At 39.0% G+C, this 119,381-nt stretch overlaps 5 protein-coding genes and 1 non-coding gene across 11 annotated transcripts; 4 read left to right on the forward strand and 2 right to left on the reverse strand.

Moving 5' to 3' along the window:
- Positions 1–1,913: 1,913 nt before the first annotated feature.
- CEP89 (centrosomal protein 89) lies at positions 1,914–24,142 on the reverse strand. 3 transcript variants are annotated; one of them, XM_062007660.1, is made up of 20 exons: positions 24,049–24,142; positions 22,412–22,518; positions 20,988–21,143; positions 20,390–20,409; positions 20,208–20,308; positions 18,959–19,064; positions 17,919–17,950; positions 16,702–16,756; positions 15,155–15,373; positions 14,635–14,777; positions 14,214–14,264; positions 13,098–13,181; positions 12,477–12,574; positions 10,932–11,047; positions 9,166–9,346; positions 8,712–8,879; positions 7,973–8,114; positions 6,853–6,942; positions 4,473–4,642; positions 1,914–2,706 (listed from the first exon to the last, which is right to left on the reverse strand). In XM_062007660.1, the coding sequence occupies exons 1-20, from the start codon at positions 24,085–24,087 to the stop codon at positions 2,493–2,495; spliced, it is 2,292 nt and encodes a 763-aa protein (XP_061863644.1). In that variant the 5' UTR covers positions 24,088–24,142; the 3' UTR covers positions 1,914–2,492. The 3 variants fall into 3 exon arrangements, with proteins under 3 accessions (XP_061863644.1, XP_061863643.1, XP_061863642.1); XM_062007659.1 differs by having other exon boundaries at positions 17,919–17,947; positions 20,208–20,409; XM_062007658.1 differs by having other exon boundaries at positions 20,208–20,409.
- Positions 24,143–24,353: 211 nt separating this feature from the next.
- FAAP24 (FA core complex associated protein 24) lies at positions 24,354–27,499 on the forward strand. Of its 2 annotated transcripts, none has more exons than XM_062007449.1 (5): positions 24,354–24,720; positions 24,974–25,125; positions 25,768–25,907; positions 26,221–26,373; positions 26,956–27,499. In XM_062007449.1, exons 2-5 carry the CDS (start codon positions 25,014–25,016, stop codon positions 27,196–27,198), a joined length of 648 nt encoding a protein of 215 aa, XP_061863433.1. In that variant the 5' UTR covers positions 24,354–24,720; positions 24,974–25,013; the 3' UTR covers positions 27,199–27,499. The 2 variants fall into 2 exon arrangements, with proteins under 2 accessions (XP_061863433.1, XP_061863434.1); XM_062007450.1 differs by having other exon boundaries at positions 24,354–24,583.
- Positions 27,500–28,979: 1,480 nt separating this feature from the next.
- Positions 28,980–59,375, reverse strand: RHPN2 (rhophilin Rho GTPase binding protein 2). The gene is made up of 15 exons (XM_062007561.1): positions 58,936–59,375; positions 48,553–48,668; positions 45,880–46,008; positions 43,039–43,114; positions 41,372–41,449; positions 40,573–40,697; positions 39,530–39,696; positions 36,870–37,057; positions 35,408–35,564; positions 34,816–34,935; positions 34,532–34,726; positions 33,515–33,591; positions 32,633–32,779; positions 31,755–31,910; positions 28,980–30,471 (listed from the first exon to the last, which is right to left on the reverse strand). The coding sequence occupies exons 1-15, from the start codon at positions 59,326–59,328 to the stop codon at positions 30,220–30,222; spliced, it is 2,376 nt and encodes a 791-aa protein (XP_061863545.1). The 5' UTR covers positions 59,329–59,375; the 3' UTR covers positions 28,980–30,219.
- Positions 59,376–64,492: 5,117 nt separating this feature from the next.
- GPATCH1 (G-patch domain containing 1) lies at positions 64,493–79,025 on the forward strand. Of its 3 annotated transcripts, none has more exons than XM_062007644.1 (20): positions 64,493–64,585; positions 65,642–65,776; positions 66,077–66,162; positions 66,579–66,739; positions 66,876–66,973; positions 67,130–67,188; positions 67,524–67,769; positions 68,845–68,992; positions 69,698–69,777; positions 70,779–70,983; positions 71,653–71,940; positions 72,985–73,166; positions 73,433–73,560; positions 73,816–73,946; positions 74,281–74,450; positions 75,127–75,331; positions 76,397–76,507; positions 76,965–77,089; positions 77,609–77,754; positions 78,856–79,025. In XM_062007644.1, the coding sequence occupies exons 1-20, from the start codon at positions 64,507–64,509 to the stop codon at positions 78,875–78,877; spliced, it is 2,805 nt and encodes a 934-aa protein (XP_061863628.1). In that variant the 5' UTR covers positions 64,493–64,506; the 3' UTR covers positions 78,878–79,025. The 3 variants fall into 3 exon arrangements, with proteins under 3 accessions (XP_061863628.1, XP_061863629.1, XP_061863630.1); XM_062007645.1 differs by having other exon boundaries at positions 72,988–73,166; XM_062007646.1 differs by lacking the exon at positions 64,493–64,585 and adding an exon at positions 64,911–64,990.
- Positions 79,026–80,048: 1,023 nt separating this feature from the next.
- WDR88 (WD repeat domain 88) lies at positions 80,049–92,089 on the forward strand. The gene is made up of 11 exons (XM_062007186.1): positions 80,049–80,150; positions 80,681–80,791; positions 81,365–81,453; positions 83,410–83,473; positions 83,922–84,060; positions 84,935–85,064; positions 86,289–86,473; positions 87,807–87,889; positions 89,994–90,062; positions 90,460–90,552; positions 91,952–92,089. The coding sequence occupies exons 1-11, from the start codon at positions 80,049–80,051 to the stop codon at positions 92,087–92,089; spliced, it is 1,203 nt and encodes a 400-aa protein (XP_061863170.1).
- A 3,791-nt stretch (positions 92,090–95,880) lies between these two features.
- Positions 95,881–95,954, forward strand: TRNAT-AGU (transfer RNA threonine (anticodon AGU)). The gene has a single exon. It is a non-coding gene; the product is annotated as a tRNA-Thr (tRNA).
- The last annotated feature ends 23,427 nt before the right edge of the window (positions 95,955–119,381 follow it).

Consider the following 119,381-nt stretch of genomic DNA (forward strand, 5'->3'; position numbering starts at 1 on the left):
GGATGAGTGTATTTGCCTAATCTGAGTTGTGATATAACATAGCAGCTGTGCTTGTTTATAGAGCTGTTAACCTGAGAATAGGCTGAAGTGGCAGAAATAAGCACCTTTACTGAGCAGACACAAGCATGTTAACTGAATCTGCTACACAGTTCTAGTAACTAGAAGGTGTTTTCTGGCCTGTTGTCACAACTCTGGGCAACTTCAGTCCCAGTTCTCAAGCACTCCCAGACCTCGCGTCAAGGCAGTTGTGGGTAACAGCAGTGAGGGACAGCAGCCAGGGCCTCACTACTGGAGAGGTGTGTGTGCAGTGGCTGGCACTGCCCAATGCCTTCTGTCCTGCCTTTGGGAGCCAGAGAATCTCATGGGAAGACTTTTTTTTTCCCCGTGTAACTTCTCTATAACATTTCCAGTGTGTAACTGCATATCACTTGACCCGTAATGGCTGCTTCAAGTGCTCAGTGCATCTTAACCATGCTTGGTGCCAGCAGCAGGAGCTCAGCACCTTCCTTGGGTGCAATTTTTCTGGTTTGGTTTTTTTTGTTTTTTTAAACTTTGTGTTTGAATGTTCTGTGTTCTCCAATTAAAATATATCTTTTCCCAAAAATAATATTTCTATACTTGTGGTACATAGAAACATACTAAAACCAAGTTTTCATGCAAGATGAAAAACATCCACAGCCTAAGATGTATCTTTCATCTAGGAAAGTCTTAAGGGGAAAACCAATTCTTTTAGCTGTTTATAAAGTAGAAAATCAGTTTCATTCCTGTCAGAAAGACTGGAGGCAAGCACCTGTCTAATCATTGATTCTACTAGTACACTACCTAAAACTCTTGCACGTGTGTTTGTTTTTGTTAAATCTGAAATAATTCCAGGAATTTATGTCTAAGAATGTCAAATGGGTGATAAGTACATATGTATTTAAAATATCCTTTAACAGGATTTTTTAGTTTCCTGAGCCCCAGAAGGACTTTACCCATATTCAGTTCCCACAGCATTTGTTAGAGAACGTGATGTCCCATAGATGATAACCTCCCAGGGAACTGATTCAGTGATAGATGATTTAAAGTTTAACATAATCTTCTAATGATATGCAAATGAAAAAGCAAGTGTGGCACTGATAAACGTAGAGTGTCCCTGTTGAGGTGCTGTCCTTTGAACCATGTATTAAACCCTGCTCTGATATGAGAGCTGTAAGAGTGGGAAGCAAATGTGGCTTAAGTGCAATTCTAATACATTCCCAGTGGAAAAGCAGTTAAGCCAATATTGAAGGTGTTTTGACAGTCTCACTTCTATTTCTAAGGAACTACCAACATGACAGGTTTGGGTTTTTTTTCCCTGTGAAATGGTTTATTTTTACAAATTCTTGAGACATATTCAAAAAGGCAATTAAAAAGAGATGAGAAGAATATGTAAACCATTTACATTGGACTATCCAGAGACAGCTGTGTGATGCTAATCTTGAAAAATACAGGTTATTGAAAAATAATAGATTTTTGGTACTGTTTTGGTTTTGTTATGGAAATAAAAGGCAAAAAGCTGATCTAACAAGTGGTATGTAAATCCAAACCAGTCACCTTATGTCAATACAATACTGATCTGCACTATGGTGAAAAGTCAACAATTCTGAACAGTGAGGCAAATATGTGTCACAGCCAAAAGCTGGGCACTGCTGCAGGGAATGCTTCTGAGGGAAAGAAGTGGCTTCTCATAACTCTGAAGTGGGATGAAGAAGACAATCAGGAGGAGGGCTGCATCTTTGGCTGGCATCTTGTCCCCTCAGCAAAACTATGGTAGGAACTTTCTGAACCCTGGGATCCTGTAAATCTGCTTAGTGGACAGTTGCATTCAAGCCTCAGCAGCCATCATGAGGATGTATCTGTCTTGTCTGCAAACAAGGCAAACTTCCCTCTGTCCTTCAGGTGACAAGGTTTGTGGCAGAGAGTCTGGTACAAGGCTACCTCGGGATGTCAAGACACTTCATCACCAGCAACAGGAACAGACAACACATATCTGTCTTTTCAACTTTGGTAATAAGAGCAGATTTTATTGAAACTTGACCTTTTAATAAAAATGTGTAATTATATAACATACTACAACATATATATAATTATTTACAATCTTTACCATATTGGGAGCTTTTGGTCTTGCTGTTCACTTGGCTTGTGACAAGGTATGTGTCTGCTGGAATGCTGAGCTTACCAGTTTCTTTTGTTAACTGGACACTTGTCCTTCTGTGTTAACTTAAGGCAAAACATGGTACAGCTTTAACAAGGAACAGTCATTTCTTCAAAAAACAAAGTCATATTTTAGGCAATATTGATGGCACAGCTAGAAAATATTATGTCATTTTGATGCTGCTAAAAATGCAGTAATTTTGAAGAGGGTAAATGTTCTGTCTTGTTGAAAAAGTCAAATTCAGGCACTTGAGATGTCTTTCTTGGATGAGATGTATAATGCATCTTTAATCTTATCAATGAGCTTCTCGTTGAATTTAACTTTTAATAGAGAAGGAAGGTTTCACATCACAATAGCTAAAATCATGTCCATAAACTAAATCTTTCTGAGAGATTTCATCTAAGTGCATGTCAGGACGCGTGACAGTACTCCACATGTCCTTCCCTAGGGATTTGTGTAAGAATTCTCTCATTCTTCTGTTCTCTTTGGATGTGGATTCCCAAATGATTTCAAGTTCTCCTTCGACTTTTCTAGAAAAAAAAAAAGATAAATCCTCCTTTTCCGAAGACTTTTCAGCAGTGACACAATGTGTGTGGCTAAGCAAATTATTAACTACAGGTATTCACATGCTTGAAATGAATTGACTGAGATCCATGCCTATGGACGTGGAAGTAAAGGTGTCCTTTCTCCAGATGTCTTTAGGTAAAAAGCTTAAAGTTTGCTTCTGGTAAATGTAGGCTGTTGTTACTTAAAGGAGTAAGGATAAGGATAAATATTTATGATTTTTACATGTAACCTTACAGGTCAGACAGCTCCTTTCCCTTGCCTGTGTATGGTTGCAAAGCTCTTCTACTGTTGACCCTCTTCCAAGGACAGTCTAAGGCAATTACATTACTGAGACTTTCCGACTTGCATTTAACATCCCAAGTACAGCAGCTGTAACTATTTCAAAGGACTCTTCCACTGCAGAAGACTTACAAAATACACCATGACCTAGAAAATGCATAAAAGTAAGTGTCCTGTGAAATAAGACTTGGGGCATTTATGAACCTGGTTTTCTAGCTTAGAACCACATTAACAACTTTTTATCGGGGCATACAATGTAGTTCATTTAAGGAAATGCAATAATCATGACTCAAGATTATTCTGTGAACAATAAAAATCTTATTATGATTATCAGCTACCTGAAGAACAGAGGATGATACTGCTTTCTCATCAGTTGCTTTAGGCAAAAGGTTGCTGTGACTTTCCAATGTTCTCTAGCTAAGGCTGTAATTATGAGAAGGCTCTACAGAGCAGCTTCTGGGAACGTAAAATTTGCATATCTTTAAAAGCTTTTATTTCTCAAGAAAAATTATAAGCATTCTTTTTTGAGATGGGAAAAATTGTGCTCCCTTGGATGCAATAGGTTAAGTAGTGCAACCCCTGATTTTTGTCATCAGGTGAACAGGGATGATGCAGAAGGAAAAAAAAAAAAATCAAAGGAAAAACACCTTTGTCATGTTTTACAAAGTTTGTCATGTTTTGGATGTAGATTTATGAAAAACAGCACTGAGAGAAGAGACAAAGATGAGGTAGCACATAAATATTGCTGCTGTGTCTGAACAAATGTTACTTTTGACTGTTCTGTAACTCTCTGGGTATACTTTTATTGTGTCACCTTCTAGCCTAGTTACTAAGGTGGAGCAGTGTCTCCTTGAAGTGGGATCTTCCCATTATAATAGATACAGTAAACTTTTATAAGCAATTTCATTCCAGTAGCCAAGTCAGACTTACTATGACTTATTAACTCCGGTATTATAAACTAAATGTAAGTGCAAAAGCACTTATATTAAGCTTTCTGCCTTCACTTTGTTACAGTGCTTATGACTAGACTGACTGTGGTCGGTGCCTTTAAAACAGCTTAATTTTGTAGTCTCCCTAAAGACATATTGTAACTTTAACAAGTCAGGCAGTCAGCTATCCAAATTATCGGCACACTTTCACATACATTTTAAGTTAAACTGGCTTTCCTGCTTAAAACATGAAATGCTACATAAATTTTCAACACTGACAGTCATGATCTTGTGTAGATCTGTTACATTCTTCTTTCTTTTTATCCTGCATGTAGCCAATGTAAGTCATTTATTATCACTTGTTAACAGAACAGGCAGGCAGATTCTGTGATTCAATGAATATGACTCAATATGATTATATGATTCAGAATTTTCTACTATACTGATGGGCTGCATGCAGTCTCTTTCCCCATCTGTTTCACCTGTGTTATCTAAGGGGATGAATTCTGTCTGTGACTAACCTTTTCTGCTTAAGCACTTCCTCAAGGGTTTCTTGTTTGTCTTGCAGCAGACACTGGAGGTGATTCATTTCTTGCTCATACCGCTCAGTCTTCCCAGCAAACTCCTTCTCCTGCTCACTCATCTTGAGTCTGATATCTCCAAGCTTCCCAGCTGCTTTCCTTTTATACATCTGTATGAGTAAAAAAATGTGATTCCAGCAGAAATAAGGACAACTCACTACTAGCAAAAGAAACAGCCAGGGATACTAATTTGCAGTTTAGTCTTATGCCAGTGCTGCCTTGTTTAAGCATGTCAGGTCAGTTGTGATATGGGATTTTTTTTTTTACCTATTTTTTAATTAGAAGGTAATACACGTGTACTTTGTTCTGCATGTAAAACTACTGTGTCCAGTGAGTACCCATACCCTGTGTTTGTCTTAAAACTGTCCTGGTTTTGTCTGGGACCGAGTTAAAGTTTCTCCCTAGTATCTGGTACAGGGCTGTGTTTGGATGTAGTGTGGAAAAGATGTTGGTAACACAATGATGGTTTAGTTGTTGCTAAGTAGCCCTTTTCCTAAGTCAAGGATTTTCCATCTTCTGCTCTGCCATCAAAGGGGTGTACAAGAAGCTGGGAGGGAGCATGGCCAGGACAGCTGACCCCAGCTAGCCAAAGGGCTATTCCATACCATAGGATGTCATGCCCAGTATGTAAACTGGTGGTGGGGGAGTCCAGGAGGTACCAATTGCTGCTTGGGCATTGGTCAGCAGGTGGTGAGCAACTACATTGGGCATCACTTGGTTGGGTTTTAGTTTGGTTTGGTTTTTTTCCCCCCCATGAGTTTTATTTCACCTTTTTATTACCATTATTATATGTATTATTGTTTTATCTCATTTTAGTTATTAAACTCTTCTTATCTCAACCTACAACCTATCTCAACTTTTTCTCCCTGATTCTCTTCCCTATCACTCTGCAGGGTGGGGAGGGAGCGAGGGACTTTGTTGCTGGTTGGGATTAAAACATGAGTGAAATGAATTAGCTGCTAAAACAGGGTTAGTTTTCCAAGATGCAAAGCTACAGCACAGGTTGCTTACCGCTTATCCAACAGTCATGTTTATCGATACATACCATAAAAAAGTATGTGTTATGAGAGTTGTTTAATACTAAGAGGAAAAGTAGCTTCATGTTTCAAAATGTCTTGCTGCTTCAAGTAATAGTTCTTTGGTTTGATGAAGCACAAGTGATTTTTTTGCTTATTGGTAATAATAACCAAATACAATGGTCTAATCTCAAACACCCGAAGCCATTTTTGTACAAAGTGATTTTGCTTTCTGAAATAACGTCCCCATGAAATCACATAAGCACACGAGGAATTGAAAAACATGGCCTGTGTATTGTTGCACATTTCTACCTGCTGCTGCTCTTGACAAAAAGAACAGATATTATTCAATAAGCTTTTTTCCTGTTACTACAAACAGTGCTTAAATTGTTACTGTAGCTGTGGAATGTGATATTTGGTACAGGCTACATGACAGAGCTTTGGCATGGAAGCGTCTCCTTTAATAAAACTGCAAACTATTTAGTGAAGCTTTGAAAATACTGCTATTTATGTCTTACTGCTATAAAGTTATATCTAAGGTGTCAACCACTAAGGTTTTATCTTAATCTGAATCAGAGTAGAAAGTTTTTGAGGAAAGAAAAAAAGTGAATTTCTAGGAACTTGCCACAAGGTCTAGAAACCTTTCCCCACACTTTCCTTTTCAGCTCTTGTAAAGTGTGTAATTTTGAAGTTTCATTTTCCTGGAGGTAGCAGTAACAATGTTAAAAGTTTCAAATACATTTAACACTATATGCTATTACACAGCAATTACACACTATGCTTTGTATTTGTTCAGAGAGTCCTAAAGACAACCTATAATGTATTGTCTAATTAGTATGTTTGAGCATCCTCTGAATTACTAAACCTCTAACCGTATGGGTCTATGGAGGTACTTGATAACTGAACCCTCAAGATATGGTTTTCATTCTTCCAAATCAAATTATAATGGATTTCAAGTTGAAGCATGAGTACAGTCTCAAAAGAGTGGAGGACAGAATAACCAAATATACTATAGAGCAAAAACAAAACACAAATGAAGTAAAATTAAAAATTACTTTTACAACTGGTCATAATTGTGTAGGTGAAGATGCAACTGCCATACCTGGCAGACATGCAGTGACCTGGCAGACATGCAATGTACAAATACAACAGAGAAAGATATTTGTGAAAACTATTTTGCTTTTTAAAAACTGTTTATAAAATGCTCCCTGGGTCTTCCAAAAACAGACACAGATTAACTGCTGACTTTTCTCATTAAAAACCAAAATGTCTTACATAATATTTAGCTTGGAAATGTTGCTTACCTTAACTTTTTCTTCCAGTCTTCCCAAGCGTAGACTGCCTTCTACCATCTTGTTGAGAACACCATGATTCTCACTTTCCAAACACCTGGCCTGCAAACGTACAGCGTGCAGGACTAAATGTAATTATTACTTTAGACAGGACAGACACAGTAAATTCCTAAAAAAGCAAGACTTATGTGCTCTTTGGTGTCTAAGCCACAAAATGCAGAAATAGGATGGCAATTGAGTGTGTATCATCACAATAAACATAGACAAGAGTCTGCGACCCAAAAGAAGTAGAAAAGTTTTGTTTTGTATATCAAGATTGGCTTCCAACTGTTGGATCAGTTTACACATGGCTAGAGAAAGACAAGCCATAGTTGATTTTGGTCTGCTTTCCATGGACTTACTCTGCACTTTTTGCATGTGCAAGAAACTTCTGTGTACTGTCAGGTGGAGGTTTCAGAAGAGAAGAACATGATGTCAAATACTGCACACTTGCACTATTTTAATAAAGTTTAGTGAAATGGTTTCCAGGACCAATTTGAAGACAGAGTGTCCAAGATCTTGTAAAGAAAACGAATCATGCCTATAAAAAGCCCAGTAGCTTCTATGCCTGACACTTCCACTAAACAGAAGTCACTCCAAATCTCTCAACCAGCCAGAAGATCAGAATGACTGCTCACTGAAAGGCAGTAATAATGTGCATCCACAATAGAAAGTCCAAACAGTTCACTTTGAAGATAAGTTTACCTTTAGATTCAGAAATACATATTAAAAATGTGTAATTGCATCCTACTTTTCAATATGATCAGCTTCTACAACTGAAGCCAATCTCTAAAGTCAGGTTAAAAATTATTTTGAACTTGATATATACTATTGTAGACCGTTATGCTGATGTAAGTAAAGGCTTAATTATGTTGCCTCTAGAAATTATGAGAGTTGCTTTTAATGAGTTTTCTAGAAAAAATACATTGCTGCATCTATCCCATCTGCAAAAGCTTTTTTAAATAGCTAAATCTTTAAACTAAAATTACAGCTTTCTTTTTAGAGTTCAAATTAACAATAAGTTGTGCTGGTAGGATGATGATGACTGTGTGAAATATCAGTTAAGTAATATTAATTATGTCAAGGCAATTACCAAAAAAATATGATGATCACGTTCCTGAGCTATTGTCTCCACCAAACCAATAAGATTTGCTAGGTAGTGATGTGCAACAGCTTCTTTTTCTGTTGCTTCCTCCAACTGCAGTTGCAAAAAATTTATTTGCTTCTTCAGTCGCCTATAAAATTAACAGGAAAAAAGAAAACCTTCAGATTGGGAATTAATTACAGCATTAAAAGAACTTGCACTGACTCTGCAGATCCACTGTACAGGTCTCAAACAATTAAATATACCGTGAAAAGCACATTGGCTCAAAAGTATTTGTAATTCAGGGCTGTTTTTCTTTATAATATTTTGTGTGAACAGTAACAATTCAAAAGAATGGCTACAAGCTCCTCTTTCTTAAATATATCTATCACAACAATATTTTTAAAGAACTGTGAGGCCAGCTCTGAACCACTCAGGTGCACAAGGTCTGCAAATAGTGGAAGACACTATTTTTCAGGTGAGTACACAAGTGATGAATTGCTACAGCCAACTACCAGCATTACAGATACAGACATAGAGAAGTATGCACGAAAGCCTATGAAACCTGGCAAAGTCACTTGGCAACCAGGCCTTCATTCATGGCAAACGTGTTTAGGAAACGTGTTTTTTCTGTATTAGGTGGAAATTAGACACTGTGAGACGTCAGACAATATTTTTACAGATATTTCTGCTGTTATTTTTAGAAATACCAGTATTTCTCTATAAAAAAACAAGAATGTGATATGACCTGTTTGTCTTTTTTGTCTTTTCCAAGTCAGTTTCCAGGATCTCCTTGTCAGCCAGGAAGTTATTTTTCTCTGAAAGCAGGTTCTTGTTTTGAGCTTGCAGTGATGCAGTCTGCCCCATTAGATCTTCCACCTCACAATGCATTTTCTTCTGCTCCTGCTGTAAACAGCTGCAAAAGCCAATAGCATAGAACAGGCATCATGCACAGACCTACTTCAGAACAAAGCTAAGTTACAGTTGTATACCCATGCAGAAGGTACGAAAAGGATACTTTGAGGATGCTTATTGTTAAATGGTGACAGAGGTATTACGATGTAATGAAATGTGAAATCATGAGTGAAGCACAATACAAATAAAATTATTCTAATAATTCACCTCCTACCTACAGTGATGTATATGCAGGTATGTACATATGAATGCTTTGCAGAGCTGTTTTTGCAAACCTAAACTCTTACCTTTTTAACTCATTCACCAAAGCAAAGTGCTCCTCTGATGCTATTCTGCCATCCAGTTTGGCTTTCAGCTCTTCACAGGTAGAACGCAAAGCTTCCAGCTGCTTCTGATACTCTGCTAACTGCTGCTCTTGACTCCGTTTCTTTTCTTCTAAACTTACTATCTGTTTGGTCAATTTTGCACCTTTAGGGAGGGGGGGAAAAAAAAAAAATCACAAGTGGGTACAGCAGAACTAATTCAATCACCAAGTGAAACTCAAACTAAACCAGTAGTATGTTAGTTCCTAGTTGCTCACAGCATTACATAATAGGGGATTTGTCAGTTTGTTTTGTACTTCATCAGTTCGAATGTTTTTGTTTTGCTGTCTCAAGCAGTTTGTTTTGGAAAAATGCCAAAACTTCAAGGCTCTAAGGTATTTGCTCATTGAAACATCATTTTACTCTGACAAATCCTCTGATTCAGATTTTATTAACTGGGAAAAGAACCTAAAATGGAATGTGACTTGTAGCCTAGTAGATAGGACACACAACTAGAGACTGCCTCGTCTCTATTCACTGATGTCTGAGTTTTTTCTGTAGAACATATTTCAATCACTGGATAGACTGCCAAAACAGTTTTAGGAACTGAATGGAACATCAAGGCTCTTGTTTCGTTGAACGAACTCCAGCAATAGGTCACAAAATCTTTCAGTATTTACTGAGGATGTTCTGACAACTCCTACCAGAGAGTATTTTGAGATTTGGCAAGTGGAGCACCTGACTTCTGGGGGTATTGTCTGGCCTTTAGTATGATGAGTTGTCATCTTCTATACACAAGAGGGATAAATAGAGATAAAACTCTAAACATAAACTCAGAAAATGTAAAAGCAGAAAGGAGAGTATTTATGGAATTAGGTGGCAGGTGGACCAAAGATTTCAGAACTGGAGTTTGCCATGTAGGTTCACTTAAGGAAACTCTTCTCATCAGCAAGATGTTAATTATACACAGTGTTTTTCAAAATGTCCTAATCTGTGAATTAAGATTCAATTTTGCTTTTTAAACTTAACTAAGAAACCTTTCATTTTGGGGATTCTAAGTTGTAACATGCTTGTTCACTATCTAATATCCAGCCAGCAGGCTATTAACAGGAACTATCCAGAGGAATCTACTGCTGCAGAAAATAACTACCAGCAGGAAAATTAATCTTCTCAAGAAATAACATTAACAGTCAAGATGAGGAATGTCAAGTGTTCTGAATTCAAGCAAATACAGATCTCTGGTAAAACACAAGTAGGTAACAGATCTATTATTTGAAGATGTTTGTAAAGTTAAGCAGTATCAAATTATAGAAGTGGAAAATTAAATATATTAAGTGATAAACATTAGTTACAAAGCAGAAAATTTTAAAGTACACCACTTAAAATTGAACACTTACATAAAAGCAAACAATACTTCACAAATACCAACTTGTAAAGTTTAAAGCGCTCTTAAATTCTGAAAATTATTGTATTGCTCTTTTAACAGTTTGGTCCCTTTTTCAGAGAAAGCAAGTCAAAATGGAGTATGCTGTATAGTGTCAACAGGTGATACATTTCCTTTCAGCATCAGTTGACATCTAGAGCTTTATCTCATATTAGTGTTACCTGCATTCAGTGATGCTTTGTAGGCATATATGAAGCTGCAAAATCCCCAAACCCAAAAACCGCACCAAAACACAAAAGCCCCACACAAAAACCTGCAGTACTCTCATGGGTGCAGTTCAAATGACCAGCAACTCAGGCACTTTTACCTTCTTGAACATGTTGCCTGCGACTGTCTTTTGCTTTAGCTTGTTGAATTTTGAGTTGCTCCATCAACAATCCATTTTCTTCCAACACCAGCTTGGCCTGAGTTTGCAGCTGCTGCCTGCAATGACAACTGACTTATAAATAAAATATCATTAAAATATTAACATATGTACAAAGAAAAAAACACAGCTAACTTCCAACAATGTAAATGTGGAAAATTGCATTTTAACCTCTTTAAAAAGCAAATTAAAACCCATCATTCAAAGCAACGTCAGGAGCCAAGGTAAGTTCATTAGAGACATGAACTTACAGCCCTCAAAAACATCCCCAACTGATAGCCCCAAAAAACTCTCCTCCAGGCAAAACAGTCCCAGTAATCTCAGACTTCTCTCATAGAAGAGAATAAAGCTACATCATGGTGCCAGATGGAGACAGCTCCATTGGCAAGAGTAGCCTAAATGCAAACAAAGTATAGCAAAATAGACTGTTACCAAGGATTTCTGATGACTGTAACTAAGACAGTGTCCATCTACTTTGTTCATGTGTGGCCTGACCTAGATGAAAATGCATTCTTATTGTGTATAGGTCTAGACAGGGACAAATTTCCCCTACCATTAAATAATATTCTGAGTAAAACTTAAGCTGAAGCATGCAGCTAACAATTAAAATAGCAGTCTACCCTGAAGGTGGAAGTCAGCTTATGCTTGTATCCATGAAAACCTCTGCACCCGGGAGCTTATAAATTCAGCTGACTGACTTAATATACTGCAGTGGCCATAGCAGAAGGAGACAAAGGCACAACTTTGACTTACAAACCAGTTAATAGCTATGATAAGAGTTCATACTATTTAACCACTTAAGACTGTCTATGTTTTCATGTGAATGGATAACTACGAAGACTGAATGACAACATTCATTCATTACTCATGGCAGGGAGGTCAGTGCTGATATGAGTTGCCAAGTATTACCAGCTGAAAGAAAGAATGGAAGTTTTTTTCCATCAAAACTATCTAGGCTGGAGTTGAAGTTCAGAAAAGTAATGCGAGTCTTACTGGACAAGTCATTGAAGTACAACTCTTTTAAACAAAAAATTAATTTCCTTTGTAAAACTGCAAATTTCAAATTGATAGCACTAAGATCACATTTCATCCACAGGTTTAGGCATAAGGAACAACTCGCACACTGCCAAGGCACATCCTCACTCTGAGCTCTAACTTCCACCATGAAGCTACATTGAGAAACAAAATGTTCAAAGTTGCTGCAAAAAGGGGACTGGTTAGTAGAAGTGTCCAAATTCAGTATGTAAACTGCAAGGTTTGGGACAGAATTACATGGGTTTCAGATGCAAAACTGCACATTCACTATTTCGTCTTTATTTCAAAAGTAAATCAGTCATGGCAGATCAGCACTGTTCCAATAAGCCATAATGGTGACACTATTAACTCTTTGGCAAAACTTAATTTTCCCTTAAGATCTGTAATCTTAGAAGTTTGCAGGCAACAAGCAAGATGATGAGTAGCTTTTGAAATCAATTTTTAGTAACTTACCATTCTGTAGGGGTAATGAAGTTAATTACTTGGTTATGCAGGTCTTCATTCTCCTTCACCAACTCCTCAACTCGTGCTTTAAAATTCTTCATCTCTTCCTGGAAGACAAAGGACACCACATAACATTTCTGATTCTTCTGTTACCAGCGTATTATCACACTGCACATTTTAAATCCAGGTGTGCATACTGAACTTCTACATTGCTTCATCAATCTACTAACAATTGATTTAAAATAACAGGCATTTGAATTGTGACACATTTTTGTAAAGTATCATTTGAATTAAGCAAGCTGTAGACCCCTAAAATATGGATTTAAAAGCTGAGTACACAGGCCTGTAACTGTAAAGGCAGCTGTACAGGACACTGAATCCCCATTATAACAATAGTAAATTCTTTCTACCACTGACCCTGTTTATGGTTTACTCAATTCAGAGAGCACAATTTTTATACATCTCAGTGTAGTACCTGCACCTACATCTGAACAGGCCAAGAATAGGCAAACCAAGTAAGATAAGATAGCAGAATAAATATGCATGGTAAAGTAAACAAAAAAATCACTTTCAAACAACTTTGACAAATCTCATTTTCAAATTTTTTATTTCCTTTAAATGGCAACTTGCCTCATATTCAAGAATTAAAACTTCTTTTTCTCTTATTCTGTCTTCATATGCCAACAGCAGGGGTGATAAATACTTCATATCCAACTTGAAAAATAAAATCAAAAATTAATTCCTATAAATCACAAACCATGATACTGTCAGTATTTTTTACTTCTCCTGCTAGATATTGCTATTTTTTAAAGCTACTAAGAGTTTTCATATATGCCTTGAAGGCAAAAGTGCAGCACTTAGACAAGCAGACAGACCATCATATGCACAATGCTGCTGCACAAGCATTCAACAGTATTGCTTTAGAGGAAGCTTTGGAAAGGACAAGGCTGGGTACTTATATTTGCACCTTCCACTAAAAAGTAGCTATTACCTATCAGTACATGTAACAGCAAGATGTGTATGCAGGTGAGTGCAAAACCAAACTGAAACACTACAGTGAATACAGTTACTAATCAAATTTAGTCCAGATTCATTAATAAGTGGGAAAGGAATTTTTACACTCTCATCTTTGACTAAATGATTCTTGGCTATTATAGCTATAAAGAGCAGAAGGACTTTCCTGTTTCTGTATAGTTCTGAATAACAATGAGGAAGGAAAAACTTAATATTAGTATTTCAAGAAGAAATTGTTTCACATACTACAAATGCATTCAGTTTCATGCCTCTTTGCCAGAAGTTCATAGGCTACTAGCAGAACCGTGGCCATTCCTACTATCAGAGTCACTGAAATATGCTGTTTTCTTGTAGTGTCACCTTTAAATAATCTCAACAGAAGACTGACAATTAAGCAATAGACTTTTAAGCAAACTATGTTCTGGACAATACTCAGCAAAGTCAGTATTTTATCATCATCAGGGTAACTACTTAATTTGTATTTAGTAGTTCAAAGTGAGTGATTGTCTGCAGTCTGTAGCTTACTGTAAATTCAGTTGGCACTGCACACGTTCACTGCAAAGTTCTGCCCTACATCTTTTTGTGCAACAAACAGAAACATTTATAATAATAATCTAGTAGTATGTGATGGTTAAGCAGAGTAACTAATATCCTGAATATTTTGGTTCCAGTAAAGAAATTCTGTTACTTCAAAAGGAGTGAACAGTTCAGTGAAAATGTTATTTTACTTACTAGCCATGGTGGTGGTGGTCCTTTCATGGGTAAACCTTTGACTTTTAGATGCTAAAGGAGATTTAAAAAAAAAAGATACTGAAATTACGTTCTGCTTTTTGAAGCACCAGCCACTGTCTACAGCACTGTCTACAGCAGCCACAAGTATTATCCCAAATAAGCTTGTTTCTAATTACATGTGTTGTATATGTAACACACACTCAACAAAGTCAATAAAATTGGAAGTTCAAAATCTTACTAAGATAGCAGAAAGTCTAACTGCTTAGTTAATTATAAATGCTTACTTTCAATTTCAGAAAAAGCCTGTGCTGTTTGTAGACTCTGTGGCACATTTAGAGAAGATAGTCTTAAAAACTCAATGATGAACGAAAGGACAAGGGGACATTTCAGTAAAAACTCTCGTTAAAATCAAGATTCTCACCTCTTCTTCAGACAGTGGCCTGAATTTAGTTTGATAGCGACTTAATTCTACATTTAAGCGATGGACTGTCATCTTCAAAGCATCATTTTCATCCACCAGTTCTTGTGCTTGTTGTCTGAGAGAAAGTAATTCTGTAGCCTCCTCTGATAAAACAAATACCCACCAAGAAGGTTCAATCAAAATTCAAGAAATGTTCACAATAGTTTTTTATTTGTAAGGAAAAAAATCCCAATAAGCTACAATAATAAGAGAACTTATCTCAGAATACTGTAATAGAAGAATCCCATGAAAAATTACCAACAAACCCCCTAACTTTTCAAGCAACCAAATATTTTTTATTCATGATCATGTAAGTACTCTTGGGAAAAAAAAATCTACAAATGTAGAAAATACTGTTCAGAAACTACTTCTGCATAGATGTTGCTCAGATGAAAGAGTGGAAACCTGCTACTGCAGGAATAAGTAGCAACAAATTAGACAAATCAAGATAACTACAGAACAACTTATATGTTTCTCCCACCTTCTTGATGTGATTCCTCTGCAGCTTCTTTAAGCTTTATGTTTTCTTGTTCTAGTCTCTGTAGCTTTAATTGCTGTTCTTCCATTTGCTTTTTCATTCCCTCGAATTGTTGGAGCATAGCCTGGAATGCCTTGTTCAGAGACCAGTTTTCTTGTTTTAGTTCTCTGAACTTTTCTTTAGTCATATTTTCCCGAGCTTGCCTTGCCCGAACAGAGACATCTGTAATGCCACAGTACAGTGTATTTAAATGGAATTCAGACTTAAATACAGATGTCAGCAAATTATAATCCTTTTATTCTAATATTAGCATTATGTGTGAGTGATACTTTTTAAGATATAAATCGGCTAATGGCTTCCAGAAGATAAGGCCAGAGAGAATAAAAGAAAGTGGATTATGAAGGAGAGCTGTATAGTGGAGGGGCAGCAAGATCTGTTCTGCTAGACACTGAATAGATTCCCTCTTTAATGGGAATAGAGTCAGCAGATCTACCTCTCCCTAGCATTAGTGACTACAGAGGTGACACAAATATCCACTGCAGGAAGCACTGTATGTGCCCTGGATGAAGTCCTCAGTCCTCTTGATCTCTCCTTATTTTATCAGCTATGTAGTGAAAGCTTTACCCTTATTCCCTATGAACAGGCTTCAATGATCTGTTACTGAACAGAAGTTACTTTGTTCTTAAAAATGTAAAATTTTAGATCATCTGCAATAATCATGGATATATTGTTGCACCAATAGAATAGAATTACTCTTTCAAATTCTTATTTTTATCTGTATGGGCTAAACAACTTGCCTATTAAAATGAAGGCTGGAATTTTACCCTTACCATTAGACTTCTAAGAGCCAGCATAATGTAATACCATACAGCCATGACTACAACTTAGTACAGAACAGTTCCTTAGCACATGATATATAAGAAACCCAATAATTGGTTTAGAAATACAGAGCTCTGTCTTGTTACTGATTTCAGGCAGTTATGGTCACTGTTAACTTCCTGTGAGAAGGTGTAAGATACTTGAACAGCATAGAAATACAGAAACCCCATGAACTTCATGATAGGCACATTATCCCATCCATGCAAGATGCAAACTTTAGAGGTGCTGTGCCTGGAATTGTTCCATGGATGCAATAACATACTACATTACGTGGTAGAACATGTCACCGAATGTTTACCACTTCAGTTGCGATGGGATACTTAATAATAGTGCAAATAATAGGTGTAAATTACATATATGGGATTGGAGAGTTTCACTATGACTTGAATTTCATTACATCCTTTCATAATAATTTGAGACTTGACAAATCACTCAGGAAAATAAAAACAAGTCTAAACCATCAAACATTAAAAAGCCTACAACTATTGTTCTTATACATACCACAGAGCCATCAGCACTTTCTCATCTCCTGTACAGGAGAAATACTTTTTCACACACATACTCCCCCAAATTAGACTTGGAGAAAACAAACAGGAAAATGTATTTTTATCTACAAATGTATATTGTTAAAGTGAAGATGCATAATAAAGTCACAGAAGAATCAGAAGTACCTGGGAAGGGTGGAGGCTTTTCACATACTAGATTTTCAGCTAGTGATTTTTCTTCCTAGCAGAGAAATAAAAAATGAACAGCATTGCTATTAGAGAACTTAAGAAACAGAACTTTTGAAGCAGTTTCTTTTTTATCAGCAACACTTAAGGCTGGATTCACTACTGTCAATATATGACTTGTCAATTACGTATCTTGACATCATTTTGTCACTGCCACCAGTCACTTGTGGACACCTGAAACTGTTAATATTTTCTGTAGTTGTCAGAGATGTACAGTTCTGAAAACAATTTTATGGCTGACATAAAAGTTACATAACCATAAAGCTTCTTGACCAATAGGATGAGTACTGCTCACACTTGTTAATTTGTATAAAGTAAGACTTTAGCATAGTCAATTCAGATACAATAATCAGCAAGTTCATTAAAATGTGAAATGTTCAAAATAGTTGAAAAACTTTGTTGTCCCTTTGCTGATGGAAAAAAAAAAGTACCTATTTTACTTTTGCAGAAATTTCTTTCAGGGAAGAGCTTCAGGCTGAATTCATACTAACATATTTACTTGCATTAACATCACGTACCTGTGTTAACATGATCAATGTGCAAACTTTCTCCACATTTTTATGAAACAACAGTGAACTTCTGTAGGGGTATGATGCCATGGAATGTAACATACTGAGATACTGATGACTAAATGAGTCAAAACTCACAATTTCAGAAAAAATATATGTGGCCAAGAACTTAAAGTGATGCTAACAATGGAAGAACTGTCCATTTTTGTAAACAGTATTTCAGCAGCTTGATCTGAGAAACAAATCTTTTGGGTATTCTTTTTCAAGCTATGAAAGCAGTCAGATGGGCCAGATGGAAAATTTGATAAAAATCTGGTGAAGCCAGGCTCATAATTTGAAAACTGTCAGTGAGAGCTGTCTCTTGCTGTAACATCATGTCTCCTACTCTCAGTTCTTTCTTTCACAGGAGGAACAAAAGAAGATGTATTAGAAAAAAACCCAGAACAACAAATAGACAACTTGTTTAGCCTATTTACTTTTACAGTCATATTTTTTCAGAAGGGATGATTAGCCATTCTTGTACTCCAAAAGAAAAAGATTCCCTAGTGGCAATAAATCAGTTTACCTTTACTTGACTGTAAACTGTCTGCTCTTTGTAACACCTTTTTTCAAAAATGCATCACAAATTAAGCTTCATATAAATCTTACCTTTAAATTCAAGTCAGGATGTTGGTCTTCTGCTTAAGAAAAACAGATCTTTCAGTCAATTGAAACCAAAGGATTTCTAAGTCTGTAAACTATACAGGATTATATGCATGTATAAACACATATTATATACTGAAAATAAGGAAGCCCCCTGAACCCACCAGTTAGATCACTAACTTTCCATTTGTCCTTTCATGGTATATCAGGATACTGATGTGAGACTTTGCTTTATCTCACACTATATAGATGCTACTATGGAAGAAATGAAACTGTGTAGTTGTCTTACACTAGTATTTTACAATTTGACCAAAGTATAAATGAAATACTTTCACTGACTTTTACTGGGCTTGAATCCTGTTGCTTAGAGTGATAACCTGAGACTGATGATCTTGTTCATCTCTCTGTTCTGTCAGAACCTTCCTCTGGGACCTGATGTACACTTTTAAGGCCCAGCCTTTAGAAGATGGCAAGAGCAATACAAGTTGTGTAGAAGGGATAACCAATCCTAGCATCATGCCATTTGATTGTTAAAAAAAAATTCTTACTGCTGATTTTTAGACACTTTTTTTAATCCCAGGAAAATGACTGACTAAAATATTTTCTTATACCTCTTTAGTTTTTTATTAAAAAAAAACCCACAATTGTAGTTTCTACCTTTTCTATTTTTTTTTGAGCGCAGTCACACTCCAATAGTTACCAGAATGTAAACTAGATCGATTCTGGCACGTGTATCAACAGAGACATAGTAGAGAACAACTGTACTAGACAAGACAAGAGTTCACAAAACTCCCCGTCTCTGTCTGATACTGTCCGATACTGTCTGATAGTGGATGTTTAGGAGTTTCAGTTATACAATGAACATAGACCAATCTTCCCTCTGTATGGATGTTTAATTTTCTGTAACTAGTGAAAATGTTTAAGTTTTCAGTAGCATTTCTTTCATTGTCCTTTTTTTTAAAAACAGCCTTCAATTTATTTTATACAAAAAGTCTTTTTCCCCATAGTATTAAAAGGTGTGGCATTTTGCCTTTAGGTGTATTTACCTTCTGTTTGCACATTTGACTCATCCACCAGCACCTGAAACTCAGTTTCATGAGAAGGCAACTCTTCCTTGTCAGCATTAGCACCAGGAGATGGTGGAAACTCTTCCTGTGTAAAAATAAAAGAAACCTATCTAAATCGTGGTAACACTGTGAAAATAGCTCATGTCTTGATATCTGAATGAAACCTTTAATGTACTGACATTCCAGCCACATTTGGAATTGTACTACAATATTTTAAGACAATAAATGATAAGACATATGTAAATAAAATCTGAACCTTAAAATGGTCAACAGGAAACAGAGAACTATGATAGTCATTTAGTTCTCAAGGCAAATATTGCCTATCACCTCATTCAGTCAGAGGAGTCTTTGAAATTAACTATGTTTCCATGTTTGATGTGTTGTGTCTAAACTTGCTCTTACTAAAAGATCAACCATTTATCTACTATATCAGAGCACTGAGAGGTTAATGAATCATTTTTAACATTGGCTTCACTGGTTTTCCTCTGTCCATCATATACCAGTTTCCCCACATATTCCACTCACATTTTTCCCCTCCCCTTCCCTCCTCTTACTGACTACTACCTCTTCACCTCAGGGTGTTTTCTGATTCCTTTCATATACAGAGCATTGCCTCATTGCATTTTTGCCTCATTACTTCTTCATGTTTGTTAATTTTTTGTATTATTTCGGACTGAACTTTAAATGTGCCTTAGGAGTATTAAGCTGCTCATTCCTGGTTAAGACAATCCAAAACTATAACACAGAAATATCGACTAGTCTTCAAGACAACAAGGTAACTTACTTTGTGTGATTCTGAATCTGTCCCTATATGTGTCTGCTCAATAGCATAACACTGAACCATTAATTAAATTTCCACTCTTTGCAAGTAAAATTCCTAATGCTTTTAACAAATAATGTCCTATATAAGTATCGCACTCAACATAACATAATGGACATTTTAAAAGACTACAGTATGCACAGTAATTATACATAAATCCATTGTTTTCCTAATAATCACATATAGAATCACATATAGGCTCCTAATAATCACATATAGAATCTGTAAGGATCAACAAACAAACCTGGGTCATGTAGGAGGAGTAAATTAACCTCAAAAAAGCATGTGAAATAAAAATTGAATAAATGTCTGAAGGGTAAGAAGATAATGAAAAGCCTCAGAAATATTTAGTATTTGCATTCATATATTAAAACACAATAAAGGAATCAACATATCTGAAAATGTTACCTTTTTATTTTTGCAGGGAACAGAATAAATAGCATTGGTGTTAAAGTTTTCTCCCTTGTTCTCGTTATTCTGACTACTGGACTCTGCCTCTTGCTCAGCATCTGAAAGATAGGTATCCATGTCTTCATCCTCACCGTAATTGCCTGATGTTTCCAGGGATGGTCCAGGAGATCTGTCACTACCATCAAGTTTCCAGCTGGGCCTGCAGGTAGAAAGAAGTTTAAAGCTTGTTTCAATATGTTTTAATCTTCCAAAAAACATAAACACCTGTAAAGTAGAACCATCACTCTTACAATATGCACAACAATCCAAACAGCTGACACAGACATCTCAGCTTCTGTTTGCTACAAACAAGGAATGTAGCCGACTACTTTTTCTTCTCTATCTTAAAGAAAATGACAGATTAAGAGACGGAAGGTTGCTATTGCTATTGAAAGAAGGGTCTGAAATAATCATTTAGCATAATGGAAATATATGACATAATTCAGGTGGTTCCTCAGTGGTTAACTGTTTGTGTAGTTGATTGTCATTTGGTAGAAATAATGTATGTTTTATTTGTGACTGCTGTACAATCCACATCTCCCTCTCAAGATTGTAAACATGACATCACTTTATGAGAAATGGAAGAAGGATTGTAGACACTTCAGAACCAATTTATGATACAGTGAGAAAAAAGTAAATGGCTGTGACAGCAGGAGTTTGCTGTGACTCTTTGGTAAAATTCTATCATTGGTAGATTCTATTTCTAATATAGACATCAAATCAGAAAGTATACATTACCCCATTCCAAGCTCTGTAACTGTTGCATATGGTTCAAAACATTCGTGTTCCACACAGGTGGAATCATTTTCAGAAAGCGATCGCTGCCGAGGCTGAGGAATAGCAACAGTGCGCCCTGTCAGTGCTGTTGCAAGGATAGCTGCTGCCAGAGCAGATCTAGAAGAAAACAGAACAGAACAATGAAACAACACTGATGTCTCCTCTGTGCTCCACATTTTCTATTTTCTTCCGATTGCAAAATGTCTTTGACTATTAAAGCAAAACAAAATGTTCATAGTTAATGAGCATAAACATGACCACTAAAACTGCTAAGGGACTGGCTCTAAACTATTAACTCCCAAAATAAAGCACAAAACTGGGCAAGCTCTAGTAATGCAGCTAACCAAGAGTAAAGTACAATACCTATCTGTTTTCCCAAATCACATGCATGAAAATCATGGAATACACTGAGTTACATTCCCAAAATTTACACTGATAATTTTCAGTACATAACACTCACTTGAGCCTAAATAAGAATACTACCTGGAGTTGTGTTTAAAAAGTGTTCTGTGTTCTGCTATTTTGTCTTCCAGTTTGAATTATTCCCTACTCTGAACCTTTTACTGATGACTCTGAAGCCATTAATAAGCGTTGGCACATTGCAAACTAGGGCAAGCCTAAGCAGACAGAAATGCATATTTGTGGAATGCTGTGGAGTACAGAGGAAGGTAAAACGAACAGGGGAAAAAACAAGTAGGAACAAAGATTAAAGGAAAGAAATGGTGAGGGCTGTAACAGGAATGACAACAACTAGAGGTCAGAAAGGTGAAAGCAATGAACACGGATTAGGTAGGAATGTTACAGATACTAAGAAGACTACGGAAAACAACCAGAACTGAATTAAACATAGAAAAAAGATAAAAGAAAAATGGTAAGAAACTTGCATTTTCTCTGTATGTACCTTGCCTATAAAGCTAATTCAAGTCTGATCCAATGTGGGTTTACATGCCAGTTTAAGTCTCAGGGTTTTTTTTAAATATGCAATAAAATGGCATGTTAGTAATGTTTAATTTATGCTTTTCTGAGGAGTTAAAATTTCCTGACTCAAGGTACTAGTACTGCTACAATCCTACACTATAGCAACCAAATTTAAAATGGCCCTAATTTGAGACAGTCCATTTGTCTTTAAGTGACTCAGATTTGTAATAAATTACATATTCATAATGGTCATTGACCTGATTATTCAGCATGCTTAGGAGTAGAAGAAAAAGATGGATCTTTAAAATTCAGAGAAGAGTACTCCCCCAATTAAAAATACATTCTATTTATACAAATGTTCATGTGAATTCTGCAGCAACGACATGCAATTCTTCTAATCATGCTTTTCTAGTGTGCTAGTGTAGTTGATGAGAAAGAAATAATCCAAAAAAAACCTCAAAACCTACCTGGGCCTTTCTGGAGAAGGGTTTGGACTACGAGGGGGAGGGGTGCGGGGAACTGCAGGTTTAGGAGCTATGGTAGCAGCAGGGACCAGGCCATGAGCTATATGTTTCTAAACAATTTAAAATAAAATTAGTTGATGATGAATTTGAGGATCATAATGAAAAAAAACACACGATTGAACATGCAACAAATAGCAATACAAAACATCAAAAGGAAGAACAGGTGCATGCAATTAATGAAAACAAAAGACTTGACATGGTTCCAAGTTTAACATGTATGAACAGCTGCTAATGAGGGTTAGAAACATAATTTACTTAAGACCCACAAATATAGGTTTTCCACCCACTGTATCACTATCTGCAGCAATGGAAGTTTAAGTTACTCCATTTGGGTTTCTGTTTTCCTGTACATACACACGAAAAAAAGAAGTACTAGACATAAACGTTTTTCAAAACACTTGAAGGCTGCTTCAGTGTAACAATGTCCATCCCTGTCCTGGGCAAAGGGTCTGTCAGTCAGAAGAGCAGTATGAAATGTAAGAAAAAAACTATCACTAAATGACACGGTTTTTAAAGGATGATATGAAATACCAGCTCGGAAAAACCGGGACCAGAGTTCACCACAAAGAGTACTTTGAATGGAAGAATCATATCACGGTTGAGGCTGGAAGGGAGCTCCGGAGATGGAGCACAAGTCCCTGCTCAAAGCAGGACCAACTACAGAGGACTACATGGAATCCTGCCCAGTTGGGTTTTGTGTATCTCCAGGGATGGAGACTCCACAGCCTCCCTGGGCAACCAGTCCCAGTGCTGAATCGCTCTCATGGTATTTCTTTTTATGCTATTATGATGTTGAATTTGGTATGTTTGAATTTGTCCCCGTTGCCTCTTGTTCTCTCGTCTGTCTAGTCATCAGAAAGCACTGTCATTGTGAAGTCTATCACCTTGTGATAGATGTTACTTTTTTTATGGACTAAACCAGGCTGTGTCTGCGAAATTTTTTTGCAAGTATACTTTGTCTTCTCTAGTAGGATCCTGAACAGGTGAGCTGGGAAATATTTCTGTCAGCTGCATCAAATAACTAAATGATGCATGACAAAGAGTGTCTCTTTACTTGGTCTTAAATTACAAAGGCACTGCTCCCTAATTCTGGAAGTGCATCTGTCAGACACTTTTTTTTTAGTGAAGCCTGCTGACTGGCTTACTGTGTTTTACAATGACTACCAGGGAATACAGCTGAACTTCCCATCAGTTCCGTTGGTGGCAGTGAACGTGTGCCCCGAGGATCACCCCCGCAAGTGCTGGAAGCGAGCCAGCAGCATTTCCACTGCGGGGGCTGCAGCGCCCGCCGCTCCCAGGGGCCGCCCCGGAGGAGGTGGGTGTCGGGACGCGCCCCCCGCCCCACCACGGCAGCGGCTGTTCCTGGAGCAGGGGCAGGCCCGGGCCCGGGCCGAAGGAGAGCAGCGGCCTCCGGACACTTCTCCGCACTCACGGTTCATTTATCGCCCCGTTCTCCACTTCGGTCCAACCGCTCAGCGGCCACCACCTTTCCCAGGCCCCCCTCCCCGGGCGCGGCCCTCGCCTGCCCCGCCGGCCCCTTCGCAGGGACGGAGGCCCGCTCCGGACGCAGCGATACTCACGAAGGGGCTCTTCCGCCCTCTCCTGAGCAGAAACGCCATCGGGCCGGCGCAGGGACGCGGCTGGGGCTCAGGCTCGGCCACGCACCGCTTCCGACGCTTTCCCCGTCGCGACCCGCCTAACAACAACGACACGGCCGATTCGCTGCGGGCTCGCACTCCCCCAATCAGCACGCGCCTTACTCGCCCTAGCAACCTATCACTGGCGAGGCTCGCGCCACCTCGCCGCCTCATTCGCTCGCGGGCGGCGGGGTTCTCGCTTCCTATTGGCGGGCGCCGCTGTGGGGCAGGCGCGCGTGGCGGGCGGTGTGGCGGTGTGGCGGTGAGGCGGTGAGGCGGTGGGGCGGCTCCGGGCAGCACAGCGGGGCCCTTGGGGCTGTTTCCCCTCTCCTCTCACAGCGGGCCGCTGGTGAGGGCTCGCTCCGGCCCCCGGTGGGTGTTGCTTGCGGTGGTACCGACTCGCCTTTGGCTCTTCTCGTTGAGGCTTAGCCTCAAAGGCTCCCGTCTCGCCCTCAAGTTAGAACACCGCCTGAAGCTGGTAAACGTGACCATAACCTTTCCCGGCGACTGCCTTCTAACCATCTATTTGGGGCTTGTGCCAGATGAGGGAGGGACATGCCTCCGAAGTCAGCTTTGTAATTGAAGCAGACTTTCTCCCAGCAAGGGTGGATGAAGGTATGGAGTAGGCGATGTGGGCTTTTTTTAACCATCCGTGTGTTTTTCAGACTGAGTGGCAGAGTTGTGTAAGTGGAATCTCCAAGCCCACCGCCTCTGTAAAAGTAAATAGTTGCTTACTGATTTTGGTGTGTTAACCATAACTGTAAGGCAGCTTTGGGAAGGAGACTGTCTGTTCCAGAGTATTGAATCATATCACATTTAGTTTGGTACAGGTTTATAAAACATATTAATATCTCTTACTTCTTGCTAGGATGTAACTGTTACTGAAGCAAATATTTAAAGGAGGTCTGATGACAACAAAAGCAAACTTTCCTGTGACAGCAGGATCCATAGTTGTCCCTTATGGGCATGTGATTGGAAATGAGAAGTGGAGAGGATCAGAGTTAGCCCAAAGGATACAAGGTAAACACAAACGAATGGTAAGAGGAAAAATAATTCAGACAAAGCATTCCCCTCTGTCGCCCAGCATTGTTAAGATTGGCTGGAATATGCTTTGCTCTGGGCCTGACCGGTGCCATATTTGTGGTAAAGTGTTTATTAGCAGGCTCAAAATTCCTGTTTGTCTATCATATATCTATGTGATCAGTTCTGTCAAATTTATATGGTTGCTGAGTGCTGTAGAAAAGCACTCAGGATCTGCTTCAGTGGGGCTATTGTGAGTACACATCTCCACTGAAGTCCTCTGAATTGATGTGGATGCTGGGACTGTGCATTCATATGTTGTCACAGCAAAAGGAATTAAGAGGATCTTTCCAGAACAGCATGTGTTGTGGTTTTTTTTCAAGTCCAGAGTTTATTGAGAAGCTGTAGCACTTTCAAATCTGCAGTTTGGCTTTACTAATTAATTGATATTACTAAAGGCATCAACAGTACTTTGCACTGCTTGTCCCAGTATTGCTTGAAGAGAGGAAAGGCTTTTAAAGAATATGGAGTTTCTTGTCAGGTCACTAGGACTATTGACAGGAAGGTCATGCCATGACATAGCTATTAGTATATTTTTAACTACCATTACTGTATTTTTTCTTTTTACAATCTGACATTAAGGGAAGATTAGACTCATCTTTGAAGATGGCCTGGGACTTGTGGATTTTCATCTTTCAAACAGAACTTGCATTTTATATATTTCTGAAGCAGATTTGGTTGCGGGGGATGAATTCAAACGGAAACTGGTTCGGTTTAGAAATGTAAGTGTTACATAAAGAGAAAAGGAAATGTTTTCAGCTGGTATTTGTTTATTCTGTGCTTCTGAAAACACTCTTCTTGTGTTACTTTTAAATTCTAGTAGAACTAAATTTTTGTGATAATTTGCACCTGAAAACTGAAAAATTGTGCAGCTGTGTAGTAGTGCTGTATTCAACCTCAGTGCTGTTGCTGCAGTTTTGCTTCTTTCTGATTTGCTTTCAGGCAGCTCATACTTGACAGAAGTTTTCTCTCAGTTGCACTATACCAGCTTGTCATTAACAAGGTCTTTTCTCCTTTTTTTTCCTTTCAATATAGGCCAGCACTCTTAGGGGAATTGTAATTATAGAGAAAACCCAAATAAGTGATCAGTACTTTTTACCAGTACAAAAGTTTGTTGTGCTAGAACTTGGAATGGTGTTGCTTCCTGTGGCGAATCAAGGAGAAGCTTCTCAACTTATTACTCAGCTAGTAAGTTTGTATGTTAGTGGGCAAACATTTCTTAAAATATGGGACATGAGAATTACCTGACTCCCACAGTCATCACTCATTCCACAAAGAATACTTGGAATCTGTAAGGAATGCAACATATTTTATTCTTTGAATGTAAGAAATACAAATCCTGCAACAGTAGCACAGTAATATTGTTCAATGGAAAGAGAGGTCATTTGGGAATAAAAAGTGGCTTTTAAAAATGTGATCTTACACTGAGGTGCCACTGGATAGCGTTAGGCAATCCTTATTTGATCCTCTGTGAAAACTGACTTGAGATTTTGGTTTATCTCAGGCTGAGGAAATTGTTCTTGTGTTGTTTCTCTTTATCATTTCTCTGATTGCATCAACAACCGACAAAATCATTGTTTTCATTCATGGTTGGTATTAAGAAACTGTTGGTTTCCTCAAAACCCATAATAAGGGCGTGCACTTGAGAAGGGAGCTTGTGTTTTAAACTTCCTAGTGATTGCAATGAACTCTTTTGAAGTGAAACTTTTAAAACCCCAAAGCAGACCTCCAGCAGAGGGCACACGGTATCACTCGTTTGTTTTGCTTCAGGTCCGGGAACAAAGTAAGGATCAGAGCAGTAACCCCTTTGTTCGTAAGCAGCGCTCTCAGCTGGCCGAGCCGTCCGTGTTCCGGACTGTGCTGCAGATTCCAGGGGTTGGAAAGAGCAAAGCTCTGCTTTTGCTGCAGCACTTTAGCAGCATCCACCACCTTTGCAACGCCTCTGTGGAAGAGCTTGAGCTGGTAGTTGGACAAACGGTAGCGCAACAGATTCACACTTTTTTATGTTCCTGACATGCATGTGTAGTACTGTTTTGGAAAATAAAGACTTTTGTTTCTTGTAAATCATAAAATTTTGGTTTTAATAGTTGCATATTAGGACAACTTCTGTATTCTGGTAACAGCTGGAGGATGTTGACGTATTGATATTACTCTCCTATTGCTGCTTAACAGCTGTTCTGCTCATGCAGATTGAGCTGTGAAAAGTGCCTTGGATAGAGGACTGTGAAGTGTTTTACATCTATCTTGTACAAAAAACCTGAAAAGCCATTTGCTTGCTTACTTTTGTCTTCCAGAAATAAACACCTTGTTAATATGTGTGTGCTGTTGTCTTTTCACTAAGTGGAGATGTGAGTTGCAGTGCTTAAAGTTAGCATATATTGTTTTATAATAATTGATTTTGCATTTATTGGACTTCCAGTGGAAAGTCCTACTGGAATGAATACATCTCTGACTTTGCCTTATGTACCAATTAAGGAGCTGTGTGAAAATCTTCTTTGATGCCACTTCAGTTTTGGGTCACAGCAAGAAGGCAGTTGAGCAGGATTTTCAGCTCTCTTTTGTAAACTGAAGAAAAGTGAATAATAGAGCCATGGCAACCTCTGTAACCAATCTCATCCTCCACTTAGTGCAGACAGCAGAGAGACTTATTTAGAGTGATTCCTTACTTGGGATGCAAATATCATTTACTGAATAATAAACATCAGAATTTACAAGACCCTAGAGCAAGATAATACTTTCTTACAGCTAGAGAATGTTTAACCTTCTTTATAAATCTGTTTATTTAGACTGTTCCCTCTCTCTCAAGACTGTGTCACTTTACTGTGGAGACTGGATTTTACCTCTAAAGGTATGGGGCTAGTGATGTTGCAAACACCTTACTAATTCAAATGGCAATCTGCTCCATGCATTAAGTAAAGCTCAAGGTAGTAACAATTTGTACTAATGGAGTAAGAGACTGAACTACTCATCTATTGCAAACTTTTATTTTTAGGGCTTTATAGTAGCCTTCTACCTCCTTGTGGATAGAAACTTGTTACAAATAGACCTCTGGTCTAATAAAAAAATGTAACTTGCTGTGAAATTAATATTCCCCTAAGTGAAGTGTGGGCTACCACAGTGTAGAACGAGTCTTGAGTTAGCTACAAAATAGTAAGCATCTAGTTGTATGACACATGAGAAGCTCAAGGTTTGACTTGAATTAGAGGGAGGCTGGTTAAATGAAGACCCTCACCCTTTCATCAAGAACTAATGCATGTGATGATGGGAAGGAAAAGGCAGTTAATTGTGCAGCTAAGGGGGAAGATGTTTGCAGGAAGAGTATTGTAATAGGCTAAGAGAAATGAAGAGCTGGAAGGGCAATTCATGTGTCTTTGCTAAAGCTTTCATTAATGGGATAGTCATTTTAGCCACACATGCACAATAAATCTCTTCTGCATGGAATACTCTGTGTCAGGGTCTTACAAATCAGTACCTGATTGCTGCTGCCTGTGTATAAAAAGTGCTATTACACATGCAGATGAAGGATCAGTGAGGCACAAGGAACTTAAAACACTTTTTATGTCACCTTTATGGGGAATTTCTAGAAATATGTTAACCCTCTTCATAAGGAAGCAAATTTTACACTATAAGTTAGTTCCCGTATTGTACAATATAAACTTTTAAAGACAGTTTTAGATGTTTTTAAGCAACACTACAGAACTGTGCAAGAGGTATGCCAGCAGGAAAGACCAAAAATCTGTACCTTTTGTTGTGTCATCCAAGCTGGAGCAGAAACAAAATGCTACTACTATAAATGGCATCTGATTTTTTTATTCTTAAATAAATGTCATCAAGATATTTACAGCTATTACATAAAGCTAAAAACAAATGACAACTTTAAAGTTTACAACCAGACACAAACTTTCCCCTCAAGTTTTGAGTATCAAACAGCATATATCTACTCTGTAGATGGCAATGGTAACTAACACTATGGTGTTAGCAATTTTTAATTTATGTCAAATTCAGAAAATAGGATCTCAAAGAAATGCCCACATGGTTTCTTTTTTGTCTCAATATATATATAGCCAATACTCACTCAATTTTTCCAAGGCAGGGAAGGAGGACAATTATACATCAATGATTTTTTTTACTTGGTGTGATAGTAAATAAACGTTCTGCCTCTTAAACTCACAAGCACTTATTTTCTTGTATTTCAAAGCATCACCACAGCTTGTGTTGTCTTGATCAATATACTGGAATACATCAGTTTTGAGACTCATTCCACAGCTGTTAAGTTTTATCAAGGCTTATGAGATACAAGTCTTATGGTAAGTAGGTTAAAACTTCAAGTTTGGAATAAAGCCTGTTTTTAATAACTGAAATCAGCAGGCATTTAAAATGTAACCTAGATCAGGAAAAGAGGAGAGTAAAAGCCTTTTGTAATTCAAAAGATCTTTTGACTTCTAAGCCTTCTAATTCTCTTCTAGGATTATATCATCTATTCAGCAGAATACACCTAGTACTCTCAGAAAGATTATGTATAAAAACCTCAGCTGTATGTCACTGCCCCTTGGCACAAGACTAGTTTCTCTGAATAATATTATTCTCTCACGCCTGTGGTTTAATATAATTCTGTGAAGTAGTATGAAGTGATTTATTACTGACTCTAAACTTCTACAGCAAAATCATCCTTTAGTGTGTCCCCTATTGCTTTACATGTAGCATCACATTTGTAATAAATAACTTTCATCTAACATAGTTAAAAAAAAAATAGTCATGATACTGTATTTTGAAATTCCAAAGGAATTCAGTCCTCATGTCAGCAATTTTGTCATCTATATCTAGTTATTGCATACCTCCCAAACAACTTCATTCTAACCTTCAAATACTGAAGTTTTACAGCTTTTGCCAGCCTCTGACCTTCATAGTGGCTCAATACACAGTACATGAAGTCAATGGCATTTGTCTGATTTATACATACATATATAAAACTGATCAGTGTTTTTATATACATTTTCAAGAAAAATGCCATGTTAACAGATCCTCCTGAAAGATTCAGTACAATGAACTTTCTGTATTCAGAAGTGTGAAGGGAGAAAGCTTCTTCTTGGCCTGAGAACTTCCAGCCACAGCTGAAGGAAGGCAGAGGGTGCTTGCAGCTTTCTGTCTATTTTTAGTTCCCCAACTTAGAAAAGGCAGTTTCAGTGGGGCTTTCTTGGTCCGATCACTCTTATCGTCTTCCATGGCTAAACAGATTAAGGAGTATGTCTTCTGCATTCCCACAGAATAAGTTGCACTCTTATTGTGCTGTAGCAAAGAGAGAACGATCAGAAGAATCAGTCACCCAAAATGGGTCAAAACTTTGATGATAACAAAAAGGTTACTGTGCAAATATTTTTCCAAGCCTGATGACAAGAAGCTTTCTGTGATAATGACATAGTAACTGAACACAAGGCCTTTCAAAGCACTGTGATGCAGCTGTTTTGCCCATGTAGACTCAAGGATATGCTATGCCAAACATACAGGGACTTTGGAGTCTTTGAGAGGGGTTGTATTATAGTTGGCATTTACTAGTGTCCAGCATAACTATATGATATATACACTGACCTCACTGCAAAGCTTTGATAGTTCTTGCACAAATCTCTGAAGGGCAGTCTTTGCTGTCTTTGGACGAGTTCCATGTTGATTGCAACTATGACAACAGGGGCTACTGTAGGGCATTTTGGGGGGATAGTTGAAAGGCACAGCCCTCTCTGTTTTATTTTAACTGTGTCCTGAAGAAATTTGATTATATTTGAACCTTTTCTAGTGTCCACTTGGAATGGCAGCTGTGCAATTCCTTATCTTCAATAAGGAAAATCAGCTTCTTAAACACAACAATAAAATCTAACAGCAGTAAGAGCACCTTGATCACTTCTGAGTCAATAATACTTCAGTGGCTAAGCTTGCCAGGGAATGCTGAAAGCATGAAGCAGTGGATTAAGCTGAACTACAGGTTCTCTCCCACTACAAACAAGTTTAAGTTATTTAGAGCTTAACTTTTTTAAATCTTTCGGTCATTTTTCCTTAGTCTAAAGCTTCTACAGCAGCTTAGTAACTGATTTGTCAGTTAAAGTCCACAAAAATAAAAACCACATACATTAATCCATGGTCTAATGCAAAAGTCACGGATCACTTATGCTAATAGTGCACATAAAATAAGCATGTGGTCTTGGATGTTCTATTTCATTCCATTATTGTTCACTGGGGCTTTTCTAGTGCTGAACAGGGTAGTATTTTTATCCCCTGGGACAAAGTAGAGAACATAAAATAGGCCCTGGAATTTATAATGCAATTAATCTAAGTAGCTCCACTACCACAAATCCCACCACCCAGCCATTCTTATGAACACAGACTGTACTTCAGCTTGCTAAGTCATGATGATTTAAACACTGTTGAACACCGAACACATGCCTGAATGCTTGATATATTCACCAGTGGAATGGGATATCTGTCTATATGAAAGTAAACATTAATCAGGGACTGAAGGCAGGAAAGTGAAACAACCCTCACATATCCAATCTACAAAACATATTTGCCTCATTACATACCATAGATGCTGCTGTATCCTGGCAACTGATAACCTCCATCTCCAGGGGCTGCTCTCCCATGCTTTTCAATTTTTCCAGCACCTCATTCACTCCAAGCCACTTGCAATCCACACCACCAACTGAAACAATGTAGTCACCTTCTTTGAGGCCCATTGACTGTCAAAAAATTTTGCACAGGTTATTATCTGGAATTACCAAGATGTGTAAATGTTTTTGTCATTATACAGTATCTGCCCTAAAGGCATTTCCCTCTATGACAATATAAAACATTGTCTAACCAGACATGTAGAACAAAGATTGGCTCTATGTCCTTTTCACTTCTCTCCTTAAGTGAAACCTGTTTTTTTATTACCCTATTGTTTCCCATAAGATATCTTCTCCAGTTTTTACTCCTGTTTCTTTAGTACTTACTTGTACTTCTGTGGTTGCTTCTGGTTTTACTATAGAGTGTGCTCACCCCTGCATGTTGGTTTATCCCTTTGTTTTTTTCCCCCCCTTCAAAGTACACACTTGCCACCTTGCCCTCTCTTCTTGAATCTCATCCTTCTTCTTGTTGCTACTTTCTACAGCCTTTATTCCTTCTAACTTAGATGGAAAATAACATTTACTTTTATTATTTGAGATTTTAAAAAAATCTATTAAGCATGAACAGAGGAAGAAATCAACTCTGCTTTAATGTGATGTCAGGGATTTGGATACTCTAATATCTAACATGTATATGGCACTGAAAATGTGTTTAGATTAAATTGTTTGATATTGATGTATAGTGGAACTCTAAATACTCAGATCATGAGTATGAACAAGCTAAAGCTGCATTTAAAAGATTGTAATGCTAGAGGCTGGGAATAAATTGTTAATAATCACACCAATGTACTTACTGCTGCAGAACAAAGTGGATCAAGACAGTAAATCTGTACAGGTGACCCTCCTTTAAGACTGAATCCTAACTCTCCTGCTTCATGGGGGATGTGAATGGTGCGTGGAGCTGTCCATCTCTGCTTGGCTGAGAACACAGTCAGTGGGCCCTGGAGGTAACATAGCAGCAGACACATGGTTTACTGTCATTTGTAAGTAAACATTTCTAATTTTTTATGTTAGAATGCTTTAAGCTCATCTTATGTAGCTTTTATTCAAGTTAACTTCCAGCCAACTTCCATTGAAACAGAGAGTGAGATTTATCCCAGACATTCCCTGAACGTCTCATGACCTTCCCTGAAGTGCTCAGCCTTATTTCATGACTGTTCAGGTAACACTTCACACAGTATGGCATGAGGGCAGCTGCCAGGTTGTTCTGAGATGTCTATGAAGGTGTGCAGAATCTTTTGGCTGCATCTGGCTCTGAAGTCCTATATTACTCCATTTTGGAGGAGACAAATTGATTCATGAAATACTGCACCTTCTGATCCTAGCTGCAACTTCCAATTCCCTTTGCCCACAATACACAGAGCTACCTGAAAGACTGGCTTTGTAGCCCATAACATTACACATTCTGCTCCATGTACTACATTTCTCAACACCTTTAAGTTGTATGCAAGTATCCATAGAAACTTCAAGGGACTTTTATGAAGGCTATCAAGGAGGAATGCTGTGCAAAGCCAACTATTAAGTTGACTTATACCTCTGAAACCAGGCGTGATTTCTCCAATACTACAGGATCATTTTTTCAGGCTACAATACCTGTGTCCCTTCCCTCACATTAGAGTGAATTTATTCTTGCTAGCAAAATGACAGAGGTTGGTCAGTGTTGACATGTTACGTACCAGCCTGTGAAAGAAGTCTTTAACTTTCACCTTGGAGAACTGAGGAGCAATTGCTTCTATTTTGTGCTCTGTTTTAGCTAAAATGAAAAGAAAAAATAATTTTCTTTAAAGTATTAGTTAAAAGACATACAAATTTTTCTTGCATTCCAAGCTAGACAGAAACTTACCAAGATGTAGTAAAGCTCATTTTTGAAGAAATGTGCAAGACATATCTGAATCACCTTAAAAATACCTTCAGAGCTCATAGTATCAATACAGAAAACTTGAAACTATACATCCAAATGAAATGATGGTATTCTCCTCTTCTTTTTTTTTGTTGCTATTTAAACCAGTGCTTATTCTTTCCCACTGTTTCCAAATGGGAAAGATTTGGATGAGCTGGACTAAGGTCGGAAGAACCAATAACAGTCAAATTGATTTAATTACTTAGACCAGTATAATAGCTGTGCTACAAGAAAGAGTTACTAGTTTTCCCTTGTATGATTTCAGCTTTTCAAGTTCTCTTTTTTTTTTTTTTTACCTCACAAGATAGTTGCCAAAAATAAAAAGCTGAATTCTAAATAACAACCATTGCTAGGTTTAGATTGGACATTAGGAGGAACTTTACCAAGAGGGTTATTAAGCATTGAAATGGGCTGCCTAGGGAGGTGGTGGAGTCACCATTCCTGGAGATACTTGAAAGGAACACAGATGAGATGCTGAGGCATATGATCAACCAGTATGAGGTGACTGGTTGGACTTTATCTTAAAGGTCTTTTCCAACAATTCTGTCTACCCCAAATAACCACGTGGCCAGAGACAGAAACACTGTAAAGCACCTGTAACACAAGTCATTTATCTGTGATTGAGGAATTGTACATTATTGGAGTTCATATTCCTTACACAAGACACGTAATATAGATGTACAGTGTATACAGATGTATATTATATATGTATACATACATACAAAGGCATAGCCCCATGAAAGCCCATATATGTATGGGCAGGTACCCTTTATTTGTAGTTATATTCACTTACGAATGATATCTGGAGCCTGGATTAGACTGAGGAAGTCATCTTCTGTCTCTTGCTGAGCATATTTGAGAAGGGAGCGCTTATGTGCAGCTGTCAGAACCTCCTGAAGAACATCAATGTTTCGAAGCTTTTTGCACAGGCCACAGACTCTTAGAGCTTCCTCATGGTAAACAATGGCTCTGCGTAAATGGGCCTTCCCTAGCAAAAATAGAAACTGTTGGTTGCCTTCCACAGACAATAAGCACAAGGTAATTTTTAAATCGTGTCTGAGTGAAACCGGCAGTTACCTAATTGTTTTCTCTGAACTTTGTCCTTTAAAATAGTGAGAATCGTCAGTCCTTCAGGCATATAGTCATACAACTGGGACATGGCTTTCTCCTGCTGATCTTCATCATCACCAGCCTGCACTGTAATAATTGATACACAACATTAACAGTTACACACCTTTTGGTGCCCTGCTCCTTTTCATGTATTGTGTAGTTATTACTCCCTTCTCTCCAAATGCTGTCACAAATAATTTTTACATATATACATTGACAGGAATTTCAAGGTTTTATGACTTTCATCAGTATACTCAGCTGTAATATGCAAGTAATACTTATCTGCCAGATCACACTGACAAGAACTGAAGAATTTAGCGGCATATAACAGACAGAATACTTCTTTTGTTTCTGCAAAAGTTAATTCATTGAATTTTCATTCTTCCGTGAAGGACAAAAAAGCTCAACCTCATCTCCAAAGGGGAACATGGCCACAAATTAACAGATACTGAAACCTCAAAGTTCCTGGCTCCTAGACTTACTCATAGACCAAAGTATAGCTGTTTATGTGTTTGTTACTCTTATTTCTATAAAAATATAGAAAATTTATGATTCTTACATTCATGGTCACACAAAATGGTGGCAACAAAATAATGTGCCAGAGCTTTGTAATGGTCTGATTTGATTTGTGCCAGTTTAGACCAGGAATAAGGGATATTCTCTTTCACTGGTTCCTGATTCATTGCAGTGTTTACCAGCATGTAAACTTCTCCCACCTAAAATAAAGCACAGAATTGAAGTACAAGAAATTAACATTAGTTAATAGGAGCTCAAGTAAGGGGCATTATTATATTCAGCTTAAAGATAGCTTCTTGTGCATCACATAAGGGAAGGGCGGGGGGGGGGGGGGGGGGGGGAGATGGTTACAAAGGGTTGAGATTAGTTTTGAGGAAATTTGAAATTCCATCTCTGATTTTTCCCTTACAAGAAAAGTAAATTCATTTTTTTGTAAGAACAGATGGAGTAAGTCACTCAATCTATACAGCTTCATAGTTCAATAAAAATGCCACATAATAAATGGGTTTTAATTTACAGATATATCTCATTAGGTTAATTCAGCTGAGAAAAAGAAGCATATTGCTTATCCAATAAGTTTGTGCTTCACTTCTAAAGCTGTGGAATCATATCTAGCCTTAAGCTGGTCTGGTTTTGTTAAAACCTGGCTACTATCCTTTACGCAGAGAAATAAGTTAGCTTTCCAAGCAGCAAATGCTGCTTTAGTACAACTCTACATAGCAGAATCTAAGAATCTCTCCCCTGCAGCTGATCACTTCTAAAGTCACAGTGGCTTTACAGAGCTGGTAGGAAAGGCTTTGCCCATTTATCCAGTGTGGAACCAATTATATTAGTATGGAATCAATTACATATGAAATGGCTCGGAAAGCATATTCCTATCTTATTGACATACCCAATTTTTTTATATCAACCACCTCAATCAAGTATGAACACTACCTGCCACCCAATTTTTCAGGCAAGTCTCAAGACAGCTCTGCAGCTGCCCACCTGACTTTTGCTCATCAGGGTCCTTACTCCAGTTACAATTTCGTTATTCATTTGGACTTAAGCTTTTTATGTTTGCATAACCTCGGACTGCTGGGAAATGACAGATTGTGTTCAATGCTTAACAGAGAACCACACAAACAACGCTGTCCTTCTGTGGACAAGATTTGCACTGTTTGAAAGAGCAAAATGATTAAGAGTTTGTAAAAAACTCTTCAGGTCATTCTTTGCCCAAATTTCCTGCATGGTTCTATCAAGTTCATGAATTATGCATTTTAAAACAATCATAACAATCCCAAAATAATGACATTTAAATGGCAGCTATTCATGTTTTAATCTTCTGAAAGGTTGTGCTTCTCACTATAGCTTATGAGCCATCCCTGGTTACTTCTGGTTTTCGGTAAGGGCTGTAAGCATTTAGGTTTAATAAACTCTGATAAAAGTTACTAGAGGCTGTAGCTAATAACACAGCACTGTTGACAGTTATGTTAGAGACTACATTTTAAATCTTGTATTTTTACCTTGCCAACTTCCTGTGTCATTTTCACTAGTGTGAAAAACTCATTGCGTATTCCAGGAAGACCGGTCTGCTCAAACACACACTCTTGAGCTTGTGCAAGCATCATTTTTACTAGTACATTCAGCATAGCTGGGCTCATATCGTAACTTGGTGTGTGAGTAAAGGTCTCCTTTAAGTAGCTTAGGACTCCTGAAATTACAAAATGATTTTGTCAGCATTGCAAAAAGAGAAACAATTGAACTTTACTATGGTACATGCTAGAATTAAGGTCAAAGCCCACTTTCTAGCATTGCACTACAGCAATCTGAACAGATTCTTAATACATATGAAATTAAACTGACCTACAGCTTTGGCTTTGTATTCCCAAACACCTTCCGATACAGTGCTCAAAATTGCAATTCACAGGAGCAACAGATGATGCAAGTTTTAAGGATTTCAGATTTACTTCTAATAGTTCTTGTGACTGATCATAAAGCTGTGCCAAAGAGACTGAGTCATGCATGGGAGTGCTGGGCTAGGGCTTATTCATAGGACAGGAAAGAAAAATAAATCTGTGCAATAGTATGAAGCTGACAGAAATATAAGAAAAACTTATTTCACTGTGAGGGTGAGGGAGCCCTGGCACAGGCTGCCCAGAGGGGTTGTGGAGGCTCCTTCCATGGAGGTCTTCAAGACCCACCTGGGCATGTTCCTATGTGATCTGATCTAGGTGAACCTGCTTCTGCAGGGGGTTGAACTAGATGATCTCTAAAGGTCCCTTCCAACCCCTACCATTCCATGATTCTATGATTCTTTGACAGTATAAACATAAGGCGGAAGGAAAAAGCCACAAACATATAAACTTAATTATGAATCTCATTTTCAGATGCTGTGAGGTGCATTGTTTGTCCTAATGAAAGCTCAGTTCCATCCCTCTAAGTAAACTAGAAGAGTATTTAATAGGGTAAAGTTAGATTCTGCTCTTGACATTTTGTTCCACCCACATATTAATCATTTCTGTCATTTATCACATTAAAACTAAACACTAACTGTAGTGCAAATATTAGGTAACAGTTTGAGGGCTGGAAGCCTACCCTTTGGCACGCATGTCACCTGATTGGTTCAGTGACTTCCCCTAACATCCCAATAGCTGGTAATACTACAAAAGGGGAACGATAAGACCTCTGCTGTTTAAGTGTCCCAGTTTTACTTCTTCTGACTACATTCAGTTCTGAACATGTTGTGCTCTATTTTCCTACTACCAATTTCTGAGGCTTTTTTTTATGTGTTACACCTGTATCTTTTAACTTTAAGATGTCCTTACACAAATTTGAATTATGGCTACTTCTGCGCTTTTGCACCAAAAAAAACCCCACCCAAACTAGCCCCACTAACAAAAAACAACTCCAAATTTGCCAAGCACATCCCAAGTACTGATGGAGTGCCCCACTGAAAGGAACTCAAAAGTACAAAAGGAAAAAAAAATTACTTATTTTTTGGTTCTCCATATTTCTGCTTATCCAGTAAGCAGATACACACCAAGAGCTTTATGCCAGATAAACTGTACGACATTTTCCACTGAGCATAGAGAAACAGTTAATACATGCTCTTATGTCATGTCTCTCCCAACATAATGAGCACTGCTACGGAGCCATGCACAGGTACAATGAAATGCCTTCTAAGCACGTTGCTTTGGGGCCCTGCAGAGGTACCACGGTAAACAAATGGTGCATTTCCATTTGTGAAGTAATTCTGTTCCACAAATAGACTGAACTGAAAAGCAATGATTTTGTATTTGCGAAGTGGAAGTAGCAGCAGTAAAATGGGAAATTTCTCAAGTTCTGAAGTTTTTTATATCAAGTACAAAGGCTGAAAACCAATTTTATCAATTCATGAGGGAATACTGTCAAGTTTTTTTGATAGCTGTGTATTCAGAAGAGGGAGGTTATGACAATGTAACTCTTTGTGGCTGATCAGGCTACCCATACAGTGGAAACCAACAGACACAGATTGTTACTGCAGAAATAAATCTTGCAGTACATATTACTGACAGAGGTAATGCCATTAAGCATTATGTGTAGCACAAAAGACATTTACAAAAAAACCAAGAAAACTTATTCAGAAGCAGCCAAAACAAAAGCTTCTATAACATGTTAGTTGAAGAAATAGCATTCCCTTTATTATAATTTGGTTTTTTCTTTGCTTGGGACAGAGATTGAATATTTTGAACCTGTTTGCCTTTGGAATCCATGGAAAAGTAGATGACTTGCACATTTCACCGGAGAACATACAGAGATCATATAGAAAACTAGGTTTTAAGCCCTTTATCAACTCTTTAAATTGTTTCTTGCACGGATTTCCCAACAACGTAATATTACTGAGGTAAAACCAGCTATATTGTTGACACAAAGAATGAACAATGGAAGCAGTTAATGTCAGGGTTATTACTCAGACCTTTGAACTGCAGCTCATTAATCATTAACCACAGTATTCCTTGTCTTTATCTGCATGTTCAGACATAGTTCCAGGTTTTGAATTAAAGCTTCATTTCAGTTTCCTGAATTTCCCTATTCCCCCTTTTTTGTGTAATAAAAATAGTGGGAAATGCAGAAATCTGCAGGATGCCAGAATGGGATTAGGAACATTTGCATAAAGACTTTCCCAATAGTTTAAAATTTGTACCTGCAGCTCTCTGAAAAGCATCAACAGCATTTTCAAGTCCAGCTTGGGTCTGACGATTGCATCTTGTTCCAATCTGGGTGTAGAGGGCTCCAATGTTGAACAAAATGCTAGCTTTTTCAAGCAACAGATTTTGCTGACACACTGGGACACCTGTGAAGGAATCATACCTTGGGGAGCAAATATTAGAAGAAGTGTTAAGATTAGCAGAGTCCATGGAAACAACAGGTATTTACATTCTGTTTTTTTCCAAAAGAGCTGTGAAATAATTGTTCCACAGCAATGAAAATGAAGGTGAATGAATTACCATTAGATAATGCAAGCCAGAGATTGGCTTTGAGGCTTAATTTTCAGCAGGTCTTACAGCAGTACCACCATAAGCATATTCTATGTAACTCAAAAAGGCCTATATATATTCTCAGAAGCTGCAAGTATACTGGAGAAGTATCCATATATGTGCTATGTTCTTGTTCTTAGACATTGCCGCAGATGAGCTACTGGCATGGCCATATCCTCTGTAGCCTGTATTTTAAAGTTTCCTCTTGCAGGTATAACTAGACAGTTGGACAGATCCTCTTGGTTGCGTGGTAGTAATCTTTTTTGATCATAAAAATACTGAATTCAGAGTAAAACTTTGCTCACAGGTGTAGTAAGCACTCCACTATAATAAATAAGTCATTCCTGATCTCTCTTCTGGACCAAATGCTCTTATCGAATAGAAGGATGGGAACTAAGGTCTGACCCGTTCCCCGCCTGCTTTGTGCACCAAGGTTAAGAGTCCAGGAAACGTCTGCAGTTCTCCAAAATAATCTTTAGTTTTCTTTTTACCCTAGAACTAACCTGTAGCCCAAATTATAACCTAGCTAATGGCTTTGCACTAAGCATGTGAAAGGTGTATTGTGTTCAGGTTTACTCAATGCTAAAAAAATTGGCACACACACACATTGCAGGGAGTGGAGGAAGAAACACACTGACCTGCTCAGTTTAAATGGAAGACAGCCAATGGTCCGAAAAAAAGACAAGACAAACATGAACTACATACTTACCATGTAAATAAAACTCCCATGTGCCTGGTGGGTGGGAAAAATCTGGTTTCTACATAACCAAGTTGAAGGAAATAGCTCATCAGCATCTCAATGCCAGCTTCATCTCGGCTAGGAGTGCGGCAGGCCTTAAAACACAATAGATTAAAGTGTATTCTGTTGAGTTACAGGATGAATACTGAAACAGCAAGGATAAAGCTCTGCTTCCTTTGGACTTCTGCATATCATAGAAATGTGTGGAATCTGGGAAGAGTAAGCTTAAGGCCATATGGATGCATTCCAAAGACAAGAGTTTTTCAGATGCACAAAAGCAGTACATAACCACTAAGGAAGCAAAGAGCATCTGTTTGGCAAGACCCAGAGTTAATTAAATAAAGATTGTAGGAGTTTTATGGAAGCTACAATGAAAGTTTATGTTTCTAGTATAATACAGGAAGCAAACAATAGTTAGAAATAGCCACCATTCTGCTACAATCTTTTTCCAGATGTATTTACTTCAACACTCTTAAAGCTGTATTTAAAATACATTAAAGTTTAAAAAGTAGGTAAGATAAATCTCAGATTTACACCATCTACAAAGTTGTCAATAGCTCAATTGCTTTGCATAACTTCATCCTTCTCTGCACTTGTTCTTCACTCAGGTTGTGAAGCTCTTGGACAATGAAGATTATGTCCCATATCTCAGCAATGCAGCTGATAAGACTATGTTAAGTTATAAGTAATAGCAGCATATTCTGATTCCATACAAATGTTATTTACAGCTGTAGATTAAGACCTCATGGTATGCTATACTTGAACTTACTTGTCTCAGATCCATGAGGTCTGCTATTTCATCTTCATACTCAGAACTGTCTTCACTATAATGTTCCAGAATAAAGTCCTAAAACAAGTAAAAAATTTAAATATCTAAATTAACCTAAAAATATAGAACTGCTAGAAAAAGATTAATGAAAGCAGCACAAAATTGATTGTGATTTACATGTTGTTTACTCCCCTCCAGTCAATAGTAGAGTAACAAATAGCAACGAGAGTACAAAAAGACAGTAATTAATAACTTCATTTGATATCTTAGAAGAAATTTTAGTTGGCTGTAAAGGAACCAAACACCTATTACATCAACTCCATTGGGTTTTAAAACAACACTACTTAGTGGTTTTGAAAGGGAGAAAGAAACTCTGTTAGCTAAAATAACAAGGGAATCAAATGACCATAAGAATTTGTTAACAGAAAGAGACTGCCAAATTCTTGTCAGTTATATTAGTGCAATTCCACTTAAAAGTAACAAAAGTTGCAATGGCATAAAGTGGTACCATAATCTGACCATGGAAATTAACCTACAGAAGTATAAGCAAACACTAAGTTGATATAAAATAGTTTACCATGAGATAAAATCTACATTGCACAATACACAGTAGTCTAAAAAATACAAAAGGTGGCTCAAATTGCCAAAGTATGTTAGCCAACAAACAAACAAACAGTGTTCATGCTGCAACGCTGCTTCCCAGCTGAGCTAGCCTGGTTAGTGCAAGTTGGAGTATCATTGTGTTATGCTGACCAAAACCTTCATTATTACTTCTTTCACACTTAAGAGCAGTAATCAATAGTCTTGTTGGAACCAACAGTGTAGAAGGAATTTTTAATCTCTACTGTCTCTAAAGTGGGTTTTCTTAAAACATCTTCTTACTCCTTGTCCTAGTTAGATATGAGCAATGACCCAAATAATTGGTGGTTAATTTCCAAACACACTGTGATCTCAGTTTTAGGGCAAATGAAACACAAAATAATTTGTACATTGCTGTGGTTTAACTCTGGCTGGCAGCTAAGGCCCACACAGCCGCCCACTCACTCCCCCCTCCCATGGGATGTGGAAGAGAATAGGAAGGGTAAAATTGAGAATACTCATGAGTTGAGAAAAAGACAGTTTAACAGGTAAAGCAAAAGCCATGTGCACAAGCAAAGTAAAGCAGGGAATTCATTTCCCATGGGCAGGCAGGTGTTCAGCCATCCCCAGGACAGCAGGGCTCTGTCGCACGTAACCACTGCTTGGGCAGGAAAACGCCATCACTCCAAATATCCTCCCTTTCATCCTTCCCCCAGCTTTACATGCTGAGCATGATGCCATATGCTCTGGGGTATCCCTTGGGTCACTTGGGGTCAGCTGTCCCAGCTGTGTCCCCTCCCAACTCCCTGTGCACCCCCAGCCTCCTGACTGGTGGGATGAGGTGAGAAGCAGAAAAGGTCTTTACTCTGTGCAAGTGCTGCTCAGCAGTAATGGAAACATCCCTGAATTATCAGCATTGTTTCCAGCACGAATCTGAAACACAGCACCATATTAGGTACTATGAAGAGAATTAAGTGTACCCTAGCCAAAAAGCACCACATACATAAGTTATTTTTGCTTCTTTAAGCAAACCTGAAATGGAAGTTCTTTCTGTTAACTACTCATTCTGAAATGTGTCTCAAATTTACCTTGAGGGGAAGTGTAAAGTCCACTTCTTTGGTTTCCTTCAGACCAAGAGGTACCAAGGGAATGCTGAAAGTCTCTCTATAGAAAAAAACACACCAATAAGATTCAGAAATATTTGATTTCCTGTTATCTGTTGATAATTACTTTTGTTTCATTTGATGATGGAAAGTTAGTATGATAATGAGTGTTCAGGTAAAAGGTACAAAGTTTATAACCCTTCCTTCCTGCCTAAGAAAGTCTGATTAATGGGCTATGACTCCTCAAGAAGAGAATGAGGAAAGCTACTTGACTGCATTGAGTTTGTTTGGGTTTGTTGGTTTTTTTTTCTCATTTGAGTGTATTTTTCCTTCAAGGAAAAAAAGAAAATGAGGAGATTCTCAAAGGCTGGCTTACTGCAATTAGCTCAAGCTTTATACACCTGCACAAGTTATATGGACAGAAACCAGCTCCACAGCTGCTAGGAGATCTGCCATAGTAAGAACTATGGTCATCATCAGTAGTTACTGTCAGCATGCTAGCTGTTGTTGAATGCTAGCTGTTAACCTCTAAACAAGTCAATCTCTAACATAAAGGGCAATAAGATGAGAATTGTGACTTAAAAACAAAAATCTGATCCTCAAGAGAACATGAATCTGTATCACAGACTTTGGCCCAGCTCATGTTAGGAAACAACACTAGCTAATAAAACTACTACGAATTAAAGAGCACCATTTATACCTCAAAAACAAAATATATTGCTCTTCCACCAAAACGATTACCCAATTAGAAAAAAGAAAGATCAGAATTACTTCCAGATACATAGTTTGCTGAGTAGCTTTAACCGATTGGTATCGGGCAATTACAGTTTCTGATACTTTCCTTTTTCCTGAAAACAACTGATTGCTGTCTAATCATTGTTTAGTGTTCCATCGCCAACTACAAAATCACACAGGTGCGATTCATTTACAGGTTTGATTCATTTATGGGTTTAGCAGCAAAATCACTTCTTTTTCTGGTGAAAATTCCGTCTTGGGAAGGTGGGAGGAAGATTGCTGCTTCCTCAGCAGAGGAAGACGCCTTCAACTGATTGGCATGATCAGAAAGTGACTGAAAGCTTAAAAAGGACTTCCAGGATACAGAGCCAAAACATCACTGCTGCAATTTCTGATGTGGCTTGTAGAAGAAACCATATCACTTTTATAACAGATTATATCAAGGCTTTTTCTCTAAAAGGAAGTGAGACACATGCAAAAGAAATCCTAACTTACTGATTTCATGAATTCTAGTACCACCCACAGTCCCTGTAGACAGCAGCATTTGTCATTCAAAGGAACTGAAGTTCTATTTTTTAAATTTCCAAGGTGCTACACCCATGAAGTCAACATCATGGGGGCACTGGGAATTCAGGAGGTGATCCCAGCTTTCCAGAACCGAGTAGAAATAGCGTCATGCTTCTTAATCCAGCTGAGATATATGCAAGTCCTGAGAAGGTCAACCCTTCTGACTGGTGTAACACAATACAGTGTCACTTAGTAACATAGGGGTGACCTCATCTTGATAACTATATGCACAATATATTCAGAGGGCAACTATTAATAGCTATTTGCTAGATTAAAGGCTGGAGAGCAGTTACAGAGGGAGTGAAATTTTAACTGATGGAATAAAAAAAGCATTTAGAACTTAGAATGAACAGCATCAGAAAGGTAAAACACCATTCAAAACAGATTAGGGAAGCAGGATCAGGAAAGAATAAAAAGTGTACTACTGACCAGCTGCAAGGCTTCTACTTGCCTTGGGGCCTCCAAATGTTTTGAATGTTCCTTAGGTAGAAGGACTAGTACTTTTGGAATCTTGCTCTCATTCCCCCAGCTATAACTTTCATACTACTCTCTATGCTCACATTTATCTATGAAAACCAGTAAAATCTTAAACAAAAAACACTTTCTCCTCAAATAGTTGTCGGTCAGACATGGGGATAGAGTGCAGGAATTTTAGCACAAGTTTCTGTAAGTAAAATAAAACAAATATGTCTATTTTACATCAGGTCAGCACTCGGTTGAATGATACCCCACCAAAAACATACTTATTCCCTCTACATTACAAGTTCCTTGTCCACTTTGAAGTTAAAACTTAATTGAGATTAGTGCTAAGAAGGACCCTAAATTATACCCCCCTCATATGAAGTACTTCAAATTGTGTCTTGAGCTGCTAACATTAATCAAATAGTGTTTAGTTTTAGGAGCAATGAGAGGTCTAACTGATACAGAAATCATTGCAGTACCTTTGAAATTCTTGAAGTTTAGTGTGCTTTTTTAACTTGGAAAAATATCTTGGAACAATTCCAATTTCACCTACTAAACATTTCTCTACTTTAGCCAGCTAATTCAGGGGTTTCTATCACTGAAGCTCACACCTTAAAAGATCACCTCATGTCTGCTCTGAGCTCCAAATCAGCATTGACTTTTATTTTCCAGCTAAAGAGAGGACTGTTGCATGCACTGCATTCAAGAACAGATGTTATATCATTAGGTTTGCTCACTCCAGGATGCACTATTTAGTAGAATTTCTAGTATTAGAATGGCCAAGTGATATGAGCTTCAAGAGCTTTCAATTCTCACAATACTCTCCTCCATGAAGCAGCTCCTTATCTTAGGATTACTGTTACATACCTTTCCCAAGTGAAAGACAAATATGCAGACTAACCTTTAGTCAACAAATCTACCATCAAATATGTTCTCTTCCTACCAAGCTCTCTGTTCTTTCACATATTATTGTCCAGCATTCACATCCACCTAGAAACAATTTTGTTCCCCGTGGTAAACAGAAGATCTGTTTATAATTCAGTAACTTAGCCTTATACTTACTCTGTATTTTGATAAACTTCTACTGAGATATTAAGGCCTTCTAATTCCTCCTTTAAGATCTGCAGGTCTGAGTTTACAAAACTTAGTTCCAGTAGTACCTGTTCTCGTACTTTGTTGTTGGTGGTTGCTCTGCAGAAAGAAAGAGACATACTTTGTTATTGCTAAGGAAAGGGTTTTGTACTGACCTTCTTGCTGGCATTCTCAGCATTTTTAAGATTTTTTTTTTTTTTTAAGAGACAAGATCTCAGGTTTCAGAATTTGTTGGGTTCTTCTGTCAAGACAGAGGCTGGGACAGTTTCCAGATAACAGCATGCAGACAATAGAAGGTTTGCTTCATGCTTTTTTTGTGATTAAAAGTCAGGCTTATTTTCTGATAAATTACGCAAGAAAACTAAAGCATCTTAAAACAGAACTGCCACCCTATTTTTGGGTTATGTGATCTTTTCCACAGATACAAAGGTGGAGGTGGGGGGAGTCAGGAGGTATTTTCTTCATAAATTGAATAACAACCTGTTGAGATTTCTGATCTTCAGAATAAAATAAAACAGATTTCACATCAAATTCACTACAGGACGTTTTACAACCAAACATACAGGTAGAAAGATGCCTCTTTTTATTATATTACAATTTCCTTCATGTTATTATTTTGATAGATAAAAGTAGATTTTGTTTGTTTGATTGCTTGTTTCCTTTGCCATTTATGTATTTGCATGACAGTGTTTTGAAATGCCAGCATGGTAGATGCTAGTATTCAAGCATCCTGAACATTTCTGTTTGATTCCTTATTTGTTCACTTCTGGATATTCTGTCACTATTTCTAAGCTGATTTTCCATACAGTGTTACTGTTCAAGAGACTTAAACCACTATCGATAACCACAGGCACAAGTTTATGGCCTTGATATATATTAAGCTTAAGATATTGTACCCCTGTCTTAGAGAGTCCAAATCATTACAAGTTTGCAGCATTTTGCATTCACCTTTAAGATAAAATTAGCCTTCATATTTATGAGCAACCCTCCCATACATCTAGGCTCTCCTTGCAACAATCATCCAGTTTTATGGAGCAGCTTGATGGAAAACTAGTTACTCCAGGGCTAAAATTCTAAGCTTGTACTTCATGTTATAGATTTGCATTATCTGTGAGTTTTCCATGCTGTACTTTATTGAACACTTGATATTCCTTAGATTAAGAAATGTTAACATTTGTTGCATAAGCCAAACTGGAGACAAATATAGGCCAGAGTGGATCTTCCTCAATAAAGGCAGCATCACATAGATAATTGGGTAAGCTTTTATATTATTAAGGCTTTATGATGTCATTAAGGCTCCATGTTTGGTCAAGCTTAATCTTCCATAGGAAGGATTCTAATAACTTTCTCAGAATCCCCAATGTTCCACTCAGATATGCTTCTCTCTTATGTCTGTATTACTTTCAAAGTCCCACTCCTGTCAATAGCAACTTCAGCATTTAATATTGGTATCAGGAGCCAAACTTTAGGACACCTTTAGGTTGAGCTTTAGAGTAGGCAGTGTTCACATTAGACTTCACTCATCTTTTCACAACTCTGCTAAGTTGGCATACAGAAATATCTACTGAATTGACAGTGTTCAGTTTAAAAAGCAGATATAAGAATTTTGCTATGCCTACAAAACATGGCAAAAGACCCCAACTCTTCCTCCTTAAGACAATTACTAGAAAACAAAGTAAAATTAAGTCAGTCACAGAGGCTATATCTACATGAGCTTTAGACCTATCACTTGTCTTGTGAAGAGTGGAGATAAAGACAGGTGACAGACAAAGGGCAACCTATCAGTTAAAGGCAAGTTTAAGAAAAGTGAATTTATTCAAGCATTCTCACTTCTCTAAGGGAAGTACACTGGCTTTTGTTCTTGGAGACCCATTGTTCCTCCAGCTGCAGAATAACAGACACTGTAGGAGACTATTGCAGATGAGTACTGGGGAAGCGTTCAGCTCTGTGTACAGAGGAATTGATTGTTAGAAAACTGCAGGACAGTGTGCAAAGCAGTTAATCACAGGATGTAACAGCCTCAGGAGAGGGTCAACATTAGGCTATTCCTACGGGAACAGCCATGTAAGAAACTGCATCTTAAAAAAACCCCAAACATTTGGTGGACAGAATATAATAAAAGGACAAAGTCTCTTCCAGTTACCTCAAACTGTAAGAGACTTCAGTGGCAACCAGAACCCAGCTCAAACTGGATGCGCACTAGCTACCCTGCTATTCCTCCATCACTAATATGTGGAATAACTGATGGTCCTTACCACTATGGAGCACAGATCTAAAGGATGTTGGAAAAAGCAAGAGCATAGTGGCAGTACTTTAAGGTATAAAAAGGATTCATTGCAATATTCAGCAAGGTTCACTTGCCATTACCACTGGCAATAAAGCTGCTTAAACACAGCAATGTAAGATAGGCCAACATACAGCCCATTTGCTACAACACAGCAGCTTTGAAAGTGCACTTTATAGAGCTACAGCATTAGAAAAAAACTCCAGGGAGATTCACAAACATCTAGCAGTAATTTATGCAGCATGTCAGGGGAGCTGTTAGGCAGACTGCGAAAAAACAATAGCTATGAGACACTTAAAACATTTTAGAAAAATAATTGTGTTGCTTAGGCAAGAGAACTAGGAAGTCATGACACATACCTTAACAGATTTTCAGCACCAGCTCTCATTCTTACTGCTCTTAAGATCTGTTGGTTTAGGACAGCTCTTTGATTTTGCAGTTTGCTTCTACCAGTCTCAGCAAGAGGATTACATCCCTAGAATCAATGAAACAAGGTATTTTGTTGCTGTTGAAAGAGACTCTGAAAAAGGAGTAACAATGAATTTGAATGAAGTTTAATGGCATGGGTTCTGGATGAATACAAACTAACTACATTTACATCAATGATGACTGACTATTTCTTTTCTTAAATCTGGTAATTAGAAGTGAAAGACACACTATGACCAAAGCATTTGACATTAAAATCCAGGGAGAAAGTATTTGTTTAAAGTTTATACACGTGTGAGACTCCTTACTCCTAAAACTGTTTTGCACAGAATCACTGATCTTCCAGTAACAACCAAATTGGAGAGTGTTATGATTCTACAGGTTTCATAAAAATTATATCTGGCAAGGCAAGAACATCAATCAAAGCTACTGTTTAACCTTTGAAAAAGATCAGAGTTGTTCCAAGAGGGGATATATGAAGCCTTGAAATGCAACTCTATGAGAAAATAGGCTTTGGTAGCACCACTCCTCACAGTTTTAAGAGCTTTAAGTACCTATGCTCTGTTCCTTCCAGTGCTCAGTCCTTCAGTACATTTCCTACCTCTCCTTCCCTAGGCTCCTCTCTTCAGATGTCAAACTTATTTTTGGCACAGTACTGCTTATCTGCAAAGCTCTTCCTCACACCCAGGCAATGCTCTCCATCTTTAGGTCTACCTCAGCCTAACCCAATAGCACCTTTGCTTACTGCACCAAAAATATGAAATAAGCTTTATAAGTTCTTTCATCTGAATACGTGTACAGTGCCAGATGCAACAATTTATCTGCCCATTAGTCTTCTTGTTACCTGTTGGCCAAATGAAGATTATACACTACAGAATCAAGTAAGATGGCAAAATGAAATAACGTAAGATGGGATAAGATAAAATAGGACATGTAATAACAGAGCTTGACAGGGTAAGATGATGACTATACCCTTCAGAAACCCACCAAATTAAGCTCTTGAAAAGTAAAGCATGAAATATAGAATTCACAAGAATGTTCCTGTGTATGTGCATACAAGCACAAGATAAACTACTGCAACCTGTGTTTGCGCAGGACCGAGCCATTGTATTCTGGAGAGCACTGATAAGCTAAAAGTGTTATAGATGAATAGAACTGCATGTTTGTCTTTTTTTTCAGGGAAACATAATCTTCACACCTATTTCAAACAGGTTAGAAGTTTCACTTCCCCTTATTTATTCCTTGCCCCTGCTCCCCCAGTTTTTAAAGTATCAAAAATCTTTGAATATTAATACTCATTTATAGTAATCACTTTTAACATTAATACCCTTAATTAATAGTACCTTTAATACTTAATACCACTTTATAGCCAACCAGCACATCCCTGCAGCCTTAACTAAGGATTCTGAAGCAAGTAAGACCACTCTCTTTTAAGGCTTTCCCTTAAATAAAGCATGTACTTTTTGGGCAGCTTTGCTGGCTATCGTTACAAAGCTTATCAGGGTCCTACTGGACCATGCATTTCACAAGAAGGCAGCTCAGATCTGCCTCATACAAATCTTCCCTCAAGTACTCCAGCCCCTAAATTATGCACTATTTTAGACATCCTCTTAGAAAAAATTTGGTTTGATGTAATAGCATTTATAAGTCTCTCAAAAAGCTCTAATTATGAGTGGTCAGGCAATGACACACCAGCACAACAAAAGCAACTATTTAAACAGAACATGAAGTTCTAAGCTATTTGAAGTTCAGATCTTATTTGGGTTGGCAAGTGAAGGCAAATTGGCTTGACAAGAGAGAAAAGAGCTGATCAATCAAGATTACACTAGTTCAACTGAGAAAGTATGTAGCCTAATATCATTAATTTTAAATCCCCGATTTGAAAAGTTTGTAATCAATAGGAAAAATGACAGGAAGCTTGTGTAAACATCTTCAGAAGCATCATTTGATGGATAACTTGAAAGAACACATCACAATAAATTACTCTTATTGCACAAATGTTTCTGCATAGAAGTACCAATTACAGCAGAAGCCCAAAACTTGGGTGGGCAACAATACTTGCTTTGTTGAGAAAGCACTGGCACAGAAGATGAGCTCCTTACTGGAGAGCACATGTGCATGTAGCAAAATCATTAATTCCTCTCAGATTAAAACTAGTCCTTTAATTACCAAATACTTTACACAGATTTATACACAGACAGAGACCTAAGCAAGGCACACTTAAAGGTACAATAGTCCGTCCACAAGATGCTTTCTTCTCTTAGCCTGTTTTTTTTTCTGGGCTGTCACTATTTTTCTTACTTTTTTTTCCTTCACTTTCTGTTGTATAACCTTTCTCTGGTACTGGTATTCAGAGTTTTCTCTCCTTCCATTCTATCTGTGCCATTTTCATTTGAACCCTGCTTTTTACATTGTTTGAATACTTGATTCTCATCTTGGGCCTTTCATCTCTATATCCCTCTATAGCCATGTGATACTTTCTTCGAACTTCTTTCTCAGGTACTTATTCCAAGCATCCTTCCTGAACATCTCTTCGCCTTGCCCTTGTCTTCATTTTCTCTGTAAAGCTACAGCTTCTTTCCAGAACTCCCTGCCCTTCCTGTGTGCCAAACAAGTTTCATGACATCATTAAAATACTCCTTTTACAGTTTTACTCTGGGAAATTTTTCAGGAAGATCAGCTGCCTGACTCTTAAGCCCAGGAAGCTCAGTTTAAGGGATGTGTTTATTTCAGTGGAACTTTGACCAAGCTCCAGCCTAGAAATCAAACAAGCTCCCTTTGCAGTTTTGCACTCATTGTTCGTGATCTTAAACTCTGCAAAGAGAAGGAAAAAAAAAAGGCAGAAGCCCTTCCCTGCATTTCAAGACCAGGCACTGATCTCTGCATGAAGCTTTAAATCAAAAAGACCCCTGGGGCCTAAGAGAACAAGGTATTGACAGACTGAGGCATCTGTATCACCTGCAGTATGCCTGGAAGTGCTGCACTTTTGTCTCCTTTGATGAAAGGCTTCTAGTGGATAGAGGAGTCTGTTTTCAGAGTAGGCTCACCTGCTGCAAGCACATATCTCCCACTTACTGCTCAAGACCTGTAAGGAACTTGTACTTTACCCTGGAAAACATTGTTTTCCCCATCTCCTGCACAGGGAATGAGGCCACTCAGCTAGTTTCTGTTCATTTGGTGGCTTACATTTTCTATTCTAATCAGGCTGCCAGAAAAATTGAGAAGTCTGCATACAGGACAATGAAAATAACCAGGGTCTGAAAAAACAACAAGCCATGGGAAATACACAATCTGGGGAAGATTCCCCCTTGTTTAAAGCATAAATTCTGTGTACTAAAAAGCTATTTAGCAGACAAGTCCAAAAAAGTGCTTTTTGTTGTTTTCCTCCATTTAAGAGATTCCTTTCCCAGACAGCATTTGTAGTTGGCTCACACGTGGATTATCTCAAGAATGTTAATGTTCAGTTCATTACAATATTTGTCAGACAAATTTCCCAGTGGTTTCCACACCTACTGTTTTATTTATTGTCAACAGGATGCTAGATGCTTCATTTGATCACTAGGTATTTCTTTGCTGAGCCAAAACAACTTGGAGAGTGAACTTATTTTTACCGTGGCTTATACACTATCAGTAAAATCAAACAGCAACAAAAGAACAGTTATTAGTAAGGAAGTTCCAAAAATGCCCACCATTGGACAGTGATCTAAGCTTTCATCACACATGGGGTGCAAGGGGAAAAAAAGACAAATAAATTGAGTAACTCTGATTTAAAGACAATAGTAAACTCAGCTATCAGTTTGTGATCCTTTTTCCCCTCAGAGCATAGCTGCACCTCTTTATGAAGCGTTTAAAATGCACAAATATTCTTATCCTTGGCTCCTGAAGCAATAAAACCTTTTCAAAACCTGACGTTCAGTTAGCTAGTTACTTCATTTCTTCCTGTGTGGTTGAGCAGCATTGTTGAATTGCAGAATGAGGAAGCTAACGTGTTTTTAAAATATCATTATCGGAGTCAAGATCTGCACAGGAGTTATAGGTTCTTGCCATGTGTTATTTATGGAGCTAGTCAGGTAATGTCTTGAAAGAACCAGACACTGATATTAGACAAATAAACACACACCTCCTGATGAGGGCTGGCCTGTGCAGGGCCTGCATGTTTGATAGCTCTGACTAATTAATAGGGCATGCTGACAGATTCCAATGGGATTGCTGCTCATCTCTTGTTAGAACTAATGCCTGAGCTTAGGTGGCAGGATATCCCAGCAGGTTTTATTTTGACGTTTATAAACATCATACATGCTTACTTGGCAAACAGTTGCATTATGAATGTCTGTGGGATCCCAGTGTGACACTGTCTCTGCCAGACCAGGCACAGACAGCAAAAGAGCAGGAGCTCAAGCAGAGCTAGGAAGCAGCTGACTGACTGTTCAGGACTCACCTGGGATTTTGGGGAAATTCTATTTTACAGACTATATGGAGGCAGAGAGGGTAGGTGGGCAAGTCTGCAGTCAGGTACTCCAGGTTAGCTATGGAGGGACACTATCTTGCCTCTGTACAAGGCACCAGTATTCACATCCCATCAGAAGAAGCCTTAAAATGCCTTAACCCAAGGGGTATCGGCAGGACTTTTATAGTTTTCAAAGTTTAGTCTCTAGGCCTTGAGAAATTAGCTACCACAGAGGCAAGACAGCTGTCAAAAGTATGGGTCCCAAATAAAGAAGTTGTATTTTATTTTAATGCCAAAAGTTCTTTCAAGACAGAAACATTTTTTAGTATCAGAAATCCAGTTGTGGACACAAAAATCAAGACTGCCAAACAATGAGCAATCGCAGTAAGCATTTGAAATTAACATAAATATGACCTAGGAAGTAGTGGTTTGAACTTTTAAGAGGAGCCACAGACTGTCCGAAGGTGACACAGAGTTGAAACTGGGTGTGCCTTCTTAAAACAAAACATTCCTTTCCAGCCAGTGCAACCTGTGCTGCTTGTCACGCCCAGCAGCGTACGCAAATGGCCGTATCCTCCAGATATTTCAACGTGTGGGGAATTTAACTTACGTACAGGACTTCTTCAGCTGTAATAGCAGTCATAGTAAACATGATTCACAGCAGTATTTCTAGAACTGATCCCAAGTCCTGCTAATTTATTATGTTTATTTCTTTACCTTCTTCCACTATTATATTTAAACTTTCTCTTTGTATGTTTCTATAGTTCTGAAGTGTTAGCTCTATCTTCCAAGTTTTTCAGTAGTAGAAACTTTATCTACAGTAAAAAAAAAAAGGAGGAGGGGAAGGAGGCAGATTTGGTCTTCTAGAGCCTGGTCTACTTGTAGCATGAACAAGTACTTTACAGTTCTTGGCCTCAAAGACTAAAATAAAAGTTTTAAAACTAAATATGAAATATTTAAGTATTTTAAGTATGAAATTCAAAGCACATGTGTTCTATAAAATATCCCATCTTGTCACATTGCTCACTAAGCAAAACGAAAACTTATGTTTCATCAGGGATGTCTGTCTCTTGACTAACCAGGTTTCAGATGATTCTTAGTTTCACATGAAGGCCTACTTTCAGTTTTAGGTCTTATGAAGTTGTATATAATGAGTGGATAGGCATGACAAGGGGTATGAATCATCGCAACATGTTTCTGTCCCACCAGACAAGTGGCAAGAGAACAAATAGGCAAATGAATATTCCTGTGTCAATGCTAATGTTGATGGTTGCCTGGCTACTAATGACTGGGAAAAAAAAATAAAAATCACATAAGATAAACTCCAGTGGAAGCACAGGTACAGCAGGTTGGTAAACTGATACATTAACCACAGTTCAGGGGGAAGCCCTGCAGAAGAAACCCCAAAAGCTAAGGAGGGGAAAGAAAAAGAGTTAATTAGGTAAGTACTGATTCACAAGCTGGTTACCATACCTATCATCATTTTCATTTATAGAACTGCTTTCTGTTTTTAGCCTCTTCCTCTGACTAGAAAGACTAATATATACAGTCTTTCTTTCTGAATCATCAGCTTGGACTATATGATAAATATCTACCCTTACAGATTGAACCAAAGCCTTAAGAAAGGGAAGAGAAAGCAAAGTAAGCATCTTCATTAAACTGACCAGAATCTAAAGATTCATTAAGTTAGCTGTCCTACTGCTCAGCCTCTATGTAGCTCAACGGACTGCTATCCCAAACAACCAAATGGAAGTCAGGATGCTTAGTGCTGTACCAGCAGACACTTGGAGAGCTAAAGACAGGGTAAACTTGGAAGATGAACTATGGCTTTTTCTTATCACTTATTACAACTTCCTGATTAAGGAATTTGAAAAGTTATGGTCTGCATAAGGTGTTACAAAGTAGTAAACTGAGATAGGAAAGAGATAATAGAAAGAACTTGTACCTAGATATCTTTTCCATCCACTGCTCTTACCCACACACAAAAAAAGAAAACCCCCAAAAAACCAAGGCAGGCACAGCCCTACTTACAGGTCACCATGCAAGTGCTCGATCCTGTGACTGGATGAGTACTACTTTATAAATAGCCAGAGTTCTGTATATTGGCATGTTTTGGGATATTTACCTTGTGAAAACTTACTGGTCAAGTGGGGTTGGGTGCTGTAATGAAAAAATATTTATAAAAGTAGATAAAAGCAGTCTGAGAGGCCAAATAATCCACAGAACCATGGCAGGCTTAATGAGTAACTTCCTCAGAGGTGGGAGAAGCATCTCACATAACAGAGCAAGAGGAATTAAAGCAGGTCTGTCCTTGTGTGCCGCTTAGGTCAAGAGAGCCTTCCTGTCTACGTGCCTTGGCTGATTTTAAAAACAAAGTGTTCTTATCATTAGTTTTGACATTATTTTCTCTTTCACAGGGAAGAAAGACCGGGTGCAGAATTTGGATGAATGTGTGGGATATGCATGGCCGATTAACAGGCTGCTGCCAGTAACAGTGAAAGAATGTGGAACTCTGCACTGAGGAGGTCGAGGCACAAGGCTAATGGTTCCAAGAGCACTCACACCTCTCAGGATTACAGGTACAGTTTACTCTGGCAATGTACCATGGAATACACAGAACTAAGCTATCTGCACCTGATGGTGGAGATAAACAAAACACTAGCAGAACCAGTTTCCTGGTGCACTATCCTCACAGAAAGTTAAAAATTCTAGACAGAGGCTGCATCCTCTTCTTGGAAAGTAAGGTGCTTTTGCCACATCCTCCTTTTGGATACCAGCACGGATTTTTTTTATATTGTTTTTGTTTTTTAATACAAAAATACTCCTCATAAGTTCAGTTGCAGATAATCAAATGGTTAAAGAGGGTTATTTTGGAAGGGAGGTAAAAAGAGAATAGAGGCAACACTGATAGAGTTGTATATACCCTGTGTGGCTGCACAAGTAACTTCTGTAAAATTAGATGTTTAAAAGGTCCCCACAGAGCAGCTCTGACATCACTGGAAGACAATAGAGAGAGGGAGTCTGAAGCACAGTGTAAAGTGGACTGCAGTAGCTGCCACTCATCACATCTCAGAATCCCCTGGCAGTGTCACAGCAAGTCTATATTTCTGGTGCAGCAACAGAAGTCAAAGCAGGAAATAGGACTGTGATCTGCTTCCCCATTCCTGGTCATGGCCCTTTTCACATACAGCCAGTTAGAGTTTTATAGGAAAAAAAAAAAGTGCTAAACAAGAATTAAGTTATTTTACCTATTGCATCTTGTTTCTGGTATGCTATATTTGAGACTTCAAAAAGCATAATGCACCAAAGGGCACCAAAACCTTGAGTATGCTTCCCACTGTAATCCATTCATCAAAATAAAGTATCGAGTGTCTAAACCAAATGGATATTGTATGAACTGCTCCATTTTTCCCAGTTATAAAATGTCATTGTGCACAATATTCTTGTGGAATGAAGTGTGGATGGCACCTCAATGTGTATATAGTGCTTGGAAGCCCTTTTGTGAGCGAGACTGATACAAAGCAAGTGTTTTCACCTTGCTCCACAGCTTATACAATAAAAACGTCAATTAAGAAAATGTCTTTTGATCAAAAAAAATGAGGACTAGCCTTGGAAATTTATGGATTCTGCACTGCCAGTCTGGTAAACCAACCTTCAAATCCTTTCAGGAAAACAAGAAGTAATGTGATTTCAAAAAGGGAGGGGAAAGCAATGCAAAGGAATTTAGGGGGGAGCAGAAGACCCAAGTCACACATGAACAGCTCCATCACTAGTTTCAGTTACATGAAATAACTTTGCATACCATTCAGATGAACATGTAAGGCTTAAAGGTACTCTGTCCAAAGCCTCCTTGGGTTCACAGCTTGTATGTGTTCAAGAGTCCCGGAGTGAGTATGTTTGGGGTTTTGGTTGAGGTTGGGTTTTTTTCCCCTCCCCCTTCTAGAACTACCGAGTCAGAATGGAAGCTCTGGTCTTTGAGACCATTTCACTAATGTATAACAAGGAATACTGGTTTCCTGCTTACATCCAACTTTTAGGGACAGAAGGCTTTGAGCCTGATCTGAAGTTTACAACTTTAATAATGACATTATGAGCTGAGTGAGCCTTTCAAAGATCGGACTGATCAGAGGGAAGAATATTCCACTGCAACAGTGGCACACCCAGATTTAGTATCAGATTCACATCCATTTTCTACTGCTTTAAGACACAGGTAATTCAAAAGGGGGAATGATGTTCATGATTAGGTATAAAATTGATCTTACAGTATTTTCATAAACGAGAAAAACTTAATTCCTCTCCAGAATATGAGGTTTACACTGATCTAAAGCTGTTTCAGTGACCTTAACCCTACCATACAACAATTTAATTGAAAATCAATTCAGTCTGAGTACGGAAGATACACTCCTCTTATGACTCATGAACCATAACTTAGCTATTAAGCTTCAGCTAGTCCCCATCAGTAAAAATTAATAGGTGAAAGAGTTTATTTATCTAACTTAACGAACTTAAGTTCACGAAAAATCAGTTTTTTTGCTAACATGCCTCAAGGCAGCCTATAAGCATCCTGCTCTATAGAAACCATACCTGGGAAAACTCTCAGTAATTACAACTTTGCCACACTTCATGATTTCCTGCTATGGACTACTAAGAAAGAAGCTATTACTCACCAAATATCATAGTAAGATTACTCAAATGAGGAAACCGGACAAGATTTGGTTCAAAGGTTTGTTTCGGTCTGTCTAGTTATTTATAGGGCAGTACTGGTTTCTTGCAGCATGGCTGGCACAAGTGAAACTTAACTCTTTTCAGATGAGAGTAGTTTTTCTCTGCTAAAGAGCAATACTGTGGCTTAAACTACCTTAGGCTTACGAATTTGGTAACTACTGGGGGCAAAATCCAAAGAGCCTGTAAAAGGACAGCAGACCAATGCTGTGCCTGCCTGCTTGAGTAACCCTGGCAGCAGCTGAAGTGCATCCTAGCAATATTATTGTGCAGAGGTGAGCAGTAACAATCTGATGTGCAGAGCTTCTTTTTTCCCCCTCCATAAAATAAAGGGTTTATGGTCTTATATCCAGATCTACACCTAAACCCCACTGTAACTACATCTCTGTTCAAAGCCCATAAACAGTGGAGAACTTAAAAGCAGCGCGGGAAGGCTGAATCAAAGCTCGCCAAGAACGGCACTTAATGCCCTCTACCTCCGGTGAAGTTCACAGAAGCCCACGGGGCTGCATTACAGGCGATACTTAACCATAATTACTGTTGTGCAGAAAGAACTCAGGTGCAGGTTATGGCATAAGCCGCCCACTCAGTCTGAAAAGTAATTAGGGCAGATGTTTATTAAAAACTTCCTAACGAGTCTGTTAACTTCACTGCCTTACTCCAGTAAATTTTCTTACAGGTACACAAAGCAATTTACTAGAGAGCGAGCGAAGGGACGCGGTGAGAAGCAAATGAGCAAGCGCACAGCGAAGAAAAAGAAGAAAAGGTGAAATTTCACTCCTTTCGTAGAGGTATAAGTGCTCCTGTCCCGCGAGGGGCCCCGGCCCAGGGACGCGCCGCCGCCAGCGCAACGCGTACACGCGGCCGGAGCCCAGCCGGGCCCTCGCTGCCCCTGGCCAGGGGGGTGCACTCATCAGGAGCCCAACTGCCCCACTCTCGCCTCCCGTCCCTCCCGCAGAGGCAGTTCCCCGCCGCCACGGGCCGCCGAGGGACTGACCTCACGGTGCTTGGCCAAGAAAAAGCAGCCCACGAGCGGCACAGGGCAGGGGGCCGCCTAACCAGCCCTGCCCGCGGCGGGGGCTGCCCCGAGCACACAGCCCCCCAGCTACAGAACCCGCTGCCCCGAGCCGTCCGCCGCGCCTCCCACCTTCCGAAAGTAGCCATCCTCCGCCGGCTCCGCCACCGGGCAGCCGCGGGGCGGCAGGGCGTCTGTCATCTCCGGGCCAGGCAGCCGTCCTTCTGCTACCGCGATGCGAACGCAACTGCAGGCAGCCGCGACCCTACGACAAATGCCAGCGCTACCCCCGGGCGCCGCCCGGCTCCGCCTCCGCTGGTGCGGGGAGGAGCTGCCCCGCCGCCCTGCCCCACCGCGCCCTTGCGGGTGGGCCCGGAGGGGTCCGGGTGGTGAGCCGTGGCCGCTGTCCCTGGAAGCCCTGCAGCCGGGTAGCGAGGCAGGTGCCCCTCGTCTGGGGACGGGTGGCGGCCACGACTGTCTGGAAGCGGAGCTCAGTATCCCCGCGGCCCTTTGGCTGTGCTTCATGCGCCGCTGAAGGTGGCAGCGCTGGGCTGGCCGCCCCGAAGGGACCGCTCGCTTCTTGCCGCTTCTTCACGGTCTCCCCGTGGTGACGGCCACCACCTCCCACGCCCCTGGCAACGTGGGGCCGCCCCCAGCTTTCCCTGGGCCCGGTGGATAAGGTTTCCCGGGAGTGGCTGTGCCTCAACACAGGCTTATTCCTCTGGGGGATGCTCCGTGAAGCTGGGGGTGTCCGCTAGCAGCGGGGAGCATTTACTGGGGACAGTTCCTGTGGCCCATACAGCCCCATGGCCCCTCTGCGATGGGCTTTTTGGGTATGCGTGGGACTGCCAGCCTAGCTCGCACTTGGCCTCTCGGGAGCCCCGAGCTCCCACACTCTTATCCGAGGGAGGACAGGAACCCAGGAGAGATCCCAGAACCTGGCCCCTGATAAGGGCGACAATATCTCGGTGAAAGGCAGAGAAGGTCTCCAGCTCTGGGAAACTGCTGTGGGATCAGCCTCAGCATTGCAAAAATCTGCAGTGTTGCACTGAAAATCTCCTATGTTGGAAATGTTCTGTTGTGTAACTGGTTTTGCAAGTGTTGTTATTGGATGCTTGAGCAAGGAAATTGCCAATATTGGTTCCTATTACTAGCCAGGCCTAACCTACAGAGTTAGAGAAGCATTTAAGAATACAATACAGAAAAATACTTGATGTTCCCAAATTTAGTTTCCTCCCCCACTTCTTTTATCTTGTTTCATTTTCTCAGAAGTATGGTGTAGTTGTGTCAGGAGAAAATCTGCAGACACATTTCGTTATCAAAGGAAACATATCTTTGGAATTAACTGAAACTTTCTTTGAAGACACCGGTGTCTCCAGAGGCTCACACAGAGCAATGTGGTTAAACTGTGTGTCTACTGCCTGTTCTTAAGGAATAAGACCAGAGCCAGCATCTCAGAAAACGGGATCCAAAGATCTGTCTGTCTTGAAGTCAGCCGAGTTTTGCACTTTCCAATTTTGTTCACTCTTGCCCCAGCACTTTTTCTTTTTCTTTTTTTCAATAATTCTAATGCTACTGGATGAATGTATCCAATTACGTGTTAAATTGAAAGAGGTAACACGGGAAAGTAGTTTAACTGGCTCAAATTTCTATTTAGAGGGTGTACAAATTGTTTTACATCATCTTTTTAATGCTATTAGATTATGTACTTACCTGCCAAATTAAAAAGGATTTTAAAACTTAAGTCTTCCAAGATCAGTGTGAAATTCCAATGCAAGGCTTCTAAATTAGTTTAAGTTAATATAAACGAGAGCCAAGTGTGCCCACCTTGGGAATTTGCACTGCTTTCACTGGGTTTATTGAAAACTGATCTTGCTGAAAGGCTACAGCTATTACTCCAAACAAAGTCCTAAGCATTTGCAGCCGGGCCAAAGGATCAGACAGCTAAAAACAGGATGAGTGTCTATTTTCATGGGTATGTAGAAATGAGAAAATTGCAGAAGTTTCTGCACAGTATGATACCAAAAAAATAACTTCTAACATAACTTGGTGGCAAAATGCAGCCTTTCTTCATTGCTGGTGGATTGTTTCAATAAAACAAAGTCAGCAGTGTTTCACACAGGAAATTTCTACAGCAAATTCAAGAGAATTCAAGATAGCTCTTATAGGTTTCCTCCCCCATCTTTAGCGTCCTGATATATCACCCAGTACTCTCACAACTGCCAGATTAGACTGTGCCTTCCCCTCACTTGCATAAAGGGTACTTGGTCACGACTATATTAGGACTTAAGTAAGTCACTGTAAGTTTTGTCTGCATATGGTGAATATATTTTTTTGCAAAAGGCACATGTTGATTTTATGGTCTCAGTAGCCATGGCTGAGTAATGACTGGGTAGGAGTGCTCCCTGACCCTGGAATGTAAATTGCAGCTTAGAACATTCCAAAACCTGATTTATCCTCAAAAAACCCACTCCCTGCTCTTCTCACGAGTTGGTAAAAAATCTTCTCTCCAGTAGCTTTCTGGTTGCTATTAGAATTCCTAAATAGAGCCATCTATCTAGATGAATTCAGGTGGCAGACTTTCTCAGTTCTCACAATTATATTAATCACAACGTTTGATTTGCTGCATTGTAAAGACTGAATAATCTGAAAAAGGGGCATGTAGATGCAGGTGTTTGGTTGATTTTTATCTTCAATGTTAGAAGAGAGTAAATTCAGTAATCTGTTGCACTGAATGGGGCCCTATCTCTGAGAAAGCATCAAACGCTTAAACGTTTGCATCCAAAGAAGATCAGCACGTTGTGCCTAAAGTATTGAAATTGAAGCAATGAATCTTATCTCTGCATCAGATCTCTTTGTTTTACAGAACTCTGTTTTATGGTGCTATCTGGCTTTGTGCATCTTCACAGACAAACCAGCCAGGTGACCCAAACAATGACCAAGCTGAAACAGGCATAGAGTGGCAGAGCTTCATTTTGTCTCATAACAGTAAAGTTAAAAGGGACCAGAACTGGGACAGGCTTACCTCAGACACACGGTTATATATATGTGTACATGTGTACATTATGTGCCATATTTCTGTTGTGTTTCTATCACTGCACTTGCACAGTCAATGCTGTCCTTTTTCTCCTCTCCTAACTTGAAAAAAATATGTGAATATATGAAATTCAGTCTCTTCTTTTTGGCCACTAGGAAGGGTCGCACTCTGGGAAATTAATTTCCTGCTCTGGACTCAGTAGGGAGAGGTGCTGCTCTCTGAAAGGAGAATGTTTTCCTTTTTTGTGATTTTACAGATCTTGTGGCTACAATGGTATCACATGCCTTGAAGACAGCTTTTGTCACAAATAGGCTGTCAGCAAAGGCACATTAGAATGATACCATATGAAGGGAGAAGCATGCATCAGCTCTCGCTGTTTCTAAAGGTAGGTTCTTGATTTCTGAACTCGACACTTAGTTATATATTTCTCCTCTTATTGTTAGTGGCTTTGAATACGAAACTTTTGTTCTGAGTGGAAAGACAAAAAGACCTTGGTGGCCTGTAGCTTTAGGGTTGATGAATTCAGTTGCAGTGAGTTAGTGATGTTAGCATCATCCTTCATTTCTGAAGATTTGCAGTTCTCAATGAGCAAATGTCTGACTACGGTAGGGAAGTTTTAGATGAGAAGAGGGGAAAAGGGGTCACAAGTTGACAGTTTGATTGTTTTTTTCTCCACTCTCATCTCTTTCCAAATGTTTTCTTTGAGGGGAAAAAAAAAGTTTTTGAGAATGGCAAAAACGGGGCTTGGGGCACAGTAGCAACAGTGATGTGAATCTAGTTTGAGATTTTAGTAGGTTTAAAAGATGTAGGAGATTTTCAAGTTAGAAAAGTTTGAGAGTAAAGAATGGAAGGCATTCTCATAAACAAAAGAAGGTCATCTACATTTTATGACAGATGAATTGAAAAGGGCCCAGACTGCAAGTAATAAGTAGAAGGTTTCCTTACCAGAAAATTTCCTGAGTGGAAGCAAAATGGTATAAAAATGGTACAGGACCTCAGTCTAAAGGCTTTGGATGGCCATGATAGGATTGGCCATAGGTGCAGCATTTCACTGCTGCTTCTTCAAGGTATCAGGTGTTGGCCACGTTAATTGCAGCTTCATGGTAAAAAACCCCAACATTTACTATTGAATAGCCAATATACTTTGCCTTCAATATTTGGTTACTGCAATTGTTTGAACATAGCAGACAAGATTTTCTGTTAACATTGTGCAAAAAAGGTTTATTTAAGCCTGTGTGTTAAATCAACATGACATGGAATTGACTATTCAGGAACAACGATTTCCTAAACAAAGAAAAACAGCTACTGTGCTAACAACTTATTTCACCACTATATGTTCTAGCTAACTGCTTACTAATTAGTAATGATGAGAAGAGATAATGCATGTAGATAAACGTCTGTGGCTTTTACTATATTGTTTCAAAGGGTATTGTAGACCTAAGTTAAGCAGAGTATTCCTTATTTGCATGGAACCTGGTAAATATTTCCTATGGAAACCTGAAGCCACATGAAACTCTGGTAGTTTCACTTTGAAAGAAACCAGTTCTGTGCATAGAAACGCACACAAATACTGGATTAGCAAATACACCACTAAACTTGCAGAAGTCTTATCTGTTTCTGCTAAGGGTGGGGATCACTCAAGAGTGTGTTGTGATTTATTTTCAAGGATTTCAAGAAGCTGGTGATACTTGCTTTAAAAAAGTTGTGTATTGACAGAATCGATCATCAGCACAAAATGAAGTGGGTTTTGTTTGAGTTTGTTGTTTTGTGGGACTTTAAAATGTATGTTGTGATATAGTAAATATGATTGTTAAGGAAACACGTAAACTGGAGAATTCAAATTAATCAAAATCATCACGTAACACTGTGGGATGCCACAAAAATAAGTCCCAGATTTTGAACACTTGAGTCTTACCAGTGAATACATATTGGTTATTATGTGGTCTTTGTATCAATTGCATGCAGTAGAAGTTTCTTTCATGAACAAGACTCCCCAAAGAGATGCAGAGATGGGTAGTGGCATAAAGCTCTTTACTAATAAAGGTTTGAATGCAGCAACTTCTGCACTGAATCCTGTGCACATTTTGGGTTTTTTAATAGCTTGTAAGGCATTGTGATTAACCAGTTGTTCCTATCTATCTGCTGAAGCCTTTAATTCAATTAAATCCACACCTCCTTTGGTCATATTGATTCAGGGTGGAGTTCACTTTACACTTGATTCAGGTAAAGTCTGTTTCACAGTCGTTTTGGTGTCCTTATCCCATAGCCGTTTGCGAGGAAGACTGATCGGCCCATCAGCTGTTTCAAGGCAGCTCACCGTCTGCGCATTGATTAGCACGGGTTTGACACTTTCTAGCATAATTAAAGACAAACTATTTGGGACCGTTAATTCGGAGCAACCCACGGCAGCACTTCCCACGTTTCCTCACGGAGTTCTCCGGGCCGACAGAGCTGTCCGGAGTCACTGAAAATGCCAGGGGCTGTCACTTCTCCGACCGACGCCGGTCGCACGGAGGGTCGCTGCGCGGCCAGGGCAGGCCCCGGTCACCGCGGCTGGGGCCCGGCGGCGCGGCCCCTGAGGGGCGGCCCCTGACGGACGGCTGAGCGCGCCCCGCCCGCCGCGCGTGACGCAGCTTTGTCCCGCGCGAGCCACCGTCGCGGCAAACATGGCGGCGGCGGAGTCCAGTGACAGCGAGGGGGAGGATCTGGCGAGCTATGGGACCGCGTTGCAGCCGCTGCAGGAGGGTAAGGGCCCGCCAGCGAGCTCGCCCGCTCTTCCTCGGTGCCTCCCTCCTGCGTTGCGGCGGGCGGTGAGGAGCAGCGCGGGCCGGGAGGCAGCCTGGCGCCAGGCCCTAGGCCCTGGGACTGGGGTGTTCCGGACGTGCAGCCCGGTCTCTCACTTCAGTTCGGTTCGGTGCTGTTAGGGGCTGCCGGCCGCTCCCTTACGACTTTCACTTCGGGAAGGCGGCGGCGCATGGGCCCAATGCAGAGCTGCTTCCGTCTTCTGGGGCGTAGGGGGCTGGCGTCAGAAAAGGGTGTTGGTGCCGACCCTGGGCGAAGGAAAAAGCAGCGTGGGGACGGAAAGCTAAAACGTCCTTTTAGTACTACATCGAAAAACGTCATCTTAGCACTACATCGGCTTTCTGACATGTGGGTGTGGGCTTGGGGTACCCCAGAGTTTTTGCTGATACTGTTCTGGTTGGAGCGAGGCATCTTTCTTTCTGTCCTTTCCTGAAGCATCAAAAAACAGTAGATTTGAAATATAACATTTTAAGCATATGCAATTATATTACTGTGAACGTCTTACACTTACATTTGGTTGATGCATCATCCAGGGAGTGCTGTACAGCTGTAACTCCTGAGTCTGTGCCACTTAATTCATAGAAATACTGCTTAAAGAGTGAAAATGTTTACATCAAAAGCTTTTGTGTTTTATTTCCGTTTTGGACATTTCTGATGTGGTTTAATTTCTTAAGACAATTACTTAAATGTTGAAATCTTATTAGGATCTTAACAAGTGGAAGTGTAATTTCACAGGAAAAAAACCCCAAAGTCTTTGTCACTTGTTAGAATTTAGAGTTTCTATTTCAATACTTGATGCTTTTACTTTAGCAGAGTGTAGCAGGAGTGTATACAAATATGTAGAGTGAGGTTAAATGTAAACCGCTGATGCTGTTCACTTCAGGTTGGTTAATATATGGTCCAGTTCTTAAGTGCAAGGAAGAAGTAGCATCTGGAGTAAGTGGAAAGTTCATTCTTTATGCAGTGTTGTGACTCGGTTTTTGGTTTATCTGATTGTAGGTGAACGGATTAAAAAGCCAGTTCCTCTTCAAGAACAGACTGTTAAAGATGCAAGGGGACGATACCAGCGTTTCCATGGAGCTTTCACTGGTGGTTTTTCTGCTGGCTACTTTAACACTGTTGGCACAAAGGAAGGTTAGATATTTTTCTGCCATATTTTCCTGTTTTCTGGGAAGAGTTAGTAGATTACCATAACTTAATGTTAGTGAAAATGAATTAACTGTCATTAAGCATCTTTTTTTAATCTGCCATTCATTATACTGTAAATAGTCAAAACACTATTATTGAAGATATTTTCCCATGAGTTTTTGGGCTGTAGGTTTATAAGTGTTCCCTTGATGTATCCTTAAGGCATGAGTCTGAAATGTTTGAATTGTTTTAAAACGTGATGTTGCATTTTACAGTTCCTTACTTAGATATTTACTTACTTTAAAGGATGGACTCCCTCAGCTTTTGTATCATCACGTCAGAAGAGAGCAGACAGAACCATTCTTGGACCAGAAGACTTCATGGATGAAGAGGTAAATTTAGAAAAGATTAAAAGCCTTTGGAAGTAATTGCCATGGCAGCAGGTTTTCAGGCAATGAAATCTAAGGAATTTAAATAGCAAAAGTGGAAAAAACTTCAAAATTGCTTGTTGTATACAGTGTTATACTGATATGTCCTATAGGATGTTTCACAGATTCACTTAGGAAGCTCCTGTAATCTCAGTATTAAAAAAACCCCAAGAACTCAGCTATTCACTTTCTTGATAAGAAGATACAAATATTTTTTTAATCTGAAACGTGAAAGTTCAAGTTATTGAAAAAGCAACTCTAGAAATGGCTTGGAAAATGTAGCCATTATGAGGGTCACACCCCTTTTTCTTTCCCTTACCATTATAGTAAGTAGTAACATATTTTTAATCTAAATTTTTCCATTTTATCTGTATTTCCAGGATCTTAGTGAATTTGGGATAGCACCAAAAGGTATTACAACCACAGACGATTTTGCATCCAAAGCTAAAGACAGAATAAAAGAGAAAGCTAGACAGATTGCAGGAGTTGTTGCTGCCATTCCAGGAACCACTGCATTCGATGATTTAATAGGACCCTCAAAGTAAGTAAGTCTAACAAAAAGTTAACCAAACAATTCCCTTCCACTTACAGTTGTTTTCAATTTTTTACAGTTATTTCTCAATAAAGATTAAATATGTGGTTTGAGGTAAATTTTTCTCCCTTTGTTTTCATGTTAGAATAACAATTGGGGTTGAACTTCTACGAAAAATGGGCTGGAAAGAAGGACAGGGAGTTGGACCGCGAGTCAAAAGAAAGCCACGGAGGCAGAAACCTGGTAAGTTCAGTTAAGTTCCTGAACTCTTTAACAGAAGGTTAGTGTTCATAGACTGATTAGAAAAATTATTTTAAAACCTCCTGTTACTTAGTCTGCTTTCTAGAGAATTGTAATAAAAAGTTATATTTTAATATCATGCTGTTATGTCTTTTACAGACCCTGCAGTGAAAATCTACGGTTGTGCGTTACCACCTGGACTGTCTGAGGGTTCTGAGGTATTGAACAGGAAAAAGTTGTTTATTGACTTATGAATGAGTGTGTGCTAACATATTTTACAAAAAACTTCTTTTGATGTCTTTGTACACTATTGTAATGTGCAGAGCCAAGTTTTGTTAATAGTATTCATAAATACTATGCTTACCATGAAGAATGGTTTTAATGTAACTAAATTTATTCTTTTGCTACCTAAGTAGATGTAGTTCATACATATTTTCATATACAAGTTAGAAAATGCAAACTTGCCTTGTCTCATGTTAACTAAATGTTCTAAAAGCTCAACATGTAGAACTTCTGGTCATATTTGCTATTATGTACTTTGGTTTTGTACAAGGATGAAGAGGATGAATACCAGCCAGAGAATGTGACATTTGCACCAAAAGATGTAATGCCTGTAGATTTGACTCCGAAAGAGAATGTACATGGGCTTGGCTATAAGGGTTTGGACCCCTCACAAGCTTTGTTTGGTGCATCTGGAAGGGAACACCTGAATCTTTTCACAGGGGCTTCTGAAGACACAAGCAATTTACTTGGTGATCTGAGACACAGTAAAGGAAGAAAAATAGGTATTACGGGTCAGGTAAGGACATGTAAAAATACACTTTATAAGTAAGTTTCGGATTTTATTCTATGGAAGGTACCTAGTCATTGTAGGGTTATAGTAAGAAATCTGAAGTGTGGCTTGAGAACAGATTTTGTTTGTTTCTTTTCACTTAGTATGAAGATATGGGCAAATCGTTAGTTTAAATGCCTTCTTGGTGTTGTTAAAGAGAACTATAAAATACCTCACTTTGAGTAGCTGAGTGGAGAAAATTATTATGTTATTTGATTAGAGAAAGTGTGTATTCTGTGTGATTTTAGTTTACTTTTTCTTGTCAATTTTACTTTCAGTAATGTTGAATCTGTAATCTTAGAGAGGTTCTTCTTCCCTCCATAGTATTTGTAGTTCTGATGTAGATGTAGATGGGAATTACACATGTAATTACACGCCCAGGTCCTTTTCATCTGTGCATCACAGTGGCTGGAAAAGCCACTCTGCCTCAAGCCTATAGTGTTGCATGGGATTGTTGTGGCCCGAGAGCAGGACTTGGCACTTGGCCTTGTTAAACTTAATCGCTCCAGCCTGTCCAGATCCCTCTGAAGAGCCTTCCTACCCTCAAGCAGATCTATGCACCTGCCCAGCTTTGTGTCATCTGCAAACTGATAGGGGATGCACTTGATCCCCTTATCCAGATCATTGATAAAGACACTAAACAGAAATGGCCCCAACACTGAGCCCTGGGGAACAGACTGCAAATGTTACGTTGTCGAATTAGGCTGCTGTTCTCATTCCATACAGACCAAACTGACAGTCCCTCCCTGCCAAGGGAGTGGAATATGTTTGCTTTTGTGTTTGGTGAGGTTTTTTGCTTTTCTTTCCTGCTAGTTATTAGCACTTGGTTTTTTTGTGAAGCTGTACATTTTTCACAATATGTATTTGTCTACTGGATATCTTATATAGGTAGATAGATAAACATAGAATCGTAGACTGGTAGGAGTTGGAAGGGACCTTTAGAGATCATCTAGTAAAAACATGTAGATGTATTCTCACACAAAACTTAAAAGTATTACTTTTTCACTTCTGAATTCTCATTTTAATTTAAAATATACTTTAGGCTTTTGGTGTAGGAGCATTAGAGGAGGAAGATGATGATATTTATGCAACTGAAACACTATCAAAATATGATACAGTCCTAAAAGATGAGGAACCTGGAGATGGCTTGTATGGCTGGACAGCACCTAAGCAGTATAAATCCAAAACAAGTAAGAACTCTATCTAAAGAGCTACTGTAATTCGTATTTGGGAAAAAACATGACATAAATATAGTTTCTATTTTCAAAATGTTTTAATTTTCAGACTGATATCTTCTAGTCCTGATATCTGAAACTTCATCTAGTCTTCCTTCTAGAACTTCCAAAGTCCTCTGCTGATTTCAATGTAGATTAAACTCCCAAATTGTATTTTTAAAAGGACAAAATATGCTGCTTGGTGAGAATCATTGTAGAAAACAAATGATTGTGAATCATGGCTATGAAATAGTACTTAGTACAAAGTATAGTACAAAGATATAAAGATATATTTCTGTATTTTCAGATAACATTTGTAAATTTTGTCTTGAGAATTATTTTTAGTGCAGCTTTTAAGTGCATGGAACACTGTAGCCATTTCTGGAGTAACTGTTGATGTTAGCTGTACACAAAGGCACTCATGACATTAGCTATGCACTGCAGTGATATTGTTGCTTTACTATTAACCATCTTCATCTGACAGAAATCTCTCTGGTAGTAGTAGTTCATTAGCTGCATAATACTAATCTAGGTTCAGAACCCTTAATTTGAAATGAAAGCCAGTGAAGACCAAGAATTACATTAACATATATTGACAAATAAAAAATATTCAGAAAGCAAAATGCTTCTTGTCAAACATATATGTTTTAACTGCTGGTCAACCCTATGGTTATTCTGTAGGGTCTGAAGGAGAAGTCAGATATATAGGCAAAATTTTGGATGGTTTTTCCTTGTCATCAAAATCATCAACTCCAAGCAAGGTAAGCAGATACTGATATTTTTGTATTAAGAATAACTTGAGCAAATTGACATGTATAGACTTTACTGTTGCTTAATGTTTTTTACATTCTTGGAAATAAAAGTTCTGGTCAGCAATAAAGATTACTGAATGAGCAAAATTATGGTCTTGGAGGCTATTCGAACCTAAAATTTGTCAGACTACTGGATGAGTTTAAGCTCTACCTACATACTGGCTTTGTATAAATGCCTTCCACCTTACCCACTGCTATTTGGCATAAACTTGGAGAAATTATTTAATTGAAATTAAAAAATGTAGATGTTTTGCTTCTAGATTTTTCAGATGTAATGTTCAGTTTTCTGTAAAAATCCAGTCCTGTGCATCACCCACTTAACTGTTGGTGACAAGTTAATTTGTTGGCCCTATTCTCAAGTCTGCATCATTTATGCCACATATATTTGCATAAATTAGAATTCTAAACAGAAGTGGATGACAGAGTCTTCTTTCTAATGAAGAAAAATGAAAAATATTTGCACGGTATATAAAATTGCACAGTAAAGGAGGCATAGGGATAATGTTTGATGTAACAATTTGAGTGAAGAATGTGGAGAGAAAAAGACTTTGCAATACATTAGAATACAGTAAGCACAGAAGTACTCAATAGTCCAACTTATTAAATCATGTGACTTCTATTTAAAAATAAAACTTTTATTAAACAGTACAAGGTAACTTTCTCAAATGACAGCAATGCCTGTTAGGACTATTGTTAATTTTAGTGTGACTTAATGTGCGTGTTTTCCTATTTTTCATAATAGTTACACGTTAAAAATAGAACAGTTTGTTCCCAAAGTTTGCATTACGATGCTACTTACTGAGTGTAAAAGAATCAGTAGTTTGTAATATCTCTTTCTATTGTTGAAGTGTAAATTGAGGAATTTTCAGACTGAGGTGACTTTTCTGAAACACATTTCAAAGTAGTGTCTCTCTCTTAGTGTTTTTTTGTTTTGTCATCCCTCCTCCAAGACTTATCCACCACCAAACCTGCCACGAAATTACAGACCAGTCCATTACTTCCGACCTGTGGTAGCAGCTGGGAGTGACAGCTGCCACTTACAGAAGGCACTGGAGGAATCAACTGGAAGACTGGAGAGTGATGCGACCCAGCAAAGCAGGCACGCTTTGACTGCGTCTCAGAGGAGGGAACGACTAGGAGAGACTGGTCTAAAAGGTATGTTGATATGTGTCACTGCACCTTTGCTTGTGTTTCAGTGTCCTCAATCATTTATATAATAGCAAAAATTTGGTCTAGCCTTGAGTGCTATTTCCTAACATAAACATACTAAGTCTGGTTGGCTTAGCTAAAATACCTTATCTTTGTTCAGTATCATCTCATGAGGTGAATCATTGATGTATGTGCCAGTATTTTCATTAACTTGAGTTTTTTAAAGACAAAAAGTGTGTGTGAGATTGGTTTGTTGTGGTGGGTTGTCTGGGGGTTTTAGGGTTTTATTTTTCATTTTTCTTGGTGGCCTTATGACTTGAGAATATAGCAGGCTGAGAAGTGAGATTTTTTTCTTTCCTGTAAAATGAGGTTCCACTGAAATACAAGCAAATTCACTAAAATGATAATTTGCAGATGTGGTTCACATTTGTAGCTACAACAGTAAAGTTTACAAAGTAATATGTAATTATGTGGTAAATAGCATAAAAGACACAATAGTGGCAAATTTTTGATCTGCCATCTCTGCCATTACTGTTTTGTTGCTGCTTAAGAGCAACAAACGTTGCTCTGAATGTATATGCATAGTGGTAGGCTTGTTTCTTCCACTGAAGCAGAAGAAAGAGTTGTAGTCATTTTTTATTTCTGTTTATCTCTTACTGCTTTTTTTGGTTTTAGGTCCAGCTCCTTCTGTTCTGGAATATCTGTCTGAGAAAGACAGAGAAAGACTCAAAGAAGTGAAACAAGCATCTGAAAAACAAACGAAAGCAAAAGCATTGACTCAGCAGTCACGAAGTAGCAGATTCCAGCCAGCCTCCCCAGATGATGCTTTTCAGAAATGGCAAATGTTTTTGGGGGGGCAGTTAGCAAATGCTGGTTCTAGTGACTTCAAACCATTTGCAAGAAATCCAGAAAAACAAAAAAGATATGAAAGTTTTGTGAAAAGTCTTAAACAAGGAGAAAAAGGTAACTCAAGAGATTAATCCTGACTTTTACATTTTTCTCTGTTAAACTTTTTTCCTCCTTTTTTCATCCTGTTGTACTTTCATGTTCACTATGAAAACTCACTAGGAGTTTTCTTTCTGAATTCCACAGGATTTATCCCTCTCTTTCTTTTTATGACAAATATAAAATTAATAGATATTTTATTGTGTTGACTTCAGGAAAAGTGCTCCAGTAATCTAAGTGTCAGCAAGACTTGAGTTTAGCCATTATATTCCATACTTTCATGCTGTAGAAGTGAAGTTCTCCAGGATGTTGTACTTAATGGCCTGTATTTCTAGGTTTCCCTTCTTTCATTTCCCAAAGTAGACTTAGGTTTTGGTCAATACCATAGTTCCTTCATTCAGCACTGAGGTTTTTCACTATGTAAAGTTGATGTAAATCATCCTCTTACAACTGTAATTGCCTCCTTGGTCATAATGCTGAAAATGCAGAAATATTTAAATAACTCAGATGATTAAGATTCTGTTTGTATGAGGGTCTTTTCTTGGCTGGTATTATTTCTTGTTGCTTCTGAAAGCAAATGTAAACTCATTGGTTTAAGCAGAGACTATTGTTTCACAAAAACCTGTGTCCAAATTCTGTAGTTATCAATGGACACTCTAAATACCAGAAAGCCCCTTGAAGTTACCAAAGCCTGTCCAGGCCTATTCACTGGTTAACTTTTTTAATCTGTGTTTAGTTACTTGGTAAAGCTTAGAATTGTACCTTTTTGTTTTAAACACCTATTAAATATATTAGGTGTTTTGAACGCTCCTTCATGGGCAATGAGTAAGGGGTCAGCATTACAAGTACAATTACTTAATATACTTTGTATTTGGCAAATGCTGTCACTCTTACTATCATGAGAAACTATCCGTTCCTATCGGGGAGAGATAATAAATAAAAGGAGAAATAAAACTAAATACTCATTAAATATTTGCAGGGATGTTTGCTTATTATCTTTTTGTTCAAAAAGCATCAGACCTAAGTAAGCTGTACCTCTGCTAATCCTTTCTCACCTTACAGCAGATACATTGGAGCATTGTTTAGACCCGAGTATGACCGAGTGGGAGCGAGGAAGAGAACGAGAGGAGTTTTTCCGTGCAGCAATGTTCTACAAATCCTCAAGTTCAACACTGTCATCCAGGTTTACCCGAGCCAAGTATGAAGATGATGTTGACAAAGTCGAAGTTCCTCGGGACCAAGAGGTATATGCTGTTTATAGTCTTTTAGTACATTGGAGCTGCAGTTGCTGCCTTAACCTTGACTTTCAAAATTACTTTTCTTTAAAACTTCTGTAGAGTCAATGTTTTGTTGCCCTTCTGTTTAGCAAACTTTTGAAAACACTTACTGCATACAAAACAGTGACTTGTTAAGTTAAAATTAAACATTTATCCTTCTCTCCTGTTCTTAAATCTTACAGCAGTAATAAGTTGTTACTTATTTAGCAGCTATATGTGTTTAACTTTTTCAGAATGACCTCAACGATAAGGAAACTGCTGTGAAGATGAAGATGTTTGGCAAACTCACAAGAGACACGTTTGAATGGCATCCTGAAAAACTCTTGTGTAAAAGATTTAACGTTCCTGATCCATATCCTGAGTAAGATGATTGATACTAAAATTTTTAACACTTATAAAAAAATCTTAGTTTTTCTTTTGCTTGTGGAAAAGCTGGGTTGATGGTTTTGTGTCATAACAGATGTAATCTTTTTATTTACCTCATTAAACGTGGTGACCTCTGACAAAACAGTATGCATTTTAAGGACTGCTGTAAGTGTTTTGGCTTTTTGTAGATAATTTGAGACCTTTTCCCTATTTAAAACAGTAATCAACAAATATTTTTATTTCCTTCTAGTTCTTCCATTGTTGGGTTACCAAAAGTGAAACGAGACAAATATTCTGTGTTTAATTTCTTAACTGTGCCTGAGTCCACCCCATCTGTAACTCAAGCAACAAAAGAAAAACAACAGGATAACACTCTCAACAGTAAGTTTGTTGTTATTTTATTCATGCAGCTACAAATTAGGTAGTAGTATAGAAAAAGCGTATCTTTGTCATGGAGAACGTAGCCACCTGTTTTTTTTTAATTTAGAAGGCCCCTAACAAAGAACTTGAAAATAATTTGTGGCGTAAAAACTGAAGTCAACAATATTAGGCTGTTTTTTTCTACTTATCTGACCTTTAAGTGTCTTCTGTTCATTAGAAAGACTTAAAAAATGCCAAGCTATACTGAAGAAGCAGGGTAATTTCAAATCAAGCAGGCCGTGAAATGCACGATAATTTGGCACGCAACTGACTTGATTGCTTGGGATGTTTTCAGAACCAAAGAAACCTTCAAGATGGGATGTGTCAGATAAAGAGAAGGAGAAACAGGATTCCATCAGTGAATTCATTAGTCTTGCTAGATCAAAAGCTGATGTTCAGCAGCAGCCACCAGTGCCAGCAACAGAAGAACGTGGAACTGGGACAAATGAAACTCTTCCCACTGAGGTGAGTTTATAACGGTGTTTGAACTTAAAGGGGAATAGCTGTAAACCTTCACAACCCTCAAATAAAGTTGAGTAACGTAGGAATTGATTTAATACAGATTAGTTTGCAGAAGAGCCAACTCAGGACAAACAAAGATTTGAGATTGTACTTTGAAGAATGTTGAGGTTATAACTCTGAGAGGTAAAACATTTACAACCCACAGGGACAGTTGCAACTTAAGAAAAAAAAGCGTAGCTCAGCAGTCTGTTAAATTCAGTTCCTTACACCTCTTCCTCACAGGCACAGAATATACATTTTTACTGCTTTGAATGGAAGAGGGTGCATATTTTGGGGAGAAAGTTGATGTTTTCATTTTGCTTAAATTTAGTAGTATGTTATGATGTATCATTATGTATGAAGTTGAATTAATGAGTTCAAATTTATAGTGTCTTGGAATCTATTTTCAACTGTCTGTGTAGTGCAAATTGTAGTACCCTTTACAGGACATTAACTTAGTTTAGCATTGTTTCAGTTCTACTGTTTTGGACTAGCAGTTCCTAAGATTTTATATTTCACAGCTATTGCGATATTTGAGTGTTTTGTAAATGTGTCAGCATGTTTGAAGCTATTACTTACCAGAGAGAGATTGTTAGTTTCTTTAGTTTTAAATAGAGTTTGTTGTGATGCTGTTTGGCAGGTAGCTAGTGAAGATAAGGATCAGGAGGAAGAAAGTAGACCATCCATGGACTTATTTAAGGCCATCTTTGCGAGTTCCTCAGATGAAAAATCATCTTCCTCTGAAGAAGAGAGTGATGAAGAAGAGCAACCGAGTACTTCAGCAGTAGATTCAGAAAGCACCAAGCAAGTTGATCTACCAGACAGTTCTTCATCTATTGCACAAGGTTGTACTCAGTGGATGTTCATTTCTATAAATACCTTTTAAAAGCTTCATTTAAGTATCAAATACTCCAGGACTGCTGGGGCAGTGCAGTGCTCCTGTGCAGATGATCTGGCATTGGTAGAGCTGGGCATGTAGAAGATGTGAATAATATGGCACTGAGTGAGGCCTTGCATGTTTTTGTGTTTGCATGTGTCTTGCATAGATTTTACAAGCAAAGTACTCTATGGCATTAGCTTGGTGAACAGTAGAGGCGGGGGAACAAAACATCCAATGTTAAGGTTTACTTCACTGAGAAATGCAGGGAAACTTTTATACCCATGATAAATTGTAAAACAGATTGAAAAATTATGACTGTCTTGTGGTGAATATATGACAAATTCAGAAATAAGTAACTTGAATTTCTTTGATAATTAAGTTAACTCTCTAAATACTGACATTCCAGTAAAATATAATCCTGTAATAATTTTACTAAAACATCAAAAAGTTGCCTTTTATTTGTATTTTAGTTATAAAAGTTACCAGAAGACTTCCATAAGAAAGGGAGAAGACCAGTCTTTTACTCTGCATCTTATTACAATGTAATAAACAAGCTGTAGGAAGTTCCCAGATTTTGGGGATTTCATTAATGAAATGTACAATAAACTTTGCTTACATAGGACATCCTTTGTCCAGGTACTGTCACAGTTGGTTCTGTTAACATCTAACCTCTAGCGTTTATTAACTTTATACATCTCAGAGTCTTTTATCCAAAGTAATGGAAAAGTAGTGCTGTGTTACTAAATGAAAGCAAGCACACACATGCACTAATTTAACTTAATTAGTAATTGTATAGTGCAAAAGGTCAATTTTGATGAAAAAGAAAAAAACCCCAGTGTGTTGATATGTTGCAGAATATCAGCTATCTAGTTCACCAAAGCAGTCCCCCGAGATACACAGTGCTGCTCTGTTTGCTTTCTTAGAGTTTCATGGAAAGCCTCCTTTAACTTCCTTCATCACTTCCTGGATAAAGTGTTACCTTATTTTACTTTCAAATAATCAAACTTTTGTTTTGGTTTTTTTTTCATAGAGAATGTGGCTGCTACAATTGATCCTGGTATTTCTTCATTGCCTACTTCAAAGCAGGAAGTGGATACATCAGAGGAATTTGGACCAAAGTTGCCTCCAGCTTTTTCTTCTGGTAGGTTCTGTAGACTTCTAGTACGTGAATTCTGCACATGGAATTTCTATGCAAGGTATATGATATTTCTCTATAAAAAACATTTGTGAATAGGCACTTTACCTCTTAAATGCCTCAGTTACGTCAAACTGGCATCAGCAAAGGCTTTGTTACCATGCTATGATCCACTAGCAGGAACCTCTTTGACTGTTTACTAGTTTTGGTGTAGCTCTATAGGAGCAATGATAAGTAACTGTACTGGAAAACATAGGACTAGCTTTGCAATTTCCTTTAATAACAGATTGCAAAGGCATTTATTACAGTAGGAAGGTTGCAGCTAGGAGTTTCCATTTGAAAACTTAGTTTGTTGGCTTTTTGTTTTTAAACTATCCTATTAGATTAGAAGTAATACAGAATGTAATAATAAAATTACCTTGATTTTGTCTTTTTTTGTTTCTGCATTTGCTTTGTACTTCAGGCTCTACTTGGCAACATGAACCAGTGGTACCAGCAAGTTTTCCTGGGCCTAGCAGGAGGGAAAAACATAGGAAGAACAGGGAGAAACACAAGAATAAGAAAGAACACAAACACAAAAAGGAAAAGGTATTTAATTTAAATAAACAGTTTATTGATTTTTTTTTTGATCCTCTAGTTAAAATTCTGTATTTATGCCAGATTGTAGGAGATGGATGTACTGGAGCTACAACTTAAGCATTGAGGTTTTTTGAGTGTTTTGAAACCCCAACTTCAGAACTGAAAAGTATCTGACTAGGGTGCTGCTTTTTTCTATATATACAATGTGACTACAGGTACAATATTGTGGGTAGTTTAATGTAAGCTGAAGATGCCAGGTATATTCTGGGAACTGCATATATTTAATGGCACGGATTGTATACAAATAATAATAATGAAATTTCTATTTGGGGGTCATTGAGTGCTTGGAATTCAATGGATTATTTTTGTTTTCCATTTTTGACTCAGTCTGAGTAATAAAAAAAAGTCAGTAAGTGTTCTGTTTCATTTAAGCTTGGAGTCTACACTGAAATCATTTTTTTTGCTGTTGTTGCCTTTCAGAAAACAGAAATATTTGATAATAAGGAATTGTTGCTCTTCTTTTTACAGAAAAGGAAACATAAGAAACAGAAAAACAAAGGAAAACGCAAGAATAAAAAATCAGAGAAAGACAGCAGCTCAGACACTACAGATAGCAGTGACAGCTTTAGTGATCCAGATACCACAGGCTTGTCACCAAAAGAACTTCTGAGAAGGTAAAGTTGCCCACTTGCAATTTTTGTAGTGGATACCCAAACCCTCAGTTTATGAGTTGTCACTCTGGTGAACCTATTTGCAGCAGATATGGATCAGCTAATCCCTTTATGAATGTAAAACACTGCTATTTGTCTATTTTTAGTAAAGTAAGGAAAGATTACAAATGTTCAGTATCTTATTATAGAGGGTAATTTATTTTAGGATAGAAGCCTCTTCAGATAAAGGACACTAAATAGTTAAAGATGACTTATATTTTTGGAAGCTATTTTGAATGGCAATTAAAAATTGAACAAGTGCAAGATGGTGATTCATTTCTGTTGCTTTGTCTGCTTCTGTTGGATACAATCAGAATGTTCAAATAGATGCATTGTGTGGCACTGATTCTTAAGATAATTCTGTGCTTGAGCAAGGAGCAGTGAAGCACGAGAACAATGCTTGAGTCATGTACATGTCTGCCAAATTTAGCCTGGACTGGTACATTTTTGTAAACTAGAGACTTGAGCATAGTGCCAACAGAAGTGTGAAAATCAGAAAGGAACAGTTAGTTTACTTTTGCTCATACACCTGAAGTACAAACAAAAGTAACTGTGTCTAGTTCAGGTCATAGTCAACTTTAAGTGCATCCCATATGGAAGTTACTGTGTTGGCTTCCATTTACTATCCCTTAGCAGAAGGAGATCTGCCTTAAGGTTTTTGTTGAAATGCCACATCCAGCTGCCCTAGTGGCAAAAGGATTAGGGTCTGGGCATTGGATGGAATGGACATGGACTAGCAGAAAGGGCTGCTTTCGGTAGGACGCTGTTCTTATTAAAACCCAAACTACTGCTCCTTTGGTGTCTAAATAGTTTAAAAATGTGTTTATGCTTTTTGTACAAAATAGTTACAACTTTTGTCTAAACCTCTATACAAGCAGTTATTTCCAAAATCTTCACAATTGTTTATATCTCTTTTTTTCCTCATCACTGAGAAAATTAGTTTTTTCCTCACATAACTCAAATCTCTCAAACTAAAATTGAAGAAACTGCTGAAGTAATTGAATGTTTTTAATGTTGCATATTACTGTTCAGTCTGACCTCTTTCTTTTTCTTTCTCCCTTTTAGATTAAAACAACTTCAGTATTGAAGAACTAGCTTGCTTTCTTCAGTGTCGTGTAACTTGATATCAAATATTTGATCTCCTCTGTGATGGTAGATCAGTTCTGCATACTTCGAAGCACTGTAGATACTGTATTCATATTGAATTTATTGGAAAATAAATGTGCTCATGTTTATTTTGTGTTGCTTCATATGTTCAAAATGTATGGATTATGGTCTGTTGAAACCCTTTTCTGGGCAGTATAATCTGAAATAATACAGGGTCTTTTTTTAATTAACCTGAAATATTTTCAGAAACTTAATTTTTATATACGAAGTCACTGCTCTGGACCTTTAAAATGCTGGCGAGTAAGTTTTGGTCTGACTTAGGAAATGAAGAACTAAAGCAATGTGAAATTGGTATTGGGTGATAATACTGAGTCTAATGCAGAATTTCACGTTGCAGTTTTGCAGTATGTGGCAGTACTTGGAACTATTTTTACATCTCCTATTTGTATATAGCATTTTAGCACTGACAAATTAAGGCTAATGTACTAAAAGATTAGTACTATAATTATTGCCTTAGTTTATGTAGTTACAATGAAAACCATTTATACCACTGCTCATTTTTTGTACAGTACATTTAAAATCGTTAATGTGTAGAATTATTTTAATATAAACCATGAAATGATATGGAGCTGCTTTTGAATGACCAGCCTGTTAAAATAGACCCCCAGCGCTTCTGTTTCCAGGTGCACACAGAACCCAAAAGCATATTCCTGCTTACAACTGGGAAAAAAGCCTCACCTTACGTTCACTGTGGTATATGGCAGTTCTCTGGGGCCTAGTTTCATGCATTTTACAGTACCTACAGCTTTGTGCCAGCTCGTGCTGAGAGCAGAGTGATTGAAGTCTCGCCTTGACCCAGATTGTGTGGGTTTCAAATATGAAGACAACATCAAAACCTGAGTCATGGAAAGAGAACTAAGACATTGGGCCTTAAGGCTGCCTCGTTTATAGGGCAAAAATAAACCCCAGGCCTGCACTGCTCGTGGTCTGTGCCCTGTGGAAGCCCCCCCCGCGTTGCAGCGGGAGCAGCCAGGCAGCCGCGGCGGTTAGGAGGCCGCATGGGCCGCGGCCGGGCCGCCCCTGAGGGAGCCTGCGGCGCGAGGGCCATGGCGGCGGCGAGCAGCCGCCCCGCCTCGGTCACCCCGAGAGCGATGGCGGCGGAGAGCAGCAGCGCGGACCCCGTAGCCCCGGAGCCACCGCCGGAGCCCTCCCCCGCTGCGGGGCGCTGGGGTGACGGCGAGCTGCCGGCGCAGGTAGCCCGGGGAGGGTGGATGCGGGCAGGCCCCGCCCCTTCCCCGGGGTGGTCGGAGGCTGCTGGAAGCTGAGGGTGGGATTGCACTCCCTCACTACGTGTCTGGACAGGCATGAGAGAACTCTTATATGACTAAAAAAAAGCCTTTGCAACATGTCATTGACAAAGTCTGTAACGATTTGGGCCTAAGTGCTGCCGTTTGATGGGCCAGAATCAAGGAAAGAAGTATTTGAAAGACTTGAGGAAGACTTAATGAGATTTAAAGAGAAATACCATTTTTTAATGGGAGCACAAGGAATTGGGAAACCAAACCAAACCTCTTTCTCTCCAGAAAAATAAATGAAATCCACTTCCATCAACATTTCTTTGATAAATGCACTCCAGGCTAGTACCAAGGAAAGGACGTGAGTGCTCAGACAAGTGAAAGCTGTTCTGCTCCGGTTCTTGCTTTCCTACGCCCCCTCGTGGACTAAACTGTAACAAATGATTTAAAAGAAAAATATTCTTAGGCTGTACTCTGTTCCTTCACAGATCCAATTTAAAATTCTGAGAGGACACAGTGATACTGTGAGCTCCTGCCACTTTTGCTTTGAAGACACAAAAATACTTTCATGCTCTTTTGATAGAACAGTGAAGCTTTGGGTATGTTATGAATGCAATAACAACACATAAAAAATCTTAAAGCTGAAATCAAACAGGAATGTTATACAGCCTTGAAAACTGGCTGAATTACCAAGGAACCATCTGAAGCTACTTTACTGATGTTTAAAAATAGCAACTGTAAATGTTTTTGCAGTCACAGATAAATAGTAAAACTCCTATTCCAGACTTGGAACGTGATCTTTGAGATTAAAGGGTTACTCTTGTAGGCAGATGTAGCACACACTGAATCAGATCTCTAGTTTATTAATATTTTAGAAGTGTAAGTTGATACACAAAGCTTACTCTTTTTTGTTTTTTCTCTTTAAAGTTCCTTTTCCTGACTTGAGTTTGTATTTAGCTGTTTGTGCAGGAGACGTCTGGGTGTAACAGATGAGCTCCTCTGTTTCAATCAGTCTTAAAAAGAAGGAACAGAGTCTGAGATTATAAGAGTTACTGAAGTTAGACTAACTTGGCTGATCTCATAAGTGTTGTTTTCCCTTATTTTGTGATGCTTTGTATTTTGTTACAATTAGCAAAGCATTTCCTAATCAAACTCATTTGAATTTATTGAAGGATGTTGAGAAAGATTTTCCTATTCAAGTTTTTGAAGAACACCACACTGCACCAGTTTCTGAGTGCAACTTGACTCCTGATGACAGAAGGTGATAATTTTATCTTTTTTTTTTTTAAGTTACTTTTTTTGTGGTTTTGAGGTTCAATTTCGGTGCATGTGGAAACACTACAAAGCCTAGAAGAAATGTTACTTTTTCAATTCTTCCTATGGTTGCCAAACTTGTAAGTCAAACTTCTTTTGTTTACTTTTGTGCTCCATACTAAATCAGTCTGTTGTAATTTTGCCTTACATCTCCTTTCCTCCATATATTCTTCCTACTTTCTCCATCCTTGCACTTTCCTTTATGCTGTCCATACTCTGGTAGCAGACTGCTTACGGCCAGTCTCCTCCATTCACATGAACTCCCATAAATCTCACCTTGTTCTCACAATTTGTACAGGAACTCTTAATTATTTTCTGGTTTGCATATGATGTCTGCTGAGTTAAGCAGGAGTCTTTTTATTGTCTTAAATGTGTGTTGGAATCATCTGATAGATTATTGCCTCTTTCAGGGCAAAGGACTTCTCCAGTTTCTGAGTTATATATGGGACTGGAAGTCTATTTGGCATGTATTGTGAGAGGAGCATATAAGCATATGTATCACTTGTATAAAAGAACAACATTCAATTAGCCAAGTTTCAGGGGTTCATCTGTCAGTGAGATTTATTCCTTCATAAAAGTTTCTCCTGTCTCTATTGTCTATTAATATTCTATAGCCTTTCCATTAAGCCTGTCTTGTCAATTAAAGAAGACGTGTATCTTAATCTATGGACGTAATAATTGCAACAACTGCAGCATATATTAATATTTGGTTAAGCAGGTCATGCAGTGCCTCCAGGAGTACTATTTCTAACATAATTTATCATTAAGTCATAGTTTAAATCAACTTTTATCATATTATAGAGTTGACAGATTAGTTTTTTGATCACTGAATAGTACACGTGCTATGCTGCCTATTGCGATTGTGTATGTTTTTGAAAACTGCTGAGGAGCAAGGAAAATACCATCATATACAGCCCTGGAAACCACTTTCCAATCAAGAATACTGCCAACTAGTTCATAAAGGTCTTTTGTGTTACATGTTCCCATTCAGGAGCAGAAAGTCTGTTGGTCACGGGAAGGATATACGTATGGAGAAAATAAAAAGTTTCATACTGTAATAGTATTTTTAGTTGGAATGTTAACATACTATGTTTCTTGGGCAAAATGTGTAATTATGAATTTTATCAACAATAAAAAACTACAATGGTACTAAAACACTTGTCACAACAGATCAGGTTCCAAAGAAACACAAGGAAAAATTTCTTCACTGTTCGGGTGAGGGAGCATGGGAACAGGCTGCCCAGATGGGCTGGGGAGTCTCCTTCTCTGAACACATTCAAACCCACCTGGACGAGTTCCTGTGTGACCTGCTCTAGGTGGTCCTGCTCCGGCAGGGGGGTTGGATTAGATGATCTTTCAAGTTCCCTTCCAGCTCTTAAGATTCTGTGATCCAGTGACTGTCACTATAAATATTCCTTTAGATATTTGGCAACATTTAAATAAAGTGTTGACCTCCCATTTAATGGAAACTTTATTGAGAAGCCTTATTGTCTAATGTGGCTTTATGTTTGTGGTAGAGGATTACCCAGCAACATAAGCACTGCAAATCCAAACAACCTTACCAACAGGAACACTTTGCACTTGTTAAAGAAAAGACATCATAATGGCTTTAAAAATATTCTAACATTAGAATTAATTAAATATCTTGTAATGGGTGAAATTAAGTTGATTGCTTGCATTGAAAATTACATACATGACGTTTTTATTAATAATTTATATCTGAAATAGAATCATTTTTCTAACTAATCTATGTGATAATTTTTGCTGCAGCCTTTAAAAATCTGGTTTAAATGAGTGGGTGTGAGGATGTCAAATCATGGTCAGAATGAAAAGTTGTCATTTGTTTTTCAAACACCTTCCTTTAAGTCAGAACATTGATTGCTATTTTCATTAACATTTTTAGAGTGGTAACATCATCATATGATAACACTGTCAAGGCTTGGGATATGGAAACAGGAAAAATGCTTGTATGTATCCATTTGAATGCATCTTGGAGAAGGTACAACTGTAAAGTTCAGATTTATTGTTTTGTCACTGATCAACTTTTTGTTAGCGCAATACATTATAGTTGGGGGTGGGCTTGATTTTTTTAGTCCTAGTTTTGATACTGATAATTGCTTAATTTTGAGTAAGTCTCTTGATTAACATGTCTCAGTTATTTCAGATACAGACGGGGTATAGTAATAATAACTTGTCTCAGAAGATACACTTAAGATTGATTAAATTAACCTTTTAGGATTTGAACAGGATGGCCGTGCCTAATTTGAAGATGCAAAAATAGAAAAATTGAATATAAAGATGTCTATCAGCTTTTACCAAAACAAAGTAATATCAGAAACCTCCTTTCTGATTCTGCTTCCAGATTACAGAAGGTCTGGTGTAAAACTCTAACTCTCAAGCATGTTTTCTTTTTAGTGGACAGTAGAACATGAAGGCATCGTAACTTCATGTAATATTTCTTGCGACGGTAGATGTGTGGTATCTGGTTCAGATAAAGAAAATACCTTATATGTTTTGGATGCAGTAAGTGCAACAATAGTGGCACATATCCAGGGTAAGACTTACAACTTTTAAATCTTATTTATGCAGATCTTGAAATATTTTTTTTTACAATACATTCAGAAAAAGTAATTTTTTCAGCTCAATTATCCTGTAAGGCATTAAACCCAGTATTTTCCAGAATAGGCTTATAAAAAGGATATAATGGGAAAAAATTAGACCAACAGTGACTCTATTTTGAACAGTAATTTCTCTTTGAGTGTGATTTCACTAGTGAGACCTCAGTCCCATGAGGTTTCCACTCAAGAAATTTGCCATTCCTGCAGAATCAGTTCAAGATATATGACCAGTCTTACAAATGTGAAATTAGCATGTGGTTAAAGGGCTCCTGTGAGTCAGAGCCTGATGGTAAAATCATTGGGATTTAAAAATAAAAAGCACAATAAATGAATTGTAATATCTTTATTAGATCTGTCCCTGTTAGGGGACACAATCAGGATGTGTTGTGTTTACATTATTTTATTGGAGCTATTTGCATTCTTACAATTACCTGCTTAAGTGCACCCTAAGAGTCTGAGTAGCTGGCTGTCACTGGTGTTACTTGGCCGCACTTCTGGACTTACTTCCAGGACTGGAGCAGAGAAATAAGTTGCTCCTGGGCAGCAAGTGAATCTACCTGAACTGTCTATGTTGAGTGCCTGGGTACAGGTTCATACTTCATGCTGTTTGCAGTAACTATGAGGCATCTCTGTCATTGAGAGGTAAGTGAGGAGGTGTCTTAGTGAAACAGCCATTTTGAAATGACAATGTTTTGGAAACAGACTTGTGCCTAGATGCTATGGGGGGTTCTGCCTTTCAGACCCATGTTCGGGCATCCAGATGTGATTATACAAAATAACTAATAGTCTAACTTGATGGTTTTTGTATAGGTCATCACAAAAGTACAATCACGAGGTGTTGTTTTGACCCTGATAACCAAAGAGTGACCTCCGTATCATACGATAAGACCATAAAGCTGTGGGATATGGTAACACGATCCACCTCAGTTACAATTCATGAGTAAGAAACAATACTATAGTTAATTATCCATGGTATTATTTGCAACTTTCATGATTATCAGTGAGATTTATGCTAAGATTTGTACTAGAGGAAATGAACAATAATTGTTGAGCTAAATAAAGTAACACATCAGCATATAGAATAGGTGAATCAAATGGTCCCCTCAGCCTCCTGCAGTAAATCATTAAGAAATTGTATTTTGATGATTATAAGCATTTCTCTAGAAATGCTCTAGAGGCCAGAGTCCAGAGATATTTTTCCAGACCATTTTTCCTTGTATGCTTTTGGAGATGGTCATGCCCAGTGTCAGAAGCCTTGCTCAGCATGATCTCCTGAGCCTTCACATGCTAAATTCTTGTGTCTCTCACTGAAGCCAGTAATACAGTAAAAATATTGCATCGGTTTAGGGTATTGTTATAATTTTAAGAAGGAAGTATGCAAAAATAGACATGTTAAATAAACTGTTAAAAAATCAATGGCTTTAAATAAACTCAGCCAATTTATCTTTGAATTCTTAAAGCGGTAATTAGGGAGTGAGTCTGCCTTTAAGCACTGTAATAAAATTGTCTTTGAGGGATTAGGAATTACTTTGGATGGGAAATTCAATCTGGAACATTTTAATGTTTCTTTTAAATTTCAGTGACTGCAGCATTATTTCCTGTAAGAGATGCTCATAATCCTTTCTCCAGTGTAGATTTCAGGAAACACTAGAGTCCTCATCCAATTCTGGAACATACAGATTTGTTTTACGATGGTTATCACTGCCTCCAAAATTTGCTTTTAATCTAGAATGGTGTAATCTTTTTCCTCTGACTGTTGTAATTGAAATTTTCAGGTAGAGATAGGTGTGTGGTATTTATTTAATGAAAACTGAGTGGCTTTTATGGGTAATTTACTTTTAGTAAAATGTAGTTGTGTTGTAGCTGCAGAACAATTCATTGTTATGCTGCATTCAACAACAACAAAGTCAGTCACTTGTCATTTAACAGTGGGTTCAGTCCCACAAAGTGACCTAATCAAATAAGAGAGGTAAGCCTGTGCTGGCTACAAGGCTGTAACCAGCTCTAGAGACTTCACAGAACTAATCATATGGTTAAAATTCAGAATATGCTTATGATGCTTCACTGAATGGATATGGGGTGCTCACTGTTGCAGGAGGCTCTTTGAGAGATTTGTATTGGTTACAAAAGCTCAATCTTTCTGTGGTTTTCAACTGTGTTTTAGGGGACACAGCAATGCTATCTCAGATTGCTGCTTTACCTCTGATGGTCATTACTTGTGCACAGCATCCTGGGACAAGAGCTTAAAAATATGGGATATAAAGTCAGGACAATTCCAGTGTCATCAGCCTGTTTCCTTGAACCAAGGACATGAAGGTTCTGTTAGTTCCTGCCTTTTTAGCCAAGATGGTGAGTTATCTTAACACTAGTGAACGATGTCTCTCAACACCTACATATAGCACATCTCAGATAAACCATGAGTGATCACTCTAATCATGTAGATAATTAATTCATAATTTCCACCATGTTTAATTATGAGAACATCATGTCCATGTAAGTAAGTAAATTGAAGTTGATGGTCTGTGTTCTGTGTTAAGCAGGCAACTGAAACAATTTGCTTAATTGATAGACCCATCAAGAGGTATAATAAAAAGGTCATTATGGAGTTAAAGCACAATACAATGTTAGAAGATTAACTTAGTACTTGTGGTTATTCTCCTGACATTAGTTAGTTGAAAAAGCACGTTCAGAAATACTCTACTGATATGTAATAATTAGGAAATTGTATGTCTTTGTTAGTGCCCTCAAAAGTAATGTTACTTCACAGCCCAAACAACATGTGCTGGTAACATGCTGCTGAAAAACTTCATGGGAGTTCCCAGCTACCTTGATGAAACATTTAAACTACCATGTTTCAAGTACATGATATTTGTGAGTTATGGCAAGACAATTTGGCTCCTGGAACTTGATGTCTCCTTGATGCTATGGCACGTAGATGTTTGGATGAGGAAGCAGAGTGCCCAGTTTACCTGTATCTGAGTAAAGGCAGTGGGGAGCTATTTCTTAACTGCTCTAGTTCCATTACTTGCAGTAGATCATAGACAACTCCTAATCCTTCCACAACATGAAATCAGTGTTACTGCAAACTGCTACTGTGCTGAGACAGCTTCTCTTCACTGGGATGGGCTGATAGTGATCTAATTGTTTTCTTTTGCAACTTCACATCTGAATACTGCAGGAAAGGTGAATCTTGAACAGGGGTTTATTCTGCCATCATACCCAAACAATGCCTTCTGAGTTAGGCAACTCAAATACATAGACAGCAGCTCTGAGGGGGAAAAAGGTACCCGTGGCTGGGAGACATGCAAATACAGATAGACCTGTAAATATTGGAATCTGAAAGCATGCTTTCCACACTAAACTCTGCTTTTTTGGTTTTACTGACAGTTGACCTGACAATTCTGAAAGTATTCTCTATTTTTCATTTTTAAACAAGGTATCTCAGTTTTCTAAGTTAACAAAATTTCCATATCTTTTTTTCCCACTCGGTTGCATGTTTGCTAAATCTATGTATTAATATTTACCGGTTTAAGAACATTAACAACAAATAGCCAAATGGCATGAGTAATAACTTATTAGCTAATTTTTTCATAAAGTCTGACTCACTGCTAGGAGGAGCCTCTTTTATTAGTCTGTGTGACAAAGCAAAGATAAAATACAGTATTCTGATTTTACATTTCAGCATCACTGGTTGTGTCTGGCGGATATGACAAAACTGTAGCTGTATGGGATACAGATGCAGGCTGTAAAAAGCTAAGCTTGCAGGTACTGAGCTCTTATTTGGTCTCTAGTTTGACGAGAAGGTGTAAAATGCATTGCTGGTTTAAAAGCATTGTGTATTTAATTATGTGACAAATATCCTTGCCTATCCTTTTTAGATGCAGGCAGGAATATATCCTGGATTTATGTGATTTAATTTCCTAGGACAGTATATTTTTATACAATTAGCTACAAAGATATTATTTTGTCAAGTCAGTTTTTAATAAGCTATAACAATTCTCTTTTTATGAACAAGCTCATTTAAGGATTACATTGAATGGAGTTGTACCCGTGTTTTAGGAGAGAATATCCTCCAGCAAGTTACAAGAGTCTGGATCATGCATATATTCATTTTGAAATGCCAGACGTATATCTGTGTGTTTATGTACTTGCTTATGTCATTAAGCATTAAAAAAAGAGTATATTGGCATTGAGGTTGTCAAGCTTAGCTCAGTCACTGGGTTACATAGTTTACATTACTGCTTGTTGTGATGAGTGTATGGTCCAAAATGTCACAATGCTTTTTAGGAGGAACCATTCTGTAAATGAGGTGGCTATTCAGTATTTGGCTATTCCTGCTTAGAGCTAGGCCTCCTCTTTTCTTCCATATCCATGGCAATGCTACCCAATATCTGATGTGGTAAATAATACCTGAATAAAATTTTTAAAAAGTCCATCTCATCAGGGTTTTTTTGTGCATCATGACTTTATTTTTTACAAATGTACCATATTGTGATACCTTTCATTTGTTTCTTATTTTAGTGGAAACAATCAACAAGACTTGAAATAATGATCAGACATGTGGGTCAAAGAAAAGAGTTAGCAGTGTTCATCAAGTTATGTGCATGCATTTTGCAAATATTCAATTCACAGAAGCCAAGTAATGTCAGGGTTCAGATTTGCAACCTTGGCTTTTCCTAACTTATGGAAAGATGATTTTACTGGACTTCTTACTTACTGGATATGCTTATTCAAGGCTTAGTTAATACACTCATGAAAAAACTCACCTGGAAGATTGCAGAAAAGACCACTTCAAAACCTTGGGCTTAAAAATAGCTTTCAACTGCTGTCTTGTTCAAGATAGCATCTTCAGATACGAGAGCTCATAAGCCTGTGCCTCACACACATTACTTTAAGTGTAAGCTTCCCTCCCCTTCACAGTTGGAACTGTACTGATTAGGCCTTTTGAGCAGGAACAGTACACATTCTCCACCAACACTGGTGCTTTACATAATGCAGCTACTGCACATTTCCCAGTTCACAGCAATCACCGTAACTCAGTTTCCCGTAAAAACCAAGGCATCTGTTTAAATGCTAATATCTCTGTAACTATGGAGAATTCTAGTTTAGTATCTGTGCCTTGGTATAATTATATTCTGGGCTCATAACTAAATGCAAAAACATGTTTTAAGCATTCCACTATAAACCCCACGTTTGACTACTTCCCTGTGTACTCCACTGCTGGAAAAATATATGTGTTTCTCAGGTGTGGTGTTTGTCTATCAAAATGACACCATGCCTTTCTAAACTCTGGGAATTGTATCTGCTAATACTATTCATGTTTGAATAATCTCCGTGGCTGGAGTAAATAATTCATTTTAGATTTTAAGCTGTTCCTATTCTCATGCCAACTCAGTGTTGTTAACCTCAAATCAGCTGTGCTGCTGTTGTCAGAACAAGGATATCTGATACAGCTGTTTGCCTTGGCCTGCTCTCAGAACTGGTTTCCTTCCTGTAAAATGAGGGGGAAGCTGCTCTCTCTTTCCTCCATTATCACATCATAAACAGCCTCCAGATTTTTTAGGTAATGAGTGTTAGAAGTCAACTCTCTCTTTATGATTCATTAATCAGAAAAAAAGCTATGCTTAAATGGAATTTCCACCCCTGATGACTTCTCAGTGCTTCCTAGAGATGGTAACAGCCACTGTTTTCAGGTATGTGTAGGAAAGTATGACCTTAATAGCAGCATTTTTTTCTTGACTGGACACAAGGCAGTCTAGGTAAGACTTTTGTCACTTAATTTATAAATAGATTTATGGTACAAATACTTGTTTTTATTCTAATAAGGTTTTTTTTCCTTGCATAATAGTTACATTTTGCTTTACTGTAGGGGCATTGGGACTGGGTAACAGATGTTGCAATTAGTAAAAATAAGAAATGGATTCTTTCAGCCTCAAAGGTAATCACTGATTTTGGATGTGGTTGCAGGAACAAACTTCTAAGTGCATGTTGAGATTTCATCCCTTATTTTCATCTTTTTTTTTGGATGAAATTTAACCATGGTCAAGTTGCTCATAAAAGTGCCAAGTTGTAATCAGTATTTACCTCAAGTAATTATAGAAAGATCTTTGAAAGAATTTTATAAGTGTGTTTATTTTTGGTTATTTGAAAATGTGTAAGTAGTTTAAGATTGCTAAAGATTGTTTCCAGAGACATGATATTTAAATGTGAGTGAGTATAGCTCTCATGTTGAGAGGGCTCATCTGATGAGATGAGATCTCATGCTTATGGAAATGATGTAAATCACTCTTCTGGTAGTATGCAAATGCATAAAAATAATTGCATGTTTTTCTCAGGATTCCACTTTGAGATTGTGGAACATTGAGAAGATGGATCATATTCCCTTGATGACAGAAATCAGAAATGCAGAAGGGTCAAAAATTACTCAGGTTCTATGACTTTGTTTTTTAATCACAGTTCATACTTACTTAGAAGGAAAATTTGAATGTTAAAGGAAAGCTGTCAGATATTAAGGCTGAAAACAGAAATTCATTTGGCTTGTTCTTTCTTTGCAAACACTGATCCTTTTTTGAGAGTGGGATGTAGTAGTAACAGTACTCTTTAAAAATTGGTTTTGTAAGGGCCCTAGTTTTCATACACAGGTTTATTTTTGTTTTTAGAAAACAATCACATATGTTCATTTAAAAAACCCCATATTTTGGTTTTCTACACCTGATGCTTCTGCAGAATAATTGACCACTTATACAGAAGTATTACTAAACCAAGGCAGGCTATATATGCTCCTGGGTACTAATTAGCTCATATGAATTCTGAGGAGTGTCTTTTTCAAGCTGAGACTGTATGTATTCTGACTTGTAAAACATGAATTATAAAGACACATTAGGAAAGAAGAATATTAGCAAGCTTAATGCTATTGAAACATGCTTTTATTGAAGTCCCTCAATTGGATTTGGTAGTGGATTTGCAAGGTCTTGTGTAGATTTTCCTCCTTGTCAATAACCATAAGTGAAACTGCATGAAAAAGAAATAACTAGTTTTTTATTTCTATAGTATTTTTAAATCAGAGTTTCTCATTGAATAGCTGGTATTCAAAAGCAGTGAGCAGCTTTTTAAGCTTCTAAATCAGTTTTATAAATGTGCCAGTGAAAAATGCATACATTCTTAAAAGTACCAATTAATAGGAAAAGTGGTATGGGAAAGGATTTTTGGGTGCATTTTATCCATACTTAAAGCATGCCAAATGATTAGAAGAATATCTTGCATTTTTTTGTAAATAGTTTCACAAGTAGTGAATTGGGAAGCAGTGTTATGATGCTCTGAAAGATGTGGGTTAAACTTTATGTGTATAGTCAGCAGAAAAACCTTTTAGTATTTAATTTAAAATTATTGTTATGTATCAATTTTCCTTTGTGTTTTAAATTTTTCTTTCTATATGTTCTCCTTTAGTCAGGTAAAAAAAAAAAGACAAAACCAAAAATAGCCCCAAACCATTTGATGATAATCTCCAAGACAGAACAGCTAAAAAACTGCCTAGTTTTTGTGTGGCTTCATGGGTGAAGTGTGTTATTTTATTAGCTTAAAAAAACCTCCCAAATCAGAATTCATGTAAAATATAGTTTTATTGAGGGGGGAAAAACCCTTCATCACAGGAATGAATTTTGAGCAGCCCTGTCTGTGTTATGGCAGCCACACATGCTTGGTGCGTGTCAAAAATCGAGCTTAGCTGTTTATGTGTGTATAGAGCTGAACCTTCATGAATGCAGTAATGTACATCTGTCACAAGTAATTAACTGAAATGCCTTTTTTTTTCTGTTATATTTACACCAGTGTGAAGTATGTGAAAAACCTTTCTTATGTCTGCAACGTAGTGACTCTGCAATGACATCCAAGTGTGTATTCTGTCGTCTGTCTTCTCCAGTGAGAAAAAAGTTGCCGTTGCCACCTTCTGTTTCCCTTGATCTTTAAATTAATCAGTCTTGGGATGCCACCATATTTAAGTATAAATGTAGCTGATGTTTTCCTTTAACTGTGCTCCAGCGTAGTATTCTATATGAAGAATAATAAAAGATATTGTACTAAACCATTAAATAGCTGTGATGTAGCAGATAAAGAATAAAATCTCCTGGAGCATCAATCTTACTTATGCTGCATTATACTGGAAAAGAAAATGAATTCCTTGCCTTCTGGGAAATTTTGAACAATTGTAAATGAAGACACTAGTTCCAAGTTCAGTTTACTAAAGAAAATACATGGCTATGTAAATTATTGTCAAGCTTCCTTCCATTATTTAGATAAACCATTCTTCTTTACTATGGCAAACAACAAATCTTTGCTGTCAGTGGACATCAGAAAGAGTTTTGTGAATAAAACCATGTATAAGATGGTGAATCATAGAATGGTAGGGGTTGGAAGGGACCTTTAGAGATCATCTAGTCCACCCACCCTTGCAGAAGCAGGGTCACCTAGATCAGGTCGCATAGGAACACGTCCAGGCTGGTCTTGAAGACCTCGAAGGAAGGAGCCTCCACAACCCCTCTGGGCAGCCTGTGCCAGATAGTTTTTTATTATGTTTAAGTGGAACTTTTTGTGTTCCAGCTTCATCCCATTACCCCTTGTCCTGTTGCTAGCTACTATAGAAAAAAGGGATGTCCCAAACTCCTGACACCCACCCTTTAGATATTTGTGTTAATAAGATCTCCCCTCAGTCTCCTCTTCTCCAGACTAAACAGCCCCAGTTCCCGCAGCCTTTCCTCATATGAAAGATGTTCCATTCCCCTGATCATCTTGGTGTCCCTGTGCTGGACTCTCTCGAGCACTTCCCTGTCCCTCTTGAGCTGAGGAGCCCAGAACTGGACACAGTGCTCCAGATGAGGCCTCACCAGGGCAGAGTAGAGAGGGAGAAGAACCCCTCTTGACCTGCTGGCCACACTCTTCTTGATGCATCCCAGGCTGCCATTGGCCTTCTTGGCCACGAGGGCACATTGCTGGCTCATATTTACCTTATTATCAATCAGGATTCCCAGGTCTCTCTCTGCAGATCTGCTCCTCAGCAGTTCGACCCCCAGCCTGTACTGGTGCATGGGGTTGTTCCTTCCCAGATGCAGGACTCTGCACTTGTCCTTGTTGAACCTCAGGAGATTCCTCTCTGCCCAACTCTCAAGCTGGTCAAGATTCCGCCGAATGGCAGCACAGGCTTCTGGGGAATCAGCCAGTCCTCCCAGTTTGGTGTCATCAGGGAACTTGCTGAGGGTACACTCTGTCCCCTCGTCCAGGTCATTGGTGAAAATATTGAATAAGACTGGCCCCAGAACCGATCCCTGTGGAACTTCACTGGCCGCAGGCCTCCAACTCAATTCTGTGCCATTGATCACCACCCTCTGGGCTCTGTCATTCAGCCAGCTCTCGATCCACCTCACTGTCCACTCATCCAAGCCACACTGCCTGAGCTTTCTGATGAGGATGTTACAGGAGACAGTGTCAAAAGCCTTGCTGAAGTCAAGGTAGATGACATCTGTTGCTCTCCCCTCATCTCGCCAGCTGGTTATGCAGTCATAGAAGGCTATCGGATTGATCAAACAGGATTTCCCCGTGGTGAAGCCATGTTGACTCCCCCTGATAACCATCTTATCCTTCATGTGTTCAGTGATAACATTCAGGATGAACTTTTTTCTGACTTATTACCATACTCCTTACAAAACTTTTGTAAAGGAGTTTTCAGGCACTGAAGGTAAGTTGTGGTTCATATCTGACATGATGCAGCTCAAATTCGTTCTATGTAACAAAGGCTTCCTCTAAAAAGGAGTGAGGTGAAGTTTTTTTCTACCCTTAGGAGCAACCCTGAGAGGATTACATCTACTCAGTATATGTGAGAATGTCAATTAATATAAGATTGTTTAAAAATGTTTGGAAGCCTTACTCCTAAAAATAGTGCTTTCAATCTTAATAGCATTCCATTCTAAAAGGAACTTGAAGTAGGGAAAATAGTTGGAGCTAGGCATGTGACAGCCTGCAGTGCTGTTAAGCTGTGGAATACGAAGAAAGCCAAGTCGGAAGATTTCCCCCCTGGTTTAAATTATGTGAACTATGTAACAACAATTACACTTGAGTCTCAGATTAAATGAAAAATATTTCTTGGGAATAGTATGTTTTATGCAGATCTATGGCTTTGAATAAGTATTAGGTGATAAATGATATTTTTTTTCATCATTCTTCTCCCCTCCTGACTCCTTAATTAAATATTATCACTTTGTTACAGAAGTTAAATGTAAATGCTGTGTCTATGATCCTTGTGGGTTCTTTTTTTTAAACAGATGGCATAAAATATGCGTGTTTTATAGATTAATTAATTTGGCTTTAATGTAGTTAGTAATACTGAACTACTTTCTGTATGTTAGAAAAAATTAGTCCTAGAATATTTCATTTTATACTAGAATTCAAAGTGTTCTTTGTTTCTTTCTTTACCCTTTTCATCTAGAAAAAAATCAAAGCTCCAATTTTTTCCTGCTGAAAGAGGAACAAAAGCAGTTGCTCTTGAGAAGCTTGGTTCATTTTACATTTGTCATGTGAACAGATTGGAAATTTTCTTTAGAATGAATCCTCTAGTTCCTAAACTGATGAAAGCAGGGAAAATATAATTCTTACATTCTGGTTTTAATAAAATCAATAAGTTGTGTTATTTCTGTCCATTACCATCATGTGCTTGGGTGTCACCAGAGTCTCCTTGTCTTCAGCCCTGAATCCATCTCACTTGCAGCAGTAGGCTCGTATTTGTGTGCAGTATAGGACTTGAGGAGAATGTGACAATTACGGACAATTCCTCAGCTGGAGATTTATTGGCATTTTTTTCTAGCTTGTGTAGCCCATATTGTGGCTAATTCACTCAGCTCTTACCTGATGAGAAAACTGCCAGACCATAGGAGTTATTTGAAGAATAACATCTGTAATTTGGCTGAGAATATGCATTAGATGCCTGTTAAATTGCTAAAGCAATCCCTCTGCTTGCTGGATCCTGATTATGCTGCAGGCACTTGGACAGGGCTGTTATGAAGGTGATCCTTTCCCACCGGCCCTAGGCTGCGGTCTGGCTCTGTGTTGGCCCATGACTCGTTCCTGCCTGGTGGCCATGTGCTGTGTTCTCCTTTGCTGCCCTCCATAGTGCTGTGTGAAGAATTCTAATTCACTCCGTAGATAACTACCCAAATCACTTTTTTTCTAGTAATTTAGCATGTCCAAAGGTGTGGTGTTGCCAGGCCCTCCAGTATGACATATGTAAGGTCGTAACACACGTAAGCAGCTTGTCTGTATGCAGACTACAGCTTAATTTTTGCAGCCTTATAGATGGTTGCAGCATGTAATTGAGGCTTGATCTTCCTGTGGTGTCTTCTACTGTAAACCTTGGCCAGTCGAGGCACTGTGGAGTGAGGCAGGACTGGAGCCTAACTTTAAGCAATTCTACCTGAATATTTTGGTTTTAAATGCTGACATTTATGTATTTTCCTTCACTCTTTTCATGTGTTGTGCTGGAACAAACGCTGATGTGTGTCTGCAACCTACAGCCATGCGCAGGGAAGCAAGTGTCACAGAGCAGAGGCCTCAGCCCGTCCTCTCCCGCTGCTTCGCATCCCGCGTGGCCGGCGCTTGCCGGGAGCGGGCCAGCGGCGGGGCCGGGCGGGCCGGTGGTCAGGAAGGGCTCCGGGAGTCCCGGGCTGCCGCCTCTCCGCTGGATTGGGGCAGCGCGGAGGCGAAGTCTATCGCCTGGCGCCGTGGCTTAGTTGGTTAAAGCGCCTGTCTAGTAAACAGGAGATCCTGGGTTCGAATCCCAGCGGTGCCTGCGCGGGGTGGGCCTGCCCTTTTTCCCGTGGGCGCCTTTTTTTATCTCCGGGGTGTGGGCTGAGGCGCGGGATGCGATGTCTATGTTTAACCACCGGGACTTTGCAATTTGGTCACAGCACGCTGCTCGCGGCAGCACCAACAGCTCACGGTGCAGTCACGTTGCCTGCACTGGGACTTCGGTGCTGGAGGGCCAGAAAATGCCTCTCATTGTTTTTCATTTGTTGCCAGATCTTCAATAGCCTTCAGTTTGCTTAAAGAAACTGTTCTTTCCATTTTTTCCCCCTCCGCCTACAGTTTAAGTACGTGTTGACTAGGTGTGTGTGTGATGCAGAGGATTTGTCACCCATCAGTACCATGGCCTACCTCTCACTTCTTACTTGATTGTGTCTGGCTTTTCCATGTCAAAGTTGAAACAAGTGCTCTGTGCAGTTCTCCATGTAATTAACGACAGCAAAGGGACAGGAACTTTTCCTTGACATCTTTAAAAATCAGAGGCCAAATCCAGCCCCATTAGGCTTGTGAACTAGGTAAAGTGAAATTATTCCCAATTTCTGTTAATGTCAACAAAGGCAGACTCCATCCTCAGACCTAAAGACTCTATCCATTTGCAACTGTTCTGTGCATTAGGGTTCTATGAAATGGAGAAAAAAGGGAAAATGGTTATTCTACAAGACCTGGGGCTATTTAGCCTAGATAAGACTGAGAGGGGATCTCATCAACACTTGTAAGTGGCACTTTTTCTGTAGTGTCCAACCACAGGACTAGGGGTAGTGGATGTAAACTGGAACACAAAAAGTTCCACTTAAACACAAGGAAAAACTTCTTTACTGTGAAGGTGAAGGAGCCCTGGCACAGGCTGCCCAGGGAGGGTGTGGAGTCTCCTTCTCTGGAGATTTTCAAAACCTGCCTGGACATGTTCCTGTGTGACCTGATTGAGGGGAACCTGCTTTAGCAGGCGGTTGGAGTGGGTGATCTCTTGAGGTCCCTTCCAACCTTATTCTGTGATTCTATGAGACACTGTGGTAGTTTTGCACATGCTGCGTGTAACTAAACAGCCTGATTCTCAGCTCTTGCACAGCAGAGAGAGATGACTTAGGGGTTTGGGGTTTTTTTATACTGGATGCTTGTATGTGTTTTAGTCTGTTAGTTTCCATCTAGTTTCTGCTCTTTAGCTTGTGGATGAGAGGCACTGATGTTAATGAGTATCTAGGTATTTCAAAATTGTTACTGCTCTTTTTTGATGCATCAGCACGATGAGCCAGCCAGGGTATGGACTGGTCACTGTCGTGCTCCAGCATGGGCACCCTGCAAAAAGCCCCAACGTGTTTGAGAAAAAAGGACAAAATCAGAATCCGAATTGGTTCATAAGCACAGAGCCAATTTGGTGGGAATCTGTAAGTTTTGTTACATATTAGTCACAAACACAGAGCCCTGGCTTCTGTAACAGATTTCTAGGAGGATCTGCATACTTACACAAGAAGTAATATTTTAAGCCAATATTTAAGGAAATTGAACAAACTGTGGAGCTTTTTTTTGGCATAGATTTAATGATACATAAATACATCATATAGGTTGCTTGTTTTGGCTTATACTTGCCTGTTTTAAATATATGTTCAGGAAATCCCTTCGTCTGAGCACTGAGCTTTCACTGAGTGCCCAGAGGGTGTGGATGATGTGCCTGCTGTGCTCCACAGTTTGCTGTATTTCTTATATAAGTAACAACATTAAAAAGAAGTTCATCAATGTGAAATTCCCTTAGATGTGCCTGTTCTGCTGACAGTAACAATATCTCCGTGTTCAGTTATTTCCAGGATTTGCCACGAACCCTTTTCCTTGCAGTGGGGCTTTGGATACTTTCAGACTGTAATGTCAGCCTGAAAAGGTGTAAATCCATTTACGTCATTCATTTCTCCCAATGTTTTGCAAAACCTCTGTCCTTTGGGTACAGCTGCAAAGAGGAAGGGTAAGTGCTGTCTACAGAGCAGGCAAAATTCAATTGTCTTCAAAAAGGTTGAGTTTTCCCAAACCAAGAAATATGAGTGGAATCCAGTCACAAATGGAAAGGGTGCCTGTGCCTGTTGAAACTGATCTCAACTTTGGCTGAGCTCTACACCACCTCATGCATCTTCCTTGGGGGAGCAGAGAGTTGGACTATTCAGTCAGCCCAGCTAACTTCAGTGAAGCTATTCCCAAACAAAGGCTTTTGCAGGATTAAGGCTTTTAGCTGTTCTCCTTCAGTTACAGGTAACATTTAGTTGAGAGCTAGAGCAAGAAACCTGAGAAACATACTCATCAGTTGTGTAAAGTGTTTAATGCATGTGATAAAAAAACAAACCTCTGTTAAAGTGTTAGAACAGTACTCATGCCAAAAAGATGCTGTATTATTTATCATGTGAGATTCTACAAAGATAGATTTATAAGGTAGTTTGGAACTAGTAAACCTAGTGGCTAATGCTTAAGCCAAATGTGCATGCTGAGTATGTGTTTTGGTTTTGGTTTTTCTTTTACATTTACATGTGGAAATAGGCCAGATGAAGGCCACTTGAATCTAAAGTAGGATTTGACAATAGTGTTAAAACTACATTAAAGCTTCTATGTGGTTTGTGGCAGGTAGTAACAGCTGTCTTTGCATAAATATTTGCATTTTTATTTTTAATGTGAGCTGAATAAGCTTCCTTGTCCCACTCTTCACTCAAGTGTTACACCATGGCATCCATAACCAGTGAAGTAAAGCAGTTGTACTCTTCATGCAATCACGTGATCAACTGCTCTAAAATACAGCAAATGGTGCTCACCCTCCCTGGCTGCTATGCTACTGATATTTCTGATTTTTTTATTTGAAAAACCACATATAATCAAGTGTGATCTATTTCCCAACACATGCCCACTCCGACTGGCTTTGCTCCTCAGCTGGCTTTTGGATCTGGACAGGCTGCTCTTAACTTTTGATCTCTTTTGCCATCTGCAAAATTACAATAATACTGATCTCACAGAGTTGCTGGGAGAGTTAATTAATGTTGTATGAAGCACTTGGAGCTTTTGGATGAAATCAATATTATTAAAGCTCTGTTTTTGTTGCTCTTCTCAGTAAGCTCAGTCTTTCTGCAGTTAGGTCATGCTGATACTAAGCCTCTTTGATAGTGCTGGCAGCATTCACAGATGCATTTGGATTGTTTCTGGGAAAAGGGGCCTGACTGACTTCATCTCGTTGATGGGGCAGAAAATTAACTTGCTAGTAAAACTTTTAAAGGATTTCAAGAAAAGTGTTCCTTGAAAATTTAATATATAGGGCTGTCTTTGTCTTGTTGAAGGTGCTTATTAGCTAGTCAGATTATTTTATGTTCATCTACAGAAATACACGAACACATGTTTTTATAGGCTGGTATTTTTGTGTCAAGATACTTTTCCTATTTTAATATCTCAAAATATTGCAACATTTTACATGAATGTGTGTGATTATTATGTCAATATGTGATTGTTATTGCTTGAGAAGAGGTAAGTCTAGTAGGTAGCTTAGGAGTATTTAGAAAATACTTCAAAATATAATTGTAAAAAATTATTTCTTTCTTTCCTTTTTTTTGCAAAGCCTGAACCAAATGGCCACAGTGTGTAAGAGAGAAGGATGCATACCATAGTTCTTATGACACGTCTCCATAATGCTTGCCTCCTTCAAATGGATCAAATTACCACCTGGTAAAGACAGAGAATCCTTAAAGATTAAGTGTGATAAAGTATAACCTTCTATAAAAGTGTGTTAATAGGAGCTCACCTACAACTCTCCCCAATTCATGCAATAGACACAAATCTCTAGAATTGTTAACTGGACTCTGGTCCTTTTATCCACAGAGCATACAGTGTTCAGTGTTTTTAAAGCTGTAATGAATCTCTGAAATCATATTAAGGTGGAACCAAAGAATATTTTAATTGTCAATACCAAGTATACTGTTTAATTATTCAAGCTGGGAGAGCAAATCCACCTGCCTTTGAAAATTTGAGATGAAGTAAGTAAGTTTTTGAGCAGTAATTGTTTGAGTCCTTTCTGACATTACACATAGGTAATTTAACTAGATTTTTCTCTAATGGTTCCTAAAATGGATTGTGTTTCCTTAATCATTACTCACATTTCTCTTAATTTTCTACCTTGTGTGGGCAAGAACAAAATACGTGAGAAGTGCATTCACAACCCAGGCAAGAGGCTCTGCGTTGTTCACACATAGTGTGTAACCAAAGCCCTCTGTAAGTAGTACAGTACAGTCTCAGTCATGACAATAAGAATTTTTTGTTTAGAAAGCAGAGTTTTTATAATTAAATGTGTTGCCTTTGGATATTCAGTGGCTGTTTATATGACATCTGCCTTTGAGTTACTCTTGTATGGTTTAAATGCAAAACAGTCAAAATACAGGCTGAAAGAACTTGAATGGGTGACTCCAGCATGAACCAGTTGTACCAGTGCTCTGACCTGAACCTTTTTAGTGGTTTTCAGGTGACATTCTCGTGTGTTTTATGTGTAGAAAGTAAAGCCTTGCCTTGAATTAGTCTAATAAACTACTTTCCATCTGGAATAGAAAAGACCATTGTTCCAGGCTTTTATGAAAGCCTTAAAAATTATCTTTGTATGAAAAAAGAAAAGATCTTTTTATGGATGTAATTGGAAGAGAATTTTGTGTTCTGGCAGCTTTTCATGCCTTATTCCAGTGGTGGCAAATTTACTGAGGTGAGAAAGACAGAAACAAGTTATCTGACTGCCTGTATGTTCACAAAGTATGTTTCCTTTTGTTTTCTAACAGCAGCTACATCAGTGGGAAAACACTGCTTTATAGAGCTCTGGATTGGGCCAAGTAACTTTTAAAGCCCATGAACTTAAGAGATGTCAGCTTAGATTCTAGCTCTGTTCCCAGCTGCTGCTGCTGCCGCAGGTTTTCTGTTTTGGTGTCTAACTGACATAATTTGAACACTTAATATGACTTGCATGTGCAAGGTGTACAGCAGCGGTGGAAAAAGATGATATATGGCATACTTTATTTGACTTAACCACAGTATATACAGTACCTATAAGGAGCTGTAGGGTAATAAATTTAAGTTATCCTGATAAGTATATTTTAATATAAGCTTTTACCTTAAATAGTTGCCAAAACCTCAATCATTTGTACCTGTTATTGATTTATAGCTGAATTAGGAGTGCAAAACTAACCTGTTCTTGAGAATCAACTGCTGAGATTCTGTCAAGATGCTGTAGAAGAGTAACACATGAAGTAATATTTTAACAGCTTAGCATTTATATAAAAATAATGTGAAATGGTGAAATAAAAAGCCAATGTCTGACATTTTAAAGAGTTCTCAAATTGGCAGGAATTGCTCCAGAAGGTCTTTAACTCCTATGCTCTTGTGACTAATAATTTTCTTAGGAGTTTCATAACCAGCTTGTTCTGTGAAATTGTAGCCAGAACTTATCACAGTCCTCTGTGCTACTGATTCTATGAAGTTGAATGTGTCAAGTATCACTTAACAGAAGAAAATAACTACACTCAAATTGAATCAGACCAAAGGTGTATCTTGCCCAGAGTCCTCTCTATAAGCATGGCCAATAGCACATGTCTAGGGCAGAACATAAGCACAAGGTAAATATGCAGTGATATTTTGCCAGAATACCCTACCGGCCTCCGGAGATTTCCAGCTCGGGCTTTTGAACTCTCACATACAGATCTGATCAGATTGAATTTTTCATTTCTCTGTGTCTGTGAACAGGAAAAGAGTGAAGTGACTGCTGCAGGCAGATGTGCATATTGGAAACATCTTTATCATGGGGACAGTTGCCTTAAGAAGGAAAACATTAGAGGCAGTCAAATGTTTAGTAGCTGTTTATTGCAGCAGTGACTATAGGCTTAGGGGAAGATATTTTCCAGTTTGCCTGTGAGCTGGCATTGCTGCCTGGCATGTTATTCACAAAGATCTGGGTGAAATCATTTGATGAAAACATCAAGTGAAGCCACATTGCCTGTTAACCCCAGTTTGTGCGACTGCCCATCCGTATTCCCTGACACGCTGCTCTGATGTGTTGTGCTGCGACAGATGTGTCCAGTTGCACAGTGTCATGCCTGTGTAATGAGATGTGATCTGTGTGTCATGGAAGGATTTACCAGAGTGTAGTATGTCAGCTCTGAACTTTGAGACATGGGGGAACTATTTGGGATACTGTAGTCTGCATATTGCAAAACAAAAATATTTTCCAGTTGTTGCTTTGCTACTTGTAGAAAATATTGATATGAATGGTTTGGTTTGTAAGTAATTGGCAGAAATGATAACTGTTGCTTGTTAGCCTTGTTAAGGTAACAGAAGATCTTCATTGTCCTTTCATACAAAATAAGCAATGACATTGAAGTATCTTACTGAGAAGAAAGTGGCTTGCCGTCATCACCCAGCAGACCAGTCCCTTGTGTATTCTGCTCTTGATATTTATCTGCCTTTATGGATGTAAAGTTGGCCTGTGAACTTGGAGACAGATATCCCATAGAATGTCTCTTAAAAGACAGAAAACACAACAAAGGGCAGCAGCAAAGAGAGCAAGAGACAGGCAATGAGGAATTTAGGTTCTTCCCGTTTAGGATGTGTGTTCCTCCACTCTCCAGTCAACCCAGCTCATAAGTACATCTGAAGAAAAAACAAAAGGAAAAGAAGTTTTCAAAAGCTTGATTGTATTTCTACTCAGAATGAAAACAAAGATTCTTCAAGCATGGAGACAGGTTAGGTAGAAAATTGCAAGTTATTCACTTTCCTGCAGCAAAAAGAACAATATTTCACCCAAAAGGCTGAAATCCATAGCCCCAAACCTGGGGTTCTGTGGGGCCAGTGGCAGAAGTGAAGCAGTTTTGGAGATGTTCTTTGACCACTCTGAAATAAGGAAAGTGTTATTTCATTAACTATGGTTGCCTTACGTTTAGAAGTTTACTTTCTTGAAGATGCTTCCACTTCTCATGTTTTAAATGTACACTGCTTATCTTGGTAATTTGGATTTGTTTAATTAGATGGTGAAGCCATTACAGTTCACATCATTTTCAGATTAACCTTTTATTTTTGTTGCAACAGGGTATACATTGGTTAACAAATGTGTGTACATAAAAAGTCGTTTTCCTATCTTGTTTTTGTGTAGTAGTTTTGGAGTAGTATAGATTTGAAAGCTATGCAGCCTGATGGCACAGGAGCCTCATATCTTAAGTGTGATCCAGGTGGAGTGAAGATGGGCTTCATGGTAAGAAATATTTGCTTGTAGGAATGTTGCCTAAAGCTCCATTGAATGTATGTGGCCTTATTCATTTTGAGAACTATTTTAAAAACAACGTCCTTGGGCAAAGGGCAACTGTTGTTAACACCTATGAAGTAAAATCTGCAATGTTAAGGGCTCCTACATGTAGCATTCTTTTTTTGGCCAGAGAGCCTTTCAAATGAGTTGAAATTTAGTATATTTTGAAAGTGTTTCTTAATGCTTGTGATCTCTGCTCAGTCTCTGTACATCTCTTTCATGGTGATGATGGTAGTGAGGTGCTGACATTGCAGATGGACCCATGGAAGTGTCGTGTGGTCCCTGCAGGTGACTGCTTTGCTCTGAGTTCATTTGTGTGAGCCTTGTCCAGGACATAGCCTTTCTAGTCCTGGAGACATAAGATTGCACAGATTGCATGGGCATATGCCTGCTATTAACGTGGTTGTGGGAACTTGTGTTTCACACATCAGAAGGACCAGCATGCAAGTTGTGGTGCGTTCAGCAACAACAGGAAAAACAGCAACTTCTCTGTTCTTTAAGTTATTTGAAAGACAAAGCCTGAGGTATATGAAACAGGGAGGTTTAAATATATAAGCATATTTTTAATATTAGTTAGTGAGATAGTTAAGAAATGACCTCCCTGACGTCAATGGCAAAACTCCCACTGACTGAGCTGTAGTCAGGTTTTCATTCAATAAAAAGATAATAAGGAATCTGATTCATAATGAAGGGAGGAAAAGATGAATCAACCCAACCTGCGTGGGTAGAATTTTTTCCTGTGTTATTAACTGTGCAGTGCCATCAAAACAACAAGGTCTGTCCTTATCTACTGTAGTAGTTACTATTATTCTTTCCTTATGTATGACTACACACAGTATTGCTGCCGAAGTGTGCTGGGCTCTCATTGTTGTCAATGGAAACTGTTGAGCTCTGAGTTTTGCTGAAAATCTCTTGATAATATTTTACCACAAGAAGAAATTGAATTTGACATCTTTATTACAGCTTTTTTTTAATGGTATAAAGATCCATTAGTTATTGTTTCTGGATGATTTTTTAAAAACAAATTTGCTTTTTAATATGTATACTATATACATTAAAAATCTGTTTCTCTCATAATAGCAAACTGTAATGATCAAAACTTTCATAAAAGCAAATAATTTGACCATTTATACCTATCATTTCACTTGACATATCTTGCTGAATGAACATACAACAACATCATAGTCCATGTCCCTAATTATTATGGATTTGAGTTAATATTTGGAAAAATATCTGATATAAACCATTCAATTAACTTTATGTGCTTATTTTTGAATTGCTTAATATATAATGCTTTTCTGTTAGAATAAATAGTCACTGTCAGTGACAGAAAGTGTAAAATAACACATTAAGTCAGTTCTGTTTGGCCAGCCCTAATTGGCTATTATTTTCAGTACTAGACTTACTCTTTTTTTTTTTTTCCAATGAATATTTTAATCTGCATGTAATTTTCAGGCAAAACAGAATCACTCTCTTATTTTCTCTGCTGTGGGTTATGCTGTTTTATTCAGTGCTTCTCATGGTCATTCGGGTTATCCTTATATAAGAAATAGACGTTGAGGTATTATCTTAATTGAGCAGGGAACCAATATCCAGTGTTTTCCTCTCCTTCAAAGCAACCCACACCCAATCCTTGTACAGTATCATCTATTTTAGCTGAGTTCTGAAGTTTGTTCTTTTGTTTTCTAATAGAACATTCTTTCAAGTGTAAGAGCTGTGTATCCCTAGTCGCTAAAACTGCACACTGTGGTGAAGGTTGGGATTATGCAGACTAACCAGTTGAAAAGATATATGAGTCTCTGTATCCTACAGTTCTTTGACCACCCAGAAAAACTATCCATTCTGTGACTAGTTAACTAGGATTATTTGGTCAAAAAGAGTATACTGCCTTGGTTGCCATGGCCAAAATCTGTCTCTCTTCTAAGAAGAGAGGTGAACTTCATGTGCTCTTTTCATATTGTTTCCCATGAGGTCAATTGCCATTTCTTCTGGCGGTCTTTCTGGCTGTGGTCTGTGGAAACAGAACCTGGAAGATTAGGGGAGAATTAATGAATTAGTAGTTGCAAACACAAATTTGGAATGATTTGAGGCCAAGGCTGCTATGAGATAGCTCATCTCTTAAAAAGATTCTAGCAAGACCAATAGTTTAGATGCAGTGGTCCAAATTCAGTGTTACATGACTAGAAATTCGAGAAATACGTAGTCACTTGTTTTGCTACCATCTTGTTGAATCTCTGACTTAATAGTTTCCAAATGATTTCACATAAATTGATTATGCAGCTGCTGCTGGTTTCCGTATTTCAGCAACTCTGAACGTGGGGCCCTCAGGAGAGCACAAAAATAGATTTGGAACTGTCTTGGCACCACTGGCTTCAGGCCTGCCTGACACTGATAGCTAATTTGGCTGCAGAGCTCTTGGTTGGTACCATACAATCTGAAATTGATCCAGATCTTTGCTCTGTGTCTGTTCTTCCCTGTGAAGAACTTCAGAAAGAATATTCCATAATGACCGCTGGAGTGAAAATGACTCGTAAGGAAGAAAGCATCCTTAGCCAGGAAATACAAGTCTTTCTGAAACAAAGTTATATTGTGGTAATATTAGAACTGTGTGAATGCCTGCACATCAGGATGTATGTATCACTAATGTTTTTTGCATTAACTTTTTGTCCCCTGAACTCTGGACGTTACAGAGCTTTGCAGAAATTCTAACGAGCCCTTCTGTGCCGGAATGCATCAAGTAAATTGCCCACAAATAGAGCTAGGCTTGTGCTGGGCTAAATGTGGGCACTGCAGCAAGTAATTGTAATTGTTTCCAACTGGGATTACTGTACTTTCAGTAAATCTATAGGCATGGGATGAAATATTTAAAATTGCTTGGCAGTTAAATATTTGCCAGTGTGCCTCGCTTTTGGGAAGCAGGAAACCTTTGTGATTCATACCTCTGTATCATTGCAATCAACGGGTGCTGCTTTGCCATTAAGTTCCGTGGATGTAGGATTGAGAACAAATGAACTAATCAGAGCACAAAAGTTCTTTTCAATAGAGGAGACAAGAGGAATTGAATTTGTGATTGCTACACCCGTGGCTGTGCAAATGAATCAATGCCATGTTGGCTAATGAAACAATGGTATTAAATATTATCTCTTTGGATCACTGTGGTTTTTTTTTAAGCCATTTTCAGGGACATAACTACCACTGTTTTCTTGTAGTTAGAGCAGAAGAGCATTGCATAAGTAAGATAGAAAAATAACAGTGCTTATAATTACTGTCACTTATGAAAGCTGACAAATTACCGTGGCCAGAATATTATTTCAAAATGCATAGGTTTTCCTAAGTTGCATGAAAATTATACTTGAGCTGCTATATTATTCATTACTGAATAACATCAATGCATAAAAATGCTCTTGTTCATTTGTTCCAAGATCGTCTGTGAATAATGATAGATTCATAAAAGCTAGTTACAGTGAATTTCCAAAGCAACTGATAGGTTGAGTTAGTAAGTGAAAAATCAACACAACCTGTCTATAAATGATTCTGACAAAGTGAATACAAATTTAAGTATAAATAAAACCTTATTATTTTATTCAAATAGGTTTTTAACCTGATTTAATCTTCACAGCACCTCCCCAGATATGGACAAACCAAAGAATATACTGCCATGGGAAAAATGCTATTATCAAGGATATTTGAACACAGAAAGGTGTAAATGCATATGTCAATCTGGATATCACTGGAATTTCTGTGATATGTGTATTGCGTTACCCTGAACCCCTCTCTAATCTGTACAAGATAAAAGTACTTTTCTGTTAGCTACTTTCAATTTAGAATATGTGATCCTGCTGGTTCTGCCTACCAGCTTGACTGTTTTCTGTGTCAGAGAATTCATGAAGGTGTATTATAAATACAGAGAAATCTGTGCATAAACTGCTTTTCTTATTGTTGTTGCCAGTTGCAATATTCTTCCCCTGGCTCCACCCTGACACTTTGAAACATCTGTTCATTTTTGAGACTTCCCATACTGAGAACTCTGTACAGAAATAACATATTTAGCAAAGGCAAAATTACCTTTACATACCTCTGATTTTAAATAGGTACCATTTTGTAACATTCCTGTTTGTCTGCCTGCTACTGCAGATGCTGCTGGGTGTTAAGTTGTTCTACTGCACTTAAGAAACCCACATTTCCTTACTTCTGTTAAAATACTATTTTGTCATTAATTTAGTTGGCTTCTCTATCTGGCACCTTCATTTCCCACAATTAAGGGAATAACTGGAATGTTTTGACAGGCGAGTAAATAGTCTGGGAAGGGCTGACATCTGGGGGCACTTATGCATGCAACATGCTACTGTTGCCCTCAAGGATAAATAAACAAATGTCAGCTCAGGGGAGTACCATTGATCCCGTGTGAGAGGTTGATGCATATGAAATTGGATCTCAGATGACTCGCACTTCCTTGTTTCTGAAGGTAAAGGGCAGGAACTTTCTCACATTTTCCTTGACTTTGTCTCTCAGTTTTTGACAATTATGTTACTGCCTGTGTTTGATGTTGTATTTACATGTGCTGTTGTATTGTAACAATGTGTGCAGCTACATATTCCAGGTCTTAAATCGTGTCAAGGATTTCTCAAAAGTCTCCTGAAAGCTTTGTGAAAAGAAGTTCCTATGCTCTCTTAAAACAGCTTTTAATCCTTTACATTACTAAACATCCTCATACTCTTTATTTCTATTTTATTTTTCCTTCCAGGCACACTTACAGACTGTGTGTGTATGAATCCACAAGGCTGCTGTCTTCTTCATTCAGCTGCTTTCTTGTGATGTGGTTCTTATACAATTGTTGCAATGATTTTCCCTTCACAGTCTTCAGCTCATTTACCACAGACTCTTATTTACACGCTTTAGTCAGAACGTAAAACTGGCATTCATAGCTTTGCTGCACAGACTGAGTCAGCGTTAAAGGGCATATTGGATTATAGAGTTTTCTTTATGCAAAAGACTTTTCATGGGTTTGAGTTCCATTGAAGGCTGAAGTAGGTTTGATTCTTCTGCAAATGTCTAACAGTTTTGTTCCATGGCTTATGCATATCCTCTTATTTTTCTGCATATTTTTCAGTAATATGGTCCAAATAAGCATGATTGTCGAAATGGTTTTATATTCATCAGATAGAGTCACTTGCATGTTTCAGCCAGCTTTTACTTCTCCAAGATTTTGTATGCTGTTCAATACTGAAAAATAGCCTAAGCAGAAAGGAGTAGAGAGGAAATCATTACACCTCCAGGGCAGCTAGAATTTCCTATCTGTAGTACTAGCCCACCATCCCTGATGACACGTTTCCAGTTTTTGTCTGGGATGCTGAGTGTTTATACAATAAATACCTATTCTGTTGTTATGCTAACTGTTGGTAGAATCACTGAGATGCCAGAGAGACGATATTTGTTTATTCAGTGTGACACAGCAAAGAGAGCAGAGCTTTTTGTGTCATGGAAACGTACCTCACCGCTTAATAGCAATGGACTGGACGTGTCCTGTATCCCTTTCCTGCTAAATATTGGCAGTCTGCACAGTCTGGATGATGATCTGACACTCCCATGTGAGCACATGTTGGTATTTCTGTTTCCTGGTGCTTAAACTTGCTTTGACTTTTAGTGAAATTAGCTGAACTGATTATTGTTCTGACGAGCCAGTACACTGTCATCTGTATGTCCTTGTTAATACAATGAGTCTGGTTGTATTATCCCTGTGAAAAATAGCATTTAGAAGGTGAGCTCATGCGGTCCTTTATATCCTTTCTCATTCTTTTTGTGGAACAGCCTCATTTATGCATAGTTCCAAATCTTTGCTGTGTTTTCTAGCTGTGCATGTTAAGAAGAGCTTTGCAATCATTTGGGAAATAAGCTGTAATTTGCTCTTTTATGAACACAAAACTCGCTGTTCTGTGAATATGTATTGATAACTTAGAGAGAAGAAAGGTGGAAGCATTGTTAGCAATAATGATTTTAGCTGATTCCAAGGAAATCCTCACACCGTAAAATCATTAGTATCTTTAAAACTATGTGGGGTGAACTCCTTATTCACTTTGTGCAGTGAATGAGGAGTGCAATGCTTTGTGCAGAATGGATTTAACAGAAATTCATACTCAAAAACATGCCACTGGAACTTTATAACGATAGTAGTCAAATAAGGAAATAGAGCCATAAACCAATGTTAGCGACAACCCTTGGGACAGGTGGAATACAAGTTACATTCTCTAGGACCAGATAAAGCCTATGAGGAAGTGTGTGGGCCAGATTTTAATAAAAGAGTAGCCATAGCAGCAACATGTTAGGTATTCATAAAAAATGAGTAGTAGAAAAAACAAAAAGAAAGAAAAAATGTTTTACTGTCAGTGACCAGGAGAAGCCTGGTTATCCTTACCCTCTGTTGTGCTTTTCCTGCTGAACTGCTAATTGCATGCAAATAAAATGTCAGTCTTTAATAAGTATATTGGGTACTACAGACTATAACTCTGGTTTACAGTGGAATTGCTGCAGTGCTCAGAGTCCAATTCAGAATTGTACTGTGGGTATTGCAGGGATTTTTACCCCGGTGCAGGTGGCACTGGCACAGCACCAGCTCCAAGTTGCTCGCTGCACCATTCCTCAAATGCCGGCTTGCTGAATGTCATGCTCTGGCTACTTTTTCTCAGTCTGAAGTCTTTGCACAAGTTTCCCAGTCATAAAAAGGGAAGGAAGACAGCTCTAAATACTGTTAGTGTTCCCACCACAGGGGGATGTTACAGTGGAGAGCATTTTCTGGGCTGGCAGCAGGAGCACTCCGGGGCAGCGTGACAGGGCTCCCTGTGTCTGCAGCCTCTCCATCTGCGTTGCAGTTGTTTCCAGCCCTTCTCCACACAGTACAAAGGCAGTCACTGCACTGATTTGAAGGTGTATGTTCTGTCCTAGTTACAAGTTTTGCTTTTCCATGCATGCTTAATTTTAGACATACCTGATTGCATGTGGCACCTTCTTTATTTTCTATTATTTTTCTTTTATTATTTCTTTTTATTTTTTTTAAAACAGAATTGGAGGCTTGAAGCACATTGCTCAGCAACCTCATGTGGCTATTTTCATCAGCTCTGATAACAATATGCATACTGAGCAAAGAAAATATTTGTTCTCTCCCTAGGAGATAGTTTTAATGCACATTCACTGTGTTCATCCTGTGACTCAGAGCAGCTTTCGTGTTTCTAATTCCAATCTGTTCGATCTCCTACTTAAATTCTAAAATAAGTCTGTAGTAATTCATGCAGCTAGTGTATGTTTGGCTAAAAATGCATTGATGGTTTGTTTCATTTTCTTCTGTAGGAAAGCAGTAAAGTAATAAAGACAACTTCAGGCCCTACTGAGCCCATTATTTCCCTGAATTTCTGTGTGTGAAGGAAAATCTGAAAACATATTCATACATCGGAAACACGATTCAGCCCTATTTTGGCATTGCTCTTCTATCATTTACAAGCAGAAGAGACTCACTTCTGAATTACTTTAGCCCTTCCCAAAGACTTTGTATATCAAGGAGAATAGTAAATCTTTTAATGACTCTCCCTACCAGAGAGAGTAAGCCCCTAACACAAGTAAAGCACCAAAGGATTTATCATAACTTAAATTAAATTATCCAAACTCAGCTCATCAATAGATATAAAAGATTGTGCAGAAGAGAGAAATCAATGTACAGTCTTAGTAGATCAGGGGACTCACTATTGCCATGCAGTGCTTTTCCAGTGTGCAGATAATGCAAACTAGCATCATCACAGTTTAATCAAAATACAGTTATTAAATGATAAAGTCTCCAAGGAGGTAGGAGGTGTGGTGTTGAAACAGCCTTTTAATGTGGAGACTCAAGAGAAATAAATCTGCAGGAGCTCACTGTGCTTGTGTAAGCTGCAGAACCTCTGTGCCACGTAGTGGGACTGGGAAGGTGCACAGAGGATCCCAGGAAGAAGAGCAGGTCACCTGCACTGGGCCTCATGAGACAGTTGCCATAAAACAGCACCATGGGCTTGTACTTTTAAAATGGAATCGTGCCAAAACTACTTAAAGGAAAAAAGAAGGCACAAATAAAATGGCTGATCCTGGCCTAGCTTTTTCAGGTGTCCAGAATGAATTGCTGTCCAGTGAAGCTTATTGATAAAGTGCAGCTAAATCATTTTGATAAGGAACCCTCTTAAAAATCTCCTTCAGATGACTTCTGTAAGGATTGGAAACCAAGACAATTCTAATCTCCTGTAATTCTGCTATGTGTTTCAAAACTGATCTCAGTAACACTTAAATAAGAATGAGACCTAATTTACTTAATGAAGGTTACATAGACCTTCAGTTTTGTTAAGAGAGCTAGGTTACAAGCAGAAGAAAAAAATAAGATGCAATTAATGCTGTCTTGATAGTAGTTAAAAAGGCAACTGAACCCTTTCAAGAGAGAATGATTTTATTTTCTTTTTCAAGCAATTATCCTAATGTAATTTGTTTTGCTTGATAACAAATTCAGGATTTCATTGACCATTCAGTCACTGAGGAATATCATAGCTTTGCTCTCTCTTTGGAAAAATGCCTGTACATTGGTGATCTTATTATAGTGTTTCTCCATCAAACAATTCAGATTCTCTTTCTTGTAATACCAAGTTGCTTGTATTTATTCTCATCACACTTCATAAAAGGAATGTGAATTACAATGGGGTGTTTTCAGCTCTTCATAGAATACATGAATAGCAAATTCCTCAAGAAGTGTAAGGAAAATAGTTCACTGTGAAGTTTAGTAATGGTCTATGATAGATCAAGACAGAAATAGTGTTAAAGTCAGTGCAACAATTCACCCTTGAGAATTTTCTTCCCTTTTGGAGAGTGTAGTTGTCACTAAATGTAAACCTTATTAAATCCAGCCAGATAGTGCTCTGTGGTGGTGCAATGTGAAAGCAAAATAAAACTGTAGGTAAACTGTATGAAGTTGAGACAAATAATGCATGTGACCACACTGAATGTTTTCTAACCAACTTTACTGCCAGGATTCAAAAGAGAACAGCAATGATTAAAATCTATGGGATTGCAGGCTTGCTTATCCACACAACTCTATATGTGCTCCCTTTGCATGGAAATCAGTTTATGGTGAAAAAGAGATAAATGGATAGAAAGAACTTGTGGACAGGTATAGTCTTGGTTTAAAAAAAATCCCAACCAAATTAATAGAAAGAATGAGATGCTTATAAAAGAAGCATAAGCTTTTATGAGTTACAAAAATGAGATACAGAAGGAACTGATGTGGAAAATGTAATAAAATTATATGTAGTCAGACTAAGACAGAGATTACTCACGTGGACAGGGTAAGGTTCCAAGTTATTTTAACATTTTTAGTACTAATATTGATGAAATCCATAACCTCTTTGTCAACACTGCTGTTTCATTTTATGATGTCTTCATCTTTTTACCACATTTTAAAAAATAACCTGTAATATCATTTGATTACATTCAGTAAAACTCTATCAGAACATTATTTTGATGGTGTTACATGATGTTTCTCTGCTGAGCAGCTGGTTTAGGTTGTGCTGTGAATGGCTGTGGTTCAGCATAGAGCAACTTGATGACATGTGAAAACTGTTCCTGCCTGATGGCTGATTACTCATCTCTCTAAAAGTCAGAAAGGACCATTTTTGTTCTTTATCTTTACATTCTGCAGAGCACAAAGTCCCACCTCACAGATCAAACCTGCATTTGCTGCTGAGTGAGGACATTTCATGTCTGGTTAGGTGAAATCCGGTGGCTGTCTGACCAGGCCCCATTGCTAAACATCAAGCAAGGATTTTGAATGAATTCAGAGCTACCCACCCCCCAGAGCATCCCTCCCAGCTCTGGGTGGCTGATAGCAGCAGTCCCCATGGATTTGCAGAGTGAGATCTCTTGCCAGTGAGGCCATGGGATGGAGAAGAGACGTCAGGTCAGTGTCTGTTCATCAGAGAGCAGCACCAGTCTGCAGCTGATCCTCTGCTAGGAGCTGCTGGCCTGGACTAATGTAAGGTTGGCAATGAGTGGTGCCAACATAATGGTGAAGGACTCTGTCTCCTTCACAGAAAACTTTAGAGCTCAAGTAGTGAGAGCTGCTGGACAATAAAAGGAAGACCTGGGAGGAAGCTGTCCTACGGAGAAGGTAAGGTCCATGTGAGAGTTAGAATCATAGAATCACAGAATGATTGAGGCTGGAAAAGACCTTTAAGATCCTTGAGTCCAAGTGTTCCCCCAGCACTGCCACAGCCACCACTAAACCATGTCCCTCAGCCCCACAGCTACATGGCTTTGGAATCCCTCAAGGGATGGAGGCTCCATCACTCCCTAGGCAGCCTGTTCCAGGGCTGGAAAACCCTTCTGGGGAAGAAATTGTTCCTCATCTCTAATCTAAACCTCATCTCCAATATAAACCTCCCCTGGCACAACTTGAGGCCATTTCCTCTTTTCCTGTCACTTGTTGCTGAGAGATCTCCCCTCAGCCTCCTTTTCTCCAGATTGAACGCCCCCAGGGCCCTCAACTGCTTCCTATCAGACTTGTGCTCCAGACCCTTCCTCAGCTCCAGTGCCCATCTCTAGAGCAATGTCCCCTGATCTGCTCTCCAACACTGGGCTGCCTTGAGAGCCATATGCATGAAGGCAGATGATTCCACAGGAGTGTGTGAGGCATTGTGTCAGTTTTCCAGCCTGCTCTGCAGGGGAATTATCCAGGTATAACTTTGCTTTGAGTTGGACAAAGGAGCTGTGATCACTGAAGGAAGCTGCTATCATGGATGGATGACTTTCTCCTTTTGCCCATAGCTGGAATACGTTCATGCCCATATAAGGAAGGTAGAAGAGTTTGAGGAAACAGCTGGATCAGCTGCTGGTGTGGGATGAGGAGGAGTATAACAACATGAAGATCCAGCTGGAGAATCATGTGCAGGTACAGAAAAGGCTGGCATGTGCTATGTGGGGAGGCAGTGGAGCAGATCCTTCCGGGCTTTTGTGTGTGTAGCTGTCTCTGTAGGGCAGTGAGAGGGTACAAAAGCTGTATCTTGTCATCTCAGCGCTTCAGCATGCACAGTCCAGCCCCATGTCAACAGGGTGATAGAGCTGTTGCTCTCTCCATGGGTCCTACACCACAGGGTCCATCTGCCCTTAGCTCTCAGAGATGTGTCACACATGAATTGTAGCTCTAGGACATATGAGGTACCTGAGAGGATTGAGGGCTTTGCTACTTCTGGTATCGTGATGGATAGGAGCATCAAATAGTGTGACTACCTGACACTGAATCATTTCAGATCAGCCCGTCTTTCTCCTTGTCATAGTCTTGTCCTGGGAGGTGTGAGCTTTTTCCTCTGCTATCGAGCATAGACTCATGAAGTCCACTTGGTGTGAGAACTGTCATGAGTTTGCCGTTATTCAGGAGGAGGGCACGTGGTGGAAGAGCACAGCCCTGGCACACGGCTGCCCGAACAAGCAGCAAGGGCTCAGAGCCAAACCTTGTAGCCATGGCTTCCCCAAGATATAGATGCCTTTGATCCTCTCCATTCTCTGCATCTGTGACTCACTGCAATCCTACTGGTCCCCTGGGCAGCAGCCTCGGTGTTGGTCCTGGGCTCTCAGCATTGGCTTTGCTCAGCATCATTCAGCCTGGGCTGCTGGCATCTTTCCTGCTAGCTGTCCTGAGTTGTTTTCTGGGCTGAATGGTAGCAACTGGACACGTTGCACTTGGACTCTGGTAAGACTCATTGTTTGTCCCACGGGATGTCTTCCTAGGAAGCTCCAAGTGGGGGGCAATGTCTGGAGGTTTTTGCACAACTTCAGGTGAAATATTACTTTTGCAAAATCCCTATCACCCTGAAAAGGCAAGTCCAGGGAGGGCAGTCCTGACTCTGCAGCTTCCTCACCTTTGTACTGATAACCTGGAAGGTGACAGAGTGTTACATTCACAGATGTGTCTGAGCCCTTTGGCGAGGGAAGCAGCAGCACGCTGGAGAGCAAGGTTCACAGTATGAGATTTCTGTAGGGAGGTGCTGACTCTACAAATACATACAGTTCTGTGTGCTGGAGGAGAAGAATGACTTCTGTCTGCTGTAGATGCAAGAAAACATCACGGGGCTGAGTTTTGGTAGGGAAGATTTAAACTGGAATTCATGTTTAGATTTGAGATTTCAGGCTAGGAAAGCCTAGAAGCTGCAAGGATTTGATGGTTTGCTAGAGTGACTGAGCCCTTGGTTTGCTGCTCTTTGACACGGAGGTTAGGAACAGCTTCAATCAGCTTCTGGGACTGATTTGGTGAAGTTGTTCCCTCCGCCCTTCAGAGAGATGGAGGAGATACCCTCCTGGTTCCCTCAGGCACTGCAGTTGTGTAACTGTATAGCACGGGCTTCACCCTTGCAATTGGGGGAGAATAACACCAGAGAAGTTGGAAACACTTATTTTCCTGGCTAACCTGTGATATGTCTTTCCTAACATATTCTTCATCTGCACTACAGGGACTTTATCTCCTTCCACAGAGTGTATAAGTTCTGATTGGGCAGATCCATTGCAAGAAGAGGAGGTGGAAGAGGCAGAAGTCATGAATGAGATGGTTACCACCTGATCCCTATCCCTGAGTGTGCTGGGAGACATGTGGAAAGACATGTGGTGCAACTCTTTTAAAGTGTTTTTTAAATGATCTGCAAATCATCCTGAAGTACAGCACCCAGACTGAGTTCTGCTGGTTAGCTTTTCAAGGTGTCTTTGTCGACGGGAATTCCCTTTGCCAGTAGATGCTGGAGCACAAGTATATGTAATTTCAGATATGATTTTCTAATTTGGACATATGTTTATGTGAATGGAAATCAGGACTTGGAATTCTAAGTTGATCTTACATGAGCACTGAAGTATAATTCTAAACTGAGTGGGTTTTATCTTAACAAGAAGTTAGTGGCATGGACAGAATCTGCTAGAAAAGAACATGCATGTGTCTGCTTTCAGTCCTGCATAGTCTAGTGTTTCAGTGAGATGCAAGGGTATTATTTAATGGAAACGAGAGATGCTCTTTACTCATAATTATAATAAAAAGGGTTAATGCAGAATGTAGAGGTGACTAGATACATTATTTTATTACAATAATAGACTCACTGAGGAAAAACTCTTTTATGACACGTTCCATTATTGCCGTTACAGACCCGTAATTTGAAGATTACTGCTCAAAAAGCCAGACACAATGATTTTACAATCAGGAGCCCATTAAAGGTTTAAGAATTGTCTGGTTAGATTAGGAAGAATTTAGTTGTGGAAAAATGTTGTGTGATTTATGATGCTGCTTAAAAATGGTAGAGACACGTGTACTTGCAAAGCAGGCTGCACCTGCGGCACGGCCAGGCCCGCTCCGTGCTGCACGTGGGGCCTTTGCACCCACACGCAAACTCTGTTTCCATTGATCCGCTTATTGTTTCTGCATCTTTAGCATAGTCCAAGTCTTCATTTTAACATCCCGTTCTCTCATCCCAAGTAGACAAGACGTGATACTATTGATCCTCAGGCCAGCCATCCATTAGGCATCCATTAAGACCCAGAGTGATAGACAAATGTGAATTACAATGGTTCTAATTCCGTCAAAGGGCTGCTAAGACAAGGCACACGTCTGTAGCTGAGAGAGGATAAGGATCACCTGAACCCCTGAGATATTACTGCAGCCACGTTTTACCCTGTTGAAATAAAAAGGCCTAAAGTAATATCTCAGTGTGCTGAGAGGTGTCCTTTGGTGAATCGTGGTGTTTCCAGGCATTAAAGCCCTTAGCCCTCTGTTTTGCCACTATGCCAGAGTTTTTCATTATCAAATAAGAACCAGCAAAAGGGAACTCGAGTCTGCACTTTGACTTTAATGTGCTCTCCATGTCCAACACGAGCTGCTTCCTGTAGACGCTCCGGAAAGCATCTGTCATCACCAGTGCCCTAAAATGGTTTCAGCCTGGCCTAGTATTTTCTCATCCATTTCTGCCTTTTCTTTCTCATCTGGCATTTCCTTCCCCATGTTATAATTTGGTCTTTTTCTCTATTTACCCAGCCAGATCTGACTCTGAAACTTTCTGCTGAGTGGATTAACTTTAAACAAGCTGTGGTGCCATGAGCACAGCTTTGTGGAATGGTTTTATTGTAGACAGGTTTGAAAGTATTTGTTTAACTGAGCCATGTGTTTAAAATTACACTCAGGAGCTTATGGGCAAACGAGGGTCATAGTTCTAATAGTTTTAAACTATGTGGCACCCCAGGCCAAGTGTTTCTCTCCCATTCTAACCGTACAAGCAGATGTTTAGAATTTTGCTGCTGTTTTCCTCGATGGGGCATGCAAAATTATCATATATCTGTCCAAATGTAGACCTGGGTGTGCATCAAATGGCCCTTTGCAATGAGAGACCGATGATGTACACAGCTGGATGAATCACCTGTCCTGGGCTTCGGAAACCCAGCTCCCTCCCTACCCCCTCGCTTCTCTTACTACACAAGCTTATTAGTATTCTTGCACCTGCTTATTTTTAACCTGGTTTTGGGCAGCATCTCATCTAAACTGGACTCTTAGATGACAATCGGAAGTCTGAAGCAGCCCAAAGCTTTCAATTTAGCACAGCAACTGCAATTGATGCCATCGCATCTCTCTAGTAAGAATCTTGCTCATGGTGTGTGTGCTGTTAAAGGTCATGTTCACTGTTAGCAAGCGGCTCAGCTTTACCACAGCATTCCACTTCCTCTCGCTGCTCTCTCCTGCTTTTCTTATTCTCCCCCAGGAATAAGAAAAGCACCCTTTCGATGCCATCACTCCACCAGGTCTGGTCAGAGGGAAGAGCTGAAGCTGGGCCCATTGATGACAGAATAACTGAGTTCCTGCTAGATTTCTAAGTGAATTGCATCACCACAACTCGCCCCAGAGGGCACGCCAGCTGAGCTCCTGCGTGCATCTCCCTAAATCTTACTGTTGGATGGAAACAGCACAAATTTTACTTGAGAGTCGCATCCCTTTTGTGGACAACTGGGTACTTGTGTTACCCTTTTTTTTTTTGGTCATGCTGATTTTACCAACCAGTATTTCCCGTAGTGAGTGGGAAGTTTCTGCTGTAAGTGTGCACCGATGGCACATCTGGCACCTCTCTCATGACACAGCCACAGAATGCAACTTTTTCAAGAATGCAGGGAAACTTTTCAAGGTCGATAGTGAAATGCAGCAAGACCTCATCTTTGCCCTGGAGGACTAAACCGTGCCCTGTGGCACTGCCTTCATTTGTGTAGTTTAAGAAAAGGTGCTGTCGTGGAGTTTTCTTGTGTGTTGGTATCTGTAACTGAATTAAACAGCTGCTCAGCAGGCTGCAGCTCATCTTAGGGCAGAAGCTGTGCCACCAGCAGAAGAGCTGGTACTAGTTTTCTGGGGGGAAGAGGTGAGCACCTGCAAATGGGAAAACAGGGTAAAGTTCAGGAAATAACATGAGAGCTGGCTCATTTTACCAGTTCATCACCTGGACAGGGGTGTCTGTCATCTTTCGCTGTTTGGCTGTTGTGCTCATGAGGTTCCCAGTTAACTTTGTTGTCTTGTTGCTTGTTGTAAACACCCGAGACTTTATTTTCAGTGGAGCAGGGTGGTTTAATGTTGCTTACACTGACACAAATTGTGTTGACTTGCTGTGGATTCGTAACCCAGTTGGCATGACCAGATTACTTCAGCTTCACACTCAGCAGGGCCCGGCAGTGTTCGGGTCCCATCGCTTCGGACGAGTGACCTGCAGCGTGCTCTGACGGGAGCGGAGAGCTCCGAAGCCTGCAGTTTCTGGAGGTTCTCCCCGTGCACATTTCCGATGACATCCATCTAAAACCTTCCTAAGCGTTCACTTGGGTGAGCAGAGGAGGAGGGAGCCCCCGCCGCCGCCCACGGGCGCCGCCGCCCAGCTCCAGAGGGAACCCCCTCAGGAGGTGACGCAGGGGCTCGGCTGGGCCGCGGGGCTGCGCCTCCCGCCCCGGGCCGCTTCCCCGGCAGGGGGGGCCGGCGCGCCGCGGCGGCGCCGGGCGCGGCCTCCCGCCATGGACCCGCGGGCTCCGCACGGCGCGCCCGGCGGAGCAGCGCCCGAGGCACCCCGCTTCGCGGAG

This window comes from Colius striatus, chromosome 14 (genome assembly GCF_028858725.1).
Source record: "Colius striatus isolate bColStr4 chromosome 14, bColStr4.1.hap1, whole genome shotgun sequence".
Taxonomy (NCBI): Eukaryota; Metazoa; Chordata; class Aves; order Coliiformes; family Coliidae; genus Colius; species Colius striatus.

Bases quoted from the DNA above. Each gene is read 5' to 3' on its own strand.
- CEP89 (XM_062007658.1), bottom strand. From the start codon at position 24,087: ATGGCGTTTCTGCTCAGGAGAGGGCGGAAGAGCCCCTTC. The intron at 8,115-8,711 runs GTCATATCACAT...TTAATTTTATAG, and splicing joins AAGACAAAAAAGACAAACAG to GCGACTGAAGAAGCAAATAA. The intron at 6,943-7,972 runs GTAATTGCCTTG...GTACGTTTGCAG, and splicing joins GTGATCATCATATTTTTTTG to GCCAGGTGTTTGGAAAGTGA.
- FAAP24 (XM_062007449.1), top strand. From the start codon at position 25,014: ATGACAACAAAAGCAAACTTTCCTGTGACAGCAGGATCCATAGTTGTC. The intron at 25,908-26,220 runs GTAAGTGTTACA...CTTTCAATATAG, and splicing joins AACTGGTTCGGTTTAGAAAT to GCCAGCACTCTTAGGGGAAT. The intron at 26,374-26,955 runs GTAAGTTTGTAT...GTTTTGCTTCAG, and splicing joins CTCAACTTATTACTCAGCTA to GTCCGGGAACAAAGTAAGGA.
- RHPN2 (XM_062007561.1), bottom strand. From the start codon at position 59,328: ATGAAGCACAGCCAAAGGGCCGCGGGGATACTGAGCTCCGCTTCCAGA. The intron at 43,115-45,879 runs GTAAGTATAAGG...TTTTTTCTATAG, and splicing joins GAAGTTTATCAAAATACAGA to AGAGACTTTCAGCATTCCCT. The intron at 40,698-41,371 runs GTAAGTTCAAGT...TTGTGTTTTAAG, and splicing joins ACCTCATGGATCTGAGACAA to GCCTGCCGCACTCCTAGCCG.
- GPATCH1 (XM_062007644.1), top strand. From the start codon at position 64,507: ATGGCGGCGGCGGAGTCCAGTGACAGCGAGGGGGAGGATCTGGCGAGC. The intron at 64,586-65,641 runs GTAAGGGCCCGC...ATCTGATTGTAG, and splicing joins GTTGCAGCCGCTGCAGGAGG to GTGAACGGATTAAAAAGCCA. The intron at 66,974-67,129 runs GTAAGTTCAGTT...TGTCTTTTACAG, and splicing joins GCCACGGAGGCAGAAACCTG to ACCCTGCAGTGAAAATCTAC.
- WDR88 (XM_062007186.1), top strand. From the start codon at position 80,049: ATGGCGGCGGAGAGCAGCAGCGCGGACCCCGTAGCCCCGGAGCCACCG. The intron at 83,474-83,921 runs GTATGTATCCAT...TTTTCTTTTTAG, and splicing joins TGGAAACAGGAAAAATGCTT to TGGACAGTAGAACATGAAGG. The intron at 90,063-90,459 runs GTAATCACTGAT...TGTTTTTCTCAG, and splicing joins GGATTCTTTCAGCCTCAAAG to GATTCCACTTTGAGATTGTG.